This window comes from Cyanistes caeruleus, chromosome 29 (genome assembly GCF_971803275.1).
Source record: "Cyanistes caeruleus chromosome 29, bCyaCae1.hap1.1, whole genome shotgun sequence".
Taxonomy (NCBI): Eukaryota; Metazoa; Chordata; class Aves; order Passeriformes; family Paridae; genus Cyanistes; species Cyanistes caeruleus.
Window position 1 is genome coordinate 2,186,136 of NC_141729.1, and position 142,561 is coordinate 2,328,696.

General features: G+C 47.0%; 1 protein-coding gene and 3 long non-coding RNA genes across 8 annotated transcripts; 1 reads left to right on the top strand and 3 right to left on the bottom strand.

The window, feature by feature from the left end:
- Positions 1-33,241: 33,241 nt before the first annotated feature.
- On the bottom strand, positions 33,242-53,242 carry LOC111938929 (uncharacterized). The gene is made up of 4 exons (XR_002869135.2): positions 53,091-53,242; positions 35,438-35,527; positions 35,206-35,360; positions 33,242-34,702 (listed from the first exon to the last, which is right to left on the bottom strand). It is a non-coding gene; the product is annotated as an uncharacterized LOC111938929 (long non-coding RNA).
- Positions 53,243-56,188: 2,946 nt separating this feature from the next.
- Positions 56,189-63,038, bottom strand: LOC147648916 (uncharacterized). The gene is made up of 3 exons (XR_015279812.1): positions 62,823-63,038; positions 56,928-60,436; positions 56,189-56,646 (listed from the first exon to the last, which is right to left on the bottom strand). It is a non-coding gene; the product is annotated as an uncharacterized LOC147648916 (long non-coding RNA).
- A 2,471-nt stretch (positions 63,039-65,509) lies between these two features.
- On the top strand, positions 65,510-91,397 carry ADAM28 (ADAM metallopeptidase domain 28). 5 transcript variants are annotated; one of them, XM_086865722.1, is made up of 25 exons: positions 65,510-65,871; positions 70,202-70,479; positions 73,010-73,110; positions 73,728-73,804; positions 75,198-75,276; positions 76,908-76,984; positions 77,451-77,646; positions 78,074-78,136; positions 78,667-78,738; positions 79,443-79,612; positions 80,771-80,855; positions 81,386-81,516; positions 81,899-82,076; positions 82,450-82,539; positions 83,283-83,478; positions 84,289-84,391; positions 84,885-85,041; positions 85,628-85,708; positions 86,232-86,310; positions 88,312-88,402; positions 88,728-88,827; positions 89,115-89,177; positions 89,420-89,497; positions 90,311-90,373; positions 90,454-91,397. In XM_086865722.1, exons 2-25 carry the CDS (start codon positions 70,431-70,433, stop codon positions 90,484-90,486), a joined length of 2,412 nt encoding a protein of 803 aa, XP_086721848.1. In that variant the 5' UTR covers positions 65,510-65,871; positions 70,202-70,430; the 3' UTR covers positions 90,487-91,397. The 5 variants fall into 5 exon arrangements, with proteins under 5 accessions (XP_086721848.1, XP_086721851.1, XP_086721852.1 ...); XM_086865725.1 differs by having other exon boundaries at positions 65,566-65,871; positions 70,337-70,479; XM_086865726.1 differs by lacking the exon at positions 65,510-65,871 and adding an exon at positions 65,888-66,204 and having other exon boundaries at positions 70,337-70,479.
- Positions 91,398-102,860: 11,463 nt separating this feature from the next.
- Positions 102,861-117,850, bottom strand: LOC147648917 (uncharacterized). Its single transcript, XR_015279800.1, has 2 exons — positions 117,697-117,850; positions 102,861-105,123 (listed from the first exon to the last, which is right to left on the bottom strand). It is a non-coding gene; the product is annotated as an uncharacterized LOC147648917 (long non-coding RNA).
- Positions 117,851-142,561: the final 24,711 nt, after the last annotated feature.

Genomic DNA, 142,561 nt, shown 5'->3' on the forward strand with positions numbered 1-142,561 from the left:
TGCCATTGTGTAACTGGATCCCTTCCCACCTTTATCCCCTCTTTCCCAGCCGGGACCCCTCTGCTCCCCACACTCCGGAGGGATGTGAGCAACTGCATCCCTCGGGAGCGAGCAGCTGCTTCCAGATCCTTCCCCTTCCCCTTCCCCTTCCCCTTCCCCTTCCCCTTCCCCTTCCCCTTCCCCTTCCCCTTCCCCTTCCCCTTCCCCTTCCCCTTCCCCTTCCCCTTCCCCTTCCCCTTCCCCTTCCCCTTCCCCTTCCCCTTCCCCTTCCCCTTCCCCTTCCCCTTCCCCTTCCCCTTCCCCTTCCCCTTCCCCATCCCCTCCCATCCCATCCCATCCCATCCCATCCCATCCCTTCCCATCCCATCCCATCCCATCCCATCCCATCCCATCCCATCCCATCCCATCCCATCCCATCCCCTCCCATCCCATCCCATCCCATCCCATCCCCTCCCATCCCACCTTCCTGAATCCTTCCCAGCAAGCTGACATTCCCTGACCCTTCCCAGCAATCCAGCATCCTCTGCTCCCTCCCATCTCCCCTCGCCAACCCCTCGGCCCCCCTGGCCGGCTCCCCCCACCCTTCCCAGCACTCCCGGCTCCCCGGAGGCAGCCGGGCTGGGCTGTCACGGGAGGCTTTGGCCAGGAAGATCATCCCGTTCCACCCCTTTCCACCAGCCCGACTAGCTCCAAGTCCCCTCCAGGCTTCCAAGGGATGCGGAATCCACAACTTCTCCGGGCTTGCATGGAGCAGGACCCGTGTCCAGCAGGGTGAGGCGATTCCTGCCCATTGTGATTTGAAGGTGTTCCCAAGCTCACGGGAAGCACTCCAGGATTTTCAGAGATCAAACCTGGCTGTGTGGAGGCCTTGGCCCCCGGCCAGCCACCCTCACAGCCTGCTGGAGCGGCTCCCCAGCAGGTGCACATTAAACCAAACCACGGAATTCCATCCCCTCCTCCCTCCCCACCATGGCTCCGGCGCGTCCCCGCACGCTGCCAGGATACGATTCCCCATCCCGGCGCTGGGAACCGGCAGCAGCTGCAATTACCCCGGCAGGAGGAAAGCAAAGTAAGGGAGAGGCCGAGCAGAACCTTTTAATTTGCTTAGCCCAGGTGAACAACCCCGGCTGCACCGGGGCAGGGGTGTCAGAACTTGTTCCAAAAGGCAGGATGCAATTTAGGAGTTACCTGGGAGTCTGCCCCGACAGAACCACTTGGATCTGGCTACAGGCTCCACAAACCTGGCAGAAAAACCACTGGAAATCTGATTATTAAAGGGATTTAATATCTCAGCTTCGTGTGCAGGAAGTCGGGGTGGGTTTGGCTGGGTCACAGTGAAGCTACAATTGTTTGGTGCCCAATATAAGGGGGGAAATATTGGCAGGATGAGGGGAAACAGCCTCAGGCTCTGCCAGGAGTGGGTCAGGCTGGACTAGCAGGAATTTCTTCATGGAATGGGTCGTTAAATGTAGGAAAGAGGTGCACAGGGAGGTTTGGAGTCCCCATCCCTGGGGGTGTCCAACTGGACTCTGCACTCAGTGCTCAGCTGAGGATCACTCACAGCTTGGACTCGATGATCCTGGAGGGCTTTTCCAACCTTAACAATTCCATTAATTTCTGTCTTCTGCTGAGCTTAAGCGAATTGGAGACAAAAACGAAGGTGAGGTAGAGGATTTCTCATATTCTCGAGATCGATTCACATCGCACAATTTTAAAATCAACCATTTGTAAAATTGTTCTTTTCAAATAACAGGAATCCCATATTTCAGTCTCTTTCTGCTGGGCTTGTTCTGCATCTTGTAACTGCAGCGTCTGATGAAAAGTGATTGCTAATAATAACCTGGAATTACTCCTAACCCCAGGCTGGAAATCCCACTGCCTGTTGTGATGGGGTTTTGATTCAAACCAAGTGTGCCTCATGGATGGGACATGTGGAGAACTTTCAGCACTCGGCTCCTGCTACGCCAGGCACCGAAAATCCTGAAAATCTCCTCTGTGGAGGGGGGAAGTTCCCCAAAGGCCCTGCTGGGGGGAGCTTTGCTCGGCACCGAGCAGGCATGGGGGTCGCTGCCTTGGACAGGGCTTGTCCCTGAGAAACGGAGTCAGAGGGTTTTAATCCTTCCTAGCAGCAGGTGGAGGAGCCAGACCCATTCCCATTCCCATTCCAGCCCCATTCCCATTCCCATTCCCAGCCCCATCCCCATTCCCATTCCCATTCCCATTCCCAGCCCCATTCCCATTCCCATTCCCATTCCCATTCCAGCCCCATTCCCATTCCCATCCCCATTCCCATTCCCATTCCCGTTCCCATCCCCATCCCCATCCCCATCCCCATCCCCATCCCCATCCCCATCCCCACTCCCATTCCCATTCCCATTCCCATTCCCATTCCCATTCCCATTCCCAGCCCCATTCCCATTCCCATTCCCATTCCCACTCCCATTCCCATTCCCATTCCCATTCCCATTCCCGTTCCCGTTCCCATTCCCACTCCCATTCCCATTCCCATTCCCATTCCCATTCCCATTCCCATTCCCAGCCCCATTCCCATTCCCAGCCCCAAGGCAGTGTCCAAGGGGAGGAACAGCACCAGGATGTGCCCCGTGGAGGTGGGGTAGTGACATTTCCGGAAGGGAAGAGGTTTTGGAGGTCACCCCTGACCCAGCAGAGGATTTTGGGGACACAACTCCAGGATCTGCGTGCAGGGACAGAGCTGCCGACGCAGAGGAAAAGCCAGAAAAATGGTTAAAAGAGGAAGGAAACGGCCCAGAATCTCAGAGCAGTGGGACTCCCATCCCAGCAGGGGTCAACCCCAATCCAAATCCCGAATTTTTGTGGCTCCCTTTCTTCAGGGACTCCCCCACTCACAGGGGGCTCTCCCCAAGGATTTTCAGCCTGAAGAACCCCCCGAAATCCCGGAATTCCCCAGCCCTGCTCCCGACACTGATGACATCGGCAAATTATCTCGGGAGCTTCTTGCAAAGGCTTGCCCGAACCAGAGCGAGCATCTCATTAAGCAGGAAATGAACCTTCCAGAACAAAAATTTCCACGGGAATACCGAGCTCGTGCCTCCCCCTCGGAGGAGATTTGGGAAGCCGAGGAGTCTCCCGGCCTCGACAGCTGTGGAATTGGTGAAATTCCTCAAGGTTAAAATAAACGCGGCCGTTTATTTCTGCTGCCGAGTATTTCTGGGCAGGATCCAGGTCTGGAGCCTTGGAGCAGGAACCTGGAGGTTCCTGAAGGATCCTCAGGCACGGAAGAGCATTCCCAACTCAACGCCAGGTGGGGAATGAGGCAGGAATCAGGCAGGATTCAGGATTTCAGTTGGCAGAGAAGCTCTTTTAAAAGAAATTTTTTAAAAAAGGAATTTTTTATTTTTTAAAAAAGGAAAGAAATTAAAAAAAAAAAAGAGGGAATTTTTTTAAAAAAGGGAAAGAAACTTAAAAATAAAGAGAGAAATTTTTAAAAAAGGGGAAGAAATTTTTAAAAAAGGGGAAGAAATTTTTAAAAAAGGGGAAGAAATTTTTAAAAAAGGACTTTTTTTTAAAAAAAAATGAAATAAATTTAAAAAAGGGAAATTTTTTAAAAAGGGAAAGATACATAAAAAAGAGGGAGATTTTTAAAAAAAGGAAAGAAATTTTAAAAAGAGCAAAATTTTAAAAAAGGAAAGAAAAAAGAAAGCAAAGAAATTTTTTTTAAAAAAGGGAAAGAAACTTAAAAATAAAGAGAGAAATTTTTAAAAAAGGGGAAGAAATTTTTTAAAAAGGACTTTTTTTTAAAAAAAAATGAAATAAATTTAAAAAAGGGAAATTTTTAAAAAAGGGAAAGATATATAAAAAAGAGGGAGATTTTTAAAAAAAGGAAAGAAATTTTAAAAAGAGCAAAATTTTAAAAAAGGAAAGAAAAAAAAAAGGAAAGAAATTTTTTTTTAAAAAGGGAAAGAAACTTAAAAATAAAGAGAGAAATTTTTAAAAAAGGGGAAGAAATTTTTAAAAAAGGACTTTTTTTAAAAAAAATGAAATAAATTTAAAAAAGGGAAATTTTTAAAAAAGGGAAAGATATATAAAAAAGAGGGAGATTTTTAAAAAAAGGAAAGAAATTTTAAAAAGAGCAAAATTTTAAAAAAGGAAAGAAAAAAGAAAGGAAAGAATTTTTTTTAAAAAAAGGGAAAGAAACTTAAAAATAAAGAGAAAAAATTTTAAAAAAGGGGAAGAAATTTTTTAAAAAATGAAATAAATTTAAAAAAGGGAAATTTTTAAAAAAGGGAAAGATATATAAAAAAGAAGGAGATTATTAAAAAAAGGAAAGAAATTTTAAAAAGAGCAAAATTTTAAAAAAGGAAAGAAAAAAAAAAGGAAAGAAATTTTTTTTAAAAAAGGGAAAGAAATTAAAAGAGAAAAAATAGAGGGAATGACAAGACAGCCTGCTCACTCCACTCCTGAGAAAGTCCCTTCAGACTTTTCCAGCCTTGCTGGGATTTGCTTGGCAAGGGGCTGAATTTGTGGTTTTTAATTTTATTGAAGTAACAACTCACAGATGCTAAGGTTGGTATATTAAATATTCTGGTTTCTGTACTGAGAAAAAGCTGTTTAAGGTGAGATTCCTTCTTTCCCCGTGATTTTTCAGAAGATGGAAAGATAATTCCCAGGGAATATTAATTGCCAAGGCTGAAATAACAGTGAGGTAAGAGGGGCTGAGTGAATTAATAATATCATTAAAATATAATTAAATTAATTAAATATATCAGAGGAAGTAGGAAAACTCCCCTGGGGATTATGGTCTGTGCCAGAGGGGGATGAAACTCCAGAGCTGCACAGGCTGAAGATCCCTGGAATTCATTGGATCTCCTGGATTTTGGGATAATCAAGGCACAGGTCACTGTGAGCTTCTTGTCCCAGTCCCCACCCCAAAATATCCTGATGTGACACCCACAGGAACAAGGACTGGGGATTTTTGGTGGAGAATCAGGAAAGGCTTTTGTATTTCTCTAATTTTCCACATCAGCAATTCAGCCACTCTCCTCCTTTTAGTGCTCTGGAAAATCACAGAACTATAAAATCCTGGAATGGTTTTGCTGGGAAAAGCCCATTTCCATTCCCAGCCCCATTCCCACTCCCAGCCCCAGCCCCATTCCCATTCCCATCCTTATCCCCATTCCCTCATTCCCAGCCCCATTCTCAAACCCTCTCTTTGTCCATCACAAATTCCCGAACACCTGGGACACTTTTTTCCCCTGGCAATCTCCACTGGTTTAGCTCAGAGGTTCAATTTTAAATAGAATGAATTTTTGGAGATCTTTTATCCCTATGGAACACTTGGGAACACCTTTGGGGTGCCACATTGGTAGAAAACAACCCCAAAATCTCTCAGTTTAACCCCTACAGCACCTCTCTGGCTACCAGAGACTCCACGGAGGAAGAAGTGGGAAGAGGGCCATCCACTATCCCAGCTGTGGATCCTGTGTCCCCCAGGATTCCCAGTGTCTCACCAGATCTGTGGGAATCCAGGCTTTGTTCAGCCCTGCGCTCAAGGAAATTCCCATTCCTACCCCGAGGAAGGAGCCAGTTCCTGCCAGCTGCTTTCCCATAGGGACCGGGGTGTCTGGGGATCCTCAGACACCCCATGGAGCCTCCAGAGCTCTCCAATCACTCTCTGCAGGTCTAAACATTCCAGAGCTGCCTGGACAAATGATTTGTGTTCCTGGTGATGTTTAAAACAGGCTGGACAAGGCCTGAGGAAAGCGGGAACCAACCTGTGCCAGAAAGGATGGACTGATGGATTTCAGCATCGTTTTGTCCTCACTCTTCCCATTCCAGCTCACCTTTTGGGGAATTTATCTGGGAATTCCCACTCTCCCCCCAGCTAAACCCAGTCCTGCACTGCAGGATCCCCTGGCAAGGCTTTGGGATCCCAGTTGCTGCGGCAGGGAATTATCAAAGGAATTATCACAGGACAATTTGTCTGTCGAATCCAAACCACCAAATACAGGGAATTTCTCCCCAGTGACCACTGGAGTATCTACTGACCCAAAGAATTGACGCTGGAAAGCTTCTGACAATCCTACACCAGGACATTCCTGATTTCACAGCTCTTCCTATGGAGAACTCCTCATGGATGGGTGTTTCCAGCTGCTATTTCCAGGGATTTCAGAGCTGGAAGACCCCTGCTCACCAGAGAGAGAAAAGGGCCTGGAATAATGACTGAAAATTACTCAGATCTTTTCCAAAGAAAAATTTCCACTCGGAAATGCTTGCCAAGGTCTGGATTGGGGGAAGCAAATATCTCCTGGAGCTGCAGGATGAAGGCTGGCTAATTAACAGTGCTTAATTGCCGGCTGGAAGAATTGTGGGTACAAAAATGTAATTAAAGAGTCCAATTCACAGAAATTGCGGATTTTTCCCTCTGGGGCAGGTAGGATTTCGGGATCACTCTTGGAACAGCAGGGAGCATTGAACAGTAAGCGGGGGGAGGCAGGGAAATCAAGGCAGAAAGCTTTGGAGATGGAATTTGGAATGCTCTGCTTCCAAAAATATCCCCGAGTTTGGGTTTTTTCAGGTACAGAGCCACCAGGCAGCAAAATCTGCACAATCATCCCCTCCAGCCAGTGCCAGAGTCAGTGGTTCCTGGGAGTTAAAGTGCAAATTTGGGCAAGGATGAGGCGGGAAGCAGGGAAAGGCCCTAATCCAGGCGCAGAATCCCATTTTAATTTACAGAGGGACAGTGGGAAAAGCCCGGGGCAGCTCCCATCCTTCAGGATCCTCCCTGCCCGGAGCGCCGGCTCCTGCCCTGTCCGTGCCCAAAGGAATGGGAAACTGGATTGAATCAACCCTTTCCTATCCAAGCTGCCAAACACCTCCTGCAGTCCTCTGGTCTTCCAGAGGATCCAAGGAATAAAATGAAAAGAATAAAATTCAGGCCTGAAGTCACCTGCCCTATTCCCAGCCCCATTCCAGCCCCATTTGAGCCCCATCCCCTCTCCCATCTGAGCCCCATTCCCAGTCCCATTCCCTGATCCATCCCCATTCCCAGCCCCAGCCCCATTCCCCCATTCCCCCATTCCCCCATTCCCCCATTCCCCCATTCCCCCATTCCCCCATTCCCCCATTCCCCCATTCCCCCATTCCCCCATTCCCCCATTCCCATTCCCCCATTCCCAGCCCCAGCCCCATTCCCATTCCCAGCCCCATTTGAGCCCCATCCCCATTCGCAGACCCATTCCCAGCCCCAGCCCCATTCCAATTCCCATTTCCATTCCCAGCCACATTCCCTGCTCCATTCCCATTTCCATCCCCATTCCCAGCCCATGGAGCCCAGGGATTTTTAGGGATGAGATTCCCACAGGGATTTTCTGGAGCACCAGGAAGGAATCAGAAGCCTGAGAGCCTGGGATAACTGGGAATGGGCTGGAGGACACAGCTCGGGGTTCCATGGATAATGGTTAAACACATTCCAGCAGCTCCTCCAAATGATTTGCCCCATTCCTGCCTCTGCATTCCCCCCAGAGCTTTTATTCACCTGCCCCAGAAAAGCTCCTTGGTTGGGATTTTGCGAGGGTGGAACCCACTTAAAACCACCCAAAACCATGGCACAGGTGCTCCCAACACCACAGAATGATGCAAAACCTATGGAATTACATCCCCTGGCTACTCACTCCCTGTTTTTTATGGGATCACCCCCATGAGCCAGAGAATCACCAGGAATTCCCTTGGTGATCCCTCCATCCTCAGAAAACAATTCCCCCCCTCCCTTTCCCGAGGCATTAAACACGAGTTTATAACAAAATAAATCAAATAAGAGTTTCCCCAGCACAGTTTTGGTGGGAAACAAGAAGCTCAGGACCAGGCTGGGAATCGGAAAGCCCCAAACCCAATTTTTCTTTTTTGCTTTCTGATGGAGCTGCCTTGAAGCCTCTTTGGGATGTGTGAGAGCACAGACATTTGTCTGACAAATTCCTGGTGAACAAAGCACACAAAGGTGGAACTCCAGCTATGTGCAAGGCTATTTATGTTTGTCCCTTTGCAAGTTGTTTCTTTCAGGAAAAGTTTCCTCTTTTAAGAAACTCCGATTTTGAGGTGCCTGTAAGAAAATTCCCAACTCCCCCCCAAAAAATGTCCCTCAGGTTCTGTTGGATAAATCCAGCCCTTCTCATAAATTAACCTGAAAATGCATCTTCAGTGGATTTTACCTCCAAGAGCTCATTTTTTTTTAACCAAAAATGGCCTGAGCAGGAGGTGCTGCTTTGAGATTTCCAGGAAATCGAGGCATTCAGAACCCCAAAATTAATCTCCCGAGCACAACCTCCTTCTAATTAAGAGATTACAGAAATGCACACGAAGCAGCTGCCGAAACACACCTCAGCTATGGGGTATGGGCAGCACAAGTTCCTGCTGAAGATGCAGGAAAATGGGATTTTCCCCGACTTTCAGGGGTTGCTTCAGTTTTGCCTCCTAATTCTGAGGACGATAAACCCAAGACGAGTTCATCTTAACTAGCCAGTGGAAAATTGGGGTGAATTATGGGGATTTCCACCCTCCATCCCTCAATTTACTCCATTAATGACAACCCACAACCTTTTTCCGAAGGGAAACTTCTGTCCTCATGGAAAACTGATGGACAGATCCAATGGGAATAGGATGAGGATCCAGGACAGGCAGCCTGAATCCAACAGGTGGATCCAAATCCTTTCCAGAGTGGGGTCAACACAACCCCAGAGCCTCATTCCTGGTGCTTTCCATTTAATTGTTGCATCCCAGCTCTTCCAAAGCAGAAGTAGCTGTTTGGGATCCCAATTCCTGCTCTGCTTCCCCCCAGGCCCCCGTGGTGACGCCTCAGGGTTTCAGCTTTTCCATTTCCCAGGTATTTGTGACCCTGCAGCTCTTCAGTGTGGAACTCCAAACTCCACACCCAGCAGCAGCTGCTGCTTCCCCACTTTGGGCAGACACAGCAATTCCTCTCCAGGCCTGGCAGCCAAGGACACCTCACTGCCTCAGGCCCCAGAGATGCAAACAAAAGGGAGCTGGGGGCAGCAAACCTGGGGGAAATCCCTTCATTCCCTGCAGCTGGAACTGGGAGATGAACCCCAATGTGCAAATGGACCAAACTTAGAAAAGTGGGAAACCCGTGACCTGCTGTCCATTTTTGTGTGGGTTTTGGCTGCCTGAAATGCACCTGCAGGCCCTTCCATAAACAGAACTGCTTTTTATTCCCTGAATTTTGTCTGGCCTCTGGTTTTAGGGAGCCCCAAAAGGCGTCAGTGGCAGCTCCAGCTGCCTCAGCCTCATCAACCCCAAAGGTGATGTTATAACAAACTGGGGGTCTTTGCATCCTCCAACATTTTCCTCTTGGAGCAGCTTTCCCTGAGAAGCTGTGGCTGTCCCTGGATCCCTGGAAGTGCTGGACAGAGCTTGGAGCACCTTGGGATAGTGGAAAGTTCCTCTCCCCATGGCAGGGGTGGCACTGGATGGGTTTAAAATCCCTTCCAACCCAACCCATTCCAGGATCCTGCAATAGGACTGATCCCTCCCACCAGCACTTGTGTCCCAGAGCAGCCAAAATCCCGTCCTGTGTCAGCAGAGCTGTGGGGAGCCACAGGCCACTGCTCCAGTTCAAAGCCTCTTTCCCGGGAGCAGGGCCAGGAACATCCCAAATTGAAAGCACACACTTGATACAAGCACCCTGATCAGCTCCAGCTCCAACTCTGCTCATCTTGGCTAAAAAAATAAAACCTGTCCAGAGAGTCTGTGGGGCTCCTTCCTGAGGGCCCAGTTCAGCAGGTCACTCACTCCGGGTGTGCTCAGCTCCGATATCACTGCAACAACACAATCCTGGAATGCTTTGTGTTGGAAGGGACTTTAAAACTCATCCAGTTCCACCCCTGCCATGCCAGGGATACCTCTCACTATCCCAGGCTGCTCCAACCTGGCCTTGGGCATTCCCAGGGATGGAACAGCCACAGCTCCTCTGGGAATTTCAGCCCCTCCCTACCCTCACAGGGAGGAATTTCTTCACAATATCCCACCTAACCCTGATCTCTTACACCACAAAACTGAGATTATCAGGCAGTGCCTCACTCCAGACTATGCCACTAGCACCTGCGAGGCCGGGAGGGCAGCAGGGGCCACCCAGAATTCATAAAAATACAAGGAAAGCCAGAAAAAGCTGTGACTGCCCCATCCCTGGGAGTGCCCAAGGCCAGGCTGGAGAGGCTTGGAGCCACCCGGGATGGTGGGAGGTGTCCCTGCCCGTGGCAGGGATGCGATGGGATGAGCTCGAAGGTCCCTTCCATGCCAAACCGTTCCAGGATTTTCTGGGAGCTCCGAGCGCAGCAGCCCCGGGCTGGGGATCCCCACAAGCTGCTCACTCCTCAGGGCACAGCAACTACTCCAGCGGGGCTGGAAGTGCCATCCCCTTCCCAGAGCAGGGCTCCGGGCCGGGATTGGGTCGGGAACAAGGCCGTTCCTCCCAATAGATGGCAGCAATGCCTGGAGCAGCCCGGCACGGCTCCAGCCCCGCACCCGCCCGGCGCAGGTGAGCCCCGGCCTCCGGAGCATCCTCGGGATGCACTGTCCGCGACCTCCGGAGCATCCTCGGGATGCGCTGTCCGCGACCTCCGGAGCATCCTCGGGATGCGCTGTCCGCGACCTCCGGAGCATCCCCGGGATGCGCTGTCCCCGGCCTCCGGAGCATCCCTGGCATTACCCTGGAGCTTTCCCTCCTCCCTGCCCGCTTCGTGGCCTGGAAAGCCGCAGCTCCCTCCCCCGGGCTTCCCCTCGCCCGACTTTTGCTGGGAAGCGCAGAGCGGGAGCGGCACTGGATGTTCCCTGGGAATCGCCCCGGCCTGAGGAGAGGAGGTTTTGTTCCCCCGTGTCCCCAATCGAACCCTTCGGGATTTCATCACGCTTTTGGCAGCGGTGTTAGGAAGCGGGGATGAATCAAGTTATTGTATTTCCTGGATTTTTACCCTGCTATTGTGGGCTGCAACCCCAGTGAAATCCCAACTCCGTGTGCTCCGCTCCTACAGCTCTCCAAAAACGCTTTTCCCTTTGGACAGGGCAGTTTTGCTAACGCTGTTTAATGATTTCCAAGGGTTTAGAAACCTCATCCCGAATGGTTAAATCCCCTCCCTGCAGAGGGAAAGGGGAGACGGGAAGGGTTCACACACGTTTGGGAGCAGGGAAACTGGGAAAAGGAAAAACAAAACCAGCGAGAGAAGTGGCTTTCCAAACCCAGGCCTCCTACTTTGTGAACACATTTAAGTAATGTTAATTGCAGTGCACTGCAGGATAAAGAGGCATTTGTAATTGATTAATCTATGTTTGCCATTTCCTAATTAAAGAAAAAAGAAACCCTAATTATTCTGCTGTCCCAGGCAGAGGAACAGTCATTACGGAATGAGCAATTACCATTTTCTCCCACATTACATAAAACCCTCGGCACACACAGGGCTGGGCTCAGCAGCCCTCGGTGGGAGCAGAGCTCAGCCCCAGCTCCAAACCCTCACTGGGGGAGCTTTCCCAGCACCCCCTGGCAAAAGGATTGGAGAAAAAGGTGAATTTGGGGTTTAATGATGTCCCTGAGTGATGGGGATGGTTGGTTGAAAAGGAAGCAAGGAGGAGATGGGAAAAGGTAAAAGATTCCTAGCAGGTAAAAGAGACAGCACTGGAGCCGTGCTGGTTCCTTTGGCCTTACCTGGAGGTAGAGGAAGGCAGAGGGAGAATTCCCTGTCCTCAGCTCTGCTGCAGCTCCAGAGAGTCCTCCAGAAGGACAGAGATCCCCTTGACCCCTCGGAAACGTTCCACATCCTCTGCCATTCCCTCCTCCCCAGCCCAGGCTCCTGCAAATTCCCCCTTTTCAAAGGGTGAGCCATGAGGAGGAGAAATGGAAGAAGCCCCCAGTGGTGTTGGAGTGAACCAGGGAATCCTGGAATGGTTTGGGTGGGAAGGGAACTTAAAATCACCCAGGGCCACCCCTGCCATGGCAGGGACAGCTCCCTCATCCCAGGCTGCTCCAGCCTGGCCTTGAACCCTTCCTGGGATTCAGGGGCAGCCCCAGCTCCTCTGGGAATTCCAGCACAGCCCCTCTCTGCCCTCACAGCCAGGAATTCCTTCCCAATATCCCACCCAAATCTCCTCTTTTCCAATTTGAAGCCATTCCCTGTGTCCTGTCCCTCCATCCCTTGTCCCCAGCCCCTCTCCAGCTCTCCTGGAGCCCCTTCAGGCCCTGCAAGGGGCTCTGAGCTCTCCCTGGATCCTTCTCCTCTCCAGGGGAACATTCCCAGCTCTCCCAGCCTGGCTCCAGCCCTGGAGCAGCTCCAGGAGCCACTGGGGCTCTGCTCACTCAAAGGTTGATATTTATAATAAAATTGTGCCAGACAAGCCCAGAACTCAGGGAATTCACTCAGGGCCTGGGTCAGAGGCTGCAGACAGAGCAGGCTTCCCTTCCCCTCCCAAACCAGGCAGGAGAGAACATTTTCCCTTTCCTTTGGAGGCTGTGCTGGCTCCAGCTGGGAAATCACACCTGGGCATGGGACAACCAGAGGGCTCCGATTTGCTCCAGCACCCCTGTCACATGGGGATGCACCTCAGAGCAAACATTTTCTCAAAAAAAAAGCGAAACTGCACCACCCTGCACTTAAAAACCAGAGTTCAGGGCAGGCGAGGCCACTCCCGGAGTGATTCCAGTGCCCAGCTCCTGCTTCCTGCAAGGATCAGGATCAGCTGCTGGGAGAGGATGAAGCTGCTCACACCCCTCAGAACTGCTCTGGGCTTGGAACTTCACCAGTTTCTGGTTTTTTTTTTTTAAATTTTTTTTTTTTAATTTTTAATTTTTTTTTTAAATAGAAGTTTTGGGAGAAAAAAAATCATAATTCGACTCATTATTGAGAGATATTGTTGAAGACATGTAGGAGGATTTAGAAGGAGAGCTTAGACACAAATAAAGATTAAGAAATGCAGTTTTAAGCCAAGCAAGGGTTTAAAACAGAACATGAAACCCTCCTGCTTCAAATCAAGAGTCGTTTTTAATAAGTGGGGATTGGAAGGAGCGTTATTTTCCACCAGGTGCCAACATCCCCCAGCATCTGAGCTGGGAGAGGAAAGTTGTTCTCAATTCCACCTGGAATTGTTGTCCCAGCCTCAGAGCTGACCCAAAACCATCACTGCCATCACACAAACCCCACGGGAGCTGGAGGGTTTGAAGGAAAACCCTCCCAGGGGAGGTGAATAAAACACGGTGAAATTTTGTTCCTGACCTTTGGCTGGAAAAAATCCAGAAATCCAGAAAAAAAAAAAGACTTGAGAGAGCCCAGAGGTGCAGGGAGGAGAGAAGGGTGGGAACAGCACAGTTTAATGCTAATTTCCCTCATTTTTAGCAGCTAAACCCGGATAACCCTGGGATCTGGGAGGTTCGAGGCGCTCTCCTGGCCATTGCTGATAAGATTATTTCAGTGTTTATCAGCAGACAAATCCAAAGTGGCCAATTCACACCCAGAGGTTGAAGACGATGCAGACACGTGGCTTTCATTTTAAACACGAGTAATCCCTTAAATCCCAGATTTTCAGGAACCAACCATGCTTAAAATGAAGCACACATGGGGAGTTTGCAGGCCCGGATCATTTCCCTGACGTCCCACCTGTTAGAGGAGAGGGGTTTTTTGTCTTCTTCCCACCTTTTCCTAGTTTTTCCACCTGGGCTTGTGTTTGGAGCAGCAGTTTGGGAATGTGCTGGAAATTCTCAAGGAATTCATTGTTCCAAGGAACTGGAATCCCAGCAGGAGGCTGGGACTGCAGGCACCCTAAAAAGGCGTTTCTGGAAGGACTACAGGCACCCTAAAAAGCTTTTCTGGAAGGACTGCAGGCACCCTAAAAAGGCTTTTCTGGAAGGACTGCAGGCACCCTAAAAAGGCGTTTCTGGAAGGACTGCAGGCACCCTAAAAAGCTTTTCTGGAAGGACTGCAGGCACCCTAAAAAGGCGTTTGTGGAGGTGCTGCCCTTGTGTGAATGAGGGTTTGGGATGGGAGGAATCCAGTCCATGAAGGAAAGGTCCTGGATTAGGATTTGACTGCCCTCAGCATCCCATTGCTGGCAGAGAACCACTTCCAGCATACACCAATCCCACCCAGATGTCCCCAAACCCCAGAGTTTAAAAGCCAAAAGGTTTCCAGTTTTCTTCACCTGTCCCCACTGACCTCACCGGGATGAGCTCAGCCGAGGAGTGCAAAGGTTCCCAAACAAAGGCTCCTTCCCATTCCGGCTGACACAAACAGCACTCCCGTCGCTCTGAGTCACTCCCGGCTCCGGCCGAGCCCCACCCAGCCCGGGGCCTGGAGAGGGTCTCCCAGCTTTGATGTCCTTGGCTGCCACCCCTGCACCTGAGAAAACATCCAGCAAAGCCTCCTTTCCTGCCCTCTTCCCTTCCTCCCTCCATCCTCTCCCTCAGTGAGAAGGGAACACAGGCTCTGTGGGATCTTGGAGCCTTAATGAAGATGGATCAATTAAACAGAGAGCCCTGGGTGGGAGTGAGAAGCACAAAAGGGGTTTTGCCTTTGCTCTAGATCGGCCATTCCTCCTCTTCTGGAGCAGGATTTGGGTTCTGGAGAGCCCCAATCTGTGGCTGCCCCTGGATCCCTGGGAGCACCCAAGGCCAGGCTGGAGCAGCCCGGGATAGGAGGAGGGGTCCCTGCCATGGCAGGGGGGGCACTGGGAGGGATTGCAGGTCATTTCCCACCCAAACCATTCCAGGAGTCCATGGGAGAGTTCCATGGTACAATTCCATTCCATGATTCCATGCTATGATTCCATTCCATGAATCCATGCTATGATTCCATTCCATGAATCCATGATGATTCCATGCTATAATTCCATTCCATGATTCCATGCTATGATTCCATTCCATGAATCCATGCTGATTCCATGCTATGATTCCATTCCATGAATCCATGATGATTCCATGCTATGATTCCATTCCATGAATCCATGATGATTCCATGCTATGATTCCATTCCATGAATTCATGATGATTCCATGCTATGATTCCATTCCATGATTCCATGCTATGATTCCATTCCATGAATCCATGATGATTCCATGCTATAATGCCATTCCATGATTCCATGCTATGATTCCATGCTGATTTCATGCTGATTCCATACTATGATTCCATTCCATAATTCCATGCTATGATTCCATTCCATGAATCCATGATGATTCCATGCTATGATTCCATTCCGTGATTCCATGCTATGATTCCATTCCATGATTCCATGCTATGATTCCATGCTGATTTCATGCTGATTCCATGCTATGATTCCATTCCGTGATTCCATGCTATGATTCCATTCCATGATTCTATGCTATAATTCCATTCCATGATTCTATGCTATGATTCCATTCCATGAATTCATGATGATTCCATGCTATAATTCCATTCCATGATTCCATGCTATGATTCCATTCCAGGATTCCATGCTATAATTCCATATTATAATTCCATGCTATAATTCCATATTATGATTCCATGCTATAATTCCATATTATGATTCCATGCTATAATTCCATGCCATATTCCACACTGTGATTTATGTGTCCCACCTCAGCTGTTCCCCCTCTCTCCTGAAATGTGTCTTCATTGGAACATCTTACCTGGAACTTAAGGAAACACAGAAATTTCCAACATTTCTTCGCAAATCTTTCACCTGGCCACCACAAAAAAAAAACACCAAAAAACAACCCCAAAAAATAAACAAAAAAATTATATTTTCTAGTAGCCTCAAAAAAAGTCGTTTATTTATATTATGATAATATAAATATATCAAAATATATCAAAATATATCAAAATATATCAAAATATATCAAAATACAAATGGAGAAAACTTCTATCACCCTGACAGGGATTAATTACAGCTTCCTCCAGCACGACCAGAAAAGTGTTTAAATCCCACCAAATCCCCTTTTACAAAGCAAACTTTACATTTCGTGTGACGCCACAAATGACCTCAGGTGCTGGGCTGGGAATTAACTGGAGGAGTTGAAATTCCACCCCACAGAGGAAGAAGCCGTGCTCCTACCCAGCAGGAATTGTGCTACGGTGTCTCCTATGGGAAAAGCCAGGGATAGAAATGAACCTGGTGGTGTCTGGCTTTTATTATTTATTGAACAATGCCCCATTGATTCCCAGATCCTCGGCAGACAGCTCCCAAACAAGGCCTGCAGAGCAGGGTTTAGACAAGGACAGAGATTCCTCAACTCCAGCACAGCTCAAAGCTCCGGGATTGCCCCCACAGGAAGGAATGGATGGGGCTGGGATTTAGGAGGGAGAAATGCAAAGATATTTTGCTGAAGGGAGAGGATATCAGTGAAAAATGCAGTTTTGTGTTTTGTTTTTTTTTTTTCTGGGTTTTTGGTGCTGGAATGTTTCTCCTGAGCTCATTCAAAGATTCCTCCAGAGGTTCTTGCCCCACAGAACACCAAGCACTTTTCTTTAGGATGGGACCTCCTCAGGCTTTTTGTTGAAAGCTCCACCTGTACAAGTCCATGGGAATGAGGAGGTGCTTGTGCAGTTTGGAATTCAGTGGTTTGTGTAGGAAAGGCCATGGTTAGAATCCTAGAATCCTGGAATGGGTTGGGTGGGACGGGGATGTTAAATCCCATCAATTCCCACCCCTGCCAGGCAGGGACAGCTTCCACTGTCCCAGGCTGCTCCAGCCTGGCCTTGGGCACTTCCAGGGATCCAAGGGCAGCCACAGCTCCTCTGGGAATTCCATCCCAGCCCTCCACTCCCACAGTAAAGGCTCCTCAGCCTCCATCCCGTGTTTAAACCCAGAAGGTTCAAAATTAGGTTTTCCCAGGATTTTACACCCGGCAGACGAAATAAAAGCGAACGTGGCAAAGCCAATGGCACCAAAGGCATCTTAAAAACCTCCACCTCCCTTCCCTGGGCACTCTCTAGGGCCTTAACAGCTCCCCCAGGGAGGTGCTGGGAGCTGGGGTTCCCACTGACACCAGGGAGCATCCCTGGAATTGGCTGAATCCCTTGGAAGCCGCTCCAGCCCCCAGCTCCATGGAACAGCTCTGGTGGCTTCTGCCACTCCCCAGCTGGTAAATCACTTAAAGGCAGCTCAGGCTGCCCTCACCCCTCTCCAATTCCCGTCACTTCCCACGTCAGAGGCTGCTGGAGCTCCATCTTCCCACTGGCAGCAGAGGTGGGGTCTGTGGGATCGCACTGTCTGCCGAGAATCGCAGCCCCAGTGCGTCCCCCACCCCGCCGGGAGGCTGAGAAGCCCTTGGCCCCTGAACTCTGAGCAGCTCTGCAGGGCAGCCAGGGGCTCCTTCTGTTTTTCCAGGCATTTCTCTCCTGGCCTGGCTCAGGCTCCTGGTGCTGATTGTAGTTTCTAATCTCTTGGCATCATGTTCAGTGCAGGAAACAAAATAAGAAATAAAAAGGAAAACAGCAAAAAAACAAAAACCAACCCCCCCAAAAAAATCCTAACAAAAAAGTTGCTCAGAGTTGGCTGCATCCCAACTCCCTGGCTGCAGGGATGGACAGCTCTGCCCCGATCCAGAGCTCTTGAATATCCCAAATATGCTTCAGGAAAGGTCACTGGCAGGCATGGGCTAATCCGAGGCACAGCTGGGGCAGTCCAGGGAAAAGCTGAGCCTGAGGATCCCATTTCCCACCTGTGGGCAGCACCCCAGGCCGGTGCAGCGATCACCCTGGGGTGATCAACACACAGATTCATGATGTCAAACCGAGGTGCCGGAATGAACATTCAAAATTGGCATTTTTGTCAATGCCACTGATGTTTTCTGCCTGGATTTTTCACCTTGTCACCTTCTCAGGTGTGAAGGAGCACAGTGACTCCCACCTTGTTGGGATTTTGACAGATGGGATCACAGGGAGGCATTTTAAAACAGGATTTATTGTTCTTCTTCTACAGCCTCGTGAAGGGGTGAGAGTGTCTTCACCTTATTCACCAGATGTTGGTCACGAGGGTTTTTAAAGGTTAATTAGCCAATAAACTTCTGCTACAAAAGAATGTTTCTATTTTCACACCAACATTCAATTATTTGAATATTTAATTAATATTTAATTAATATTTATTATTTAATTTAACATTTCACACATCTCTGCTGCAGTGCGGGCTTCCTTAGCCAACCACATAATGACACACAAAACTTTAAAACTTCTTTTTACCTTTCTAATTACTTCTATATCTTAACTTTAAAACCTTAAAACTTCCCACAACCCAGCTTAATGTGTTTTATATCTAAACTCTTGTTCTTATTTATGATTCTAAATGCAGAAGCCTTCTCCAAGGTCTTAATTGGGATTCCCGCAGCACCTCGAGTCCCTGCCTTTCCACATCTCCTTCAAGTGGGAACTCCTGGCAGGAATTTACTTTAATTCCTCTGTTGCACAAGTTTCCTGTTTCTAGTCTGGGTCTCTAGCTCTTCCCTTTGAATCCTGGGGTTTCTGTGGGATCCAGAAGGTCCTTCCCGGGACACTGGCAAGTCTGGAGTCATCTTCCTCTTCAGCCACGCTGGGCTGTGCAAGGAGTCCTTGGAAGCAGCAGGAATTTCATTTATCATCCTTCCAAAATCCTGGGAACTTCTGTAAAGCCTTGAGGACTGAAGATTTCTGTCACAGCAAGTGGTTGCACCAGCATGTGACAATGTCCGAACCCAGAGTGTCTTTAATCTCCGTTCAAATGCCAACTGGAGGTGGTTCATCCATAACTGAGGCAATTATAAAAACTTCCTGCTTATCCACTTGTTTAACAGGATTGGGGCTCTCTTTGGAGATGGTTCCAGTTACATTGCCATCCGTGGATTTGGAATATTTTGGTTTCTCAGTGAAAAACCCTAAGACTGAACCCTACCAGAGTCTCTAGAATTGTTTTTGGCTCTTGGTTTTCCATAAGAAAACAGTAAATCACAGCTGGGAAGAGAAGGAAAATCCTTGGGATTCATCTCTTGCTTCCAGACAGTGAAGTGACATCATAAAACAGGAGGAACAAGAAAAGGATTTCGGGGGAAAGTTGGCAGAAGGAGCTGGGAAGGGGCTGGAGCCTCAGGAGAGGCTGAGGGAGCTGGGAAAGGGCTCAGTCTGGAGAAAAGGGGGATCAGGGGGAATTTCTGTCTCTGCACAACTCCCTGAAAGGAGAGGACAGCCGGGGGGATTTGGGATCTTATCCCAGGGAACAGGGACAGGAGGAGAGGGAACGGCCTCAGGCTGGGCCAGGGGAGCTCAGGGTGGGCAGCAGCAGGAATTTCCCCATGGAAAGGGGGATCAGGCTTTGGAACTGCCCAGGGAGGTTTGGATCCCCATCCGCGCAGGGATTCGAGAGGTAGCTCCTGGGGACATTCCGCGGTGGCCTTGGCGGTGCCAGGGGATGGTTGGACTCTGTGGTGTTCAAAGTCCTTCCCAACCTGAACAATTCCATGATGCCCCAGTATTATTTTCAGGAAGCTGTGCATGGGCTTTTCTGGCTGCTGCCTAAATCTTCTCCCAGGACGGTTCCTCCTCCCTGGCGCAGCTGAAAGCTGGAATTCTGCGCTGCCACTCACAGAATCCCGGGGATGGGACTGGGATGGGTCCGTGCTTTCTATTCTCACATCTATTTATTTATCTTAGTGGGAAACCACTTCCACTGCCACTGGAAATGGAGTGTTTGGGGTTTTTTTTAAGATTTCCTTTCCAAAATGAAAAAAGAAGAGCACAGCAACCAAATATTTCGGAGTTCCACAGTGAGTGAGCTCCTTTAAAACTGGAGAACGATGTCCTGAGAGTTGTACCACATATCCCACTGCTTTTGGGAGTTGAAATCCTGGGAAAACAGAATGTTCCAGCAGCTCTACAAGGTCCAAAAAACTTTCTAAAATCTTGCTGGGACAGCCCGGAGGAGGGACAGGAGGGCTCTGGTAGGACAAGTTCTGTTGTCACTGTGCAAGAGGAATCTAAACCCTTAATTTGAAATTAAATCCCATATGGCTGTTCCTGGATGTGGGACACCCTGTGTAAAACCCAATCCCTCCACTGGGAATGGGAATATTTGGAATGGGAATGGAGGGAAGTATCTGCTGAATTAATATTCTGGTTTCTCTTTCACAGGGAAATGGACCTGTTGGAATAAATCCGGAGGAGGCCACAGAGAGCTGGAGCCAGGGAATGGGAATATTTGGAATGGCAATTCCCTGGAATGGGAATGCTTGGAGCCTGGGTGTGGGTATAAGTGAGTGTGAGGTGTCCAGAGGTGACCATGACCCCTCCAGACAGAAACATTCACAGCACAGAGAATTTTCCAGCTCCCAGCTCCTGTTTCCTGCTCCTTTTCTCATCATTTGCTTCTCCCGTGCGCAGATGAAATCCTGAAGTTTGTAAATCCCCTGGTGGCCTGAGGTGTGATCCTGCCTGGAGTGATATCCGTGGCAGAATTCCAGGGAGGTGAAACCCATCCTGGTGCAGGGAGCTGGAAGGAATCCTTCAAACGAGGGAAGGAGTTAATTAGGACATCCAGGGCGTGTGTTGACGAGCTGCTTTTAATCCTCCCCAGTGCAGAAAGCAGAATGTGTAATGGGAATTCTTCCATTCGGCTGTCTCTTTATTCAAAGCTTGGGACAGCCATGGTGTTAAAGCCATCCCAGAGTCCAAAAAACTGTCATCCCCACTCTGACTGCTGAAACCAAACAACGCGTGCTGAAAGGGAGACAGATTTAGGGGATAATCTGGTAGGAGGGAATCTGGGGAGGAAATTCCCTGCAGGTGGGTTCTGGGGAGCTGAATTCCCTTTTTGCTGGAGCAGCTACCACAGAACAGAGCCCTTTTTCTGCTCCTTTTGGACATTTCCCTGCTCCCTTTGGGCATTTCCCTGCTCCATTTGGCCATCTCCCTACCTTGGGCTGCTGAGGGACTCTCCCCAAGTTCATCCAGCTGGGAAAGGAAGGTTTGTGCAGTTCTCCTATGGATCTGCTCTGTGATTTGAGCATTCCTGGTTCTCATTCTGGAGCTTCTCCCATGCTAAACCTCCCAAAACACCCAAATTTTCCATGGAATGCCTGAACCTTACACACCGAACCCAAAAGTGCAGCTTTTATGGGCCCTGCTCCTTTCACCTTCAGCACCTTGGGTACAAAACCAGAGGAGCATTTCCTCCATGCATATTAATGCCCTTAATGAGCCTGGAGGCCGTTTTAACTGCATTAGTTTTTATTTTATTTAATTGCATTAGCTGCTGTTCTATTTCAAGGCCCCACAATCTGGCCGCTCTTATTCCAATCAGGTTTCCGATTCTCCACACTTGGCTGCCGCTTTTCCACCCTGCTAAAAGCGGAGCTCCTTTCCCTGTGGCCCAAAAATCAGCATTAGCACCTCAGAAAGGACATTTAGGAGAAGACAAACCCACCCCCCACCCTCCACAACCTCATTTGCCACCCCCTCAAGCAAAGCAGGTGAGCAAATCCTTTCCCCCCGCCTCATGTATTTGTTGTTTGGAATGTTCCTGCACTGCTTGCTCTTCTGGGAGGAAGAGGAGCAGGCAGGGAGAACTCAAAAAAGCTGGGAATTATCCCAGCCATCCATCCTTGCCTCAGTTTCCCCCCTGCCAAAGATCACTGGAGCTGCTGCTCTGGCAGTGACACTGGACTTGATGGAAAAAAATGCAATTAAAGGGGATCAGCTGCAATTAAGCAGGATCAAAACAGTTCCCCTCCCACTTAAACAAGCAAATTAAGCCAATTTTTTTGTGTGTGTGCCCATTTATCAGCTGTTTCCATGGTAACCCTTGTTGTCCTCCGTGCTGTGTCTCATTTGTGTCATGGTAACACCCTGTAATCCTGGTCCCATTGTCCCAGGTTCCGTGCAAATGTTCACAAGGGAGATCTTTAATCTACAAATCTCACAGGTCTTCACTTCAACTGATACAAATTTATCATGGGCATGGTTCTTTTGGTGGTTTATCCCAGATAGGCTGAGTTTTCTCCTTCCTGGCTCCATGGGAGTTGGGTTGGAGTGGAAGAATCAATATTTACTCAACAATTTGCAGCCCTTTAACTGAACTGGTTGAAAAATCTCAGCTCCAATGAAGTGCTGGAAGTCCCCCAGAGTGGAGTGAGGCTGTTCCTTCACTGTCAGAAGCTTTGTGGGGGTTTGACTTTGAAATGCTTCTTTTGGTATTAAATTCCAGTAGTTCCAAGGCCCTGTTGAATTTAACAAAAGCCTGACTTTGCTGGGCTCCCCATTCCTGTCTCAGCTCATTTCCATAATATTCCTATTCTAAATCTCTGTGTTTGCTGCTGGGGGTGTTCCTGGGGGTGAGGGATGTCCTGGAGATGCTGCAGGGATCTCACCAGGACAAGGCTGAAATGGAATTTGTGCTCCTGGGTCTATGTGAGATCAGCTCTCGTGGCTGACCTTGTGCAGTCACTCTGGGGGGATTGGACTTCCTTGCCCCTGGAAAACCAGGATTTCTCATGGAGGAAAGTACATGCTGAGTTAATATCATGGTTTCTCTTTCACAGGGCAAGAACCTGTTGGAATAAATCCAGAGGAGGCCATGGAGAGTTGGAGTCCCTCTGGAGCCTGACTGGGAGAGCTGGGAATGTTCACCTGGAGCAGGGAAAGCTCCAGGGAGAGCTCAGAGCCCCTTGCAGGGCCTGAAGGGGCTCCAGGAGAGCTGGAGAGGGGCTGGGGACAAGGGATGGAGGGACAGGACACAGGGAATGGCTTCAAATTGGAAAAGCGGAGATTTGGATGGGATATTGGGAAGGAATTCCTGGCTGTGAGGATGGGGAGGGGCTGTGCTGGAATTCCCAAAGGAGCTGGGGCTGCCCCTGAATCCCTGGAAGTGCCCAAGGCCAGGCTGGAGCAGCCTGGGATGGGGGACCTGTCCCTGCCATGGCAGGGGATGACTTTTAAGGTCCCTTCCAACCCAAACCATTCCAGGATTCCCCAACTTTGGGATGTCAAAAACTCTCTGCAGAACTCCTGCAAGGCTGGGCTGTCATTCTTTAAGAATAAGATCCATTGATTAACCCACCCAGCCCAGAAACCATGGTAGAAACCCCCAGCAGCCTCCCCTGGAGATGTCCCAGCCTCTGGAGCCCCCTGGGACACCTGGACATGTCCTGAGGACATCAGAGCCTGCAGGTGTCTGGTCTGCCCTGTGCTTCCTGCAGCTTAGCAGGGATTGAAGGCCATTGTTGCTTCCTGCTCTCCCAGTGAAATGAAATATCCCAACAGAGATTCCAAGGCTGCTTTCAACAATTAATGATCAGCAGAGGCCAGAAATAGCTCCGTGCTCCTGTTGCTTCTTTAATCTGGGGAACACACAAAACTTGGAGGAGTCTCTGCCACTCAAACTTTTCCCTGGCGAGGGTCTGATGTCTCAGGGTTTCAGCTTTTCCATTTCCCAGGTATTTGTGACCCTGCAGCTCTTCAGTGTGGAACTCCAAACTCCACACCCAGCGGCAGCTGCTGCTTCCCCACTTTGGGCAGACACAGCAATTCCTCTCCAGGCCTGGCAGCCAAGGACACCTCACTGCCTCAGGCCCCAGAGATGCAAACAAAAGGGAGCTGGGGGCAGCAAACTTGGGGGAAATCCCTTCATTCCCTGCAGCTGGAATTGGAAGATGAACCCCAATGTGCAAATGGACCAAACTTATAAAAGTGGGAAACCCATGACCTGCTGTCCATTTGGGGTGGGTGTCCAAAATGCACCTGAAGGCCCTTCCATAAATAGAAACACTTTTGATTCCCTGAATTTTGTCTGGTCTGTGGTTTTAGGCGTCAGGTGGAGCATCTCCCAGCTTGGAAAATAAAAAGTTTCTCCAGCTGAGCGGGTGAAGCTTTGCAGACCCCAGCGGCCTCTGCTGTGTTATTTGTTTGGCTCTGCTGTTGCAGAGGTTTCCTTAGCAACTGCTGTATCCTTTTACAAGTCATTGTTAGTGACACACATTGACGTGGGGATGCTAAAAACGATGGCACCCAATAAAAATAACCCCAGCAATAACCCTGTTTCCTTAAGCAAACAGCAGCAGTATCCACCAGGAACCGGCCAGAGGGATTTCTCTCTGGAACAATGATGCCTGCAGCCTCCAGCAGCACCAACAGAAGCTCGCAAAGGTCAAGAGGAAAATCTTCCATCCTCTGCTCTCTGTGCCCAATTCCAGCATTTCTGGGCATGGGGCTGGCCAACAAAGAGGGAATTGCTCCCTGGAATCTCTTCTAAAATCCAAGGTGCAATTTCTTACACAGAGAAAATATCACTTTGGTGGTGGTGGTGGAGGTGTGGGTCCTTTCCTCACACAGGTCCCTCCTGAGAGGCTGAAAATGAGTCAGGTTCAGATTCTCCAAACAGGGATATCGGCAGCTCCATGCTGCTACCCAAGGAAAACCCATGGGCCAGTCCTTCTGCTGATTCTCTGCTCTGGAGAAGCTGCAGGGAAGGGCCTGGGTGCAGAATTCTGCTATTCAGTGGGGTAAAACCTGTAAATTTTATTCACCAACTCCATAAAAACAGAAAACTTTGGGATGGTTTGGGTTGGAAGGGACCCCAAAACCCACCCATCTCCACTGGCTGTTTCCTCTGGCCATATCTGATCCTGAGGGCAGGAAGGGACACAATGAACTGCTCGGATCACTACATCCACTGATGTTTTTGGGAAGACATTGGCCAGAGGCAAAGGAAAGAGGGAGTAGAGCCATTGTCCAATGTGGATTTAATAGGAGGCTGATTTTTGGTGTAAACACGGGCAGAGGAGACGATGCTGGGTTGATACAGCCAGTCCTGGCCCTTTCTGGTACCGGTGTGAGCTGGTTTGGAGCTGGCCTGGATCTCCTTTATCCATCTGACATACCCTGCCATGGAATTTTGGAGGTTTTCCCATGGAAAATTATGGCTTTGCATCAAAACCTGATTATTTTCCAGTTTATGATTATGAATTTTTGGTTTTGACCAGGAGTTGACGGTGTTTGTTTACAGATCAGACTGGGTTTGCTGTTCCCTGATGAAAATATGAAAACCTCGAGTCAAGCAGGCCTTGCTTTGCGTGCGTGGTTTCAATTTAGTGTCAAAACTCCAGTTTATACAAGGAGATGAGAGAAGAAAATATCAAAGGAATTTTCCCTGAGTCCCACAGACTGGAATTCTCTGGTTTAACCCACCAGAGGGGTGAGGAAGAGCTGGATTTGGAACCAGATGCAGGTTAGGGGACCAGGCTGGGCCTCTCCTTTCCCTGGTGTCCAGACCTGAGGGCTGATTTGGGTTCATCTCAGTAGGAATTTCATCCAAGGAACAGAATCCTCTTGCTTTCTCCTCCACATCCAAAGAATCTGGGATTCAGTGGGAGGGACTTTGATCTCAATGAGTTCTTTACAAGCTACACACTGACACCAGGCTTGGTACAGAGGGAGGGGAATGCAGAGGGAATATCGGCATCGTCTGAGCTGAATCTCACCAGCATTCCCAGGGATTTCTGGCTGAAAACCACTTCAAACCAGCAGGGTTTGTCTAAATTTTAACTCTTCAAACTGGAGGAGGTCAGTGACTGTAACCTGAACATGAGAATAGAGATCTTGAGCTAAATTCTTGCAGCCTTGGGCTGAAGTTGTTCCTAAATGAGTGACAACCACTAACACTGCCAGGACCATCTCTGGTCCTGGGATGCATAGATGTTCTGATCCAGACATGGAGATTTTGAGAGGCTGAGGTTGGAGATAAGCTGGCTGTGATCAACTCTTGAACTTAAAGAAAATATTCTTTTCAAATACATCAGAAACATGCAAGGAAGCCATGGATGAAGAGTCAGGAAAAGCTTGGAATGAAGCTTTTCTTTCTCTGCTTTGTTTATTTCCCCTCTTTTTCTTGTCCCCCCAGAGAAGAGACCTAAGTCCTACTTCGCAGTTTTGCTTTGTGACATCATTTCCCTGCTTCCTGCCCTCGTTTCCCATGGATAAATGGGGATATTCAGGAAAGCTGAGCCAGAGAGGAACTCCAGGTCAGCTCCAGGCCCCTCTTCCAAGACGAGAGTGGTTTTGTCCCTGTCATTTCCAGAAGCACTTTCTGCGAGACCTGTGCATTCCTGCTGGGGCTGGAATTTGTCCTGGAGAGGCAATAACTCCACTGTAAACTTCTGTGAAGTGGAACTTCTTCTGAAAACTTTGTTTCTTTTATTGCTGGGATGTTTTTCCTCATATTTAGCCTGAGTCAGTCCTGCTGCAGCACAAACTTCGTGCCCTGTGGCCTCGGAGAACTTGGAGTTAGGCTGTGGCCTGTGGGGATTTGTTTGGAATTTAAATGAAGGATCAGAGAATCTTGGAATTCCAGAACAGTTTGGGTTGGAAGAGACCTTAAATCCCATCCCTAAACCCCATCCTTAAACCCCATCCCAGGACAGTGGCACCTTCCACCATCCCAGGTTCCTTCACCACGAAACGCTTTGAAAACCATTTGTAGGAAGCTGATCCCAGGTCCAGGTATTCTAATTCCCGTTGTTTCCACCAAAAGGAATCTCAAAGTGCTAAGTTTAAGAGATTTGAGTGCCCAACCCCAAACCTGAACACCAAACCCCAAAGCAGGGTGTGATTAGGGACCGATGGCATCTCAGTGACCAGAAACTCAGTCGAATCTTGAGCTCTCCCTAAGCTGCCCACGAGGATCAATTTGGACTTCTTCCACTTGAGGGCCGAATTGGAATTTTTGAGTGCCTGTCTTTGACCTCTGGCAGGGGAGCCCTGCCAGGCTTATGAACACTAAATGTGGAAAATTTCTTATTACAAGACAACAATTTTATGAGTATTGATAACCCTGTCCAGTGGGAAGCAGTGGAAGAACAGTTTATTTCACAGATAAGCCACTGCTAAAGCTCCTGAGAGTCACTGCTCAGACTGGAATGAAAAAGGAGCTCTAAATCCTCAAATATTCATATCTCTTACCCCTGGATTTAAAAGCAAACCTTTTCCATTGTCTAGAAGTTCTAAGGAAATAAAAATAGGGAGCTATTTCAGTCCAAACACAGAAATAAGCACAGAAAGCTAAGAGTAACTGAGGTGGGCAGCTGAGCATCTCAGTAAAATCCTGCTCGAGGCTTTCCAGCCATTGGTGAGCACAGCTTTTACAGTAAATAAAGCACTGAAAATGTGCCTGGATAATCCACCCAACCCCCTCTTGCTAACGGGGAGTTTATGAGGATTTCCTTTGAATCGTTGGGGAGGTGGTTAAAAAAGGTGCATTAAAAGCTATTAGAAAATTTATTTGTAATAACAAACATGACTTTTAGGGAAGGGGGAGTAACCCTAAAAATGTTTGTCCAAAATGGTGATTGACAATGGGGGTCAGTCACGGGGTAAGCATTTGTTATTTGGGGAGATGACGGCAGGGACAGTTTCACAATGAAATATTTGGAAAAGCAGGATTCTTTCTGGGCAGGATGTTTACAACAACCCCCAGCCTGTGTCCCCTGCACCCCCCTGGCCTCTGCTTTGTGTGCTGATGTCACCATTGTGTCACCTCCTGGGCCTCCTGCATCATCCCCAATTCTTATTTCCTCTCTTCATTCTCAGAGCCTGCTGATTTCCCAGTGCTCACAGCTGCCTGGTCATGGAATCCTGGAATAGTTTGGGTGGGAAAGGACCTCAGAGATCCTCTCCTTTATCCAGGGGCGGGGATGTCACCACTCTCTGCTCCCTCAACTCCCTCAACTCAGCTGGCATGAAATGGAATTCCCAGAGCAGCTGTGGCTGCTCCTGGATCCCTGGAAGTGTCCAACGATAGGCAGGACAGGGCTTGGAGCACCCTGGGATGGTTTTTCCAACCCAAACCATGCCATTTGGAGCTGGCTTCATTCCTCGTGGTCTGTCTTGCTCCTTTTCCTTCTTTCCTCCTTTTTTTCTTCTCCATTATCATATCCACCATTGATCCTCTCCTCTCCTCTCCTCTCCTCTCCTCTCCTCTCCTCTCCTCTCCTCTCCTCTCCTCTCCTCTCCTCTCCTCTCCTCTCCTCTCCTCTCCTCTCCTCTCCTCTCCTCTCCTCTCCTCTCCTCTCCTCTCCTCTCCTCTCCTCTCCTCTCCTCTCCTCTCCTCTCCTCTCCTCTCCTCTCCTCTCCTCTCCTCTCCTCTCCTCTCCTCTCCTCTCCTCTCCTCTCCTCTCCTCTCCTCTCCTCTCCTCTCCTCTCCTCTCCTCTCCTCTCCTCTCCTCTCCTCTCCTCTCCTCTCCTCTCCTCTCCTCTCCTCTCCTCTCCTCTCCTCTCCTCTCCTCTCCTCTCCTCTCCTCTCCTCTCCTCTCCTCTCCTCTCCTCTCCTCTCCTCTCCTCTCCTCTCCTCTCCTCTCCTCTCCTCTCCTCTCCTCTCTCCCCATTCCCCATTCCCTGCAGACCCTGCCCTTTCCTTTACCCTGGCCCTTTTCCCTCTGGCTGCCATTCCATGCCTATGGAAACTGGTGACTGCTGTCCAGCAGGAAGGAGGGACAGGAATCCCTCACCTTGCAGGAGTCCCCGGCTGACAGGGAGAGGATCTGAGCTGCTGACTCAGCCCTCAGTCCTTCCCAGGGGATGCTGGCCCAGGCCATGCCAGTGATTTGTACCGATTAAACCCTTGGACATTTCCTTGGGTTTCCTCTGCTTCTGACTCCCAGGAGGAAGGGGGAGGATACACACAAAGAGGTAGCAATGTTTTGCTTCTCTAGCTTTGCTTTCTGAATTTTTCCTTTTTTTGGTGGGTTTTTTTGTCCCTTGAAACTTTCGTTATAAAACAAGGCTTCCTGTTGTCCCCAGAGCTGGCAGGGCTCCGGCCCAGGATGGGAAGAAGACAGCCCTGGAAAGGGAGGAAAGGGCTCTGATTCAGCAGGGCAGTGACTCAAACACTGCCACTCTTGGAAAGGGCACTTTACAATGTTGGCATTATCAGGGATGAGCCCGGGGAGGAAATCACTGCTGCGATAAGGATGGCAATGCAAAGGGACAGAGCAGGCAGCAAAACCCCACAGCACCACAGAACCGTGGAATCATTGAGGCTGGAAAAGGATTTTGGGATCACGGAGTCCAGTCATCAGCCACGTCCTCAAGTTCCACACCCTCTCATCTTCTGAGTGGTGACCCCCCCACTTCCATGGGCAGCTCCACTACTGCCCAAAAAGCCTTCAACCCCCTCTTTGCAGGGCTGTGATCCCAGAGATTTGGGGTAAGAACCATCCCAGTATCCAAGACTTTTGGTCAGAGCTGCCAGCTCCTCCTGCAGATCCAGCAAACCCTCGGCTCCCACTTTGGGACAGGAGGACCAAGCTGTAACATTTGTAAATCCTGAAATAATGGAAAAGCTCCCAAACCAGCTACAATTCCCACTTTCCACTCATCCAGTATTTACCACAGAGCCTTCAAATGTCACTCTGAGTGTAATGAACAGGGCTGGGAAGGAAGAAGCCTTTGGGATAATCAGCACAGCTTAGACAGTGACCTATGAATCACTTTGCAGGAAGTCCATCCTCCTTCCCAAGAAAAACGTGCATTGAAGCAGCTGAACAGGAGGTTGGTTGTCCAGGCTGGATCAGAATGAAAGGAATAATGAATTGAAATAGTGAATGTACAAGGGTTTTGTCAGGAATTCAAGCCTGAGAGTCTCCTGCACGTGTCAAGGTGAAGGGAGCTTTGAGGGGAAGTCAGGAGTGAGGAAGAAAAGCAGGACTGGGGCAGCAAAATTCCATGGATGAGAATGAAACAGTCTGTGTAGGCAGAGATTACAAAGGGGAGAGTTCAATCCCACTCAAAGCTCACAAATCAGTACTCACAAATCCAGCGCTCAACACTCACAAATCCAACAGTCAGCACTCACAAATACAACATTGAGCACTCACAAATCCAACATTCAGCATTCACAAATTCAACACTCAATGCTCACAAATCCAGCACTCAACACTCAGAAATCCAACACAGAGCACTCACAAATCCAACACTCAGAACTCACAAATCCAACACTGAGCACTGCCACAACAATATCTGGCCATGTTTTACCACAGGACAGTAAAACCTGACTAATTCTGCACCCTCACATTCTGTCCTCTCTCAAATTTTGTTGTTCTCCCACTCCATCACCTGAGTTGACAGAATTTGAGGCTCTGATCTCTTTGAAAGAATTGGGTTGGGATTTTGGGGGCCTGGTTGTCACCCCAGTTACACACAGGGATTTTTGGAAAACCACTTCCTCCTTCTCTGCCTGTTTTTCTATTTGTGGACAGGAACTTATAATTCTTGCTCTGTCCAGCCCCTTTGCTGGGCTGTTTTAGGCTCCTTGGAGTAGATTCAGGCTCTTGCAAAACGTTTATGCAGAGCTTGGCAGAAAGGAGTCAAGGTTTTGCCTGGGACCTATGGAATATCCCAGAAGCAGAAGATATTCCCTATGGAATATTCCAGAAGCAGAAGATATTCCCTATGGAATATTCCAGAAGCAGAGCCCAGCTGGTTGCACTGCAGGAGCTGTTGGGAAATCATTGATATCCAGGTTATGGGTAACTGGGATCAGCTTGGCCTCCAGGTTTCCTCCTGTAATTCCTGACATAATTCACATTTTCCTGATTGTGAAATGTTAAATCTGGCTTTGTGTGTGCTCAGAACAGCCCTGCACTGAATGCTCCATGCCCCATGCCCTCCCAGCAGCTGGGATGGGCTGCAGTGCCAGGCAGAACTGCTGAGTCACGGCCATTCCAGAGGGATATTCCTGATGCCCACGTTTTCCACCACTTGTGATGCAGATTTTGATGATCTAAAAGGCCATTTCTTCCCTCGGATGTCCCTGATCCTCTGACATTTAAACAAAAGGCAATCATCCCACGGCTTCTGCTGGGAAGAGCTGGAACTTTGCCAATCACAATATTCCCCTCCTCTTTCCAATGACGCGGGAACGATGGCCTGGGTGCCTCAAAGGAGGGTCTGAGCCGAGGGTTTAAACTGAGCTTTAGCTTCAGGCAGAGGCTGGCACAGGGGTGGTGGAGTTGCTTCACCTACAGCTTCTGGCTAACAGTCATTACAGCCGTTCAAGTAGTTCATTAAAAATTAAAAGTCCTAATGGGAACCACTCAGCTGGATAAAATCCTATTCCTAAACAAGTCCAGAAAAGTAGGGTCTGATTTACAGCAAATTGCATTTAAATACTTGAATACACAAGAGCCCTGCTGGGTGGGTGTTAAAATAACCCCCAAATTCAAACATTCAAACATCAGAAGGTTCAGACATCAGAACATTCACACATCAGAGCATTCAAACATCAGAACCGTCAAACATCAGAGCATTCAAACTCAGCCATGGAACGAAAAGGTGAAGAACTCCACAAATTACTTGAGCAAATTACTCAGTGCCCAACTTCGTGTCAGACCTTTGAAGAGGAAAGAAGTCCCAGCTCCTAAACTCTCCAGTTTCCTTCTGCTTTTGCCATTCCCACCAGCAATGCCACCAAGAGCTCACCGATGTCCCCAAATGTCAGTGTTGGAGCACGAGATGGAAACAGATTCCATGAATCCGGTTTCTCTGGAATGGATGGGGATTCACAGGATTCATGCACAGATTCAGCCCAACCTGGTGCTTGGGGACACAGATTAAGGGTGGCATTGGCCACCCAAGTGTTGGGTTAAAGGCTGGCCTTGATGACCTTAAAGGTCTTTTCCAACCTAAATCATTCCATGACCCTGTGTTGGATTGACATTTAGGGAAAACAAAGGGAAACACCTAAAGAAGTTTAGGCTGCTGAAGGCTGCTGGGATTTTTTCCTCCTAGCCAATCACTGGCCATTTCTGAGAATTGACATTAATTTTGACCATTAAAAGTGAGATCAACCTGTGAACACCACCTTAAGACCTAAGCCTGGGAATTTCTTTGTCTCTTTGTTCCTGGCTGTGAAAGGTAACAGAGCTCCAGCTGGCCTCCTGTCCCCTGCCCAGGCCGTGCAGCCCAGGCGAGGGCTGGGCTGGGCCTGCCATGGCTCTCGGCCAAGAGATGGGGCCTGCAGGGCTTCTCCTGGGCTCCGGCCGGGCCAGGCCGGTCTCTGGCTTGGCTGCAGTTTTTGCCACTTGTTTCACCAGAGACTGCTGAGTAAGGAGAGAGAAATCCATTGATCTGTGGCGGGCTGAGACAGTGACCACACTCTCCAGAGCAGCCATGAAAAATCTTCCATTGCAGACAATTCCAGCCCCTGCTCCAGCAGAAATCACCAAACCATCTAAAAAGCCTGGGCAAGATTTTAACTTTTTCACTACCCAGATGAGACTTGCAGGTTAATCCTTTTCTCCCGAGAGAGGAGAAAGAGTGATCAACAGGTAAAGAGACAACATAAACTATCAAAAACAGTGAATAAAGGAATTAAGCTTCAGATGGGAGAGAGAAATAAGGAGATGCTTTAATAAGCTGAAATATTCTTTTGCTAAAACTATGGTTTTAGCAAAAGTGTCTGAAAAAACTCCTTTAATTCATGACAGAGTATATTGGGGGGAATGGAGTATTTCAAAGTGTGGATTTAAGCAAATGATGAAGTAGTTGTAATCTTATGAGATGCTGGAACAGAAAAAGAGAAGTGATAGTTGTTGAAGATTTATGGCCTTTAAGAGGCAAAGAGAAAATTTCTGTTTCCAGAAATGCTGACAGAGACAGATGAAGAGAACTTTTGCCTTTGAATAACTCATCCTTCAAATGACACCCCTTGACTTCATGGCCCAAAAACCCACCTCAGAGTGGTGTGAAATGGGAGGAGAGAACTGATGACAGTTTCCAGGCAGCTGGCATCAGAGAAATAGAAAACCATAAGAAGAATGGTTTTCTTGTGAAAAACTCCATAGATTAGCAGAAGAAAACTTTTTCTCTACAAAGACTGATGAAAAGACTATGGCAAAATTAAGACTGTTTTAACCACCAGGGGTTTTTTTGTCTCCATGTTGTCATGTGAACAAAGGAATGGTTGGGTAGTGGAGAAAAAGGGGTTCTGGAGGTTTTATTCTGGTTTCTTATTCTTGTAGTTTTTGTTAAATTTTCTTTGTTCCTTTTAAGTTGTAAGCCTGTTTTGCTCTTTTTCTAATCCATATCTCACAGCAAGAAATGAGTACGTTTTCTAGTAATTTTTTTAGTTAATGCTTTAAACTCATGACACCCTGTAATTGCTCTCCCTCCCTGGGGGACTCCCCTCCCCTATCCCAAGAAATCCACGCTGTCAGTGATTAATTCCATTCCAAGTTTTCATTTGTCTAAAGGAGAACAAAAGCCGTGGCGGGGCACTCACAGAAAGGAAGGAATATATTGTCATCATCCAACAATCAGGAATAATGGGAAAGGTCAGGAAAACACACAAAAGGCCAAGATTTCAGCTGGTGGAAGTAGCAGAGCTCCACTGGTGACGTTGGGTCAGAAACTTTTACTGCATGAGGTGATTAGACTCCAGCCTTGGAGCCTTGGAGCACAACTTGCAGAGGAGCAATCTGGTAATAGAAAAAAACAACAACAACAAAAAGAAAACAAATCCCCAAATCCAGCCAAATGTGGCAGATCCATGATTTTCATGGCTCTCTGTGCCATATTCCCCAGCCTCCAGCTGATGAAACTCCCTTTCAATTTGTTCCTATCTCCCTCTTTTTTGCACAACTGCTTTAAAACCTTGCAAATTCCAAGGAATGTCAGGGCTATTGCCTAGAATTCCTTATCCCAGAATCCTGCAGCATTAAACTGCTATTTCCAGATGGCATAGATGTTGTTCCACTCAGATGGATGTTGGGAGGCCTAAAGGAAGATCCTTACAATCCTATGGATCGGAAAAGGAAAATTCCTGGTGTTTTCTTGGCACTTCAACCAGAATGTTGGATGGGAAAAGGGGAAACAGGCCTCAAGTTGTGCCATAGGAGCTTCAGGCTGGATGTCAGGGAATGTTTCTTCACTGGAAGAGTGGTCAAGCATTGGAACAGTCACAACCCCTGGAAGTGTTGAACAAAAAATGAGCAGTTGTGGCAATTCATGATTAGTGGGAATGGTGGGATTTGGTCAATGCTTGGACTCGATGATCTTGGAGGTATTTCCCACCTTTTCCACCCTTAATGATTTTGTAATTTTATGGAGCTATCAATAACCCATCTTGGAAGTCTTTTCCAACCTTAATAATTCTCTAATTCTATGGAGACATCAATAAACTCCCTTGGAGGCCTTTTTCCAACCTTAAAAATTCTTTATTTTTATAGAGACATCAATGGCTCCTCTTTTCTTCTCTCCTCTTTCACCATGGGATCCCTTGGGCTCAGCCATCAATGTCCTCTCCCTGCTTTTCAAAGCTTGGCATCTCCACTCAAGGAAACCCAAATCTCAGGACATTTCATCTTCCAAACCCTTCCCAAACCCTTCCTCCACCCCGTCCACTGGGGGTGTTCCATGAGTAAGGGTAAAGATCCGAAGGAGAGAGGCCTGGAGAAGTTGGCTCTGGATGTACGGAGAATTCTCGTCTCCAGGACTGTCAGCAGGAGCACGTTCTCATTATTAATATTTTGATGTTGGGTATTTTTCCAGGCCAAATTGCAGCTTTCAAAGTTCTTCCCCAGCAGGAATTTGTCCCCTTTTTTATTTCTTGCAGAACCAGGCCTCCAAAAAGCTTCCCAAAGGTTCAGTGTGAGGCAGCCTGTGCCGCTTACACGCATGGGATATTCCCTTTCCATGAGTCACAGAGCAGATGTGCCTCGTCATGTGATGCCTGGAGTGGCACTGGAAAGGAAAAGAAAATTAACTCATCCCTTGGAATTGGAGAATTCCAGGGAGAATTTGCACACCCAGGCATCAGATTGATCTCTTTATCCTTTGTTGTTAAAATTGCAGCGGCAGAAATTAAATCATCAGTGAGCCTGGTAAAGGGCAGCTGCTCCTTCCAAGCAAGGTGGAGATCATCTGGAAATCCCCAGGAAAAAAGATAAAATATATCTTTTCCCAAGAGGGATCTTGTGATGCGAGTTATTTCATGGGATCATGGAATGGTTTGGGTGGGAAGGGACCTTAAATCACCCAGTGCCACCCCCTGCCATGGCAGGGACACCTCCCACTGTCCCAGGCTGCTCCAAGCCCCATCCAGCCTGGCCTTGGGCACTCCCAGGGATCCAGGGGCAGCCACAGCTCCTCTGGGAATTCCACCCTAGCCCCTCACCACCCTCACAGGGAAGGATTTTTCCCTACTATCCCATCTAAATCTCTTTTTCAGTGGGAAGCCATTCCACCTTGTCTCAGTACTCCAGGCATTTGTAAATATTTTCTGTTTCAGTTCTCCTTTCCAGTCTTGAAAATAATTTTGGGAGGCGTTGAACGTAGGTGTTTCTTTCCCAGGGTGCTGGGCCAGTTTGGGAGGAGTCACAGAAGCATCAACCCCACAAATCTGTTTAAAAAAGCATGAATTTTGTCAATCCCAAAAGCCATTTGTTGGCAGCTGTTCCAGGTATGTCCTAAACTCACCTTTCACACTTAGGCAAGAGTTGCCCTGACATGTTCCTGGCTCCCTCCAACCTTCTCCAGGCAGAACTCAGGGAGGGATGGTTGTGATTTCTGGCAGAAAAGAAAATGAGAAACAGCCCCTGGTTAGTCTGGAGCACTTGTTTAAATCCATAATGCAAACCAAGACAATGAATGTCTCAATTTGCAGACACTGCTGAGTGGAAGCAGTTGGATATTCCCTGCAGTTGGATATTCCCAGCAGTTGGATATTCCCTGCAGCTGGATATTCCCTGCAGCTGGATATTCCCTGCAGCTGGATGTTCCCTGCAGCTGGATTTTTTCCTGCTCAAAGGCAAGTGTTGTGCTATTATTTAAAACTGAGGAGTTGAGAAGCTGATTCCATTTCCACTGAGGGAAAAACCTGCACCTAGTACCCGTCTAAACAGATCTATACATTTTATACTGTTTTTCCCCTTTTTCCTTTCAAATGATCATTTCATGAGCTGCTGGGATGTTTGTCTGTCCCAGAGGAGAAAAGTGGGCATTGAACTCAGGAAGGAATGGAAGAACTGTCAGAGGTCATTTATTGAAGTCACTGTTTCTTTCTCTACCCCAATATTTGTCCCTTCCCCATCACAGCAGAAGTAAATCCAGCACCTCTTTACTGGGATTTAATGCTGATGCACAGGGCAGGATCCCAACAATTTGGTGGAAACCAGGGAGGAGGCCCAGTTTTACTCCTGTGCCATCAGTTCTGGATGTTCTGTCCCTCCCTCCCCAGCTGAAGCAGCTCCCAGCCCAATTAAAGCCAGATAAGTGCAAGATGTTGGTGACAGACTCCCAGAATCACAGATTAGGCTGCAAAAGGCCTCTGAGATCATCAGTGCAGAGGCTCTATCCCATTTCACTCCAGATCCATGAAAGCTTATTTCATTATTCCAAACAAGCAGGGTAATTAGGCACAGCATCCATCTCCTTATCAGCTGCAGGTGAAAATTCACCTTTAGTAGTTTTTAACTCAATAACCACAGATCTTTGATGAGCTCCAGCAGCTGCTCTGCTGGCCCAAGTCACATCAGCAGGTCCTCTGGGGAAAATTTTTTCCAGATTCCCTTAATTAGCTTCTCCTGCCTCTCTCTGCCCACTGAGGAAGCTCCAGAGACGCCTGCCTGGTGCAGGAACAGGGCAGGCCCGTGGCTGCTCTGTGTCACCACAGACGTCCTGCTCCATCCTCCCCACAGGGTCCCTTGAAGGTCCTGGTTTGCTCCTTATTCCAAGGTGTGATTTCAAGATAAATTGGAATCCCAGCCATCAAACCCAGTGCAAATGGTGCTGCTGGGGATAATTACCAGGTGTAGGAGAGCTGCAGGACCATGGAGCTGCCTGGAGCAAGAACCTCCCATCAGTTATTTGTGGAGGAAACTCTGCTCACAAGGGCTGTGAGCTGGCAGAGAGCACAAATCCCAGAAAAATGACCCTTCCAGCCCAGGAAAACAGGGATTATTCTCTTTCCAGAGGCATCAGCAAGGCCTTCAAAGCTCTGGGAGCAGCTCCACCACGTCCTCCAGGAGGGATATCAGAGTACACAGCGCTCGTGTCCCTGAGTTCTTGTGGGCAGCTGGCTCTGCACAACCTCACCCGGTGCTGGCAGCCAGGGGGTGGAATTTGGAGGCTGCTAGGGCTCCGAGTGCAGCCACAAGAAGAGTTTCCCAATGGAAGCTACTCCTGGGAAAGAGCTGCACTAACGAGCCTGCAGCTCATTAACGGTGTGGTTTCATCTCACCAGCCTGGTGCCTCTCCCAGGTCATGTCCACCTCAGTGACCCTGTCTGGTGAAAACTGCCTTCCGTCACAGGGGCCTGATTTGTCCTGGGAACTCTTGGAGACATTTATAAACAACATTTAAGTGGCAGAAATGTGCTTTGAATAGCTTGGAGTTCTGCGAATTCCTAAATGTGGTGGTGGTAAATAATTCCCTCTCTATATATGTTTGTTTACACAGCCGGACTTCAAAGCAACTCAACAGCTCACTTCAGTGAGCTTTCCAGCAAACAGGAAAATGATGGGAAACACCCCGGTCCCTGCTCAGCTTGGCTGGAGAGGGCAGCAAAATGCCAGCAGGAATTCCTTGGGAGCACAGCTCAGGTTGTTTGAACCACACACTCAGGACCCAGGAGCTGGCCATGAGGTGATTTGGGCTGAGTTAAACCCACACGGTTTTTCCCTTTTAAAGATGGGAGAAGGTTACAAAACAACCATCACAGAAGCCTCTTAGCCTCTCATCCCCACTCCTGGGATGAATAATCCTGTGGAAGAGGAGTGGGCGAAGCATTAGGAGCTGACATTGCTGCCAGCCCTGATTATAAACAACAGCACACAAACGTAAGAGCTCTTGGTTCATTTTTCCCATTAAAAAAAACCACTTGGTATTTCAAAGGAATCTGCCAGGGAAAGGCTTGTTTGAAAGTTCCATGGATAGAGCAACAAATCAGCTCATTTACAAACCATCCCTGTAAGTGGTGGTTGGTGGTGGGAAGGGGACAGAGGAGGAAGGGAAGAGGCTGTTCTCTCTCTGGTTTTGCTCTCTGTGCTGCACATCCCAGGCTCTGGAGGGGTGGATTTCATTCTCAGCCCTGATCCCTTCTGTCAGCTGTGCCAGGAGCACTGGGGAAGGGTCCCCAGGGCCCACAATGGATCCAGCTGGGCCAGTGGGTGTCAAGCCTGGATCTGAGTTTGCTGTTGAAGAGAGGAAAACCCTCATTAACCTCAATAATACTCCGGGAATGTTCAATCCAAAGGGAGGCGAAGGGATAGGATTGGGTATTTATTTGTTTTAGGCTTTTGTAAAATGCCTATGGTCAAACAAACATCTGGATTGTGGAATGGAAGCAGACAGACTCAGACTGAAGTGGGCTGGAGACACCAACCACTCTCATGTCCCACAGGAAAACAGGCCAAGGAAAATCTGACCCACAAACAACAATTACCAAAGGCCAGGGGTTAAAATGACCGAGGACTGGCTGATCCCTTTGGGAAGCCACGCCTGGAGCTCCGTTACATGGTCCTTTGGAATATGCTGTGGTATGTGGAGCCTCTCAAACGGACAACACCTGCATCCTCGATCCAGAGGTAGGGACATTAAAGAGGTTTGGCAGAATTCTCACAGCTCCTTGTATCCCAAATAATTCAACCTAAACATTCCAGGTCCTGCAATGGGAAAGGCTCTGCCAGCTGGTTTGATGTGACCAGGAGGAAATTCCTTGTGCATCAAACCTGCAATGAGATGTTGCAGGACATGGAAGAGGATGTTCTACAGGAACTCTGGAACTCGAGATCCACCGGGAATCTGCTGCCGTTGATCTGTGATAGAGATTCCAGTTGTAAGTGGATCTGTTCCAAGCTCCGTGTCTTCAGGCTGGGATGTTCATCCCGGACAACACAAGGTTTCCTTTTCCCTTATCCTCTTGATAATGGATCTTGCATCCAGGAGGAGCTGGTAATTTAACCAACACCCTCCCATGATGCTGGCTAATCCCGTTCTCTAACTAACAGGCAGTGGGAAAAGCCAGAGAGAGTTTGAAGTTTCAAATTCAGACCAGGCTCAGAAATCAAGCAGGGATTAAGACCAGGGTTATGGAAATGGTCTAGGTCTCATTCTTCCCCTGCCAAGAGAGCAGCTCCTGCCTTGGGGGTGCCATTATTGCCTTGGAGGAATCACAGGGGATCCACCCCACACCTCACTCCTTAAAAACAGGGATGGGTGGATCACAGAACCCTGGAATGGTTTGTTTGGAAGGGACATTCAATCCCATCCAGTGCCAGCCCTGCCAGGCAGGGACAGCTCCCACTGGCCCACGGCGCTCCAGGGATCCAGGGGAAGCCACAGCTCCCCTGGGAATTCCTTCCCAGCCCCTCCCCATCCCCACAGGGATACAAATGGCTTGGTCCAGAAGCAACCTTGGAGGGGAGAGGGATGCAGAGCAGGCCAAAGGATCACAGAGAGGAGCTTGGACAGGCAGTTTTGGGTCTGCAGCACATTTATTGTTGAGAAATCCATTCACAGATTTCTCCTGGAATAAATTTAATTACTCAGCTCTTTTAGCAAGTACCTGTGAAAACATCCTACACCTCAGTGAGAAAGAGCAAGGCTCCAGGAGATTTAACATAAGAGAGTGAGAGAATATCTCTCCCAGACTTTGCTGTGATTTTTTCTTTTTAGAAATCAGCTGGGGTTTTTTTTTAGAAATGGAGGAAAAAAGAGACCAAGAATCTATTTCAGCACTTAGCTGTGATCCTGTGAGATGTAACAGGGTTGGAATTAAGCCAAATAAGCACAAGCTCCCTGTGTGCAGGTAAGGACATGGAGAAACTTCTCCAGCTCTCCAGGACACCAAATCCTCCCTCCAGTATCCAAGGAAAGATTCAAACAAAACCTAAAATGGAATTTAATGGCTGAAAGCCCCTGGGTGTCTGACACCAACACTTCCAGCCCTTAAATGACTGAGCCCAAGGTACCACAAATGGACAAATAATCCCAAAAAGGTGCAGAGATTTTTCCCAAATCCAGAGATTTGACTCCCCCTGTCATCCCCAGACCGTGTTTTGGTGCTACCCAGGGTTAGAGGCAGACAAGTGCTTTGTTCTTTTGTGGTTTGGGGTTATTTTTAGACCCTTGGGCTCCTTTTAGTTTGAATTAAATGTCACTGGTAATTAGCTAAGAGAGTGCCAGCTGTGGGGCAGCGCATGAGTGAGCACACGTTGGATCCCGAATGAATGGAAAGATTTCTCCTTTTTCAGGAACTGTTTCCTTTAAAGTCTTTTTTTTTGTGCTCCAGTTATAGCAGAGGAACTTTGAAACATAAATTAATTAAGTGATTTTTCTTCTCTGCTCTCATTCCACTCCCCTAAGGGAGAAAGATGCAAAGTGGATGTAAAAACAATCACAATAACTCCACACCAAAACACTTTTTTTAACCTCCAGTAAATGTTTGAAAAGCTCCAGAGCTGAACAGCTCCAAAATCCAATTTAAAACTTCCCTTCCTCCCAGCCAAAGGAAGTGGGGAGTTCTTTAAAAGCTCCATTTCACAGAATATTTCAGCTCATCCCAGGACAAATGACAGGAGGTGATTTTGACTGGAAATTATCTCAGCCCTGTTTTAGATTGTAGTTGCATGGAGAAGTGATTTGTAAAAGGTTAAAAACTGAGGAAGAGAATGTTAAAAATAGAAATATTCATCCCCTGATTTGAACACATCCTTCCATAAGTCATTAATGCTAGTAAACACATTGCTGGAAGCATTGCCAGGCAAGGAATTGCCTGAATATTTAAAATTAATTGATCAATTGCTGGCATTTCATCCTTCAGTAATGGATATTGCCAAGCTCTGGATAGCAAAAACACACTGGAACCACTGAGGTTCACAAAGGTACGACATGAATTGCATTTTTTAACTTGAAATACAAATGTTAAAGGTTTTAAAGGTTCTGGCTGGGTCTGGGAGCAGCCTCAGAGGGGAGGAGGATGCAGAGCAAGTCAGAGGATCACAGAGAGGAGCTTGGACAGGCAGTTTTGGGTCTGCAGCACATTTATTGTTGAGAAATCCATTCACAGATTTCTCCTGGAATAAATTTAATTACTCAGCTCTTTTAGCAAGTACCTGTGGAAACATCCTGCAGCTCAATGAGGAAGGACAAGGCTGCAAGAGATTTAACTTAAACAAGAGAGCAAGAGAACATCTCCCAGACTTTGTCTCAGCTCCACATCTCTGACACCTCCTCTGCCATCAGCCAGAGCTGCCAAAATGGGATGAAGTTTTACAGCCACACCAATAAATGCTGAACAAATTTTACTGTCTCGTTTAGGATCTGTGAGAAATCCCAGCAAGCAGAACCCACGGCTCGTCTCCCCACATTCAGCTTGGGCTGTCTGGAGCTCTTTTCCTTTAAGATATTCAGTCAAAATTCTGTATCAGAGATGTTTCAGCCCATCCTAAAGATGCCCTGAGGATGGTTTATCCCCTGGGAACTCTGCTGGTTTTAGGGGAATTAATATTTTGGCTGTGTGTAGAGCAGAACGTGCACAGGGTGTTGTTTAATTCCAGCTGCTGCCTTGGTATCCCAAGGGTTTTTTGGGATTTTTTTGGGTTTTCTTGGTGTTAGATGGTCGGGCCTAAACACATCCCAGTAGAGCACGAGGATCCCACATGAGGATCTTTTCCCTGGATGCCAGAGCACCAACCTGGATCTGTTTGAGTTACCCAGGAGGCCCCAGTGGAGAAACTGAAGGGGGAGGACAGGTCTGGGACTCCCTGGTGTCCTTTTAAACCAGAACCCAAGTTCCAGCCTTTCCCTCACCCACAGGGATCAAAAATAATCCCATCCTTTGGATATTGAGACCTTTTGAAGGAGTAACAGATTCCTTTCTGTGGATTTTGGCCTTCCGGGCCTGTGGGCCTTTGAAGGAGAGTCTGGTTTCCAAATCAGAGCTGGTTTTAATCCCACTGTGGGACTACACCTGGTGACACCTTCCTTTGAACCTCTGCACTCTGGAGGAGGGAGGATTAGCGCTTCCTTCCAGAATCTCCTGTCCTCCACACCATCAAATCTGGGCTTTCAGCAGGAAAAGGCATGGGAATAGTCATAAACCTGCGCTAGGCAACTCAGATTCACAAAGGGAGAGATTAAAACCTTGTGAACACAAAGCAATTAAACAGAATCAGAATTTAGAGAATCAGAGAATCCCCAAATCAGAAAAATCCCAGAATCTTAGAAAGGTTTGAGCTAGAAGAGACCTTAAAAATCATCCCATCCCTGCCCTGCCAGGGGCAGGGACACTTTCCACTACCCCAGGTTGCTCCAAGCCCTGTCCAACCTGGCCTTGGACACTTCCAGTATTATAATAAGAATTATCCTGCTGTTTTCAAAGGAATTGGGATTTGGGGATGTGCTGCTGCTTTTGCAGAGAAAGGCACAAGTTTCAAACCCACCTCAGTATCAGGAAAGGAAACCATTCCTAAATGCCCTCATTTTTCCTGAAAGAAGGTAGATTCATGCAATTATTAATAACAGTCACCACTTGGCAATCAGAAACGACTTCAGATGATGTTAAAAAGCCCATTAATCTCATTCCTGAAATGCCTGGCTGGAGCAGTTTCCTAGCAGAGCACGCAGCAATCCTGACACACACGTTTACAGTAAAGCTGGGCCTGCTCTAGGCCTAATCTAAAACTGATGGGCAGGATTATTTTTAGTTTAACCTTGCTATTTGGCTAAAAGGAATGCAAATGCCATTGCTGAAGGAGAAAGGGAGAAAAAAAAGAGACAGAAGTAAGAGCTGGGTGGAAAATGAAAGCTCAGCCCTGCAATTAGGCACACACAGGTAATTGATCTTCAGGTGCTGATGTCACAAAAGGGACATTTTGGGCTGTCCCAAAGTGAAGCTTTCACTCAGGTGATGCTCCAGCAGCCCAGATGGGAATCACCAGCTTTAAACCATCCATTTTCTCTGTCTGGATTTTAAATCTATTCCTCCAGTGTTTTATTTCCTTTATTTCCTTTATTTCCTTTATTTCCTTTATTTCCTTTATTTCCTTTATTTCCTTTATTTCCTTCCTCTGTCCCACCCAGACCTTCCCCAGCACTGCCTTGCCCCAGCTCATTTCTCTTCCATGAGGGAAAAGGAAACAGCAAATTCATGACCTGGAATGGTGTAGCCGTGCTGATCGCAGTATCAGCCAGGATATTTGGGATTGGTAATTCCATGGGTTCATTTGGGTTTTTTTACCCCCTTTTGGTGCTTCTTGTGGATTCATGGAATAGTTACCTCATTGTCTGGACGGGGTCTGAAGCAGCCTGGGATAGTGGGAAGTGTTCCTGCCCATGGAAGGGGTGGGAATGGGATGAGTTTTAATTCCATGATCCCATAACAATCCCCCCCATTGATTTCTGCCATTCGTGCTCATTCACCTGCTGTAACAGGATTTAAATCCCTGGTTTATACAGCCAGGTGGATCCTTGGGAATTCTCCATCCTCCTTTTTTATCCATCTGGAAGGAGTCACATGAAAAACCCACTGTTTAATAGGGGTTGAGGCAGATAAATCCCATTAAAGTGAATATACTGAATCCACTCTAAGTTAAAGCTAGAGCAAAAAGCACAAGAGTCACAGAAAACAAGGAAAAATCAAATTTGAACTTGAACTTGGAATTCCACCTGACCAACTCTTCAGTTTGTCCTTTTTATGTGAGATTGGAGCCCTGCACAGCTCCCTTCGCACCTGGATTCCTCTGGTAGTCTCAGCCTAAAAAAATTCTATGGAATTTGATAACCTTTAAATTATAAAAAAAAAAAGCTTTGATCCCTCATTAACATTCTGAGCTCACCAACATCCCACCCCCAGATTTCACCCAAACACCCAGACCAAGCATTTTTTCCCTTAATTTTAAATGCCTCTCTCATTTTTTTTGTTTTTAATATTTCCAGGGGAATTTAATAAAAACCAGGTTTTGTTGACTGAACAGAGAAGCCGGGTGTGTAAACAAAGGAGATTCTTGCGTGAAAGTCAATTCAGTCTGGCTTCTAGGAATTCCACAGGGATAAAATTAGAAAGACCTGGACCCAACCTTGAACTTGGGCTGGAGGGGAAAATCCTGCAGAAATTGTTTGGAACAGCCAGCTCAGGATGGGAATCACAGCAAATTTCTGGATTCCTCAAGGATTCCAAGGTCTGGAGCTCGCTCCCAAGGTAGATTTGCTCCCAGGGATGAAGTGGAAGTATTGAAATGATTTTATAGCAATACCTGAACCACCAGGCAGGATGCTGCAGAGTCTGTGATCATAATTCATCCTAACAACTTTGAACATTCTGATTAAATTAACTCCCTCCTTATTAATTGTTCTAATTTTGATTCCTAATTGAAAGCATTTTGCTTTTTCATGGCATCAGCTCCCCTGAACACGTGGCAAAGCTCTGTCCTGCTGTCGTACCTGAACTCTGAGCATCTCTTACTTTTCCCAACCTTTTCCTTTGGTCTCTGCTGGTTTCTTTGGTTCTTTTCCCCCTTTTCCACTGCCTGTCTAGGATTGTATTTCCTCTGTCACTTCCCCCCAAAAACCTCCACCAGCTTAATTTTTAAGGTTTTTGACTTGGAAGAGCCCACGTGGCCTGGAATTGAGCTGAGGTCCATTTGTATTTGGTGATTCCACTGGAGCAATGCTGATTTAAATGAGCTGATGATGGGATATGGGAAAGTAATTCCTCCCTTTGACGGTGGGGAGGGGCTGGGATGGAATTCCCAGAGAAGCTGGGGCTGCCCCTGGATCCCTGGAGGTATCCAAGGCCAGGCTGGACACGGTTTGGAGCACCCTGGGATAGTGGAAGATGTCCTTGGGTGGAACTGGATGAATTTAGGGTCCCTTCCCACCCAAACCTGGGATTCCATGACCTTGCTGTATATCCTGAAATGTGTATTTATCCAGGAAATCTCTCCATTTTGCTTTCAACTTTCCATTCCTTATTTCTCCCAACTCAGCTGCCTCTTCCAGGTTGGCAATAGCACGGACACAACCTTCTGTTGTGTTTTTAACAACAAAAATTACCTCAGAATTCTGTTAAAGGACAGCAGGAATCTCTGTGCTGCGAGGGAAGTGCTGGACAGAGACACAGACAGGAGCTCCTGCTCCAGCTCTGCTTATGGGGAAGGGATGGGAGAGCCCCTTCCAGATGTTCCCAATTAATGGTTTTAATCTCCAGATCCAGCTCTGGATTCTCTCCTCCTTCCTCAATCCCCCCACTCGGAACTTGCTACAAGTCCCTCCATGTTTTAGCGAAGGATTGTTTCTGGAACTGGAAATTCTGAGTTTGGCCATTGCTTTGACAAGAAGGAGGGGAAGGCCCTTCCCAGCTGTGGATTTCTGCATCCATAAGGTCCCAACTCTCTCTTCATTGATAATCCCCTCTCCACAGGCAGGAAGTTTCCTGCAAACAGGAATCAAAGGAAGAAGCACAATAATTTAAACCTCATTTTTGTGGGAGCCACTCCCAGCCTCAGCAGGGACTCAAACAGACATTGGGGATGTCTCTAAACTCTTAATTAGACCAGGATTTTCCCGCTTGAGCCTTGAGCCTGAGTCCTTCTCCATCCCAGCTCTCTCCTATTTCATGGAAGTGATGCCAGCTCACCACTGGAGCTGCACAGGTATCTTTTGTGCTGGACCATCCCCTCCAGGGGCTAGGTTTGGTCTCCATCCCCAGTTTGCCCTCCTGTGCAGAAGACCAGAGCTCTGCCCCAGATAATTTCATAATTCTAAATCCCAATTCCTCCCCTTCCTCTGGGAAAAATGCATTTTTTGCAATACCTATGTTGTAACTTTCTAGAGCACATGCTTCCAATTTGAGCATGATTTTCCAAAGCTCCTAGCACGTAACCACAAAAGTTCCTAATTTCCTTCCCTTTTTATTCTCTATTTAATCCATCCCCTCTTTTGATGCTTTGGATCATCTTTCTATCTCACATCTCAGCCTCCAGTAGAAAATCTTTTAGTTGGAACCATGGACTTAAACCCCACAGAGAAATCCAACAATTAATCTGGGGGATTTAGGCAGAACTCTTTCCTCTCCTTCCTGACTTCCCATTTTCCACCTCCTCCCAGCCCCAAATTGTAAAGCAGAGGAGAAACTTCTGAAGAGCTTCACCAGTTTAAAATCAAAAAAGGAGAAAATAACCCCAAATTTAGTTGCTGTCACCAATTTTCTGAGTGACTTTGGCTGCATTTTATTCCCAGTCTCCCAACAGATGATGGGGGGTGGGGGGGGGGGGGCAGAAGCTTCTCTGCCTCCCCCTCATCACTGAAACATCTGAGATTCCCAGGAGCAAAGACCCTTTCAGCACATGGATGGATCCCCCACTTTGGAAGCACAAACCCCATTTCCAGCCAATTCCCTTCCCTGTGTAGCTGCAACTCAAATCTCTTCTTCAGCTGTGACCAATTTAGGGCCAATTCTTGAGTTCTTGGGGCATTTTGCCATCAACCAAGAGTTGGCTTTAATGTCCTTTATCATCCCCAGTTCTTCCATGGGGATGTTCCATAATAAATTGGACATTGCACTGTTCAATATCCAAACCTGGGCCAGCCATGGTTTCTCTGTGAGAGCCTCAAACCCAGAGCAAGAAGGATTGAGCCTGGTTTTGTGCTCTAGAACTGCAATAAAAGAGTTACTTTAGGCCTGGACACACCTTGTTATTCCTTAAGCTGGGCAAACAGCCCAGTGTGGCTCCCCAGCTGATGTCTTTGGGATTCTGGCTCTGTAGAGTCAGGATAAAAATTAATCTTGGTCTTATTGGTGCCTCCAGGGGACAGGACATTCTCAGTCCCTCACACAGCAGTGCAAGTGTTTGCTTTTGCTTTGGGGGGAGAGAATAAAATAAAAAGAGGAGGGCAAACAAGCCCCAGAACAATGAAGCAAATGAATTACAGCACATTCTAGCTGGCTTCAAATAACAAACATGACCCCGCTCATAGGAATACAATTCCCTCTCCAGTTTGTGTGTCCCTGTAAATCATAACAAGATGGAGACTCCTGGACCTGGGATTTGCCATAAAACCTGTGTTCAGCTATTCCAGAGTGTGGGATGGGATTTCAGTGCCAGCTTTACTTCCCAGCTGAGGGATTTGAGCTTTTTTTGGGCCAGAAGGTGCCATTTCCCTGAAGCTTTCTGGTCCAAAGCATTGTTTGGACAAAGCAACCCTGCCAAAAGGTTTCCAAATCCCTCCTCCTCTTACACAAGCTCTTTCTTGTAAGGCTGCTCACTTTATCTGCTGTCAGAGCAGAGGCTCAGGGTTACAAGTTCTGACTCAGGCAGATGATTAATAACAAGTGAAGGGCAGCACAGCACAGATTTCTCTCCAGAGGGGATTTTAGCAAACCCAGGCTGTGCCAGGGGCCCAGGGGTGCATCCAGACCTTGCTGGGAAATGTGGATTCCTCATCCTGCACCACAGACCAAGCTCCAGTGGCACAGGGATGGATCTGGAAGTACCTGCAGATCAACCCCACCTGGTCTCACCCTCATGGAACAGCTTCCAGCAGGGAGGTGATGCCCAAAAGCAAAAAAAAAAAAAGGGTTATATTTAGGAAAAAAGTACAACCAAACTATGCAGGGGGTTTAACAACCCTTTTCCTCTCTCCCAGTCAGAGGGAAGGACTTTGGGACTCACAAAAGTTTTAGTAAAGAGGGTTTACTCCAGGATAAAGTTACAAACAGGAGCAGAAGAGGGGGCCTGAGCAAGCTCGGAGGTCTGGCCTTGGTGGAGATCCCCACAGCACCACATTTTCCTAAAAATTGTCTTAGTGTCCATTTGGAACGCTAAAAAAAATAAATCAGTGGATGAGTGCTGGTGTCAGAGTGGAATATAAAGAGTGGAGATGGAGCTCCAAGGCTCTTGTGACCCCCCCTGGTTGGATCTATAGGATCTATAAGATTGATGACTTGGGGAAGGATGGGGCCTGGAACCTTTGTTAGTCTCAGCAAAGGAACCTCACCTACAGCAAATCACCCCTGGCCATCACTGAATAAAACCAGGTTAATCCAGGGCTTTTCCTGGACCAGCAGCAAGGTCTGGCTTTTACACAGCTCCATTTTCACTCAGAATCTATCCCTGTGCACATCTCAGCCAGGTCACAGTCGTGTTTCACCGCCCGGCACACAGAGCCTGACTTCTTGTACTGAGAGAGGGGGAAAATGCCACACTCAGCACCCAGCTCCTCCACGCTGCTCAAAGACACCCAGCTGAAGGGTTAAAATGGGCAGGGAAATCTCCTCACTCCACAGGCTGTGTGAGGAGCAAGATCCACATCTCACTCCATGCTGGATGTGGCAGCTCACAGGGGTTTTGCCCCGCTGCTTTTATTCCCAGGAGAAAATGGCCAACCAAAGAGCTCATTTCTCCAGGATGATGGAAGACTGGGAGAGCTGATGGTGGTGGTTTGGGATGGAATGGTGGGCAGTGATGGGATCTGAGGGAAAGGCTAGAGCTGTGCCGGGGAGACCCAGGCTGGAGAGCAGGGAAAGGTTGGATTTTGGGAAAAGCTCTTCCCCCAGAGGGAGCTGGCACTGCCCAGGCTGCCCAGGGAATGGGCACAACCCTGGGGCTGCCAGAGCTCCAGGAGTGTTGGGACAGTGCTCCAGGGATGCCCAGGGTGGGACTTTGGGGTGTCTGTGCAGGATCAACCATTCCAGGGGTCTCTTCCAGCTCAGGATATCCCATGATTCTGTCATGAACAATGCCGTGTATTCCATGAAACCTTGGCCCTGCCATTCCCAGAATCCATCGTGCCCCTCGCCTCAGAAGCTGAGGGCAGGGCAGGAGGATCCATCTGCTCCTGTTCAGGGGCACTGAATCCTAGGTCACTCAGGGGTTTCTGGATTAGAGCACAGATGAAGACAGGCCAGGCTTTTAGAGCTTGATGACCTTTAAGGATGAGAAATAATAAGAGGAAAAACGTGAACCCTGACAAATTCATAACTCCAGCACAGGGGAAAGGAATGTATTCCTTGCACATATGAAAAAACATTGCCCAGGACATGTCTATTTTCTTTTCCATCCCATGGCTGTTCTGAATTATGTACAGAATATTCCCTCGTTGTTTGTTTTGGTGCATTTTTGTGTGTGTGGGTACTTTGGCTCTCCCAAACGAGTTCATTATCACTGAACAAATGGATGAAACACCCTTTGTTTTGTCTCCCTGGCATCCCGTGGATGTGCTGTGTTCCTGGAGGAGCTGGGATACTTTTGCTGTTCTCCAGCATCATCTGTGAGAGGCACAATCCCATTTTCCACCCCCTTCAGGAAATACGGATTTGGAATTAAATCCCACTGGCATAACTCAGGGAGATGGGAGGTTATAAATAGGAAGGGAAGGATGAGATTTGCCAACTTCCAGCTCCAACCACCTCTTTAATGGTGACAACAAACAGGAACAAACAGGATTCCTTGTGGTTATCCCATCTGGGGGCTGATGGATGGATTGTCCTTGGTGTTATCACTTTGGGATGTACACAAAAGGAATTTGAGCTGGGAAAGGTCCCTCTACCCCAAAGCAAAAGCAAATGTGTGCCCAAGCTCTTGTCCAAGTGTGATCCCAAAGCAATGTCAGATGTCAGCAAGCAGCTCAAAAACTCACAGAATTCAGCGAAGACCAAAAAAAATAAATAATGGTGGATTTCTTTTAATATGGAAAAATCATGCCTGGTGTTTCCAGTGATGCTGAAGATGAAGAAATCCCATCCTTTGTGAAATATTCATAAAAAATGACAATAACAGAGTTTATTTTTAGGCTGTTGAAAGCTTTCCTTGCTTTGTACTTTCCTTGTCCAGCAACAGCCACAAATCAAACTGAATCTTTGTTTAGAGGGAAAAAAATAAAAACAAGGCACAGGAGGAGGTTCCCAGATTCCAAGCTGCTTTCCCTGCCTCTGGCACAGCCCTCCTGGCTCCACCTGGGACAGTGGGAGGTGTCCCTGCCCGTGGCAGGGGTGAAAGTTAAGGTCCCTTCCCACCCAAACCATTCTGGGATTCCATGGTTCCATGATGTGATTGTATAAAATAATGAAGTGTGATCTTTTGTCCCTGAATTTTTTCAGGTAATCTCCAGGAAAAAGCTGAATTCCTTCTTTATGAAGCTCCACTGGTGCATTTAAATGTTGCCATCGTTTCTTCTTCCTTTTCACCTCTGAACATCCAATGAAGACACTGAATACAAAAGTGATTTTCTTCTTCCCTGAAAACAAAGTGTATGGCTCCCTCCTGTGGGCTCTGGGCACATGTGGGCTCAACTGGGTGTACCCTGGATCACCTGGGCACATGAGGAAACACCTGGGTACACGTGGGAACACCTGGGCACATCTCGGCAAACCTGGGAACTCCTGCAAACACCTGGGCACACGTGGGAACACCTGGGCACAACTGAGAGCGCCTAGGACCACCTGGATACACCTGGGCCCACCTAGGCACATCTGGGCACCTCTGGGAACACCTGGGCTCCCCTGAGTAATCCTGGGCACACCTGGACACACCCAAGTACACCTGGTCACACATGACCTGGGCCCACCTGGGCACACCTAGGCCCACCTGGGTAGATGTCAGCACACCTGGCCCCACCTGCGCACACCTGGGTACACCTTGGCACACCTGGGTACACATGGGAACTCCTGGGCACACCTGAGCATATTTGGGTTCACCTGTGCACATCTGGGTACACCTTGGCCCACCTAGCACACCTGTATTCCTCTGTGACTTCCTGTGCACCTCTGGACACTCCTGGGCTCACCTGAGCATATCTGGGATCACCTGAGCACACCTGGGCACACCTTAGCCCACCTAGACACACCTGGGCACATCTGGGCTCACCTGGTCACGCCCTGGCACACCTGAGCAAACCAGGAAATGCCTGGGCTCTCCTGGGCACATCTGGGGACTTCTGGGCCCATCTGGGTCTAGCTGGGCCCACCTATGCACTCCTGGGCACACCTGGGCCTACCTTGCCACCCCTGGGCACATATATCTCTACCTGGGCATACTTGGGAACACCTGTGCACTCCTGGGCACTCCAGGAAACAACTGAACACATCTGGGCTCACAGCAATTCACCTAGACACACTTGGGCCTGCCTGGGCACACCTGGGCACACCTGGGCACTCCTGGGTACACCCTAGCACAACTGGGCAAGGTTAGCGCTGGGACAGGTATAGGCATGGGGACAGTGTTGGGACAGGTAGAGGGAAAATGAGGGGACAGTGGTGGGACAGGTAAAGGCAAGAGGACAATGAGAGGAAAGTGGTGCGACAGGTACAGGGACAATGAGTAGACAGTACTGGGACATGTACAGGTACGGGGTCAAAGAGGGAACAGTGCTGGGACAGGTAGAGGGACAATGAGGGGACTGTGCAGGGACACGTTCAGGGCATGGCAACAGTGCTGGACAGGAACTGGGTGAGGGGATCATAAGGGAACTGAGCTGGGACAGGCACAGGAACAACCTGGGACAGGTACAGGGACAATGAGGGGACAGTGCTGGGAGAGACACAGGGCACGGGGAAAGCCTGGGGACAGCACAGGGACAGGGACAATGAGGGGAGAGCGCTGGGACAGGTAGAGGGACAGTGAGAGACAGTGCTGGTATAGGTATGGGCACAGCTAGGGGACAGTGGTGGTTGAGGTACAGGCACAGGGACAGCTTGGGTAGAATGATGAGACAGGTACAGGGACAGTGAGGAGACAGCGTTGAGACAGGCACAGGGACAACGAGTGGACAGTGCTCAGGTAGGGACAGGGCATGGGGACAGTGCTGGGAGAGGCACTGGGCAGGGAGACATTTAGGGAATAAACTTTGGACAGGTGCAGTGACAAGCTGGGGACAGTTCATGGACAGGTACAGGGCACAGAGACACCAAGGATATAGTGCTGAGACAGGTACAGGCATGGGGACAGTGCTGGGACAGGTATAGGCATGGGGACACCAAGGGAAGATCACTGGGACAGGTAAAGTGAGAATGAGGGGACAATGTTTTGACAGGTTATTATACAGGGACTATTAGGGGACAGTGGTGGGAAATGTACATGAACAATGAGTGGACAATGTTGGGACAGACATAGGGCACGGTGACAGCTTTGGGACAGCACAGGTAGAGTTAGAGGGACAATGTGGGGAGAGCACTGGGACAGGTACAACTTTGGGTCAGTGTTGGGACAGGCACAGGCATGTGGACAGTGCGTGGACAGGTAGAGGGATAATCAGGGGATAGCACTGGGACAGGTACACACATGGGGACAGTGAGGGTACAGACCTGGGACAGGCACAGGGAGAACCTGGAGATGGTGCTGGGACAGGTACAGGGCACGAGGACACCTGTGGAACAGCAGTTGGACAGGTACAGGCACAGGGACAGCCTGGGGACAACAGTGGGACAGGCAGAGGGACACCAAGGGGACCCAGCTGTGCCCTGCCCCTGTGCACACCCTGAGCCTTTCTGACATGAGAGGACCAAAGGAGAGAGAGAAGAGGTTTCACTTGGTAATTTTTTTCTATTCTTTCAGACCTGTTGGAAGTCTTCAGGCCTCATAAATTAATCCATACCCTCATTAATTAATCCATACAATATCAAACCAGACCCAGTGAGGGCAGTCTGCATCCCTTCAGATCATCTTCCAACAGACAAAAAAAGGCATTTTCAAGCCACCACTAAAAGCATAAGCTCCAATCCTCACCTCCCAAGCACATCACCTGTCCCAACCTACCAAAAAACTGAGCATTAACATGGAAAAATTGAATTATTTAGTGTTAGGGTTTGGGTTAGGTTAGTAAATTAGGGTTTGGGTTAGGATTTAGGGGTTAGGATTAGGTTTAGTGGTTAGGATTAGGGTTCTGTAGTTGTGAATTCCCATATCATTAATTAGACATGGCAGGAACAGCAGTTAATCCTGAATCCACCATCCCTGGCAGAATCCAGGCTCTCTGGGCCCACAGAGCTTTTCTGAGCTCCGGGATTACCAGGAATGCCACAGGAACGTGGACAAAGCATTGAGAGCACAGATTGCATATGCAGGAATGGACCAAAGCACAGAAGTTTCGTGGACAGACACCAGCTGTAAATCTGGCTTCCCTTCCCTTCACTTACCTCAACACTTCAACACCCAGCAGCCAGAATTAATCCTGCTTTTCATCCAGAACAACTGAGACATTAAATAATAATATACTAAAAATGCAAATATGTCAGCAGGGATCTCCTGCAGCTCTCTTTGATGAGATCACGTTCCCCTCTCTGAAGGCAGCTGGGGGAGGAGAGAATGAGAAAATACAGAATTAAACCATTCCCGCTCCAGGTGTGGCTGGTTTGGGGATCTTATCCCTTAATTATGGCATTTCCAATTCCCCGCCTCCACCTGGCAGGTGCGGGAGCAGCAGAGGAACAGCCCCGGGTGCAGCTCACCTGAGCAGGCTCTGGATGGCAGCAACACACAGTGCACAGCTCGGGGGTACTGCAATCCCTGCCCAGGGGACAGGGACGGGCACGGGAGAGCCTGGGGACAGCTCTGGGAGAGGTACAGGCACAGGGACAATGAGGGGACAGAGCTGGGAGAGGTACTGGGCACGGGGACAATGAGGGGACAGAGCTGGGAGAGGTACAGGCACAGGGACAATGAGGGGACAGAGCTGGGAGAGGCACAGGGACAGGGACAATGAGGGGACAGCTCTGGGAGAGGTACAGGCACAGGGACAATGAGGGGACAGAGCTGGGAGAGGTACAGGCACAGGGACAATGAGGGGACAGCTCTGGGAGAGGTACAGGCACAGGGACAATGAGGGGACAGAGCTGGGAGAGGTACAGGCACAGGGACAATGAGGGGACAGCTCTGGGAGAGGTACAGGCACAGGGACAATGAGGGGACAGAGCTGGGAGAGGTACAGGCACAGGGACAATGAGGGGACAGAGCTGGGAGAGGCACTGGGCAAGGACAGAATGAGGGGACAGAGCTGGCTCAGGCACGGGGACAATGAGGGGACCCAGCTGTGCCCTGCCCCTGTGCACACCCTGAGCCTTTCTGACATTGAAGGACAAAAGGGGAGAGAGAGGATGTTTCACTTGGTAATTTTTCCCATTCTTCCAGACCTGTTGGAAGTCTCCAGGCCTCATAAATTAATTCATACCCTCATTAATTAATCCATACCTTCATTAGTTAATCCTTACAATATCTAACCAGACCTTACAGTGAGGGCAGCCTGCATCCCTTCAGATCCTCTTCCACAGGCATCAACAGACAAAAAAAGGCATTTTCAAGCCACCACTAAAAGCACAAGCTCCAATCCTCACCTCCCAAGCACATCACCTGTCCCAACCTACCAAAAAACTGACCATTAACATGGAAAAATTGAATTATTTAGGTTGGAAAAGAACTCTGAGGGCTTTGTACTCTAATCACACACTAATTGCTTAAAGGGGATTTTCCCTGCTCCAATATCCCCTGTTCCTTGAGGCAGCTGAATCAAATATGAATAAGGAATTATTTAATTTTGAACATGATTTCCACATGTTTCCCAAAGGTGGCCCAACAGCTGTTGCAGGGAGGGTTTCAGGAACATGGAGTTATCAGGAACCAGCAGTTCCTGTCCAGCCCTAATCAGTAGGTAATAAAAATTCAGTAAGAACTGAAATGACAGTGAGGTCTCCAATCCTGGATACTCTGTTACAACGGAATGAGGGCTGGATCCTGATCTCTGCCCCTGCACCCTCGTTTATCTCTGATTTATGGGGCCCTGGCACAGCTTTCCCACAGGAGTTGCCCCTGGACTCCTGGAAGTGTCCAAGGCCAGGTTGGAAGGGGCTTGGAGCACCCTGGGACAGTGGGAGGTGTCTCTGCCACAGCAGGGGTGAAACGGGATGAGATTTAAGGTCCCATCCAACCCAAACCATTCCAGGAATCCAGGCTTATATGGATTTTATTTTCTGCCATGGCAGGGGCAGAATGAGATGAGATTTAAGGTCCCTTCCAGCCCAAACCATTCCAGGAATCCAGGATTTTATTCTTGAAGGTAAACCCACTCTCCATGAAACCATTTAAGTTTGGAAATTCAACTTTCTCTGCTTAAGTTTTACGCTTTTATGAAATGATTCAAATTTTGCGCTTGGGCAACGACTCCTCCCTGTGAGCCTGAAATATCCCAGTGAGGAGAGACTTTTCCAGGGGGCTTTAAATCCCCCTGGGTAATGTGAAATTGAGAGCACCTGGGAAGATGGGAAGTGACCTCTGTGCCATCAGCTGTCCCTGTTCAGCTCCCAAACGCTGTCACAGCCAGGGCACATGAGCTTGGTGATGCCTTTTTGGGCTCCCTAAAAACAGGCCAGACAAAATTCAGGGAATATAAAGCAGTTCTGTTTATGGAAGGGCCTGCAGGTGCATTTCAGGCAGACAAAACCCACCCCAAAATGGACAGCAGGTCATGGGTTTCCCACTTTTATAAGTTTGGTCCATTTGCACATTGGGGTTCATCTCCCAATTCCAGCTGCAGGGAATGAAGGGATTTCCCCCAAGTTTGCTGCCCCCAGCTCCCTTTTGTTTGCATCTCTGGGGCCTGAGGCAGTGAGGTGTCCTTGGCTGCCAGGCCTGGAGAGGAATTGCTGTGTCTGCCCAAAGTGGGGAAGCAGCAGCTGCCGCTGGGTGTGGAGTTTGGAGTTCCACACTGAAGAGCTGCAGGGTCACAAATACCTGGGAAATGGAAAAGCTGAAACCCTGAGGCACCACTCCGCGGTTTTTTCTATCCTGATTAGCTTCTCTCCAAACCTGAGGGCACAAATCTCCCTTGGACTGACTCATCCCGAGGAGGTGCAGTCACTCTCTGTCATGCAGGATTTTTACAGCTCGTTCTCCGACCCTCACAAAAAGCTTTGAGAGAATTTCTCTTTCATCTCCTTTCCTCCCACATCCTTCCTCTCTCCCGACTGTTCTATTTTTAGCAGTCATTTCTCAGTGTTCCTGTTTTGTTCTCGCAGCCTTGCAATGGGTTTGGTGTGAGAAAATTTGCAGTATTTAAGGGTGAGATGTGCGTGAAATCTGCTTTTCTGGAAGCACCTAGAAAAACATGAATTAAGAGTTAAAAACCTGGCATCCATTGAAAGTTATGGATAGAGTAGAGCACAATTACTTTTGTTCTTTCATCCTTGCAATACCTAGCAGTCGCTGTTGGACACAAAATAAGTCACACAGATGCAGCTCAAGGTACGATGAAGGAAAGAGACTTTATTTCTTCTCTCACAATTTACAGGTTTCTGACCATGGCCAGGGATTGGATGGTTAGGATAACGCTTTCTCAACCGCACTGGCCATGAGAGATGCCCATCAAAAGACATGTATCAGAAAGAATGTATACATATCTATGTTTACAGTTACTATCTTGGGAAAGTCTTTAGAAACTATGTCAAGAAGCTCCACAAGCTGAGTTTTCAGGGCGACACCTAACACGTCTAGAGCTTCCTAACAGAAAATCTGCAATATTTAAGAGTGAGATGTGCACAAAATCTGCTTTTCTGAAAGGGAAAATATGAATCAAGGGTTAAAAACCTGGCATCTGTTGAAAATTATTGATAAAATTGAGCACAGTTACGCTGACAAACAACAGCAGTGGGATGTCCTGCATCAATAACAGCACAGATGAGTTGTCAGCAGCAGAATTTCTCACTGAAAGACAGGAAGATGACAAAAAAAGAGAATTAAACGTCCTGTACCTTTTTTCTGCCCCCCCCTAGGAAAACAGGCAGCGCTGTCAGACACCCAAAATGAGGAAACCAGAGACAATTGCCCAAGATGCAGGGAGGGTAAAGTAAACAAGATTCTTCTTGCCGTAATAACTGCTGACTTCAAAGGGTATTAAAGGAGCTATTCAAGGGCAATTCCTCATTGCCGTTCAAGAGGAACACGGAGATGCCACGGGCACACAGGTGTCCCTTGTTCCCTCTCACCTGGAAAATCCTGCCCAAGCCTGGAGGTGGCTCTGACCCTGCAGGGGTGTCAATGTGAGCACATCCATAGGGCTGAGAGCAGGCAAAGCCTTCTCCTTACAGAAGCATCTTCCAGGGAATGTTTCAGCCACCATTTCTCCGCCTTTATTCGGACTCAGCGCCTTCGATGACGCAAATCTGGACTCAGTGGTTTGTAACCATCGAGGGGAATTAGTCAGCAATGTGAGACTGGCACAGCTCAGCCCGGGCAGCAATAAATCCTTATCTTAAGGACTTTTTAAAAACGTTTGGAGCCGGCTTTGTTCACTCTCTGTGATCACTTCAGCTTCTCACCCTCCGCTTTTCCTGTTTTACCTTGTCCTGGTACATGATGAACAAAGCCCTGCGTGAAAGGGAACTTTGAGTCTGCAGAGCTGTTCAAAATATTTGCAAAGGTAAATTTCAGTTCTGCAAAACTTCTCTGAAGCACTTCAGCCGCACTGAAATCCTCACATGACATTCATTTCTAAATTTTAACAGCATGATGTGCTGAGAAGCCTGAAATGCACTTTGGGGCAAGAGAAGGATGTCGTGGCCTCTAAATCACTGCTAATTCTGCTAATTCCTCCCCCAGCTCAGTAAAATTTGGCTCATCCTCCTTGGCTTTTATTCTCTGTATTCCCAGGGAATTTGGTGAGTGATCCCTGCTGATCCTCACTCCCAGATCCCCCCTGGGAGCTGCCCCTGGAATTCAGCACCAATCCTGACGTTATCCCCACCACAGTCCATCCCTGTAGCTCTGTCAATGCTTGGCTCTTCTGTTTCCTACCTTGTAAAACAGATTTATTAATATTTATGCAGCTTTTAAAATGGCTTGGCCTGCCTCATGCAATTAATCATTTACTAAACTGCTAATTGAGGCAGCTCAGCCTGAGCATTCCGGTGTCACAAGGAAAATTTCAATGCCTCTAAAACTGCTTTAAAGGCCTTTAAAAGCTGTAGCCTGGTACCAAAGCCTCTCATTTGGAGTCTCCTGGGTAAAACATGGAGTTTGATCTTCAGCTGGTTGTTCTTGGATGAAAAACATGGACCGGTGAGGGAGAAGTTCAGAAATGTTCACAGAAATGATTAAATACGCATTCCTGATCAGAAGAAAAATGCTATTTGTTCTACTTTTGCCCTTGAAATGAAAGCTTTCTGGTTGAAAATGATGAATCTCTTTTCTGTTCTCGTCCCTGTGCACCTCCAAGCACAGGTGTGTGTCCCTCTGTGTGTCCCCAAGGCTCCCTGGCACCTCAGCTCTGTGCCAGGGTGGCACCCATGCACAGACAGGGAAAAAATTGTTGTAATTCAGGTATTTCCTCTCACAGAGTGATGAAAAAAGCTCATTTTGTGTGAGAAATAGAGCAGAGTGTGAGTGAGGAAGGGAGGGAAGGTGCCTTTGTGTGTCCCTGCCGTGTGTGGGACCGAGGAGCGGAAAGGAAACATTCAAGAGATGCATCCAAAAATGGATTTTTAGGGACCTGCTGTTGCCATCTGTGTGGGTGTGCCCATGGGCAGTGGTTGTGAGGATGAGGCAGGAGCAAAGGACATCACACTGGAACAAAAAGTCCTTTAACGCTTCATTCCCTACAGCAACTCCACCCATTCCCTCAAGTTTTGGAAGGATAAAATCTGGAGGTTCAGTTTAAAAAGGCACAGAAGTGGTGGATTAAAATTTAGGATTTTAACAAAAAGAATGACAGATATTGATCTCCATGACTTCACTATTTCTTGACAAAACTTTTTCAAGGAATTCTGAATGCAAAGAAACTCAAATGAATGCAAATAACAACAAATAACAGGTGGCAGAGAACTCATGGCCCAGATTTTTGCCCAATGCTGCTGTCATAGCAATTTGCTCTCAGCACTGATTTTTTGAGCCATGCTGAATAAATTTCAGATATTTCAAATAACACCTCCTGAGGCTTAGGTTTGCTCTGGTTCAAATAGGGGCACACGTGGCAGCTGGGGACATGCTGCAAGCTGTGATCCATGACCAGGATTGTTTCCCATCAAATTCATTCAGACAGGGCAATTTACTGGATAAATTGCAGGACAAACAGAGCTGTTTGGAGAAGTCATTATCTTGGCGGTTCTCTGAGTGGCCTGGCTGCCATTCCAAGAGGGTTTTGTAGGAAAGCTGACAGTGGAAATGAGGTTTCCAGGATAACTCCAGGTCTGGGGAGCTCTGCTCCCTGTCCAGTGGACAGGCACTGGTGTAACTGGTGTAAGGGCTTGCTTGTGGGCAGGGATCACCCTGCAGGTCACCGAGGGCTGCAGCGTTCCCTGGAATGCCAGATCCAGCTGCACAAGGTCAAAAAAGGGGGAAAATGATCAATAGCACCCAACCTGCCCCAATCTGAGGTGATGTTCAGGCCAGGCTGGACCTGGAGCAGCCTGGGACAGTGTGAGATGTCCCTGCCCATGGCAGGGGGGCACTGGATGGGCTTTAAGGTCCCTTCAATCCTAAACCATTCCAGGGTTCCATGACATTTCTGCCCTAATTGGCACAGAAAGGACCAGGAGCAGCTGATATCACTGAAGGGATATTCCTGCTTTGGTTACGGGATGAACTGCCATGGGTTCACTCTCCAGCCGATGTCACTGCAGGGATGTTCCTGCTTTGGTTATGGGATGAACTGCCATGGGTTCACTCTCCAGCTGATGTCACTGCAGGGATGTTCCTGCTTTGGTTACGGGATGAACTGCCATGGGTTCCCTCTCCAGACGTCACCACGAGCACGGAGTTTTCTCACACTCCTCACACAAAAGCTTTTGTTGGAATTTTCCAGCTCTCAGCGGAGATGCTGAGCACAGACAGCACTTGGAATTGTTCACTCGAGCTCCAGTTCTTCCAAGGAGAGGCTTTTCCTTTCCTCAGGATAAAGGTTGGGTGCCAGGGCAGGAGATTACTCAGAACGTGACTGTGACACCAACAAAAAGCTCATTATGGGAGGTTAATGGGAAATGCTTAACCCTGGGCTCTTCCCCCTCTGTGTCCCTGCTGGGCAGGGAATAACGACAGAGAAATCAACCCTTAACTCAGGTTCATTCACCATTCCCTGGAAGCAGGAATGTCCTGAGAGGTCTCGATTTATCCGGGCTGCTCTCTGCAATCAGATTTTGTGTGGAGGGAGGGTCAGGTTCTTCTAGGAGATAATGGCACAAGGAGAGGAAGCCTCCAGCTGTGCCAGGGGAGCTCAGGTTGTATATCAGGAAAAATCTCTTCACTGAGGAGGAGCTGAGGCTCTCAGGCTGCCCAGGGCAGTTCTGGAGTCACCACCCCTGGAGGTGTTGGAAAAACGAGCATATGTGGAGCTTTGGAACAGGGATTTGGGCACAGGTTGGACTGGATGATCCTGGAGATCCTTTCCAGCCTTGGTGACTGTGACACCAAAGTTCTCCTCCAGCAGTGACTACAATGCCTCCAAAGAGCAGAAACCAGAGATTTTAGAGATCTCCATGTTTGGGAATGACACACGTGGCTGCTGCAAAAAGGAGTGGGAGTTGTGATTAAAAATCCCATCAGTTTTCCCAAACACGGATATAAATTACCCAGAAGATCCATCTTTTCCACCATCCCTTGGCTTTTCCCACTTTATCCTGGCTCCCCCTTGGGGGCTGCCCCAGATCCAGATCCTTTTCCAACAGGACCAAAGGGCAGTTCCGGGTGCCTGGCTCCACTCTGAGCTCAGCCACAGCAATTCCCTTGAAGGATCCCAGTGCCACATCCCAGTTTCCAAGGAATTGCCACAACAAATCCCGACCCTGGATTGCGAATTCTCCTGAATGGCGACAGCCACAGTGGCTAAACACACAGAGGAACTTCTGCTGACACTGCTTTATCACATGCAGCAGAATTTCATACTCAAGAAATTTAAAAAGTAGGGTTTTTTTTTCCTTTTAAAATGCAATAAAAATTATATATAAAAAGTTAAATGCGATATAAGTATAAAATAATGTGCAAAATAAATCAAAGCCTATACTGAGAATAAAGCCCTAGGAATTATTTATGTATTAGAGAGTATTAGAGAGTAAGAGCCCATTGCAATTCAAGAAAATTGAATTTCCTCTGATTTTATTCATGTCCTTATTGGACTCACCCTGGAATCTTTCTTGAAATTGGGTACTTGTAGCATGAATAAACAATATAAAATTTTTATTCATTTTTTTTTTGTGTTCTATCGCTGACAAGAGTTGTTAAAAGTTACAGGGTTCATTTAATAAGTACTTGGGCAACTTCATCTCCAAACATCTTATTCCTTAATGTTTCTTTCTCATTAATTCTGTTTTTCTACTTCATAGCACCAGTGAATGTTGAAATACAGCAAAATCAGCTTTTCTTGGAGCATTCTGGCACCTTTTAACTCAAACTGCCCAAGGTCAAGATGCTCGGAAGAAAACCAAATTTTTTTTTGCTTTTAAATATTTGCCTGAAGTTTTATGAAATGTAAAAAAATAAAAAAGTCTGGCTTCAGATTTGAAACTTACAAAGCTTCCAAGGTTACAGTGCCCTTCTCAAATTTTTATGATCAAAAACAAGAGGGAAAAAAACCCCCCACATTAATTTTGCTGGGAATCAGATCTGAGCTTAGAAATCTTCTCTGATTTATTTTAAGAAAGGAGTTTGGAAATGTTTAACCCAGAATGGCCGGAGGCACAAAGGCAGAGATTGCCTGGGGTATTTGCTCAGGGGTTTAATCCTCTTTGGGCCGTTCTCCTCCTCTCTTATCAACACAGACACACCAGGAAGGCTCCAAATGTTGGCTCTGGATTCCAACAAAATGAAGACTCAGGTGAGGAGCCGCAGGTTCAAGTTCCCAGCAGAATTTCAAGGGGCTTCTTTTTGGGGAGTTGTTTTAAAGTTTCTTTGGTTGATTTCGGTATTTCTTTGGTTTCTTTTAAAATTTCATTCTGTTCTTCTCTACAAGTCAAAGCCCATTGAATCACGGAGTTGTTGAGGCTGGAAAAGGCCTTTAAGATCATCATGTCCAGCACTACATCCCCCAGTGCCACATCCACACATTTTTTTTAATTTTTCCAGGGATGGGGACTCCATTCCAGGGCTTTCCAACCCTTTCCATAATGAAATTTTCCCTAATATCCAATTTAAGCCTCTCCTGGGGCAACTTGAGGCCATTTCCTCTCATCCTGACACTGTTTCCTAGGAAAGAGTCTGATTCCCCTCCTGGCTCAGCCCCTCTTCTGGAATGTTCTACATAATCCTTCACCTGAGGGTGGCAGTGCCAGCAGGACCAGCTCATAGGCTGGACGTGAAAAATGTGCTTTGTGATGTGAGAAATTCATCCTTGGCAGCAGGAAAACCTTAAAAAACTGAGTTTAGGGACAATGGTGCCAAGAGTTGGTGGCACCAAGGGATCAAGTGTCCAAAAAGCATCAAAAAAGTGTCCAAAACTCAAAAAAGTTTGCAGGAATGGTGGAATTTGGTTGAAAATTGGATTTGATGATTTTTTGAGGCCTTTTCCAACCTTCTCGATTTGATTCAAAGTTCTAAATCCAGGAGAGCCTCTACCCTTCCTCCTTGAGAGTGGAGCAAATTCAAAGCCATCCCCACTTCAGACTGAAAACAGTGGGAAAAGAATTCCAGAGGTTTTCTCCCTGGTTTTTGTTAAAGCTTTTATGGCTACGTTTGACCAGGATTAGCAAACACCCCAAGATCTCTGCACTATTTGCCAAGACAAGGGATTGCTCACAGCACCTTCATCCAGAGCAGGGATTTGGGAATCTTTCCTGCTGCTATCGCTGCTGTCAGAACCTCAAACAAACAAGCTGAGGGAGATTGGTGGCTTTATGAAGCCACAGCCACAAGCTGGAATAAAACAAGCAAAGACCACAACAGCATGAGCCACTGACCTTGGAATTCCTGCCATGGAGGACATGGGATATCTCCTGCAGTGCTGATGAGATGTGGGAAGTGAAATTCCTGCTGTGCGCTGCCTTCTCTATGAAATCCTTCATTACTTCTGAGCTGTAAAAGTGGTGTTCATTGTTTTCTCCAATTAAAGAGCAAAAATAACAGGAAAAAATGGATTTGTGGCTCAAAAGAAGTCAGATCATAAACATGGTATTCTGTGAAACGGAGCACATGCAATTAAATGCTTTTGGAAATTTGTTTTACTCCATTTAATTTTCAGAATTTTGCGTTCTTCAGGTAATAATTGGGGAGGAGATTTTTTTTGGAATGTCCCTGTGCACACTTGGGCTGGCTCTCAGTACAGGCACTCTTTGGACAGGCTGGTTAAAAATTGCTCCCATACCCACAGCACTTTAAAGCAGTCTTTGCTTTACCTCCAATTAAAATACTCCAACGGGCCAAAAGTCACAGACAAAGCAGGAAAAGCTGGTAAATATATTTTGGCTGCATGACATCCATTAAATCCTGGCTTTGTTCCAGTTTAGAAAGCAAAATAAAGGCAAGTTAGTAAGTTTTTCTTTCTCTGACAGGGCAGGTCACTGGAACAACCTCCTGCTCCTCTCTGGACATGTGGCTATGGAGAGGCACCACAGGATTTTGTCACCTGCTGGTCCCCAGCCCCCAGAGTGTCCCCTCAGGGTTGGCTCCTGTCTCCTGCAGCCCTCCCACATCTCCTGTCACGGCAGTTCCAGAGCCACAACAGTGCAGGGGCAACTTTTCCTCCCAGTACCTGATTCCTTCATCCCCCTTTGCTAGTTCCACAGAATCACAGAATCACAATCACAGAATCGCCAGCTTGGAAAAGACCTTCAAGATCATCAAGTCCAACCCAGCCCTAACACCTCAACTAAACAACCCACTGTCACATCCAATCTTTTTTAAACACATCCAGGGATGGTGACAGCACCACCTCCCCAGGCAGACAATTCCAGTACTTTATCACTCTTTCAGTAAAAAACCTTTTCCCAAAATCCAGCCTAAATTTCCCTTGCTTGTGCTGTTTCATGGGTAAAATCCTGCAGCAAGAGGCACAGCCCGGAGCAGGATGGAACCAGAAGGCTCCCAGTGCCTGGGAATGGCAGCCTGGTCCCCATCATATGACAGGAACATTCCTCAGACAGATGAAACACGAGAGCTCTGATGTTTGTCTCGAAGTCTCACTTCTTTTCTGCCTGATGTGGATCTGGAAATATTCCATCCTCTGGCCAGGGGCTTATCTGATGGAAGACAACAGTGCGTGGAGTGAGCAAACAGGGCTGAGCTTGGCCTTTGTTCCTGCTGGGTGCCCGGGGCCTGTCCTGCTCCCAGGGCACGGGGAGGAGGCCCAGGGAACGTGAGCCACACGAAACCAGTTCTGATCACAAGGTGAGGGATCATTTTTTGTGGGTGTTTGGAATCCAGGAGTTGTCCCTCCATGGCCAAATCACTGGGGTCTACTCCCTCATCTATTTATTTATTTATTATTTTCCTTTATTTCTCTCTTTCTCTTTCTCTTTTTCTCTTTCTCTCTTTCTCTCTTTTTTCTTTTTTCCTCTCCTTTTTTTCTTCTTTTTTTTTTCTTTTTTTTTTTTTTTATTTTTCTTTTTTTTTTATTTTTTTTTCCTTTATAACTAGTTTTCTCTCAGGTGCCCAGAAGCAGCACATCATCATGAGCAGAGGCTTTAGGCTGCTTCATTGCAGGAAAGACTTAGAACCTGAAAACAATTACTTGTGTTTCTCCAAACTTCCAGTGAGGTTTGAGGCCTTAGTCCTGACCCCTCCAAAGTCCTGCTCCAGTAAACCAGGATTAAAAACCTGCCTTAAGTCACATCCTGTCTTTGGACACCTCCTTTCTTAGGGGAAAAGGAATGTTTGGATCACGACTCAGGACTGCCAACTCCAAACCTTCAAAGCCATCAACCAGGCCTAAAAAATAACAGGGCCAGGAGATTAAGATAAAGACATAAAGAATACATTTGGGGTTTTTTTCTCTTTTCTGTCTCAGTTTTACATTTCTCATGTTTTTTTCAACATTTATTTTGCTTTCATTGGAGTTGCTCTCATCAAAACATCAAAACAGCAGCTCAGTAAAATGGCAAAGCAGCAAAGCCAGCCAGGAAACACCTCCCTGAGACCTTGTCTTCTTTCAAGAGATAAAGCTCATCCTGAACTCTGTTCCACACAACCCAAAGCTCTGGCTCAGGATTTTCCACCAGCCTGGGTGGGCACTGCAGAGAACTGCACCCCATTTGTACATCCAGTTCTCTCATCCCTAAGATGAGAATACTCCAACAGGCCAAAATATTCAAATTCACTTGATTGTCCAAGTGGTTTAAGTGTTTATTTTAAGTGAATAAAGCTTTACATTAAAGGTGGATACTGTTAGTCTGGGGTCTGGTTTTTATTAGTAAGAGGGAGGTGCAAGAGAGGCCTAACTGCACTTGCACCTGCTTAGTGCTCTCTGATCTTAAAATCCTGGAATCTTTGGGTTGGAAGGGACCTTAAAATCATCTTTTTCCATCCTCTGCTGTGTGCAGGGACATCTTTCACCATCCCAGGGTGCTCCAAGCCCTGTCCAGCCTGGCCTCGGATGCTTCCAAGGATGGGGCAGCCACAGATTCTCTGGGAAAGCTGCTCCCAAGATCTTACAGAATGGTGTCAGGGAATCCCTGGGGCCACTCAGGCACTTTCCCACCTCACCACAGACACCGAGACCTGGATGTGTGGGGTTGTTTTCAAGTACCTTCTCTTCTCTTCTTCCCTTCCCTTCTTACCTGCTCAGCTGAGCAGAGCCTGGCTGGTGGCTCCCTGACCACACTTTGGGATTTTGGTCCCTGATTGCAGTGCCAGAGGGAGCTGCAGAGGGAGCTGAGGCTGGACAGTCACTTCTTTGTTCCTGCTCTCGCCCAGAGCATGGGCTGGAGTGACTCAATGAGATGATCTCTGTTTGTTCTCAGTGTGTGGGAAGAACGGAGCCCATTGGGCTGGAGAACGAGACAGATTATCCGGGTGAGAGGGTTCTGCTTCCCCTTTCTTGTTTGCCAGGACAAAAATCACTGCGTGCCCTCGGCTGCTTTCCTTGAATTCCTGTGAGGGATCGGAGATGAGTGCAGGGGCCCAATTGAGGCGGGGAAAAAGCAGGGACCAAGCCTTCCATGGGCAATGTGGGGCTGAGAGAGGGAGAGGATGGGCAGAATCGTGGAATAATTTGGGTTGGAGTGACATTAAAGCCCATCCAGTGCCACCCCTGCCATGGGACACCTCCATTGTCCCAGGGTGCTCTGAGCCCGGTCCAACCAGGCCAGGTTCGCCTCATGGAGGCCGAGTGTTGGATCCACTCAGGTGAGGCCTCACCTGCAGAGCTGCCCCAGCCCTGGGCCCAGCACAGGGAGCACCCAGAGCTGCTGGAGAGAGCCCAGAGGAGGCTCCAGGATGACCAGAGCCATGGAGCAGCTCTGCTGGGAGGAAAGGATGGGAGAGTTGGGATTGTTCATCCTGGAGAGGAGAAGCTTTGGGGTGGCCTCATTGTGGCCTTCCACAAATAACTGTGGGGCCTACAGGAAGAGGAGAGACTATTGACAAGGCCCTGGAGGGCAGGAGAAGGGGAAATTACTTCAAGCTGACAGAATGTAGGTTTAGATAGGATATTTAGAAGAAATTCCTCCCTGTGAGGGTTGGGAGAGGCTGGAATGGAACTCCCAGGGGAGCTGTGGCTGCCCCTGGATCCCTGAAGTGCCCAAGGCCAGGTTGTAGCAGCCTGGGACAGGGGGAGGGGTCCCTGCCCATAGAAGTGGCTTTGGAGCAGGATGATGTTTAAAGTCCCTTGCAATCCAGGCCATTCCACGATTCCGGGTCTACACCACACCCCTCAGAACTCTGAGAACGGAGCCCCCGTGCATGGCCAGCAGAGCCCTGGTGGATTGCAGCCAGCAGAGAATTGTGCTCAACCCCACGTAGGAGCAGGCAGAATTCCCTGTCCCTCAGGAAAAGGGAGCCAGCCCTCACGTAGGACCAGGATAAACAATACCAGAAGCAACACCTGCAACAGAAAAAAAAAAAAAAAAAAAAGAATAAAAACGGAAAGGCTCCTAAATTCACAATGATCTGCTTTGTCACTCGTGCCATGGAGAACATTAAACAGCTTGGACATGTGCACACAATTACACAACAGGGGCCACGGCCAGAAATGGGGCTGCAGGTGTGTTCTGAGGAGAACTAACCATCAAAAAAATCACTTTAATCAAGTTAAGAACTTACAAGAAGTTCATGGCTCTTGAGAAATCCATGGCAAGGTCCCGTGCCTTCAGTTAACTCCCTGCAGCCCGCAGTGGTTGGAGCTGCACAGCCTCCATCACTCTGGGGCAGGATAATTAAGCAGAACACAGCTAACGAAGGGGGAAGATGAAGTAACTGATTTTTTACCCTACATTTCAAAGAAAAGGGAAGGAAGGAAGCCACACATTTGTAACACCAAATAAGTCTATGATCTTCTCAGGGGAAAAAGTGCTGCAGAGATGTAAAATATTTGTGATGAGGTTTCATTAGTCAGGCTCAGATGACAGACCGTGACCTGTTTAAATACACAGCAAAGATAACTCAGCTGGTGCTTACTGAGGTAGTTTCAATCATCATTTCAGTGAGAAAATATTATATTTGCTTTACATTAAAGCCTGGTAGTACAAACAGAGCCAGTGTTGCTCTTAAGCTGAGGAGCAGGTAATGAACAGCTGGAAACTTTTCCAAACACTCAGCTCTAAAGCAACCATTGGATCATTTCCTTCAACAAAACCCCAGAAAATAAAATATTGAGGGCCGGTAGTTGAGGAAAAGGAGGATTATTCACTTTGGGAATGTATGAAACAACATAGGCAAGCACAAGGAAAAGCTTTATGTAAAGAAGAGGCTTTAAAGAGGAACAGAGCTCATCCAAGAGCAGATCCAAGGTCCTGGAAGGCCATAGAAAGTGTTCTGTTGATTCCAGTGGGTTTTGGATCACTCTGGAAGTGGAGAGGAAGAGATGGAGCTCCAGGGAGAGGTTGTGGGGACACTGGAATGCAGCTGGGAATAGATGGAGGAAACCAAGGGGAGTTCAGGGCTGGAACACAGAGGTGAAGCCGTGCACTTTTGTTTGTATTCCTGAGAAAAAGAACATGTAGGAGGGCTTGGGATGGAGCCTGGGAGAAGGGAACGGAGGCAGGAGGAAGGCAGGTGACAGAGCAGTGATGCAATGGAGCTGTGGCTGGCTGTGCAATCCCACATCCCTTCCCTTGCTCCCAGAGGAACAGGATGTGGTGTTGGGGCAGAGCTGCTCGGCTGGACTGGGGTGGATGGGGGCAGCAGAACCAGGAACAGAACCAGGCACAATCCTGGCCCTCAGCTGCTCAGCTCTGTCTCAGGGGTTCAGGGGTGGCTGAATGTGGGTCTACTGGAGGAGACTTTGTTTGCTTCTAAAAATCCCTTTTTGGTGATTCAGTGCTTGCCAAACCTGGTTCAGCGTGAGCTTTAGGACAAGACAGAAGCAGAGAAGTGATTCACACAAGTTTTTCCCATAAAACTCTCCTTTAACTTTCAATCCAGGCAGGACTTGTGCAGATCCTTGATGTAGGGGTGAAAATCACCCTTTGCTGCTTCTTTCTTTTAATTGCTCAGAGAGAACCTGGTTAAAACCACCAATATTCATTTACTAAGAGCTGAGACAAACTTGCCATCCATTTTTACCCCATTATAAACATGAAAACTGCTCACTTGTACTTAGCCCAATCATTTAGCAGATTCAAAAAAATCCCAAGCCAGCTGAGACCTCGGGGCCACCTCTGTGAGCACCTCCAGGAGAGGAAGCCACGATCAGATTATTCCAGAATCACTGAAGCAAGGGCAGGAACATCAAAAGCTTCTCCAGGCTAAAGGAAATTACATCCCATTCCCTTTCAAATCTCCCCAAGACCTTCATCACCTCACATTCCCTTCTTCCTGCCAGTTCTTTGTTGTGATGGAACTCTCCCTTCCATCCTGCTGCAAAGCACAACTTATTAAGAGCGTTCACTCTGGAGATGAGGGGGTCACACATAATTTTCATGTGCGTCATGCAGAGAGAATGAGCTGAGATCAATGCTTGGCCAGCAGCCACTTGTTTTTAAAACCAGTTGTTCACAGTTATTTCTCTTAATTATTTATATTTTTTGTGAGGCAAGGATGCAGTCCAAGAATGCCCAGCTTATTTTTATTCATAGAACATTTGAAACACTGAATTATCCACCTTTCATCTCCACAGAATTTAAAAAGCACCAACCTAAATTTAATGGCACAGCTCCTGTCTGATTTTGAGCAACTCAGATGAGCACATGGACAGGGAGACATCCAAATCCTTCACAAATTCTTTCCCTGGAGGCCTCTTTCCTAACCTGGGATGGCAACAGGAGTTGAAAAATTTGACTGAAATGTCCTAAAAAAGCAGCTGCCAAAAATTGTTATCAATTAGCACCATTCTACACTTAATAAAAGCCCAAACCCATCTGTTTGTATCTCCCAATCAGTCCCAGAGTGTCTGGACATCCAGCAAAAATCTAAGGGGAAAGTTTGGTTTAAAAATGTTCAAAAAATCAGAACTTTTCAACAGAGAAAAGTCATTTACTAATGCTTATATGAGAAGGGTAATGGCAGTAAAATTCCCCTGGAGATTTATATAGATATATTTACTCATTTATAAATTAACATAAATTATGAATATATAAATTGTGTCATGTGTGTTGTTGACACTGCCATATATGAATATAAATTTATATCCAGATGATCCATTCCAGTTCTCTGTACTCTGCAACCCCTATTTTAACCCAACAAAAGTTCACCTTCTCTAAAGCAGCTCTGTATTGACACTTGTGGCCTGAGCAATTTTATCACTCCCTTATTTCAGCTGAGTCAATGGTGTCCTCTTCTGGCAGAGATTTTTGGGATATTATTGGGCAGAGCTCAGCTGGATCATTCACTGCTCTGCCTCCTGTATTTAGTCACCTGAGTCCGAAGCAAACATTACTAACAGGGATGACAGGGCAGCAAAGGCTCTGCTCAGTGTTTATTCTGCCAGTGATTCACTGAGTAGATTCAGGGGTAAATACCCAGAATTAAAGCACAGTGTCACCCTTGTTGTCCTGTGTTACCCCAAACTTCCTGGGAGCTCTCCCATTCCTTGACATTCCACTGGCTTTTATGAGCCAGACCATGAATAAATGGAATTAGGACCAGCCCAACCATTCTATAATTCAGCAACAGCTCCAAACTCCATATTTTTTACTGCTTTATTGATTTATTGATGCAATTAATTTTTTTTTTCCCTGTTTTTAAGGAAGCAAATCCACAGCAGCTATCGACCCCTATCCTGATGTTCGGGGCACGAAGCAAGCAGCAGGAACTCCCCTCGCTGTAACACTCTGTGACTTGGGTGTTGTGCAACACCTTGAGCAAACACTTCCTCCTGCAGGAGCAGGAATAAAGCTGAACCCGTCCCTGCCTCTCACTCAGAGACCAGAGTAGCTCCCGGCCAGGGAACGCCACATTCCCACCCCACCGAGAGCATGAAAATCCTCCTCATTCCTGCTCTTCTGCTGCATTTCCTCCAACAAGGTACTGCACTTTTTCTTTTAGTCCTTTACCAGTTTTGCTATGGACGATGCTGTATGAATTTTTAATTATTAACTGGTAGATAACAGGGAGGAGCAGCGAGTTGAAGCCATTGGGAAATGGAGTTAGGGATATTTGGGATTTTCCGTTCAAAGCAATTCTGTGTAATTCTTTAGTTAGAGCAGCATTTACTTGTTTGAGAAGTGTCCGTAAAATGCCTAAAGACCCACAACTGGCTGCTTTTGTGAGCCACTAAAGCAATGCTTACCCTGCAGGTGAGAGCCCAGTTTACCCAATCACACCAATTTATCAGCATTCTGGCCATAAAATAACAGATTTCTGGATGAATTACCTTTTATTGTATTTACAATTACATTACCTGAGTTAAATCATTGAACACCTTTTATTCATCTGCATGATACTTCAGATTCTATTCAAGTGACTCCACCTGAGCAGAGCCCACTTTTTTTCCCCACAATTTCTTTCAATTCCTGTCAACAGGGAACAGAACTTTTCAGAGCTTGGCCTGCACAAACATGCACAGGATTTAGATCCGTAATTAACTATATAATTAGCATTCAGGCACAAATCTATGATTTGGTTTTTTTGCACAGGATACCTGAAAATGTGCACACCATTAAGGTGTTATCTTTTTTACCTCGACAAAACCACAACTTCTTTGTCAATAAAATCTTCCCTAATGATTTTTTTTTTGCTGGTTGAGGCTCTTGGAAAAACACACAATTGTTTGTTCTTTATTACAAGTTGTTGTACGAAGCCCAAGGAATTTCTTTCCTCCTTCGACCTCCAGACAAAGCCTGAAGGTAGCAAGGACAATGCACTGATTAAAGAACTCCCTCGAAGAAAGGATTAATTCCAAACCAGTTAAAACCAACCAGTTTTCCTCGAAATTCTGTCTGGATCAGACTGCAGGGAAGGGATGAGTTGCCCTTTAAACCTTGCCTTAACTTGAACTCTCTGGGCTGGAGTTGCACAAAGGGTGTGGAGAGATAAAATTGGGGATCTCTGTTCCAGGAGGCCTGAAATATTCCTGGGATTGCTACACAAGGCTATACTTGAGACATGTGGAGAGAAATCTGGAAAGCAGCAGATTTTTTGGAAAATAAATGTAATTAGCTGCTTAAAAACCCCATAAACCACTACTGTGAGTGGCAGTAGTAAAGTTACGCTCGGTAGCTGCTCCCAGCACGTGTTTGGTGTAACAGCTCAGCTGACACAGGATCCCTGTGCACCATTAAATCAACATCTTTATCAAGATACAACCAGGTTTGCTCTGCAATTACTTTTGGAAAGGGTTGAATCAAATAAATCAGTGATAAAAGAATGGACCTGTTTGTTTTACTGTGACAATTAGCATGAGGATGTGCTCTCCTGATCCAGAGAGAAAATTACAGTAATTGGAGGCCTCTCTCCTGGAAAAACCTAGCCCTGGGGCAGGAATTACCATGAGAGATGCTCTGTTCCTTTGTTTTTGTGGGGTTTCATTGGCTTTCTGGGCAGCTTAGGGGGTTTTTGTTGTTGTTGGTTTATTTTTTAAATACAGGCTCTCAAGAATTCACCAATTCAGAAGAAATTCCCTTTTGGAGGAGATTAAAGAGTTCAGGGCTATCTAAACCCTGCTGTTGCCTTGGTGGAAACCAAGACATCCCTTGTCCCACCCTGATTTCCCAAAACCTGGCCCCCAGCTGCCAGGATGAAGTCCAGGGTGTGTCCACCCCTGCAGGGCAGGCCCCAAATTAACTTTGCATTTGGTGAACTTCAGAGCAGAAAACAAAAATAAATTATTTTTATCAGCCTTGCATTTCCTCACCCAGCTCTTTACAGCCTCCTCAGTCCTTATGAGATCACTCAAAAGCATTCTGGGAGTTAAGGAACCTCCTGAATTCCTTGTTACCTTCAGGATTTTCCTAATTTCCTGCCTATCTCCCATTATTTTACCTGGCCATGTCCAAATCCCCCCATTCTTCTGCTGTCCCTACTTCAACCCAATTCAAGATGTAAAATTGTAATTATTAATTACCACCCCCTCTTAAAGTTCTGCCAGAATTATTTATGTGCCAAAGCCTTCCCAAGCAGGACTCTTGTTGCAGACCTCACATTGTGTAAGTTTATTTGCTGCTGCAGAGGCAGTCTGGGCCTGTCTCTCACATGATCAGGTTTGGAGATCGCTCATTCAACCCCAAATCCATTAATTCATGTCACTGGAAAGTGCAGAGGAAAAGCTGAGCTGGCATGGCTAGGCTGGCCTGTTGGGACTTGAACTGCTCAGAGCTGGGGGAAGAAACACAAAGGGAATTGCAGGAAATGTTTGGACACCTGGAAGCAGCCAGGGAGGGCAACTCCTCCAAAATCCAGGATGTGATTACCTCTGGTGTTGGGTCACGCCATGGAGGCAAAGCAGGGGAGCACCAGGTGCTGCAAGAACCCAAAAGAATCACCTGGCCAGGCATGAAAATGGGTGTTTAATAAATTAAAATAGTGTTTTCATCAATCCCCATCTGTTTCTCCCCAGGGAGCAGCAGAGGGAAGTTCCCTGGAGCCGAGCAGTATGAAATCATTTATCCACAGAAATTGCATGCGGTGCACAGGAGAGGTGTGGGAACAAGCTCAGAGGTAGGAAAGGAGATAATTTCTTGGGTGATTCTGGGAGATGGGGAAGGATTTCTGGAGCTAAAACACCCTCAGCTTTCAAGGGTAAGAGAATTTGGGCAAACATTTGCTCTTCTGCCAGAATCAAAAACATGGAGAAGCAATCTGGTGTTTGGTGAAGAGGAGCTGAGGTGTGCCTAGTGTGCAGGGAACCCCTCAGGCTATCTGTGGCTCTTCTGAACTTGTGTCTCTACAAAGATGTGGGGTTTGATACTACTCAGAGTTTTAATAACCTGTGGGCACTTTAATTTGGAATAAATTAAACCAATAATTAAAAGCAGCCATGCTCTGTGCAATTCCAGAGAGTGTTACAGAAGTGTCTGAACCCAAACATCCCCTCAGCCCTTTCCCAAGCACACAGGATTTGTGCTTGTGGAGGTAGAAATGAATTTGCAAATCCAAATTTGCTCCTCTAATTAAAATCCCTTGAACAGAGTGACCTCCTGATTATCCTGCTCCTGCCAAAATCTCTGTTTTTGGTGAGAAGAGGAGGAAAAGTACATGGCTGGTGTCCCAATAACACCACTGGTGAGGCCAGGAGCTGCAGCAGAGCGTTTTCTGACACTTAAATCTGTTTACAGAGCAAATACGATGAGACAGTGAAGTACAGGATCAAAGCCAATGGAGAGGAAGTGGTGCTGCAGCTCCGAAAAAATCGGTAAGTTCAGTTCAGTTCAGCTCTTCCCTTATTCCTCACTGGCAGGGTGTTCAGGATGCCAAAAACCAGGAATCAGAGCCCTGTAAAACAGAAGTGTTTTGGTAAATGCCACATTTCGATAGCAAGGAAAGAAAAGGGGAGTGAAAGAATCCTGTCACTGTTTTGGGAATGTGGAATAAGTGCTGGGGATGAGACATTGCCTCCTGCTACATCTGCTCCTCCATGTCTGCTCTAAATTGATAAATCTAGTTAATTATCTATGTTAATCCATATTTAATAGTTTTCTGTTATTTAACAAGTTTTCTGTGATCATGAAGAGTCTGTGGGTTACAGAATTGTAGCCTGGAGTGCCAGGACAAGGGACACGGTTTTAAACTGAGCGAGAGAGTGTTTAAATTAGAGATTAGGAAGAAATTCCTCCCTGTGAGGGTGGGGAGGGGCTGGGATGGAATTCTCAGAGGAGCTGTGGCTGTCCCTGGATCCCTGGAAGTGCCCAAGACCAGGCTGGAGCAACCTGGGATAGTGGAAGGTGTCCCTGCCCATGGAGCTGGAAGAGCTTTCAGGTCCCTTCCCACCCAGATTCTTGGGTGACTCAATGATCTTGGAGGTGTTTTCCAACCTTAATCATTCTGTGGTTCTATATTTATATATCCCTATATTATAGACAGATACAGAGATAGATAAATAGATAGATAAATGATAGATAAATAGATAAACTGATACAGATATTTACTTCTCTTGAACCTGGAGTAACCCAATATAACCTGGCATTGACAAAATCTTCCTGGAAATTGAAAGTCTGGCTGCAGCAGAACATTAACACACTCTCCAACAAGTCTGGGTTAATGGTTCTTTTCCAGATGCTGTGCAAATACAGTAGTGCCATAATCAATTCATGTTAAATATAGACTGTAATTAACTGCTCACCCCTGTTTTAATCTAATCCAAATGTTTGGAGTGGGGGGAGGGAAATGGTGTTGTTCTAAATCCTATTCTTTGAAGAAAAATGGGATTGTGGCAGTGGAAGAGAGTTGCCCAAACAGGGATCACTGCAGATGTGCTGCTTTAAGGAAGATGTAAAAAGGACCAAAAAAAAAAAAATCAGTATGTAATTCTACATTTGCATCCAGATCTGCCAGGAGATGAGTTCATCCCAATGAAATCAGCAGACTTTAATTGCTTTTTTCTTTTAGGAAAGTCTTTTTGTTTGAGTAAGGATCATGAACTAGCAGAATTCCCCTCCCTGCAGCTTTTGCTTGCCGAGTTTCTCCGATACTAAAAATAACCTTAGTAATTGTTTGAATTCCCCACATACTCAATGTGCTGTGTCATCATCTCATCTCTACAAGGCAACAACTTCCTTGGAATAATGACTGTGCTTGGCTCCTTGCAGGGATCTCCTGGCCGGGGATTATTCTGAAACTCTTTATTCTGCTGACGGCCAACAAATAACAACAACTTCTCACATCAAGGTAATACGGGAAGGGTTTGTCCTTTTCCTTCCAGTCTTGAGGCCCACATGAGATTCATGGATCTGTGAAATACTGGGAGATATGAGATGAAAAGAAAGGTTTGAAATGCAGGTTTGAAGCCATTTGGGGTGGCTCTGAAGGGACAGGGAGGTTGGGATTGGTCCCTTGTGCCTGTTGGGAATCAGCTCCATGGTTTGGCTTCCAGGAAGGCACCACCTCAGTGTCTGCTGAACAATTTCTGGGTCGAATTTCAGCCTTTTGTCGGGAGCCAGGGCCATCCCAAAGCTTCCAACTGCTCGACTTTGCCGTGTAGACTTTGCTCCTGCTGCCCAGCCCCATGACTGGATTTCAGCCCTGCTCCCAGGGAGATCCCAAACCTGATAAAGTCCCATTTCCTCCCGGATCACATTTCCAGCCACGCTCTGTGCAGCTGAGCCCAGCTGCCTCCTCTGAGCCCTGGCAAATCAGTCCTGTACCTGCAAACAGATGGGACTCGCTGCAGAAGGGATTTGTAAATTCATTGTGCACTCATCTTCCCCAAAGCTCTCACCTGGAGCTCTCCTCCAAGCTCATGAGATGTGTTTTAACAACACAATCTGGAATTCAAAGCCAAATTTTCTTTGTTAGGAGCAATTTTCATTGTTAGGAACAATTAGGAGGAGTCTGAATGAAATAAATATGCATAAATAATTCTGGGTTGGTTATTTTTGGGTGTTTTTTTGTTTTGTTTTGTTTTTTGTTTTTTTTTCTGATTGCTCTGATTATTTCCACTCCCTGAATGAATCCTGTGAAAAACCTGGATAAAGACAAACCCAAACAGCCCTACCTGTGCTGAACAGGGAATTCCTACCCTGGGGATACTGGATTGTGATCGGGATTTTTTCCTCTTGTATCCCCAGAGGATGGAGATAAATCTTCCACGTTCCCCCAGTAACTTTCCCTTTGTGGATATCTTTTTCCCTGTAACAAAGCTGGCATTTCATGGTGGAAGACAAATAAATGATAAAGTTAAACCAAAATCCACAAGAAAACAAAAGGTACAGGGAATGAAGGTTTGGATACAGATTCTTAAGAATTCCTTTCAGAAAAACTCTGTAGGTAAAATTTTCCACAACTCCTCAGTGACTCTGAAGTCTTTTTGAGCACAGAAACAGAAACCTTAAATCCTTAAGCCAATTAAGTCCCAAAACCATTCGTCCTACCCATTTTTAATATAATACCTGTATTTTAAACTCACTAAAATGAATGTATTTGATTGTTGGGTAATTAAAGAGCCTTTCCTTGAAATTTGGGCTCAAGGAAACCATTTGGTGTGGACTTAGATTGAACAGAGCCAGCATTGTGGCTTAATTTGGAGCAGGGAGTGGGAATATTCTTATTTTATTGTGGTGTGCATTGACCAGAGCTTTTTGTCACTATTTGTGTGATAAAGGATAAAATTAATGGATCCAGCAAACATGGAAGTAGCCATGAACTTTTAAAATTCTTTTTAAGCATCTCCTAATGGGAGAGGTCCTCAAGTAGTACAGTTTATCGTAATTTGTACAGAGTTTAATTTGTTTTCTGAAATCCCTGGATCCAGTGGAGTTGATGGAGACCCCAGCCTGACACTGGATCTTTTTTCCCCCCAGGATCACTGTTACTATGGAGGCCACGTGGAGGGTGATGCTGGGTCTGTGGCGAGCATCAGCACCTGCACAGGGCTGAGGTGAGACGGGATCGGGTCCCAGTGTGCAGTTCCAGGATAAATGTTCCAATAGGAAAGAATCAGGATGAAAAGAGGTCATGTGATATTTTATTCAGGCTTTGGAAACTTGTTTCTCAAAGGAAAACAGAGGGAGAAGGGAGAAAATAGCTACTCTTAGTTCCTTACAATATTTCAGCTTTTCACCTCAAATCAGGATGAAAATGTCTTTGAATTTCCCACTGGAATAAAATCCACTTTTCAATCACTTCTGTCAGCACAAACCCCCCAAAATTTAAATCAAATTAATTCCTAACCTGCTTCTCTTTGACTAAGCGCACCCAAATCTTTCAATTGCCTCACTAATTAATTAATTTCTGCTTCTAAAGTGTTGCATGCTGCTTCAGGCTGCTGGAATATTCCAAGGGTCTGTATGCTTGGGATAAATGCTCCCTTGATCCAAAACCTCACATTCCAACCCATTTTTTAGTGGCTATTTTGAAACCCATGGCCAGAAGTTCCTCATCGAGCCCCTGGGAGCCTCAGACAGGGCCAAACATGTGGTTTATAAATATGAAGCCCTGAAACAAGAGCCCATCAAAACCTGTGGGCTGGTCAACAACTCCTGGGAGCAGGACTCCAGTGACCCCATCAATGACTTCTTCAAATCCAGCAATAGCCCAGAGGTAAGGGTGGCTGTCCCAGCAAAAAAAGGGAATTTGTGGCCATTGGAAAATTCTAAATTGTGCAGATCCACTTGGTCTGCTGGTACCTTCACAAAGGAGCTGTTTAAACACAGGGAAGTGGCATCAGATCTTAAAAACCCTAACAAAATCTTCCAGATCTGAGATTTCAGAGTTACCAGCTGCCTTTATTAACAGGTACCCAGTGCACCTTTAACACCTAAATACCCATTAATATCTATTTTACCTTCCATAACTTAAAAAAAAAATTAAATATCCTGCCTACTTTTTATCACTTAAACCCAAACCAGTTCCTTCTGAATGACCTGGCCAAAGAAATCCCCTCAATAATTAATAAACAGCTTTGAAACTGCAGAGGTTGGGACTGGAAAAGCTCTTAAAAGTAATTTTATATAAATGATTCCTTTAGATGAAAGCCTACCTGAAAGCAAGGAAGTACCTGGAGCTCTACATCGTTGCAGACAATGCTTTGGTGAGTTTTGGAATTATTTTTTGGTGTTTGATCAGCTCCACAGGAGCTTCCCAGGGTATCCCAATTCGTATTCCCAGGCTCCTACAAGAGCTTCGAGGTTACTCTGAACCTGGCTGGGAAACGGGATTTCTAAAGGGGATTTAATTTGAAATTCCCACCTGGAGATGACAAGAATTCAGAAAAGACATTGTAGTGCTTGTCCTGTTGGAATATCCTGAATTGGAAGGGAATATCCTGATTTGGAAGGGAATATCCTGATTTGGAAGGGATAATCCCGAGCTGGAAGGGATCCACCAGAATCATTGAGCCCAACTCCTTCTCTGCACCCTACACAGAAATTCACATTTTGGAAGGGGCTGATACTGAACTCCAACATCTGATGAAATCCTACATCAAACATATTTTTCTGTATACAGCATTATTTTTTATACATGGAGTGGTTTGCAAGCCAATCCTCTACGGGATATTTAATTCCTGATAAATCCCCTTTTCCCTCTCCTTTTCCTGACATGCTGCATTTGCCTTTTCAGTACAAGAAATACGATGAAGATGTTAAAAATATAAGAAAAAGGATATTTGGAATAGTCAACTACATCAACACGGTGAGAGCGAACAAGTGACAGTGAAATCCAAGTGTTTTGTAAATTTTTCTATTGAAAATTATTGAAATCCAAATTATTTAATTTTTTTTTCTATTGGAAACCATGGAAATCCTAATGATTTCTAATTTTTTCTATTTAAAGTCATTGAAATTCAAGTGATTTCTATATTTTTTTTTAATTGAAAACCATTGAAATCCAAGTGATTTATAAATTCTTTCTATTGTAAAAATCATAAATTCTCATTATTACAAGAAGGAATGAATGAAAACTCAACTTCATGGTAATTTATTTTCCTGTTCTTTGCCTTCAGATACCAGATTTTTAGTAAGAATTATTTCTACTCCTACTTTAATTATTTATACTCATACTTTATTTATTTCTACCAATACTTTAAGATATTTTCTAATCACTTCTCAAGTCAATGATTATTTCAAAAGGAATAAATTGATTCTTGATTTCTTTGGCAAGTCAAATTTCTTCCAAAATTGCTGGAATTTTCAAGTATTTTTAACCCCATTCTAAAGTTGCTCGAAATGTGGTAGGAAATCAGATTTCCTGGTTTATTTGATGAGACTTTTTTGGAATTCAGGGCTTGGAAAAGCTTTGTTAGGTCTGGAGCGGATAGTGGAGCAGAAAAGTGACCCAAGTAGCAGGAGAAGGCTTTGTTTAATTTTTATTAATTTTTAATTAATTCCCTGCTGAAGGTTTATAAAGCCATCAACACGCACGTGGCTCTGGTTGGCCTGGAGGTGTGGACAGATGGAGACAAGTGTCCCCTGAGCAGGGATGCAGGCTTCACCCTGGACACCTTCTCCAAATGGCGCCTGGCAGAGCTGCTGAAGAGGAAACAGAACGACAACGCTCAGCTCATCACGTGGGTCCCTTCCCTTCCCTTCCCTTCCCTTCCCTTCCCTTCCCTTCCCTTCCCTTCCCTTCCCTTCCCTTCCCTTCCCTTCCCTTCCCTTCCCTTCCCTTCCCTTCCCTTCCCTTCCCTTCCCTTCCCTTCCCTTCCCTTCCCTTCCCTTCCCTTCCCTTCCCTTCCCTTCCCTTCCCTTCCCTTCCCTTCCCTTCCCTTCCCTTCCCTTCCCTTCCCTTCCCTTCCCTTCCCTTCCCTTCCCTTCCCTTCCCTTCCCTTCCCTTCCCTTCCCTTCCCTTCCCTTCCCTTCCCTTCCCTTCCCTTCCCTTCCCTTCCCTTCCCTTCCCTTCCCTTCCCTTCCCTTCCCTTCCCTTCCCTTCCCTTCCCTTCCCTTCCCTTCCCTTCCCTTCCCTTCCCTTCCCTTCCCTTCCCTATCACTCACCAAATATTCCAGGCACTTTTTATTCCTTAAAATTTGTCACCAATCAGTGGCACAATCCTGACCTGGATTTCACCCATTCCAAGACTGGCTCGTACCAATTCCAGGGCAGAAAAATAAATCCAAGTTCTCTTTTTTATTTTTTTTTTTTGTCATGGACCACAAATAAATCCCTGTCAGGACACAGCATCCAATCTTTCCAGCTGAATCCTTACAAAAACAGGGAATGGGAACTTTTCCCTCATCCAAGACTCTTCTTCTGGGTTTGCTCACAGAAGTTGAGTGTCCTGGGGACTGCAGAAAAGTCTGACAGCCCGATGAGGCAGAACATGAAGTTTAACAGGGAAATGATGAATTAAATTTCCCCCAAAATGTGGGAAATGCCAAATTAAAACAGCATTGACCTCATTTTTGTGTCTGGTGTCCAGAGGTCCTGACTCATCCCAGCCCTTTGCTGCATTTGGAGCTCTTCACACTCCAACAGATGATTTAAATCCGATGAATCACCACAGACTTTAAGTAAATATCAAAATGAAAAATGCTTCAGTTTGGTTTTTATTTTATTTGTAGGGATCTTAAAAATAAATTAAATTAAAATTAATTAAATTAAAATTAAATATTTTATTAGATCCAGAGGAGGGGATGAAACCTCCAGCCTGGTTTGGAAAGGTCCCTGGGTTCAGAGCCCCATCCTGGGCACAGTCTTGATCTCCCTGTGCCTTTGTGCTTCCTTCCAGAGGCCTGGACTTTGAGGGGACCACGATTGGACTGGCCTTCCTCAAATCCATATGCAGTGATTTATACTCTGCAGGTATTATTCAGGTCTGATCCATTTTTATTTCATTTTTTAAAGGCATTCCTATGTTTTTCACTCTGCCAGTGAAGAACCTTTGTGAATAATGTTGGGTTTAGGGCATTTTCAGTTGTCTGGTTCATTATTAGGCTGTAAAAATTTACAATCAGAGCTCTGGAAGTGTCCAAGGCTGGGTTGGACAGGGCTTGGAGCAACCTGGGATTAGGGGAAGGTGTCCCTGGCCTGGAACTGGATGGGATTTAAGGGTCCCTCCAACCCACACCATTCTGGAATTTTATTTTAAATGAAGTACAGGGGATAAAGAAAGCAAACATGCAATATACACACCTCCATGGTGTCTACTTTATAAATACCTTTATTAAATAATAAAATACAATCCAAATAGATGCACAGATGGGTTGAGCACCACGTGAGCCCTTGTGCATCACGAGGATAATTCCACTTGAAGGAAAACTGCTGTGTTTTTTGTCTTCTCTGTTGCTGCTGCTTGTTCTAAAACACACAAGCAAATAACAAACAGCTTTCCTTGGCTCCCCAGGACCACAACAGGAACGAGATTGCAGTGGCAGCCACCATGGCCCATGAGATGGGGCACAACCTGGGTATGAGCCACGACACCGAGGCCTGCTCGTGCAGTGACGACATTTGCATCATGACAGACACTGTCAGGTGGGGCTAAAAACGGGGTTGAAACTGGGGCAGTGTTTTTGTCCAGTGAGGTTATTCCATTCAAATAGTTTTAAAAAATAAATTTATAACTTATATTAAAATAAATTATAATTATACATTATTATTTTATATATAAAATAAATTTATAATTTATAAAATAAATAAATGGATGAAATGCCAAGCTATTGTCAATTATTCCCAGATACAAACCCCACAAAAAAACCAATCCAAAACTACTTTAGTCCGTGTATATTTAGAAAAATGTTCACACCCAAGAGTTGTGCGGACAGTCACGTGTTCCAATTCTCTCCCAAAGGGAGAATTGTTTCTCCTCCTTGCCTATGCCAATCCTACCATAAACCCTCCTGTTTTCCCATCACAGCTCCGTGATTCCCAAGGAATTCAGCTCCTGCAGCCTCCAGAGCTTTGAGAAGTTCATGCTGGCTGACATGCCCAGGTGCCTGACCAATATCCCAGAGCTGAGCAGCATCATTGCCCCTCCATCCTGCGGGAACGGATTCGTGGAAAAGGGAGAGGAATGTGACTGTGGCACTCCTGAGGTACCTGGGAATGGGAAAATCCTTGGCAAAGGCAGAGGGCTTTGTCCAGGCTGGACAGCAGCTGCTTTCTGGTGGTCCCTGAGGTGGAAACAGATCTTGCTGAAGTAGAAATTGTGGTTATCAAGTTGCTGAGGGCTGGAGAAGGTGAAGGCCTGGTTAGTCAGGAGGGGTGGCAGGAACCAAGGCTGGGACACAGCCATCCACACTGCTCAGCCCAAACCCTGAGCTCCCTGCACACCTCCCACCTCCAAATCCAGGCACTGTAGGGAAAGTGCTTCCCAGCAAAGCCAAGGGCAGGTCCCAGATCCCATCCCAGCCAGGGACAGTGGTTAGGTGTCACTGTCCCCAGCTCTGACCGCTGCTTCTGTCCCAGGAGTGCACGAACGAGTGCTGCGACCCTGAGAGCTGCAAGCTGAGCTCAGGGGCTGCCTGTGCACATGGGGACTGCTGTGAAAACTGCCAGGTGAGACCTCTCCCCTCCTTTGAGAGCTGCCAGGTGAGACCCTCTCCCCTCCCCTGTGAGAGCTGCCAGGTGAGACCCCTCCCCTCTCCAGCTCCTCACCCCTGCTGGGATCAAGCAGGAACTCACCTTCCACCAGAACAGATCCCCAGTGTTTACTAGCACTGACAAGGGCACGGTCATGGGATCGTGGAATGTCCTGGGCTGGAAGGACATGTGGGATCACTGATCCACTAATCTCCAGGCCCTGCACAGACACCCCAAAATCCCACTCTGGGCATCCCTGGAGCACTGTCCCAACACTCCTGGAGCTCTGGCAGCCCCGGGGTTGTGCCCATTCCCTGGGCAGCCTGGGCAGTGCCAGCTCCCTCTGGGGGAAGAGCTTTTCCCAAAATCCAACCTTTCCCTGCTCTCCAGCCTGGGTCTCCCTGGAACAGCTCCAGCCTTTCCCTCAGATCCCATCACTGCCCACCATTCCATCCCAAACCACCACCATCAGCTCTCCCAGTCTTCCATCATCCTGGAGAAATGAGCTCTTTGGTTGGCCATTTTCTCCTGGGAATAAAAGCAGCGGGGCAAAACCCCTGTGAGCTGCCACATCCAGCATGGAGTGAGATGTGGATCTTGCTCCTCACACAGCCTGTGGAGTGAGGAGATTTCCCTGCCCATTTTAACCCTTCAGCTGGGTGTCTTTGAGCAGCGTGGAGGAGCTGGGTGCTGAGTGTGGCATTTTCCCCCTCTCTCAGTACAAGAAGTCGGGCTCTGTGTGCCGGGCGGTGAAACACGACTGTGACCTGGCTGAGATGTGCACGGGGCTCTCCTCCAGCTGCCCCGAGGATCGATTCCGGGTCAACGGGCACCCCTGCAGCTTTGGAGAGGGATATTGCTACATGGGCACCTGTCCCACCCGTGACAGCCAGTGCAAAGATGCCTTCGGGCCCCGTGAGTACCCCCTGCACCCGTCAAACTCTCCTTGCCTTGGCCACAGGATAGACAGAGAAGGGAATTCTGCCTCTCCAAACCCTCAGATTGTACCTCAGGGATAGCCCATCCATAAAAATTAGCTCCGGTTCATAGCATAATTAAGAGCATAATTAATGATGAGTTTTATATTTGCCACTGTTGATGGCTGTAACTCATGAGCTGGAGCTCAGGGCATGGGGTGCTCTGTGCTTCCAGAGAAATGGGAAACGGGGAGCACATTTCTCTTTTGCAGAATGTGCCTGAGATAGCTTGGGGAAGTGGTTTTAGCCAGTGAGGAAGAGGAAATATCTGTCCTTCCATTTAACAGCCAAATTTGGCATGTCTGGTGCTTCTGAAAGCAGCATTTCCCAAAACTGGGGAACAGTTTGGGCTGAAAGGGAACTTAAATTGCACCCAGTGCCACCCCTGCCATGGCAGGGACACCTCCCCCTGTCCCAGGCTGCTCCAGCCTGGCTTTGGGCACTTCCAGGGATCCAGGGGCAGCCACAGCTGCTCTGGGAATTCCATCCCAGCCCCTCCCCAATCTCACAGACAGGAATTCCTTCTCAATATCCCATCTGGCAGTGGAAGCCATTCCCTGTGTCCCCTCAACTGGGGATGGAAGAGGCTCTGAGCTCTCCCTGGAGCTTTCCTTGCTCCAGGCTGAAGTGCCAGAAATGCCCATGTCGCTGGGAAAGGCCGTTTGCTAAGCAAAGGAAGGAGGTGGAATATTCCCAGTTCTCCCAGGCAGAGATCCCAAACTCATCCCACTGCCTTTTCCCCCTGCAGAGGCCACAGACGGCCCAGCCTCCTGCTACCACATGAACGAGAAGGGGGCGTATTTCGGCTACTGCAGGAAGGAGCGGGGCACCCACCTCCCGTGCAAGAAAAAGTAAGCACTGGGGTATGGAATGCGCTGGGATTTGGGAAGAGGGGCCATTCCTACACAGATTAGGAGACAGAAACCGGGAACACCCTATTTTCGTGGCACAGCCCGGTGTTCTTCCTTGTTCTGTGTGAAAACTGTAGGAAATCGTTTCTGAGAAAAGTGGGTTTCAGTTGTAAGGTGAAAGAGCAAAGGTGTGTGCAGGGATGTGGGAGGATGAGTGTGTGGGTGTGCAGGGAGCTCCAGGGATTTTGGGATAGGGAACTTGAACCTCAGAAGTGAAGGAGTATCAGTTAGATGCTCATTTTTTTGTGAATGAATTTGTGCTCCCTAATAAGCTCAGCAGGATTTAAGAACTTGTCACCTGCTCAAAGCAAGCTGCCCACGCCAGCATTCCCTGGTGCAGCCATTTCCTTGGAATTCAGGCTGCAAGAGAGCCCAGCTCAGAGGGGTTTGCTGGGCCATGTCCCTGGTGTAACAGCCCCTGTTCTCCTTTCAGAGACAGAATGTGTGGAAAACTCTACTGTTCCGGAGGGAGGGAGATGCCTCGGGATGGGAGCCTGCTGTCCTTCAGTTCCTGCAAAGGCAGTTTCCCCAGGAGTGGAGAGGAGGACCCAGGGATGATCCTGGATGGAACCAAGTGTGGGAATGGGATGGTGAGTGGATAATAATTTTTTCCTTTATTTTTCCCCCTCTTTCAGTCTTGTTTATATAATCCTCTCTTGCACAAGGATGATTTTAAACAGGGAGGGCTGAGTGGGCCCCAAATTTCTGCTGTTTTCCCAACTTCTATCCCAAACTAGCAGCAAAGCAAACAAGGACTGGCAGCATTCCAAATTCCTTAGGCTTGGCTGCTGCTTTGTTGCCTTCACTGACACAAAGGTGTGTGGCAGCAGAAACGCAGCTTTGTGTGAAGGGTTAGGGGATCATTAGTGTGTTATTACATTTAATTATATCCAGAATGGATGTTCCTCATCACTGGGTGCTGTTTCCAATCTCTTCCCTGAATATTCCTACCTGCAAGGGAGGGGTGAGAGATTGATGTCTGCAATCTCTGTCACTCCCTTTTCTACAAAACACCCAAACTGAAATTAACCCCTCATCTCCTGCTCCTAAAGGGGGTCTGAGGGATTTCCAGAGCTGTTTCTGTGTCTCCTGCTGCTCTCCATCCCCTCACAGGATAAAGTGCAAGCTCTGCCTGTCCTGGAAGCTCCAAATCCCCGTGGTTTGCTCTTGTTCCAGGTGTGCAGCCACGGGGAGTGTGTCCATGCTGAGGAGGTCTTCAGATCCACCAACTGCTCTGCCAAGTGCTCTGGCCATGCTGTAAGACACCAGCATTTGATGTTTCTCACTTTAAAACCCCAAGAAAACGATGCAGATCAGCCTCAGACCTCCTTGCTGACAGGGTTTAAGTCCCTGCTACAAATCTGTCAAATTTGAGGAGTTAGAAACTTTAAAAAATTTGATGAAAACATATCTCACCTGATGTAACATCAATATTTTTGCCCAGGAGGTGGACACAGCCCCTGTGTCTGGCCCTGTGCCTGAGCCATGGTATCACAGGTCTTTCCTTTTAGCTTATTTTGCTTTGAGGAAGACAATTCTGCTCATATTTGACCATTCAGAGACCTACAGATAAATAGATTAACTGCAGTGCAGCTTTCACTGCATAAGCAAAAGGTGCATGACATCAGGACTTTAACAACCCTTTAACAACCACAACTGCTCCTTTTTGTGCTAAATTTTAGCCCAGATAAAAGGAGAAATTAAAAAGCATCCTCACCCAGAAACTCTGTGACCCTGCTGGTGTCCCCAGCTGAGGGTGTCCCTGCTCTACGTTCCCCAGGTGTGTGACCATGAGCTGCAGTGCCAGTGTGAGGAGGGGTGGGCACCTCCCAACTGTGACAGCTCCTCAGCCCTCACCAGTAAGTGCTGGAATCTGTCCTTTCCTGGCACCCTGGAATCTGTTCTGTCTTTTCCTGACACCCTGGAATCTGTTCTGTCCTTTCCTGGCACCCTGGAATCTGTTCTGTCTTTTCCTGACACCCTGGAATCTGTTCTGTCTTTTCCTGGCACCCTGGAATCTGTCCTTTCCTGGCACCCTGGAATCTGTTCTGTCCTTTCCTGGCACCCTGGAATCTGTTCTGTCTTTTCCTGGCACCCTGGAATCTGTTCTGTCTTTTCCTGGCACCCTGGAATCTGTCCTTTCCTGGCTGGAAGTGATGCCTCAGGGTTTCAGCTTTTCCATTTCCCAGGTATTTGTGACCCTGCAGCTCTTCAGTGTGGAACTCCAAACTCCACACCCAGCGGCAGCTGCTGCTTCCCCACTTTGGGCAGACACAGCAATTCCTCTCCAGGCCTGGCAGCCAAGGACACCTCACTGCCTCAGGCCCCAGAGATGCAAACAAAAGGGAGCTGGGGGCAGCAAACTTGGGGGAAATCCCTTCATTCCCTGCAGCTGGAATTGGGAGATGAACCCCAATGTGCAAATGGACCAAACTTAGAAAAGTGGGAAACCCATGACCTGCTGTCCATTTTTGGGTGCAGCCCCTGGGGGGCTTTGTCTGCCCGAAGGAGCCGGGGAGCTCCAGGGGAACAGCCCAGCACCAGAGTGGTTCATTCAATTGTTAATTGGAATCCTTAAGCTCATCAAGTGAGCAGCAGCACTGAATAGTGTCCTCAACTGCCACAGCCGCAGGTATTTCCAGCCATTCCAGGGATGGGAATTCCAGCCTGTCCCAGAGCTGGACAACCCCTTCCATGAAGAAACTTGTCTTCAAATGCAACCAAAATGCCCGTTTCCTTGCCAACACTATCTCCAGGGATTTCTGAGCACCTCTCAATCCTGCAGGGATGACTAGAGAAGGTGTTTTTCTCTCTAAGCTGACAATTGATTCCCCCTGGAGATGAGAGCAACAGTCTTCTCCTTTTTATTCTTGGAATAACGAGCTCCCTGTCCCTTCAAAGTGGAGCCAGGATCCCAGAGGCTTTGCTGTGAGGGAGCCGGACAAGTTGATTTATCATTTGCATGGTCTTTAACTGATCCACCTCTGAGGGAAGATAATTTGTGTCCAGATTTCCACATGTTAGGGGGAAAAAAAAAACCACCTTTATTTCGTTTATAATATGGAATACTTTGTCCTCTCTTCACCCTCATCATTAGCTCTGAACCTCTGGTTTGGTTGAGGCTTTAGAGTAGTTTTGTTGAAAATTGTGAGAGAAATTTTATATGAGGGCATTTTGAAGGTCTGTGCCCCCCTCTGGGTAGCAGCCCTCGAGACAGAGGAGAGGAAGGACAGGGAAGGATCTTTGAGGGTGAATCGAAAGGGCAGGGTTGGTTTAGCCCAAGGACAGCTCAGGCAACAACTGACTTCAAATACGGCAAAAATTTAGGAATTCACCCCTTTCTGTCACCATTTGTGGCAGGAGCAGCAGCCATAAAATGAGAACAAACAGAATTAATAAAACCCCTTCATCAGTGGTGATGGGAAACTTCTTAATAATGGTGGAGCTTGTTCGGTGTCTCCCAGCCTCAGGGGTTCTGGGATGTTCTGAGAACTGGTTCTGTTCCTGCCGTCAGGGCTTCCCTGGTGTTCAAGAAACAGTTCCTGTCCCCGCCCCCAGTGGTTCCCAGATGTTTAAGGACTGTTTCTGTCCCTCTTCTCAGTGGTTCCCAGATGTTTAAGGGCTGTTTCTGTCCCTCTTCTCAGTGGTTCCCAGATGTTTAAGGACTGCTTCTGTCCCTCTTCTCAGTGGTTCCCAGATGTTTAAGGACTGTTTCTGTCCCTCTTCTCAGTGGTTCCCAGATGTTTAAGGGCTGTTTCTGTCCCTCTTCTCAGTCAGTGGTTCCCAGATGTTTAAGGACTGTTTCTGTCCCTCTTCTCAGTGTTTCCCAGATGTTTAAGGGCTGTTTCTGTCCCTGCCAGGCATCGCTGTGGCTGCGGGGGTGCTGGCTGTCCTGGCTGTCACTGCAGCTGCAGCCGTGCTGCTCACCCACTTCCGAGGCTTCCATAAGAGGTAAATCCTTCCCACATCCACCCAAAGCCGGGAAATCCCTGCAGAGGTGGAAGCAGAGTTTGCAGTGGGGGTGGAGGGAATTAGACCTCTGGAAAGAAATAGTCCATGAGACTTGTGGAGATGTTTTAGAAATCCCATGGTTGGGAAGGGATGGAAGAGTTGGAAATGGAACTCTTGATAAATCCTTAATAATCCCAAACAAATAAAGGGAAGAAAGAAATCAAGGACGTGGGTACAAAACAGCAGCAGGAGTAAAGCAGGGCTTCAGCTATGAGGATTTTTCTTCAGTTAACTGAAACTGACCATGATATGAAATCTTTGACAGCCACCAGACCAGGAGGGGACCTGGAGCCACCAACCAGGTCTTTGTGGATCAGGAGCAGAGCTGCAGAGAGCAGCCCATGCTGGTGCCACCTGCCCAGAAGGTGAGAGCAAGGGACAGCTGGGACTGTCCCCAGGGCTCAAACCATCAGCCAAAGGGGCTGCACTTGCATGAGATCCCCCAAATGCTGAGGGGACAGTGCTGAAAATCCCAGCATGAGATTCCCAAAATTCTGAGGGGAGGGACAGTGCTGGGGATGCCAGCACGAGATTCCCAGATTTCTGAAGGGAATGGTGGCATGGGGAGTGCTCTGGGTCCCCGAGTGACCTGCAGGGCAGGGACACAAGGAGATAACCATGGGGTGAGATAAGGGTTCTGTTCCTGTTCCAGGGAATTGATAAGAAAGTTCTTCCTGTGCCTCCACCTCAGGAGAACAAACCCCAGCACCAGAGTGTGAGTATTTGTGGGAATGTGGGAATGTCCCTGCATCACAAACCCCTAGAGACCCCTGGGGATCATCTGATCCCAGAGGGACATCCCTGAGCTCCAGGTGGGGTCTGTTCTCTTGGGCAGCATCCCTGCACCCTTAAATCACTTCTTCATCCAGCTCCAGCCTGCACGTTCCCCAGGTACATGTGGATGCACACATGGTGCACACAGAGGGGGAAACTCTTTTATATTCTGTTTTTTTCCAGCCTGCCCTGAGGCCCAAAGGTCCCCCACCTCCCATTCCTGCCACCAAACCTGGCTCTTCCCACCCGGAGCAGAAGTTTGTGAGTACAACCCTGCAGCTTCCCACATCCCTATCAGATTCCAATTGATATTTGCAGCTTCTGACTGTGATTTAAAGTAAAAATTTAAAATCACAGCTATTCAAAGCAGAGATTTTAAGAGTAGGAGTCATCTTTTTGGCCAAGTAATCCTAAACTGCACAAATATTCCTCACCAGCCAGGGAGCCCTCCAAGGCATCAGGAGCACAACTCAGTAGCTGGAGTTTAAACCAAGAAGGATTTCAGGTGTAAACACAATTTAAATGATGAGTAACTTTGCTACTGCAGGTGCCTGTATGACAGAGATAGGCTGAGAACCCAGAGGAATGGTTCTATTTCTCATTCATAAACCCAAACCATCCTAATTAAAAGAAAATACCTGCCTTCAAATATTCACCATCTCAGCACTTGAACCTCCTGCCACAAGGGTGTAAAATCCATCTTCACTCTGGTGACACAACTGCAGGGTGCTGCCTGCATGAACACTGGGTCAGGACAGTATAAACTGTAAAATAAAAAGGATAAAATATAAGATATATAAGATAGAAATATAAAATATCCCCATGTATCAATTATAAACCACATTTAAATCCCACTCTATCAGCTTAAATATGGATATTTAAATATTGGGAACAGCTCAGTATCTTCTGAAACAGACCTGGACCCCTTGTGTTTGTATTTTGTTGCACATGGACAGATGATTCCTCTCCACCCTCAGCATTCCCAGCAGAAAGATGCTGCAGGATGAGGGTGGCTGGGGAGGTTCTGCAGCTGCTCTGACATCCCCAGTGACATTGAAACCCTTTTTGTTCCAGGCTCCAGAGAGAAAAGCTCCTCCCGTGCCCCTTCCCAAAGGCAAACCCCCACCTCCAGCCCAGGTAATTCAGGTGGGAATGACAATTCTCTGGGATGCAATTCCTTGAATCTGCTGGGGTTTAACTGCTCTTTTTCCATGCAGGCTTTAAAGCCCCCAATGAATCCCAGAGTCTGAGGCTTCCCAAGCAGAGCTGGGTGAGGCACCTGAAGTTTCCAGGGACAATTTCTCCCTCAATTCCTCCACTTTTGACAAAGGCATCCCAGACCATCTCCCTCTTCTCCTTAAGAACTATCTGAGAGCTGCTTTGAAAGATTTGGGATTTCAGGCAGTGAGGAGCTCCGTGGTGACATCGAGCTGCTGCCCAGGAGAAGGTGTAATTACACTGAGGTGTAAACTGGGAGTAAGTTACAAGAGCTGCTGAACACCCCCAGCTGCGAGGCCAGCACTGTGGGATGAGGCTGCTCCTCCTCTGCTCCTCTGGGGCCGGAGCTGAGGGGAGTAGGGAAAGTGTGGCTGCTGCAGGTTTGGGAATTGCAAACTTTGTTCGTTTTTTTGGGGTTTTTTTTTTTGGTTTTTTTTGTTTTGTTTTGTTTTTTGCTCCATTTCTGGATCTTTTCCAGCCCTCTCTGCCCTCAGCAACACAAAGATTTCTCCTTCATGTGCAAGTCCTGGAGAAAATCAAACTCTTCCTGCCCTGGGGAGAGAGGTTGTGTCCTCAGGGTCTGAGCTGGACATGGAATAAGTAAAGAGATACACTGGGAATTGTTCTGGGAAAATCCTGTGGACTGGATTCTCTCCACAGTCCTTAAATTCCCTGTTGAGGATGCCATTCCCAGCAAAGCATGGATGTGAGGGAACTTCAGTCCTCAGTTTGAGGAGTGAGGTTATGCTGGATGAGGATGGATGTTGCTGGAAGAGTAGAGCCTCCTTCCTCTTTGGATAATTGCTGCTTTATTTAAGCCAGGAACAGATTGGAAACTCCACCTGGGTTTGACTGGGATGTAAAAATCCAGAAGTTGTTTTTTATGAGCTGTAATGAATGTATTTACAGAGATTTCTGTATTAAAATTCTGTCTGAACAGGAAGTAAATGTTGTGTTCTGTAAAACCCAGCATGAAGCACAGGAAAAACAGGGTGAAGTGGGGTCATTTCTGACATTGCCAGGGCCCTAAAACTCCAAATTTGCAGTAAAAAGATCATTCCCAGGTGTTGTGACACCTGCCAAGTCAGCCTGGAAGGCTGAATTCCTTTATAATGAGGCTTGACAGGAAGTTCCATCACAGCTTTTCTGCCACCTTCAAATCTATTACTCATTTCCAGCCTTTGGGAGCACTCCAGAATTTTCCAAGGACAGCGAGATTTGAAGCAAATGTAGAGAGTTGTTTTTTCTTAATTGCCTGCTGAGATTCAGCTGCAAACCGGGAGCCTGGGCTGCCTTTTCCTGCAGAAAACCAGGTGCTGACCTCTTCACACCCAAACTCCTCCCAGCGCTGAGCAGAGGGTGAGCCCTGCACTGAGATCAAAAAACCTCCTTCAGTGACCAGGAGTAGAAACTTCAGAAAAATACTCGATTTTCTCTCTAATTTATATATAATTTTATACCTGATTTATTCCCACCCAGAGTGAGGTGATGATTTCCAGCCCCTCCTCTGCGGGACACCCGTGGTTACTCCGTGTGTAGCTACAACCTCTAGTTGTGTGGTACAAATGTGACATCTGCTGCTCAAAAGCCTCCACTGCAGGAGGAAAAGATCTCCAAATTACCTGGAATTTGCTGTGCTGGAGCCATGGACTGCACCTTTCCCTGCTCTCAGCTCCCCAAAAAAGCCATTTATTGCTGGGTTTTTTTGGTTTGAATGAATATTCCACTCCTCCCTCACTCCACAGGAAAACAAAAACGTCTTTTTTCCTGTTTCTTCTCAACCTCCAAACTGGCAGAATCACGGAATCCTGCAATGGCTTGAGTTGGAAGGGAGCTGATCCAATTCCAGCCCCAGCACCTTCCACCATCCCTCTCCAGCCTGGCCTTGGGTACTTCCAGGGGTGGGGAATCCACAACCTCTCTGGGATAACCCTTTCCAATTTTCCGCCTTCCTTCATCCCACTTTTCCCTTCATCTCCACCTGAGGATGGTGCTATCAACACCTTTTCTCTTTGCACCCCAAACCCAATCTACTCCCTGAAGGTTTTTTTAGGGACTTCTGGAAATTCCGAGCATCCCGACAGAGCGAGTTCCTCCAGAATTCCTCTCCCACCCTCGGAATTGTCCACTCTTGCTGTGCAAATTCTGTGCTGGCCATTAGAGGGCAATGGGATTTGGGGAAGGAGATGGCTGAGGGATCAATTCTGCACTGCCAGCATCTCCTGACCTTGGGCTGTGGCCAGGGACGGCGACAGCTGGAACACGGGAACGTCGGGTCTGCCGGCACGGAGGCACCAGACAGGGGAAAATCTGATCCCAACCAAATGTGATTCCACAGCCAGAGCAGGCTCAGAGCTCCTCACAGCAAGAGCCAGTTCTAACCAAGTCAGGTTTTAACCAAAGCCTTGTCCAGGTGAATAATTAATGTCACAGGGAACATGAAATTAAGGATTTTGCTTCCCTGTGCCAGCAGATTTTCTGTAGCCTTGTAGCAATGCATAAATCATAAATCACATAAATCATCATATAAAAGGTGATGATAAATCATCAGATAAAAGGTGAACCCACTGCTGGGAAAATTCACAGGGAAAACTTCCAGTGAGGGTTTTCCAGCTGCTGGTCCCTGAACTCACACCTTGCTGGTTGTCTGCCATCAAACTGGGCTGAACAGTGCCCAATGCTGCCAAAAACTGGTTCTAACCATGCCAGCCTGTGCCACTGGCTAATAGCATCACTAATAATAGTATCAGTAATAATAATACCAGTAATAATAACATCAGTAATAATAGTATCAGTAATAATAATATCAGCAATAATTCTATCAGTAACCAGAGAATCATGGAATATCCTGGCTTGGAAAGGACCCACCAGGATCATCAACCAACTCCTGGCGCAGCACAGACACCCCAAGAATCCCACCCTGTGCTGAAACCTGAACCTCAGCCACTTGAATTCCTTTAATAACGGCTGAGAATTGCCATTAATCATCCGTTTAATGATAATTTCCCAAGGATGGCATTGCTGATGCTTCTCACCCTCCTCTGGGGCTGAGAAAACAAGATTTCTCCGGGTCCCTGCACCCCTCTAAAGCCACCCTCAGGAAAGTGGCAGAGATTAACAAGCTGCTCCTGACACAAGATCCATAAATAATTCCACAAAAAGCATGGCCCTGGCCTTTAGAAGGTCTCAGGGTGAAATTGTAGAGGCTGAAATATTGATGGATGTGTCTGCAGGAGCCATTAGGGAAGGGAAAGTGGTTTCCATGGGGCTGGGCTGAGCCACAGCCCTGGGAGGAGGGGGGACCCTGGGTCACACCCTGACAAAACAGATCTGAGTGTTCAGCCCCATGTAACACGAGAAATGATAAACCCTACACAATTCCAGCAGGGATTTGGAAATGGAGGCAAAAAACTGTTCCTCCAGCAGGGGAAAAAAAAAGTGCTGGGTAAGCCCGGAGGAGTTTTCCAGCCAGAACACGTGAGGGTGGAGCTCAAGTTTGTTTGCTTGGGGCTGCAGCCACACAAAACATCCCTTTTACAGCTGTTCTTACACGGAGACAGGGATAAGCTGCTCCACAGCAGGGATCTATTTTTACCTGTCCTGGAGTGCACTGCAGTAATGTGTTTTCCATGTTCCATTTTGCAGCCATCATGGAGAGGCACATCCCTGGATGCCAGCAGTGGGAAAGGCATCATGGTGATGCACTGCTGAGAATTCCTGACCATGCTTCTCAGTTAGGTCACCCCAAAAATCCCTTCTGCCCAGCTCCATAGTGTGATGGAGCTTCAGAGCATGAGGTGATTTAACAGAGAATTCCTCGTGCTGGGGTCTCCCAGTGGAGTACTGGTCTGGACACGATTCCCTTCAGGATGCAATTCCCACCTCCAGGACACAATTCCTGCCCTCCAGGACATGATTCCCACCCTTCAGGACACCTTCCCTCCCCAAACACACCTGGGAACAGCAGGAACTGCCCCCTGCCCATGGGACATTTCTCATGGAGCCACATCCCAAGGCCACAATCCCTTTTCCAAGGTGGGAGCAGCGCCTCCTACATTCCAGCACTCCCAGTCCTCGGCAGCTGCGAGCAAGGCCTGGATTTGCATAGGAATCCAGCATTTTCCACCCCCCCAGCATGTTCAGCTCACTCACCTGAATCTGGAACTCCATCCCAGCCTCAGTTTCCCGGGATTCAGCTTGGAGTGTCCCAAATCCCTGCACCCTCACTCTGGCTGCAGAGGGGATGCTCAGCCCTTTTTTTGGGGGTTGATTCATTTAATCCCTGTTCTGGGGGGGTCCCCACTCCCTTCCCTGGGCAGTGACAGTCTCTGGGGTGGGATGTGGGTCATGGGCCTGGTGGGATTTGGCCAGACCCTGGAGGTGTTTTCCAGCCTCAGTAACTCAGTGATTCCATGGAACAGGCCCGTGGTGGTGGATTTGAGGTGGTAACAGCAAGAAGGAGCAGGAGCACCACTAAAGCACATTTATCAATCTCCCCTGATGTCCACAGCTCTCACCCAGTAACTACTGCCTTGCTGGGATTATCTTTGACCACCCCAAAGAGATCCCTGCAAAGGAAAACCAGGAACCTACAGAGCTCCAAGGACCCTGCAGAGCCCAGCCCCAAAAAAGGGGCAAAGAGGGAAAATTATAAAATCCCTGAGGCTGGAAAAGCCCTCAAAACCCATCGAGTCCAACCATCCCCAGCAGTGTCAAGCCAGTGCCACATCCACAGGATTTAAATCCCTCTGGGAATGGCGGCTCCGCTGCTAGGGCTGGGCAAACCTTCCCACCATGAGTTTTCCCCTAAAAAATGGCACAAGTGGCACAAGTTGAGGCCGTTTCCTCTGGTGCTGCTGCTCGTGAGAAGAGGAGCCTCCGTGGGAGCCCAGGCCTGGCTCGTCCCCACCAGCCCAGCTCGAGGTTGAATTTTTCATGCTGGAATCAGCTGTGTGCTGCAGGCGGATGGAAGAGAATCCTGAAATATTCATCACCCACTGCAGAGCACAGGCAGCAAGAGAGCTGCAAATGAGGACAGGGAACCTCAGGTAGCCTGCTGGAGCAACTCCCCCTCTTTTGGCTGAAATAAAATGAAGGAAAACCATTGGATCCCAGTTTTTGGGGTGTCCAGCAGTTGGATTTAGGACACATCAGGAGCCTGGGTGAGCTGCATCCTCCTTCAGGAGCTTCTGAGCCACAGTTTGTCCTGGGCTAACATCCCTGTGCCTAAAGTAGTTTTATTCCTGAATTTCATTCCTGTGGGTCTGGGCAGGACAAAGCCCATGGGGAATGGGAAGGGAGGGGGATTTAATGCTGCATTTATCACTAAATCCATCCAGACACCACAAAGCAGCAGCCAGACTTCCCTCTCTCACGGATAAAACCTGACCCAGAACTCTTTAAATTTAACTTGAGTGGAGACCAAAATGAGCAGAGCTCCAATTCCCACCAACACCACGGGTTTGGTTTCCCTTGAATGATCACATTTCCTACCTATTCCTTATTCATGTCCCATTTCCTTGCCTTAAAAGCCGCCCTGACCCACGTTTGGAGTTTTTCCTTAACCACTGCCACCATTAGAAGATTGGGGCCTCCTCATCACTTATTTAAAACTTGCCTGGTAGCACAGACGTTTGTGAAAGACATTCCAAATTATGCCCAAGTGGAAAAGAGGAGGGAGAGAAGAAAAAAATCAAAAAGCAGCAGTTCGGTATCTGCATCTCCTGCCCATCTGCAGAGCCCCTTGCGGCATGCAAGAGGGGAAGAGAAGCTTCAATATTGGTTTAAAAAATTCATGGGCCTCTCTCCACCCAAAATAAAGCCATGAGGAAGCCCTGCTGAGGGTGAGGGAAGGTGGGGATATCCAGCCACTGCTGGCTTTCTGCCTCATAGCTCCTCAGGGAAGGCAGGATGGGATTTTTGGGGTGTCTCTCACGTTGAGGTTTTTGCTCAGAAGGGGTTTGACAGGTTGAGCAGAGATTTTGTACAAATCACACCTCAGGACCTGCAGGGAGTGGGAGGCTCAGGAAAGAGCTGAGGGCTTGGGCCAGCCTGACTCCCAAAATGAGGTGGGAGGTGCTGCCTCTCCTGCCACTGTGGGTTTGGGAAGGAGCGATCCCTGTTCCCATTTTGTTTTCCCAGGAGGGCACCTCCAACAACTCCAGCCGGGCTCTGCAGATCCACCCAGCCCCGGAGCAGCGCTCACCCATGGCTGGCCTGACCCAAATCCCTGTCAGGAAGGGCTGGAGCCGGGCTGGGAGAGCTGGGAATGTTCCCCTGGAGAGGAGAAGCTCCAGGGAGAGCTCAGAGCCCCTTGCAGGGCCTGGAGGGGCTCCAGGAGAGCTGGAGAGGGGCTGGGGACAAGGGATGGAGGGACAGGACACAGGGAATGGCTCCCACTGCTAGATGGCAAGGTTAGGTGGGATATTGGGAAGGAATCCCTGGCTGGGAGGGTGGGGAGAGGCTGGGATGGAATTCCCAGAGGAGCTGGGGCTGCCCCTGGATCCCTGGAGGTGTCCAAGGCCAGGTTGGAACAGGCTGGGACAGTGGGACGTGTCCCTGCCATGGCACTGGATGGGATTTAAGTTCCCTTTCCACCCAAACCATTCCAGAATTCCCTGGAGAGGGTCTGGGGACACGGGATGGAGGGACAGGACACAGGGAATGGCTCCCACTGCCAGAGGGCAGGGCTGGATGGGATATTGGGAAGGAATTCTGCTGTCTCTGCTCAGGGAATAAACCCATGGAATAACAAACCCATTTCTCTTGGAAATCACAGTATTGCTCTGTACTTGAGAGTGCTGTGCATCCGCAGGGATTGAGAGATTCAGAGGTGCTTTGTGGATGGATTTCAATTCCTGTTTGTGCAGGGACAGTGCAGAGCACAGAGAGAAGCTCTGGGGTTTGCTGGAGGGTGGAAGTGCTTGCAGGAGGGACCTGTGTCACAGGGATTGCTCAGCCAGGAAAACCTCAGGAGAAGAGGGAAAATCCATGTCCAGCATCCACATTTCCCCAGAATCAGGTAAGGAGCACTGGGGAAACACCAGGATTTTGTGACACATCAAACCTTCAGCCAGCCTCAGGAATATCTGCAGCACCCATTTGTTCCTTGCCTGGCCACATCCACCCCCAGCCCATCCCCACTGGAGCAATAATTGCATGGATTTATGTGCCCTTCACAATCCCTGTTTGTCCCCCAGCCTGTTTTCTATTTTTACTGGAACACTTAAATTCCATTTTCTGCCTGAGCTTGTGTGGACCTGCCTGATGGCCAATAAATACAATCCCACTTAACTGGATGGGCAGGACACCAAACCCCAAAGCTTTTATTTTCGTTAAGCATCGTTAGCAGTGACATGTCTTTTATCAAATCTGCCTCTGATACTCACTTTATTAAAGAGTCCATCAGCCCCAGACTGCTTAATGCAATCTGCAAGGCCAGACAAGGAATTTGTATTAAACCCCTGAGCAGGTGGGAACAGAACCTCCTGAAAAATAAATATATTCAACCCTTCTTGAGGAAGGAACTTGAAAGGACACAAAGAAGAATTAATAATTCAAAGTGTATGGGGATTATTTTGTGAACAGTAAGAAGAAGTGTCCTATTTTAGCCAAAAACAAAATACTAAAGTCTTACAAAATCCAAATCAAAGGAGCTGGGATGAATCAGAATATTTATATGGTATTTAATCATTTAGATGGTTTTGAATACCTGGCCACAGTGAGGAGGGTTCAGTTTGGGAAAGCACCACCCACCATATCCCAGGATTTTCTGGGGCACTTATAGGAACAGGGAAATAAAAAGGGTTTATTTAAACTAAACTCATGTTTGGAGGCTTTAAACTGAGGATAGGAAAGGGCTGGATTTGGGGTTGAGTGTGAATTTGGGATTGTGTGCGAATTTGGGGCTGTGCCTGGATTTTAGGACTGTGAGTGAATGTGGCCAGGAGCAGCGAAGCTCTCACTGCTCTCCAGGCTGGATTCAGAGCTATTCCCACTGACCTTTGGGAATCCTTTCCTTGGCCAGGCAGAAGTGCAGAGCTGGGCTCTGCTGGGTGTTGTGTTCACCTGCAGGCCCAGGACATGAGGATTTTTTCCATAGGCTCAGCTTTCCTGGGAATTGCTGACCTGCAGCAGGGCCCTGTGTGACCTTTGCAGCCATCCATGAAACAACCCCCGAGCTGCTGCTGGCGTCAGAAAAGGGGGGAAATTCCTATACCAGCAGGAAATTTTCTTGGACAAAAGAAATGTCTGGAAAGGTTTCTGGAGCTGCTCTAAAAATGGCTAAAATCCACCCAAAAGCTACAGTGAGGGGGGAGGGAAAGGGAAAAGGAAAAGGAACCCCAGCATGAGAGTTATTTTCCAACCAGTAACCCCAGGGAGGTGCAAGGATGGATTTATTTGCTGTGAGATCAGGGAAATCTTGGGAGCTGATATATCTGCAGGTAAATATTGGGGATTCAATAATGATTTTATTATTACTGTATTTAAGTTAAACACACAACAGAGGAGTTCTGATCTGCAGAGCCTGCAGAGGGAAATCCTAGGAAACCAAAGCTCAGAGTTTCACCATCTGGCCCAGGCAGGGAGTTATCCCCATGGGAGGGAATGATCCTCCCCTGCAGGGAGCCAGCCCTGGGTGCTCACCATTATTAAAGGGTTATTTTCACTAGAGTGATTTAATGTATCCAAATAGGATAAAAGCATTTCTTCTTCACATAAAATTCAGGATTTAAGGTGAAACATTTGATTATTCCACAAGGTTATTATTATCACTATCCCTATTACCATCCCCTATTATCACTTAAACAAAAATTAGACTCAAATAACCAAGCAATTCTTTAAGATAATTTTCTTTTCAAGGCACACAGGGAAGGATTCAGAATTTCAAGGCAACTTTGTCCTTCCTACATGCAGAGAACAAAAAAAAACCCCTTCCAATGTGACCTCCAGGCACGCTCCTCCCGTGTCAACCTCAGGATCTGCTTTATTTTCAGAATGGCTGACTCTGCAGAAAGCTCTGCTGGAACGTTCCCAGAGGGAACTGGAGATTGCACTGGGGCAGCTGAAATGTCCTGCTGCCAAGACAAGCAATTAAGAAAAACCAACAGGAAAAAAAAAAAAAGAGAAGGTGGGGGTGGAAAACACCGTCAAGAAACTTCATGTCAAGGTTAAAAATCATGGCAGGATTAAATGGAAACAACATTCCAATTACCTCCTTGGGAAATTTATGGCACTTGATTCCAGGGGAGATGGATGAAAAATCAGCCAGGCAAGCGCAGCAGGGATGCTCTGCCCTGATATTTGTTTTGTTTTCCGCGTTAATCAAAGCACGTGGACACTCAGCTGACAAATGGAAATGTTTCCCAACAGTGCCACTTAACAGAGCCCATTAATTGGCAGCGATTTGGCTGCAAACTTCGCCCAGCCGAGGCACAATCACGGAGCCACCTGAGCCCTTGATGATGGAAAGGAGACCTGTGGGATGGGAACGGGCTGGAATTGCTTCCCCCAGCCCAGAGCTGCCTCCTGGGCTCGCATCTGAGGTGGGATCCTGATTTCCCCCTAAACTGGCAGGGAATGCGAGGAATGGATGAGCCCTGGTACAGAATTCCACGTGTGTCCACAACATCCCTGTGTGAAAGTGGAAATCGGCCAATTCCTGAGTTTCAGGCGCTTTTCCTTGGCTGAAATGAGAAATATACCATGAGAAATATCCCATTTAACATCACTCTCTGCTGCGGGAGACAAAGGTTTATAAATCCAAACCACTGGCTGCAAATATCATTCCAGTTCCTTAATACTGCCTGAAAATATGATTTGGTTTTAATCTGGGGATAGGAACTCGATGATCTTTAAGGTCCCCTCCATCCCAAACCATCCGGGGGCTCAGTGATTCCTCTCCCAGCTGATTCTCTCCCCTGACCACGCCCTGCCCTTGAGCACAGCTCGCAGTTTTCCAGGTTGAAATTGAAATTTCTGCAGTCGGAGCAGGGGCTCGCTGTGGGCTCAGCCTTTAATTCAGCCCAGTTTTGTGTCTCCCCTCCCCGGCAGCCCCGCAGCAATGGCACCAGCGGCTGTGTCCCCCACCCAAAGGATGTCACATTGTCACAGCCCGACCTTCTTTAGACCTTCTAAACCAGTTTTTATTCTCGAATAAAACCAGCATTTTGTTCTCTCAGAACAGAGAAAAATCCCTTCTGGTGTCAAGGGTGCATTAATGTGAAATAGTCTGTTTTGTGGATAGAAATGAACATAAATTCTGAATAAAATATCAATCAGGGATCCCCCTCCACTGCATTGTCTTCATTCTGCATTGCAGCCAAATCCTTGCTAGAACTCATTACACTGCAACTCCAGCTGTTCCTTTAATTATTAATATTCTTAATGGCATTTAGAGACAACATTTTAATTAGGAGTCAGCCACCAACAGCCAAATGTTAATTCTGAAATACAAACAAAAATATTTTAAAGTTCATGAATCAGCTGTGTCATAAATTTCAGAAATAACAGTGAGGCCTGCAGGGCAAAAAAAATCAATATTTACCTTCTAAATGCTCTAAGTAAGGGCTGAATATCATTTTCTCTCTGAGCAGGGTCCCACAAAATAAGTGTTTTGCACTGGCTGTGCACTTGGATTTCTCTCACTGTGAAAGAAATCATTCCAAATTCTGCATGTTCATTAAATCTTTACACATCCAGTCCCTACCTAAATATTCCCTCCCAATTTAGGCTCCTTTCCTGTTTTGGCTTGCATGTGTGCATCATATTTACATCAATATTTACCCTGCTGAAAATAAACGCTCCAGGGGATCGGATTAGAAGTGACAGTGCTAAAGAGATGGGAGAGCTTGGGTGGAAAAGTGGGAAAAACAGAGGAAAGCTCGAGTGGTTTTGTTAACCAAGAGCTCCATGGTTTTACCAAATCAGAGAATTTTGGAATGTTTGGATTGGAAGAACCTGAAAATCCCCCAGTGCCCCCCCTGCCCTGGGCAGGGACACCTCCCCCTGTCCCAGGCTGCTCCAAATCCCATCCAGGCTGGGCTTGGGCACTTCCAGGGATCCCAGGGCAGGCTCAGCTTCCCTGGATCCCATTCCAGAGACTCAGCAGCCCCTGAGCTCCGGCTCTGAGTGATCCCAGCTCAGATGTGTCCGGATAATCCCAGTGGAAAAGGCAGAATTCTCTGGATAAAGCGGGAGCTGCCGCAGCCCCTGGGGAAAGAAATGACCCTTCAGGACTTTGTTGCTGCTCCAAAGAGAAACTCAGGACACTGAGGAATCCTGCAGATTCCAAGGAAGCCAATTAATTAAGTGTTTCTGGAGCTTTTCCAAGCTTGTCAAAAGAAAAGTCAGGACTAAGAACTGGTTCAGAGACGAGGCCTGGCTGCAGTTTGGAGCTGTTGTCACCACTCACTTCCTTAATGAGACAGGATTTGTGTGGAAGGAACACGGCGTTCCAGACAGGAATTTTCAGGCAGGACAGGATTTCTCTGCTCTTGGCTCTGGAATCCCTGAGGAGGGGTTGAAAGTCAGAGCTCCTGAAGCCTCTGGATCTGGGACAGATGCCCTGGGCTGGGGCTGCCCTTCCAAAACTTGGCCAACATCCTCAGCCCTGCTGATTGATACCCTGGAATTCCAGCTCCAGGGGCTTGGCCTGGGGTAATTAATCCATGGGGTAATTAATCCATGGGGTAATTAATCCATGTCTTGGAGCCCTGCTAACGAGAGCAGCCATGGCAGCTTGACTGAGAAAAATGGGAAAATGCTGTCAGAAGGAAATAATCATAAATCCAGCTGCTCAGCTAAGGAAGGCTGGGGTTGCACAGGGAGCTCTGACAATCCGTATTCCAGAGGAATCATTCCCAACCCTCACCCAAAGTCAGAGGGAATTGGGAACCTTTCCAAATGCTTCATCCAGAGCGTGGTTTGGGAATGTTCAGCCTGGAGAAGCTTGGAGGTGACTTAGTTGTGGCCTGAAAGAGTGACAGGAAAGGTGGAGAGAGATTTTGGAGATGGAATGGAGGGACGAGAAAAGGGAGAATGGGTTTAAACATGAAAGGGCAGGGTTAGATGGGATGTTGAGAAGGAATTCCTCCCTGTGAGGGGCTGGGATGGAATTCCCAGAGCAGCTGTGGCTGCCCCTGGATCCCTGGAAGGCCAGGCTGGAGCAGCCTGGGACAGTGGGAGGTGTCCCTGCCATGGCAGGGTGGCACTGATGCGATTTCAGGTCTCTTCCCACCCAAACCATCCTGGAATTTCCCAATTATTTTATTTTGATGCGCTGTTTTTCCTTTTGATCTTTAATTTATCCCTTTTCCCATCAATCCACCCGACTGCCATGGAAAAGAGACCCTCGGTACCGAGATCTTTGTGAGCAGGAATGGAGTTCAAGGTCAGAACCACGTCATCCTTCCCAGCAGCTTTATTAAGGCTAAGTTTTGACAAGTATGAAACTGAAAGCAGCAGCCTAAACAAGCCCAGATCTCCCAGACTTCGGCTGAACCTTTCAAACAGGAATTTATTTAGTGCTGAATGGAACTCAGGCTGATTTGCCTCTGGTGTGACAGCCAAAGGCCTGGAAGTGGCAGTGGCTGAGAGACAATTCGATGTTGTCCTTGAATCCACAATTCAGAGGCCAAGTTTTACATCCACTATTTTATTTCAGCTCCCAGCCCCTTCCAAATCCTGCAGTGATGAAAATCAGAGTGTGACGCAACCACAAATTAATGTCACATTTTCCTCCTGGGGGTTTCGCTGCTTTGCGTTAATTCTGGACTCATTTTCAAAGCAATTTCAGAAGTTTCAAGCTCCCAGGGCTCTCTGCTCAGGGGCTCAGGCCAGAGAGGGAAAAAAAAAATCTTCCAAACTGATTTATTTTCAGCTCTGGAAATGCAATTGGGCCTCGTACTGAAAGCTGCAATAAAAACATAAAAGCCTCAACTCTGCCATGGAGGGCTGGAGCAGGGGCAGCCCCGGGTGGGTGCTCTCAGTCCCTGCTCCCCCTGCAGGGTGCTGGGAATGCATCCCCTGGGAATGAGGATGTCTGGAATGTGCCAGGGGTGGCCACGCTCCCTGCTGGACTCCACTCCACCCCGGCCAGCTCCGTGTGAAGGATGCTGGAGACACCTCGGGGTGCTCTGAGCAGCTCCCCCCGCAGCGCCGGGCAGCTTTCCATTGAATCTTGTGACCTCTGAGCCAAGGAAACAGTCCCGTGGATCCCAGACTCATTTTTTCAATGGAAAACTGCTCCTGTTATACCGTTCTTGAAAGAAAAGGGCTCAGCTGCGGAGCTGGGAGGGGAAGCAGAGCAGGAAGGGGCAGCTTGGAGCCTGCCCGGGATCTGGGATTCCTTTGGGCGAATTTCCAGTCCCAGCTCGCTCCACACAGCGCAGGACTAGAAATCTGGGAGAGGCTTTTCCTCCTCTCCGCAGCTCCCTCAGCTCCAGTTCCAATTCCAAACGTGAACTGGAGAGGGAGGCGGAGTCCATGAAACCCCTCCAGATCCCAGGGTGAGCTGGTCCCTGGTTGCCCTGGACCAGAAGCGGCTCCAGGTAACTTTGGAATGTCAGGAGGCGCGTTTGGGGCACCTTTGGAATGTCACCCCCAGCTCCTGCTGCCCCCGGGCTGCGCCGGACCCACCTCCGGGCCAGGAGGGGCTGGACTGATGTTCCCGGGGCAGAATTGATGTTCCTGGGACAGAATTGATGCTCCTGGGGCAGAATTGATGCTCCTGGGGCAGAATTCTTGTTCCTGGGCCTGAGTTGATGCTCCCAGGACTGTCTTGATACTCCTGGAGCAGAATTGATGTTTGGTTTATTCCTGGGAGTTTGGTTTATTCCTGGAGGTGTGGTTTATTCCTGAGGGTGTGGTTTATTCCTGGAGGTGTGGTTTATTCTTGAGGGTGTGGTTTATTCCTGGAGGTGTGGTTTATTCCTGAGGGTGTGGTTTATTCCTGGGAGTTTGGTTTATTCCTGAGGGTGTGGTTTATTCCTGGAAGTGTGGTTTATTCCTGAGGGTGTGGTTTATTCCTGAGGGTGTGGTTTATTCCTGGAGATGTGGTTTATTCCTGGAGGTGTGGTTTATTCCTGAGGGTGTGGTTTATTCCTCGGGGTGTGTTTTATTGCTGAGGGTGTGGTTTATTCCTGAGGGTGTGGTTTATTCCTCGGGGTGTGTTTTATTGCTGAGGGTGTGGTTTATTCCTGAGGGTGTGGTTTATTCCTGAGGGTGTGGTTTATTCCTGGAGGTGTGGTTTATTCCTGAGGGTGTGGTTTATTCCTCGGGGTGTGTTTTATTGCTGAGGGTGTGGTTTATTCCTGAGGGTGTGGTTTATTCCTCGGGGTGTGTTTTATTGCTGAGGGTGTGGTTTATTCCTGAGGGTGTGGTTTATTCCTGAGGGTGTGGTTAATTCCTGGGAGTTTGGTTTATTCCTGAGGGTGTGGTGTATTCCTGGAGGTGTGGTTTATTCCTGGAGGTGTGGTTTATTCCTGGAGGTGTGGTTTATTCCTGAGGGTGTGGTTTATTCCTGGAGGTGTGGTTTATTCCTGAGGGTGTGGTTTATTCCTGGAGGTGTGGTTTATTCCTGAGGGTGTGGTTTATTCCTGGAGATGTGGTTTATTTCTTTACCCACAGTCCCAGCCCAGCTGGGCTCTGCCGATGCCTTTTGGGTCTCCCTAAAAGCAGACAAAAATCAGGGAATAAAAAGCATTTCTATTTATTGAAGGTTCTTCAGGTGCATTTCGGGCAGACAAAACCCACCCAAAATGGACAGCAGGTCATGGGTTTCCCACTTTTATAAGTTTGGTCCATTTGCACATTGGGGTTCATCTCCCAATTCCAGCTGCAGGGAATGAAGGGATTTCCCCCAAGTTTGCTGCCCCCAGCTCCCTTTTGTTTGCATCTCTGGGGCCTGAGGCAGTAAGGTGTGGGGAATTCAGGTGAATTCTAGGGAATTACACCCATGGATAATTGGATAATTGGTCCTGGAGTTGGGCACTGGAGTTTAGCTTTACCCCAGGATACATCAGCTGGAATTCCATTGGGACCGAAACAATTGGAGTGCTGCAAAAATAGCACAGGGAGGCAGGAGACAGTCCCTGAGGTGGGGAAAGTACAGAAAATGGGGAATTCAGGAATTCAGACTATATCTTAATATACAGATCTGGGAGGAAAAGAAAATTCAGATGTGGGCAGGGCCTCCTTGGCAGCGAGGAGACAGAAGCAGGATTGGTGCAGATTTAGGGATTCAGGGCAAACTCTGTGCTGGAAGGACACAGAGCAGTGCTGGAGCTGGTGGAGAATCTCCAGTGGTGGCAAAGCCCCAAAACTCTGAGCCTCACCTTGTTCTGTTGCTAAAAATTCTGATTATCCTCTTTGCTCATCCTCTCTGCATCATCTTCATCATCCTCAGCTCCCACCTCCCTCCTCTTTCACCACTGAGTTATCAGCTTTGTTCTTCCTCCTCTTCATCATCCTCAGCTCCTATCTCCTTCCTCTCCCACCCCTGAAGGATCATCCTCCTTCTCAGCCTCAGGGGCTTCTGCCTTCCCCATCCACCTTTGCAGCTCTCCCACCCCCCCGGGAGCCAGGGCAGCTTTTCTGGTGCAGCGAGCGGCCTTGGGCTGCCTGCAAAGTCTCCTCAGAACTGGGATTTTGGAATTGCCATCTGACAATCAGGGCTTGGGTTTTGGTTTTTTTTTTCTTTCCTGGTACAAAGAGGAGGAGGAAGGAAAAACAACTGCAGCGCTGCTGGTCATGGGCATCATCTGCAGGCTGATGTCAGATCTGCTCATGCTGACCTAGATGTCCCCATGGACTCTCTAATTCACGCTGCAGATACTGCAGAGAGATGGGTGGGGTTTCTAAATGGGGGGGAAAAGATATCCTGGTGGAGAATAAAGAGATTTAAAGATGTAATCACACCCTTCCCAGCCAGAGACAGGCTGTGGGTCTGAAGAAATGTGCTTAAGTGAGAGAATATGCAGATTATTTTTATGTTTCTGTTATACAGATTAATTTTAAAAGTCATTCTGGAGACTGTTTTCTACTTCTGTTTCACAGAGTTCCAAATGAACTGGTGGCATTCAGCAAACAAGAGCAGGAGAACAGGGTTTAGCAACCCCAAATGTTCTTCCCACAGAAGAAAAGCTTATTTCCAGTTCAACACAATTTGCTTTCACTCTTAATGCATTTTTAGTAGGTTTTTTGTTTGTTTTAGAACAAATGAGGCTTCTTGCTGGGCAAATTCCCATTTCTCATTGCCTGGTTTGGGGTGCCCAGAAGGATTTTGTCCCTCTTTATGCTTCCAGTGGCACCTCACCCCAAGAATGAGAGAATTGACCCCAATTTAAAACAGAAATCCCCACCCTGCCTGCAGAAGCAGCACCCGGCCCCAAGCTGGGCTTTATTTCACCAAAACCCCCAAATTTCTCACTGACACTCACGAGTCAGCCCAGTCCATGAGGGTTCCCTGGCAGGGCTCCGCAGTGCTAATTAGGATAATTAATGGACTGCCTCTATTCCATCCAACCCCCACCGGGTGCTTTAGCACATGGAAATGCTCACGCTGGATTTTGGCTGCACAAAACAAAACGTGAGCAAAGAAACAGGCCCAGGCTGGGCTGGGATGAGAGGGGATTCAGAGAGGGACCGGCAGCAGCAATTCCCACCAAGTGGTAAATATTCCTTTAAAGCGACAGGAAAAGCTGCAGGTGGAGCCGTGCAGCAGCAGCAGGGGATTGAGGTTTTTCTTGTTCCACTGCAGAAAAAAAGCTGCTGCTGCTGCTGCTGGAGGGATGCAGCAGGTGCAGGACACAACCAGAATTCACCAGGCTGCACCCCCTGCTCAAAACAAGACATTAAAAGTTACTTATTAGAGGTGATTACTGCAATTAACACAGCTGAAATGGGTTATTAACAGGGCCCGAGAGCCTTCCGGAGCTGCAGGAGAGATTGTGGTGGGATATTGGGGAGGAATTCCTGGCTGGGAGGGTGGGGAGGGGCTGGGATGGAATTCCCAGAGCAGCTGTGGCTGCCCCTGGATCCCTGGAAGTGCCCAAGGCCGGGTTGGAGCAGCCTGGGACAGTGGGAGGTGTCCCTGCCATGGCAGGGGCGGCACTGGGTGGAATTTAAGATCCATTCCAGCCCAAACCATTCCATCAGATACATAAAAAATACCAAGCTTGCTTTTTCCCTTGCATTTTTTTTTTTTTTTTTTTTTTTTAATATCTAAACCCCACTTGGACAAGAGAAAAGTTTTTTGTTTTTTTTTTTAAACTTCAGTGCCACATCCCAACCATCCCCACATTCTAACCCAGTGTGCAAAATGCCATCCAAAACATATGGAGTGAACAGATGGGAGGGAACTTCCTGTAAGCCATGAGAGAGAGGGGAGAAAATGAAGAAAAAAAAAAACAACTAAAGAGAAAAAAAAAAAAAATTGAAAACACTTAGTGACAATTTACACTTACAAACCAGTGAAAAAAAATACATAAAAAAGACAAAAAAATAGGAGCAGGCAAGAAGACATGCACGTGTGGCTGTGCAAGGAGAAGCTGTAGATGTTCCAGGAGAGTGGATTCAGGAGGGGCATGGAGGGGCTGGTGTGAATCCAGGGAAGGGAAGGGAGCTGGGAAGGGGCTGGAGCCTGGAGAAAAGAAAACTCGGGGAATTTCTGGCTCTGCACAAGTCCCTGCCAGGAGGGGACAGCCGGGGGGATTTGGGATCTTATCCCAGGGAACAGGGACAGGAGGAGAGGGAACGGCCTCAGGCTGGGCAGGGGAGCTCAGGGTGGGCAGCAGCAGGAATTTCCTCGTGGAAAGGGTGGTCAGGCCTTGGAACTGCCCAGGGAGGTTTGGATCCCCATCCCTGGAGGTGTCCCAGGAATTCCTGGAGGTGGCGAGGTGGGGATTGGGCACAGGGGAGACTCCATGGTCTGGGAGGGCTTTTCCAAATTTAATTCTGTGATTTGATGAGACCCAGCCGTGGTCAGGCTGGCATTTGCTGTTGCCCAAAGCAGGAGGCTCCTGGAATTCACTGCTACCAAGAGCAGCAGGAACTCTCACCCCTCCAGCACTGACTAAAGCAGGAGAGCTGGTTCTGACTCTGACACAAGCAGCTGCCTCCAACCTTTGTGTTTTCCATCCTCTCTCGCTTTTCCTGGTCCTTAAATTCAGTTGGATTTAAAACACACGTTCTCATGGCAGATTTATCATCCCTCCTGTTGGCTGATCCCCTGAAACATCCGAAGCTGGTCCCAGAACAAACTGAATTATGCAAGAGCTCAGGAAACCTCTCTGTGCTGGGGCCAGGACAAGTGCCAGGACTCAAGGACACAGTTTAGGACCACTGGTGGCTCTCCAGGGGGTTTTATTACATCTCAGGGACAGGGAAAGGACAAAAAGTGAGGTAATCAGAAAGAAAGTGACTTCCCCAAGCACCAGGATCAGGAATGAACACAGATTCCCTTATCCCTGAACCCCCTGCTCCAGTCAGAGTTCCCCAACCTTGGGTTCATTTATTTGCACACTCAAATTAGCAAACCCCACCTTTGAACCCAAGGACTGACAGATCTCCTAACAGCAGCTGCATTTCACAAATAGGATTTCTAAAGATACACACACACACACGTGATGGATGGATGATGGATGGATGGATGGATGATGGATGGATGGATGGATGGATGGATGGATGGATGGATGGATGGATGGATGGAGTCTGTCTTACCACAAAGTAAAACTAGGCTTAAAACCCGTTCAGAAGTCTTTCCACGTCTCTCCCTTTTGGCAAGGCTCATCCAGGAGAGGATGACATCATCTGTCTGGATCCTGCAGCTATGAGGATGCATAAGCATCCCAAAGCCTGCAGTGCCTCCCCAAAGTGCCTGAATGTGCATCCTGTTCCCTGGGACTGAGATTTAGAAGCCCTTATTGGCAGGATGACTCAGCTGGAGCCGGGCTCCTCTCAACTCCCTGCATTTGCAATGAGATTCCCCTGATTTATTTTATCTGCAGTAATTAAGGCAGTTTCTCCCTCACTGCCATGACACCGGGAATATTTAAAAATAACACGACAAACAGCAGCAGGGATCAGCAAGAAAACTGCTCTGCGTGGGTAAAATTTCCCTGGAATGTACATGGAATGATTTCTGCTGCTGAGGGGCCCTGCCAGAGCCGAGCCTGCAGGAGAAACCTTCTTTTATTTTGGGGTGCCACCCTCAGCATCCCCTCGGAATGTGCCGGCAACACCAAACCCCGACCTCCAGTGCGACAACTGCAGAATCAACAAGAAAATCCAAGGTTTCTCTTCAAAGGAGCCGCTCCCAGGTTGGAATTCCTGCAGCTCTGCAGAAGTTTTGTCCTTGCACACGCGAGGCGGCTGCAGGTGCTGCAGTCACTGCTTTGCCCTGGGCTTTGGGGCAACCCCCTCCAGGAGCCTCAGCCCTGCTGGGAAAAGGGGAGCTGCAGCATTCCCTGGGGCTGAGGGGCTCAGGAGCAGCCCCAGCCCTGCAAAATCCTTTTTCTCCAGAGCCTCTTCCAGCTCAGCCCAGCCCAGGGAAAAAAGGGAGAATCAGCTTCCCCCTCCCAGATTTTCAGGAGAAGAAGGAAAATCAGAACAGTTCAAGATCACCAGGCTCAGAGTACTGAAGTATAATAGTTTTGCACAGCTGCACAGCTCAGTTTTGCACTTCCAGCAGGAATTTTAACCCTCCCCATGCTTCCCGGCCCAAGGGGTGGGCTCAGTGCCCCGAGGCTGTGGCTGCAGATGGTTCCACAGGATTTTCTTCCAAAATCCCCTCTGCATCCACTCCCCTTCAGCTCCTCCAGGCTCTGGGCCTCCAGACATTGTAAAGAACCTCATTTATAAATAAACTAAAACCACTGTCACTAAAACACATCCCAGTGCCTCTGGGACTGATTCTTTCTGCTGCATTCATTGCAATAATTACCAAATTAATGTTTTGTTTTAAACAATTCATTTAGGGGCACAAAGAGCAGATGAAGAGATTTGGCCTGGATTGTTCTGCCCATGTTCTGGTGCTGTTGCAGGACCCCAACAGCACAAAACTCCTCTGCCACCATTAACCAGAACCAGCAGAGCTCCTCCAGGGCTTCATTTTATGGAATAATTTATTGTACACGTCAAGATTATTCTGTCACTTTAAACTAATTTCTCACTTGATGATTCTGAGGGTTGTTAAAGGTATTTGCTTTATGTTTTTTCCCTTTTCACACCTCAGCGTGGAGCATTGGAAAAGCTCCATCCTAGCAGTCCTGCCCACCCTGCCCTGGAGATCAGGGCTCGTTTCTGTGCCTTTTCCCCTTGAATTCCTGCTCTCTGCTCCTTTCTCCACTCCAAACCATCTCAGGCACTTAACAACTGAGCTAATTAAGGGAAGGCTCCAGCTTGCATCCCCTCCTGCTAATGAAGGGCTTGGTAATTTTCTGGGGCTATGCTGTGGATGTGGCAGAAAAATTCCATTTTTCCTGGGCACCTCAGGCTCGCCAAGGTCAGGCAGGCTGGAGTGCGAGAGCAATAGCCCAGAAATAAATACAATAAAGAAACCAATAAATGGCCCTGCTCCAGCCTCAGCAGTGACATTTCCTCTGCTGTGAATAATAAACCACGTGAATAAACCACGGCCAGTCCTCCCAGGGCAAACGGCAGAGCTTGGACTTCAGGTTCCTCCCTGGCTTTGTTCTCCAGGAGTGAAGTGGAGAAAAATAGAATAAATGTAATATTAATATGTATAAATATTATATAAATATAATAATATATAAATATATAATATGTAAATATTGTAGAAATATAATAACATGTATTAGATATTATATATTTTATATATATAGTATTTTATATATATATATTTATATATTAATATATGTTATATATAAATATATTATATTTACATAAAAACAATATATAATCATAATATAATATAATATAATATAATATAATATAATATAATATATAATTAACATATATAATATATAGAATATTATGATTCTATATTATATTATTACATTAAACATAATAATATATATTAATTATATATTAAATAATATAATATAATATCTAGTTATATAACAATTATATATTATTATATGTCTGTATACAATTATTGTATTTATATAATTTTATTATAAATATGTATATTATAAATATGTATATTATATTATATTATATTATATTATATTATATTATATTATGTTATATTATGTTATGTTATGTTATATTATATTATATTATTTATAGAAATATTTAAATATATTTTATAAATCTATTTTTATATTTATATCTTTATTTAATTTATATCATTTATATAATTATTCCATTTCATAATACATTATATAATATATATCATATATAATGTATAATATATATAATATATAATAATAAGATTAATTACAAGCTCTCCAGGCTGTGGGGCTGATCCTTCACCAGGCTAGAATTTACACCAGAGGTTTGAGCCATCCTACAGCTTTGCTCCCAGTTTGCTCTGTCCCTGCCAGCTGTGGTACCTCGGGATTCTGGCAGCCCCGCTTTGGGAATTTTGGTTTATTTTTAGCCCCTCAGAAGATGCAGAGCCCCATTCCTGTGACAGATGTGGCTGAAAAGCAGCTGGAAAAAAGAGAATTTCCCACCTCTCAGCCCTCCCTGACTCAGCGCTCTGAGCTCTGCTGCTCCCAAATTGAAGTTGTGTTCTACACCCAGGGCCATCACTCCTCGTGCTTCCAGCCAGAACAGGCAGGAAGGAAATGTCCATTTAATGGAATTACAGCCCGAATTTCTTCCAGTGCTTGCAGGAGCCACTTTTTAAGGGGAATTTGGCCCTGTCTGGGTCATTCCCTTGGGGCCAGAATGGGGAATTCTGGCTGGGGTGGTTTCTATTCCCTGATTTCCATCTGTGCCCAGAGCCAGGATTCAAACTCACATTTCTCCTGCACAGCACAAAGGAATTGGGGAAAACACCTGCCAGGAGCTGGGGAATAAATGGTTATCTGTGGGAAATGATCCCAATAAAAGGGAGACAGAGAGCTCTGGGCAGTGTCTTGTTTGTCATCATCTGAATATGGATTAAAGCAGTGGCAAACTGAAGGATGCCCAAGGTGACATCAAGCAGCCTCACAGGCTGCTGAATGATGATGATTATTATTTTTTATTACAGAAATTAGTTTGATAAGTAGAATAATTCAATATCTGCATGTTCCTGACAAATGTGGGAGATAAGTGTCTGCTTTTCCCCTTTTTTTTCTTTGCTCTACAGGTGCCTTCCCTTGTTAATTTATAGATTAATAAATCCAGAATTGTCACGGTGCAGGGAAGCATTTTGTGCAGGATCTGATTTGTGTCTCAGAGGATTTGTCTTTCTTGCAGAAGCAGATTCAGCTGCAGCACTTCCCAGAGTGCTGCATCCCCATCCCCACCATCACAGCAGAGCAGAGGAAAACCAAGGATTGGGCCAGGAGAGACCCCAGAGTGGTGGGAATTCAGGCCAGCACAGGATCCTGGAGTGGTTTGGGTTGGGATGGACCTTAAATCCCGTCCCATCCCACCCCTGCCATGGCCAGGACACCTCCCACTGTCCCAGGCTGCTCCAGCCTGGCCTTCCAGGGATCCAGGGGCAGCCACAGCTGCTCTGGGAATTCCATCCCAGCCCCTCACAACCTTCCAGAGAGGAATTCTTGTCGAATGTCTCCTCTCTGGCAGTGGGAATCCTCTCTGACCCCACAGAGGGGCAGCAGGCGCTGCTCAGAGCCCGTCTGGGTCTGACTGTTGCCGGTGAAACACAAACCCTTGGCCTTTCCCAGTTTATCCCATCCCATCCCAGCTCTGCTGTGGGCAGTCCCTGGTTCTCAGGGGAGCTGCAGTTGATGCCAGCCCCACAAACACTGAAATTCTCTCAATTCTACTCTGAATTCCTACCCTTCCTAAGCCCAGGGAGCATTTTGAGACAAATCAGCCCCCAAACCCCAGAAATTTCCTAACAGAGGCCATGATTTTGCATCTTAGCATCATTTTTTTTCCTTCTTTCCTCAAATTTTCAAGGCTGCTGGTCCACTGGCTTATTTCTGCTTCCACATGTGGTGTCATCCCAAAGGATGGAGCATAACAGGGTCGGTGCAGCAGGTGAGGCAGCTCCTCCCCAGCCCAGACAGTTTTTTCAGCATCCATCCAAGGCTCCCCCTTCCCTTCTTCCCCCTTCCCTTCTTCCCCCTTCCCCTTCTTCCAGGCTTTACAGGGGTTTTAAATTTCTACTCTGCAAACCCAAACTGCTTCCATGAAGGTTGTACCACGTGGATGAACATTCCCTAAGATCAGGAATGATGAACGGAAGCCTCAAGGGAGCATCAGCCTTTATTTTACATTCCCATTCCAAACCTTCAGTTTATTTCCTGGAGTTGTTTTCTCTCTCCCAAGGAGCAGCAGGAGTTATCACACTTCCAGAAAAACCTGTCCCTGTGGCTTGTGCAGCTCTGAAGCCTCTAATGGCAGCAGCAGGCATTGTGTGCAGAGATCTGAGGAGAAACTGATCCTTGGGAAAATGAAAGGTTCCCAATAAAGGTTCACAATAAAGGAATTGTGGGGCCAGACCTTGGGATCCAGGGGTTCCTTTGAAACCCCACTGATCCCAAAATAATTCTGCATTTTTGAGGGGGGTTCATGAAAGGCTGATAGGTAATAAACACATCATTCCTCACTGTGATGTGGAGCTCTTTAAATTAGAATTAAGTAGAAGTTAATATTGATAAGCAGAGCTCAGACCACACCTATTTTATCCAAAGGAAGTGAAAGTGTTAATTAGCCCTTTAATTGCACAATGCCAATTAAATCCAGCTGCTGTGCTTCACCCACAGCTGGGACCCAACACATGGAGAAACAAGAATTAAGGTTGTCTGATCTCTGCTGTGCCTGCTACATGGAAAGTGGAGGTTTCTGGGACAAAGTGACACTGAAGTTGTTAAAAGACAAGATTTGTGTCTCCAATTTTCATGCTTTTGGAAAAAAAAAATGGCTTTGTTTATTCGTGGGCCTCAAATAAACCAAGGGATAAAGACATCCCTGGCACTTTGTTGTGTTTCTTTTCCCAGCCAAAATGAAATTACATTGAAATTCCTATTTATTTCCAGGATGTGCTTTATCTACAACAGCTATTTATTATCATAATTACAGTGGGCCTTGCAGAGCAACAAATCCTGTGCATTATTAAAGCCTGAAGGTTTGCAATTTCCATGGGTAAACATCATCCCAAGGAACTTCAGGGACATCCTTTGGGATGCCACCACACTTTGAAACCAGAAACAGCCCAGTGCATCAGCAGCCTTGAAAACCTGAGGGAAGGAGAAGGAAAAAAACAATGCGAAGATGCAAAATCATTATTTCCATTAGGAAATATCTGCCTTTTTGGGGGGTTGTTTGTCTTAAAAATGCCCCCAGAGGGACTTGGGAAGGGTAGAAATGACCCCTGAACTTTCAGTCCCTTCTCTGGGGCCATCTGGGGATGCTGTTAATGGGTTTTTGAGAAGTGAGGCTCAGGGCACCCCAGAGGGGCTCCTAAAAGGCTGTTAAAAGTGGATTGGAAGCATGAAAACCCCCCCCAGCCCCCTCAGCCAGGGAATAAAATCCCTTTTTGCAGAATTATGGACAGAGGGAAGGGCTGAGCTCAGGATCTGGAACCCAGCAGCAGCCAGGTGGGGGAGAAGTTGTTGGTATGCCCAGAAAACAGAGGGGAAATGGAGCATGAGACAGATTAAAACAGAATTTAAACACTAGAAGTCCAATTCATTTCCTGTAGATTACTCTGAAAAATTCCAGCCTAATGCAAACTTAGATCTGCACTATATCCAACATTTTCCTGCATTTTCCATAGGAGAATTCATTGTGATCCTGGATTATAAATAAATCAAATGAAATGTGGGTGACCACAAAAATGAATGTATTATTATTATTATTATTATTATTATTATTATTATTACCAAATATTAATGTCGTTTTCCCCCTTTTTAAAGCTGTTTTGAAGAGCTCTGACAATTAGCACCCCCCACATTTTGGGTCTCTTCTGTAGGATCTGAGTGCCAGAGCTGATCTCCCAAAAATGCCAAAGAGAACAGAACAAAAGGAGCTTAAACCTGTATTTTTTCCCTTTCAAGTCCAATTTGACCCAAAGGCCTCCAGTTTGCTGCAGATTCCAGGCCCACCTGAGCCATCCAGGGGGAGTTTGGATCCAGCCCTTTGCTCCCTGTGCCTCAGAGCTCCTCCAGGAATTCCTGGTTTGAATCCCCCCACAGAATTTCTTGTCACATTTTAGCATTTCTATCTGATTGATCGCGTTTGCTTTGGTTTAATGAGCCCTCAGCTGGGATAAGGAGATGGAAAAGCCCAAGTGAACATTGATATTTTAGTCACAGCATGGTCCCCACTGCCAGGGGAAAGGTGTGTGCAGAGCTCCACATCTGAGCAGAAGTAAAAAAAAAAATAAAATTAGAAAAGCTACAATTTCCTCCTCCTGGAATAAACTGGAAGTTCAGGATCCATTTTTTTTTCTATCTGTTGTGGCTACTGTTAGATTTTTTCCTGCCATAATCAGGTTCTTGCATCTTCGGATTTTGTGCCCATCTCTGACTAAAATTAAAGATTTCATCAACAAAAATACAGAACCTTCAGTGGAAAAATAGATTTATTCTTATTCTTGGATGGAAATATCAGTGAAGGATCAAATGTTGGCCTTTGGGGCAGATCTCTAAAGCTGTGCTCAGCACCCCCAAAACCAAATCACAAATAAATCAGATAATTTATGGCAGCATCCACAACTTTCCCTTCCTAATGCTAATTGGATCGATACAGAAAACATTGGAGCGTTTTTTTCCTTCCCAGTGATCAGATCATCAGCAAAACATTCATCAATAGCTGACATTTGCTTTAGCAGAAGGAAATGGTTCCAGGAGATAATTAATCCTTGCTCTTCTCTGATTTGGGGGAGCCTGTTGCCTTTCCCCACTGAGGAGCCATCTCCATCACTGATCCAATTAATAAATTCCTGATATAATCAGCTGGAATTTCCTGCTGGTGGATGAGAAATAATGAAATTTATCAGAGAAATCCCAGCTCTGCCACCATGAGATTAGAGAGACCAGTCCCAGGCAACCTCTTTTTGTGCAGTGCCTCCCAATTTTTGTGCAGTGCCCCTCAGTTTTTGTACAGTGCCCCCCAATTCCCAAACTCTGAGCTCCTGCAGTGACTTTGTCCCCAGGTTTTGGCCAGAAGACACCTGAACCTGCCCCATTTCTCCTCCACTATTGCAGATGTTGTCCCTGGCACAGCCACAGCTGCATGGGGAGGTTCGGGTGCCAAACTCCAGCAGGTCAGGACAGGTTTGGGTGGGTGGGAGCTCCAGGTGCTCCATTCCATGGGCAGGGACACAGCCCATGGCCCAGATCGCTCCAGGCCTGGATCCTGAGGACACCACCCATGGCTCAGATCGCTCCAGGCCTGGATCCTGAGGACACCACCCATGTCCCAGGTTTCTCCAGGCCTGGATCCTTGGGACACCACCCATGGCTCAGATTGCTCCAGGCCTGGATCCTGAGGACACCACCCATGGCTCAGATTGCTCCAGGCCTGGATCCTGAGGACACCACCCATGGCTCAGATTGCTCCAGGCCTGGATCCTTGGGACACCACCCATGGCTCAGATCGCTCCAGGCCTGGATCCTTGGGACACCACCCATGGCTCAGATCGCTCCAGGCCTGGATCCTTGGGACACCACCCATGTCCCAGGTTGCTCCAGGCCTGGATCCTGAGGACACCACCCATGGCTCAGATTGCTCCAGGCCTGGATCTCTGGGACACCACCCATGTCCCAGGTTGCTCCAGGCCTGGATCCTTGGGACACTGTCCATGTCCCAGGTTGCTCCAGGCCTGGATCCTGAGGACACTGCCCATGCTGTGCTCACTCCTCACACATCTCCCAGCCACAAACAAAAGCTGTTTTACTACAGAAAGCAAGAGGAAAGCTCCCTGCCATCCCCTGCAGCAGAAGTGTCCCAGAAGAGCTGACAGGGCAGATTTACCCTACACAACCCACACAGAGCATGAGAACCTTGAGCTCCCGAGGGCTGGGAAGGGGCTGCATTAACGAGGGGATGTGGGAGCAGCACCTGGGCCATCAATAACCCAGCCCTGAGACTCCCCAGGTGTCCCCGTGGAACATCCCCACACGGATTCGCCAGAGAGCCGCCTTTTCTACCTGAGCAGCTTTGCTCCACCAGAGGCCAGCGCCGGCTGCCGCTGTGGAACATAAATATTTTAGGAGTGGGAGCTGCAGGGAGAAGCAGTCACGCAATGTGTCAGAGCCACTTAGTGCAGGGCAGCTCTCTCCCCTCACCCGAGGAGACCCTGCTGCTCCCACGGGTTGGCCTTGGAGCAGATTTCCATCTCCCCTCACCTCAGGCTGGTGTGAAATGAGCTCTACAGCCAAGCAGCCCTGCCAGGATGGGGCTGTGCACGCACAGCACTGGCTGTGAGGGATGCTGGGTGGTATCCAGGGGCTTGGGGGTCTAGGGAAAGCTGCTGGACCTAAAGGAAGCTGGAGAGGGATTTTTTGCAAGGGCGAATTCCCAATATTCCAATATTTCATCTAAACTGAGTCTCTTTGGGTTTAAAGCCATTCCCTGGTGATAGGACAAGAGGGAAGGTCTTTAAACTGAAGGAGGGGAGGTTTAGATTGGTTATGTGGAAGAAGTTCCTCCCTGTGAGGGTGTTGGGATGGAATTCCCAGGGGAGCTGTGGCTGCCCCTGGGTCTCTGGAAGTGCCCAAGGCCAGGCTGGAGCAGCCTGAGACAGGGGGAGCTGTCCCTGCCATAGCAGGAGTGGCGCCGGATGGGATTTAAGATCCCTCCCAACCCAAACCATCCCACATTTCCACAATTCTGAGTTTAGGGAAGAGCTACAATGCAGGAACTGGCAGAGGAAAGTGATGGAGGGAAAACCAAGTCCAGAACACACCAAAGACATCAGCAAATCAGCTCCAGAGCCAAGAGCACAGAGCTGGCAGGAGCAGCCCGATGCACCCGAGGAGGAGCCCTTCCAAGAGCAGTTTCCATTTGTGTTATTAATAAAAACCCTCTCAGCCAACAACAAGGAGAAGAAATTGATCCCATCCTCAGCAGAGTAAAATCCAATCAAGCTCCTCAAGGTGACATCTCCAAAAGCCGAGGTTTCGATTAAGAAGATGGTGTTAATTAAAGGCCTGTGCACTGCAGCTGGAAGAAGCTCCTGATTAGGACACAATAATGTCACTTTTAGGGACATTTCTCCCCAGAGAAACACAAACTGTTCACCATGGAAACCATGGGGAAGGACGGAGAGTTCAGGAAACCTCTGGCTTTGTTTCCACCTCTTCTGGAAAGCCTTGGAAAACTGCTCAGAAAACACGTGAGAGGATATGGGGGTGTTGGATTCATAACAACAAGGACTGTCCTGTACCTGTAATTCCAGCACCCAGGTGTGCAGGGAGTGGGATGAGACAGGGATCATCTTCCAGTGCTCTTTCCCAAAATACCACCCTCCAACACAATGGAGGGTGGGAAATGTTTTTTTAATATTTATTATTCATCTAAAAAGCATCAGAAAATGAAGCCATTAGAAAAAAACCCACAAGTTTGGTGCTGGCTTTTTTTCCTCACACTCCACATCCAAGGAATGAGTCCTGAGGGTTTGGAAGATCAGGAATCATTGTGGCAAAAATGTTTTGCTATTCCAAACTCAGGAGGAGGAGGATCAGTGCTGGATTTGCTCACACCCCCAGGGAGCTCCTTGTCTGAGCAGGGAAAGGGGAAAAACTCCCTAGGCTTGGGTTTGTCCCCACAGTGCACTTGGAAAAAACATTTGCCACAGCCCTTTTGAAGGAAAAACCCAGAGGATAAAGCAAAGGATGGGAAGCATTTCCCAACAGCAGCAGCAGGACCAGGATTGCTCAGGCCTGAATGGGCATTGGATCCCTCGGGATGGGAAATCAAAGGCAGCCCCAACCTCATCCCTGTCAGCCATAAAAAGTCCTGTGCTTTAATTAACTTCCCCAAAGATTGCTTTTCCATTGGAGAACTCCAAACCTTTCGATTGAAACAAAAAACCCAACCAGAGTCTTAGGGAAAAACCTTGGGCCTGCCTCAGTTCTGCCTCAGCATCTTGACCCAAATAATCCCTTCCCTGTGGGGTTCAGCAGGGTTTCATTTTATCCTGGACAGAGGTGCTGGAGTAAGGTTTGGAGAGAGCCAGAAATGCCTGGCCCCAGGCTGGAGCTGATGCAGAAACAGCCCCCAGGGGCTGGGGTTTTATGGATAACGCTGAGTTTCTCCAATGATTCCCTCCAAATGTCGAGACTAAAAGCAGCATTTCCTCTGGAACTTAAACTGCAGAGCAGGCTTTGATTGAAAATGAGGATTCATAGGAACATGAAGCAGTTGGTGATGAAAAGGAGCTGAAAAGCAGCTTTTTCCAGCCCTGCCCTGCACAGGGACCCTTCCCACTGTCCCAGCGTGCTCCAATCTGGCCTTGGGCACTTCCAGGGATCTAGGGGCAGCCACAGCTGCTCTGGAAAACCTCATTAATCCAAGTGTTAATTAAGGTAGCAGAATGTTCCTGCATTCTTATCCAGCTGAGCCTGCAGGAATGGACAGACCCAGAACTTTTGGCTGCCCCCAAAGCCCTTCATAGTGTTACAAAGCAACCTTGACCCCAAGTCCTCAGGACGCTCCTGACACTCCCAACTTTACCACCCCCGTCACCTCAAACAAGCCAAATCCCAATGAAATGGAAAAATAACCCAGCCTGGAGAAGAAATTCTGGACCTTTCTGATCTTGGAGTGCCTCAAACCCACTTTCTTCTTGTGTTTTTTATTTCAGATAACCAAGCAAATCCTTTTTTTTTCCAGAAAAAAAACAACAAACCATCACTTTTTTTTTTTGGTGTTTTCCTTTCAAATAACAAGGAAAATACTTCCTTCAAAGCCTCCCTTCTCCAAAACATCCTGTTCCTCCCCACAACGATGCTCTTTGGTGTTTTAAAAGTCAAATTTCAGTGAGTGACATGTTTTGAGACATGGGGGATGGAAAATTTTTATAATTTTTATAAAACCCAATTTGAAATAAAATTTCTGTTCAACTCCACCCAAAGCTTTCTGAATTCTGAACTTACTGAAGCAACAACCCCCAAAATAACATTTGGAAAATATGGGAAGCAGCTGCCAGGACTGGAGGAGCTGGAATAATTGTTCAGAGTATTTCATATCAATATTTCACAGGATTAAATGCTGAGAATAATGAGTGTTTGTCTAGGAAAAAGTAAATTGTAGCATTCACTGAAATGGGCAGTAACAGCATTTCTGCAACCCCACTCAGTCCAATGGAATTAGAAATTAATTGGCTGTAAGTCAAAATTAATAATTGTTGGAATGAGCACATGGGGAACACGAAGTGTGAGTACGTTATTGAGCTGAAAAGTAATGACAGAAACATCTTTCCAGGCATTGATCTCTCACAGCCTGACTCAGCTGGGGAGTTAATCTTTCTAAATTCCATTTTTTAGTACAACTGGGTATGGTGAAATGTGTCTTTGGGTTGTTGTTTCTATTATAATAAGATGGAATTGCTGAGGACTTGTCATTTGTGTTTTGCCAAGTGGCAATTGGATAAATTCTGGAAACAACCACCCTGTAAACAACATTTTCTGTCGCTAGAGTTCCGTATCACCACATCAGTCAGAATGAAAACGACAGAGAGATGTTCAAGGAAAAGGAATTGAGAAAGTTTTTGTACTCACTGTCTCCTCCCCTTTCCCACATTCCAGCCTTTGTTTAAAACACCACCAGGATTTTTCCTGAATTGGGACTTTTGGGGATCATTTGTTCCATGGGGACTTAACCCAGAGCACAACACCAAGTTCTGAAGGAGACAACTCTGCTTAAAACCTGAGAAATCCATCTCTTCCCTCCCTAATGCATCTTCCCAATTTATTATCGAGGGCAGAATCCCTTATGGAGGGAATTTATTCCACCAGGAGGAGAGAAGTGCTGCATCATCACTTGTCTGACACAGAAAGGTGAAATTGGACCAAAACCTGGTGATGAACCCACCTTGTCCCACCCCATGGGTTCTGAACTTCCAGAGCCATATTCCTGCCTCAGATCCCCTCTGGGGGTCTCATTGTGACGTTGAACCCCAGGATTGTCCAGACATCAGCAAAGCTGCCTGAGAATTCCTCCCACACTGAGGCACTGCAGATTCTAATTATTATTTGGGGAGAGTGATATTCTGTTTTTTCAGATGATGCAAGGAAATAAATCAGTCTGGTGCCTCTCCAGGGGGAAAAATACCATAATTGAGCTGCTTTTGCAAATCCTGCTTTAATTGTCTTAAGTGGCTCGTCCTGACAAGGACCATCTGTGGATCTCATCTTCCAAACCACGCTGGTCCTTCTAGAAATGCCCAAACAAAAAGGATTTTGTCTAAAGCCACTCCTGTACTCGGTGATCACAGGATTTTGCTGCAGCTGAGATGTTCTGCATCCCACATTTCTCAAACCAGGGAGTGGGAGGATCAGGATCTGTCCCTCCCCCACATGAGCCTTGAACTTCCCAACCCAAACCCTCCCTGGAGCTCAGGAGCAGGAAAATTGTGTTTTACCCTCCTAATTACCCTGGATGGGTAATCTGGCAGAATCACCCAATTAATCGAAGGGTTAGGGCAAAGCAGATTTCCCACAGGACATCTGGGGCAGCAGCAGCACCCAGAACAATATTTAGTTAAAGGAATTTAACGAGGGCTAATGCATGATTAATGAGCCTGTGCTGGGATAGAGAAACAATTTGTGGCTCACGTAACAAATCCTCTGTGAGGACACAGCCCCAGCTCACAGGACACCAACGAGTGACTCTGCTTTTCCTCCTCATCAGCAAAATCTGCTCCTGCAGCTCTGGCTCCTCATGAATTTTTAAAAGCTTTCGTCTCCTCCTGTGCTCCTCATGGCTCCGAAACCCAAGCGCCATTAACATGTGCGTTAATTGAGTTATTGTTGTGATGGTCAATGCTTGCTCAGGTCTATAAAACCAGCAGGGTTTTTGTGATCTCTGCAGAGCTCTGCTCTGCTCCCATGTCCCCTCACTGACTGATGAGAGCAAAGAAGGAAAACAAGAAATTCCTGCTCTTTTTGTTCCCAAGCTTAAAGACTTTGTTTTGTTTCTCTGATATCGTCCACAGCCCTGGAGATCTTTAATTTCCTCGGATTTGTGGTATTGGCTGCAAAAAGCAGAAATTCACAAAATCATTCCTCAAATTCTACACTGATTTAACACAGGGAGCAAATTTCTGTCTTTCCTGCTAATAATAAATATAAGCAATAAATGGAATTTCTGAGATCAATGTAAACGTGAAGAGTCAGTGAGAAAAGACTTTTAAAGCTCATCAGCCACTGGAGGATATATCCTTAAAACTGTTTTTTACTCCCCTGGAATGTTCTTACAGCAACTCAAACAGGCCAGAGGTTGGTCCTCAATGAGGATGAAGTAAATGATTTTGTATTTCTCAAGGCAAACCCATCCCCATGGCAGTTCCTGGGTTATATTTTATATTTAAGCAGGTAAAGTTGTGTAAAACAACAGAATGAGCTGCAGAGATCACCTCTCCCTGCTTGCCATCAAACCCTTTAAAAGTTGATTTTCAAAGATGCACAGGGAATTGAAACATTTCCCCTGAAAGCAAAAGAAGTCGGGCAGAGGGAGGAAAAAAGGAATTCAGTTCTTAGAGGTGCAAACACTTCCAAGGGAGGGCAGAGCACCAAAAGTTACTGAGCAGAGCAGCCTTGAAAAATCTCTCTGTACCCTCTGGAGGGGGGAGTTTAAAAGTGAAATAACTCCCCAAAACTCCCCTCAAATCTGGTGGGAAAACTTGAATTTACTGAAGGGAACAGAGCCAGGGAAGGAAGGGGCTCCTCCCCTGTAACCTGCAGGGTTTGGCCTCAGGAGAGAGCCCAGACACAGCTGGAAAATCCCATCAGAGCCCAAGAAAGGGCTCAGGTCAAAACAAATATTCCGGAATTTAAAGAAATTTTGTTGCATTATGTTCAGCAATGTAGCATTAAACAGTGACAGGATGAGGGGGGATGGCTTTAATGGGAAAGAGCACAGGGTTTAATGGGATATTGGGAAGGAATTCCCAGTATGAGGGTGGGGAGGGAATCCCCAGAGAAAATGTGGCTGCCCCATCCCTGAGGCCAGGCTGGATGGGGCTTGGAGCCACCTGGGATAGTGGGAGGTGTCCCTGCCCATGGAAGGGGGTGGAAAAAGATGATTTTTAGGTCCCTTCCAACCCAAACCATTCCCAGATTCCATGAATGTTCATTCCCTGCTGCAAACTGCCAGGGATGGGCAGCAGGTCCCTCTGAGCCGACCCCATCCCAGGATTTAATTATCAAGGACAGGTTTCCACTTCATTTCTGGGCATGGAATTCTCCACCACACAACCCCCTAAGGCAGCCATGACAGTTTTTCAATGATTTTTAAGGAATCTTCTCTGTTTCCCAGCAAACAAGCCCATTTCTAATGGTTAACAGGTATTGTTTTGTCAGCTCTCAAACAGGGCTGGGATTTCAGCCAGGCAAAACTCCAAGTGCTGAAGCTTCCAGGCAAAGCCAGCATTCAGCAGAGTGGGGAAAATCTCCCAGAATCCTGAACTTTTTTTTTTTTTTAATACTAAATTGCTGTATTTAATGATTTTATTTTATTTTTTTACAAGACAATCTCTTCAGACTGTGTTCTTCCCCCCAAATCCGTGACAAAATCCTGAACTGTGCTCGCTCTGTGCAGGGCTGGGGTGGCAGATGGGGGAGCAGGAGGCTGGAATTGCCTTTGGAAGCTGTAAAGTCACATTTATTTTCAGCTGACTCTGACCTTTCTGCAATTAAACCTCCCTTTCTTGCTGGTTTTAATACTGGGTGGCTGAGCTTTTATTATCAATAATGCAAAAGGTGTGAGGGAAGCAGGAGCTGGCCAAGAGCTGGTGGAGGAAATCTGGAGATTTGCTGCATCCCTGACACTCGCACATCACCTTTTACAAACATTTCATGATCTTAGGTCAAAAAAAGAGATATTAGAATTGTTTTCAAGTATTTTTCAGGGGGAGGAGAATGGAAGCTGGACAAAGCAAGCTCTAAATTGGGAATAATTGGAATAATAGAACTGTCAATGTTCAAAAAGGGATTTTAAATTGTCATTTCAACAAAATAAGCACAAAAGAAGTGGAGAGGACTGGAATTTCACTCAGCATCATTCCCAAATCCATCCCTTAAAATGCTGGGAACAGCTCTTTGCCCAGATCCCCTCTGGGATAACTCTGCTGTTACATTCAAATCCCACCTTGCTTTGAGGTAACTTCACAACAAGCTCCTGCACAAATCATAATTTTCTATTCCTGCACAAACACAGCATTTTTGGTTTTACTGGGTAGTTAGAGAAGAATAAAATCCACAGAATCATCCCCTAAGCGCAGCACCCTGATCCCAAATTCTCCTCTGTGGTGATTGAAATTCCATCCAGCTCCACATTGAATATTCCCAGAGCATTCCAGGACTCTCCTGGAATTGCTGGGTAGGGAAAGCAGCTCGGGAAGTGCTGATAAAACCCGTGGACATGGCTGTCCCCTGTCCCTGAAGGTCGCTGTCACTCAGGGACAAAGCCAATGTGTTCCCATTAACTAAATTCCCATCCCCAGGCCAGATGATTGCAGATTATCTCCTTCCAAAGTGCAGAATTTGGCTTCATTTCCACTTCCTTCAGCTTTTTAATCTTCCAGTGGAATTTTTTTATGGCTCCCCCTTAAAAGTGTGCAAATAAACTCCAAAATAAGTGACAAATCCCCCGTGAAATTCTCTCCCCTCCCAGTAAAAAATGTTTCACTGGTGCTAGTTTGCCTCAGCTGAGAGATCCTTGCCAGTCACTGTTTCTACCTTCAGGAAGTCCCTAATCCTGGGTTTCCTATTAAAAGAAAATAAAATGCTACAAAAAAAATTACAACAATATTTAAAGTTTTTACTTTTTATCTGAAATCTCTGGAATTCAGCAGGAGAAGGAGATTTCTCCCAGTTTGCAGATTTTTCACAAGGAGACAATGGACAAACCTGCTGCTGGAAATAATGATTTCTAATTCCCTCAAGAGCTCCTTTTCTATAAAAAACAAATAAAAACTCAGTGTAAAGACACAACTGAAAACCTCTGAGAGGTTTTTAAAGGATGAAACAAGAATTCCAGTTTCACCAGCCATCCCTTTGATGATCAGCTTTTCCTCTATCAATACCAGCGATGCTTAATTGGAGTTTTGGGAGATCAGACCCTACTGGTGAATTCCTCACACTTCCAAATTCACCATGGAGTTTTTTCAGCTCCACGTGCCCATGGCTGGGAATAAATTCAGGATAAGTGCAGGAAGAAGTCTGGATGTCCAACATGTGCTGAGGGGGTTGTACCAGCTGCAAAAGTGCATTTACAGGGGTTGATATTAATAAACAACAAAAAGAAAATCTGGTAGGTTGAAGGGCAGTCCACAGGGGAGGGAGTTGGAATATGTTTATGAGGATAAAGGGAAAGAAAGAGAGGCGTTATTTATTTATTTATTTATTCTGTGGAAGCAAAACAACAGAACGGGACAAAGGGCAAAAAAGCTTGAAACAGCACAATGCAAATCTCCAGGATCATATCCTGCTGCAATTCCATGGCAGCTGTGGGGAAAGGAGAGTGAGGAAGTGCTGCAGGAACCACAAGCCCTATCCTGAGCTGGGGCTGAACTCCCTGGCAGAGCCCAGAGGGGCAAAGGCTCGTGTGGGGCCGAGGGGATCAGTCCTGGGCAGCCTCACAGAGCCCACCTGAAGCCCTTTTCCATCACCTGCACCCCTTTCCCATCACCTCCACCCCTTTTCCAGCACCTGCACCCTTTTTCCTAGCACCTGAGCCCCCCTTCCATCGCCTCCACCCCTTTTCTCAGCACCTGAACCCCTTTTCCATCACCTGCACCCCTTTCCCAGCTCCTCCACCCCGATGGTGGCTCCAGCCCCTGCACACCCAGCCTAGGCTGAGCAGGACTGAGACAGTGCCATCTACTGCCACCAGCCCAGCTCTTCCTGCAGCCAAAGGGACAAACTGAAATAAAACTGAAACCTGAGAGTCCCAGGGCAGGAGCAGATGAAGCTGGGGGAGCTCTGGCAGAGCAGGAGCCAGATCAGCACAGAGGGACAGAATTCCATGGGGAACTCCAAAAAAATTGAGTGAAGAGTGGAGCAAAAGTAGTTTTTGTGGTAGGGAGACTGAAAAATAGGAATAAGTGGAGCTCTGGTTTGTGGCAGGGAGGGATCTGGATTTCCCCAGCTGATTTGGGGTTTCTTTCCTTGCCAAGGTAAGGGACAGGAGCCAGGTGGGGGCAGGACAGGGGGCTCAGGAAGAAAAAGGATGGAAAGAGACTTTGGACAAGGGATGGAGGGACAGGACACAGGGAATGGCTTCCCACTGCCAGAGGGCAGGGATGGATGGGATTTCAGGAAGGAATTCCGGGCTGGAAGGGTGGGGAGGGGCTGGGATGGAATTCCCAGAGCAGCTGTGGCTGCCCCTGGATCCCTGGAAGTGCCCAAGGCCAGGCTGGGTTAATCTGGGATAGTGGGAGCTGTCCCTGCCCATGGCAGGGGCGGCACTGGATGGGATTTAATTTCCCTTCCAACCCAATTCCAGGATTCTGTGAAACTCTGGAAGCAGAAGCCAAATTGGTACCAGGTCCCAGGGCTGCCCAGGTCACCCATCCTGAGCCTCTCAGGAGATGGAGAGGGAGAAATGAGCTGTGCCTGAACCAGGATGACCCTTTTGGGATCCAATTCCAGGCACTGATGCATCTCCAAAAGCCTGAATGTGGAACATGGAGCAGTTTGGGTGGGAAGGGACCTTAAATCCCAGCCACCCCTGCCATGAGCCAGCTCCCACTGTCCCAGGCTGCTCCAAGCCCACCCAGCCTGGCTTTAACACGAGACAGACATTTGAAAGGAACTCATGCATTCAAGACCAGGTTCCCCAAAGGTTTAATTCGTATTTTTTAGGATGCCATGACAAAACCTGCGGATCCCAGAGCCAAGTTTTGTGCAACAACCCCTGACAGACATTTCACAGCTGCCTGTGCTGGTTTGGTGCTGAAGGGCAGACAAAGCTCAGCATCATCCTCCTCTGTCTGGGCCCTCACTTCTCCTGTGCTCACGCTCAGGGACGGAGCAGAGCAGCGCTTCAGTCACAACCCGTTAAGCAGCCGAGCCTTGATGAGCCGTGTCCCCAAAATTGGCCCTCCTGGCCCCAAATGAACCTGCCCAGCTTGGAGGGGATGGCAGGCCAGGCATTAACAGCTCTGCTCCCATTCCAGCTGCTCCCTGGCCTGTTCCATGGGATCCAGGGAGGGTCAGAGGATTCTCTGTTGCCAGCCCCAAAATTGAGCTGCAAAATTCCCAGCAAAGGCTCTGAGCAAAGGGTGACAGTTCCTGCTTCATTCCTGACAGAATTCCCAGGAAAACAGGATTAGCTGCTCTCTGCAAGATTCCACACCAGCAGCATATCCAAAACTCTTCACGTCCACACTGTTCACTCCTTCTCCAGGAGAGAAAAAACAGGGTTAAGGTTGGCAGAGCTGTGAGGAGCCTGACTGGGAACTGGCTTTAATTCCGGCTATTGATTTGTGCATTAATGTGCCATTATCCCCACAATCTATGGCAGCTGAAACCCAGACAATGTTCAAATTTATTGCTGCCTTTCCTTTTTTTCCCTTCTTGTTAAATCACTTTTATTGTTTCTTCCATCTCCAGAGATGCCTCATGAACAACCTTCAATCAGACATTAAGGCTTCCAGTCAGGAAAAATGTTAAGTGTGCAAAAAGCACATTTTTAAATACATCATACTGTTATACATCTTCATAATCTTAAATGGTTTTGTTCTTCAGGATTCTTTACCATTAATTCCAGTTTGGCTTTGAGATGCTGAAGAATTGGGAAGATCAAGGAGCTGCAGGTGGAAGGAGACCACGGGATGTTTTCATGGGAATTGCTTCTTCCCAAAGTGGCATTTTTGGAGATAACACTGTCATTGTTGGTCACCAGTGACACACAAGAAAAATATTTTTAAAATATAAATATATAGAATATATATATATATAAATAACATCTAAAAATATGAGAATAATATAAAATATAAAAAATTAAAGCCCATAAAAGGACATTTCAGATGCTCCAAGTGAAGGATCTTTATCAGGAGGGATTCACACCCTTTTGGAATATTCCCCCTTCTACAGATCCACATTATCCGTAACATTTTCCAAGTCACCCTTGACACTGAAAACCTGCAGTAGACCCAAAACCCATTAAATTAACCCAATTTATTCCAGATTCATCCACCTGCAACTCACCCAACCTTGAGCACAGGGAGACAACATTGGTCAGGACTTTGAGGAGTTTTTCCTGCTTTTCCAGCCTCCTGTAGGATTTGGGTTGGTCCTTTTAAATTAAACTTCCTTTACTAAATTTAGTGAATTTCTGTAAAAGACTTTGAGTTTTAGGATCAGCCACAGAGGGGGATTGGGACTCTCAGGGAAGATTTTGCTACTCCAGTTTGTGTTGAAAAACAAAAGCTTTCAGTAAACCTCAGGATTTCACACATGAATTTAAATTTCTCATTAATTATTTCACTGAGTTAATAAATTCAAATTATAAATACCAAACCACAGAGGCAGCCCCTCACTGCAGCTTTTGCTGATAAATCTTACTGCCCTTATCCTTTTTTTTGCCTGTAAAAACCAGGATTCTGCCTTGATTTCCTCACCTGGACCTGAAGAGTTTTTAGGAACAGCCCTAAAATTGCCCATTTATTCAGAGAAATGAACCCAAACAGGGCACAGGATGGGAGGAGACAACACCTGCCAAACCCTGCCTGCAATTCCTGCAGCTTGATGGGGATTTGAGTACAGCAAGGTCCCCTTTGATGGAAAAAGTAAAATAATTTGTGTCCAAACCCCTCAAATACTGATGTAGACAAAAGACTTCTCCCTTTATACACCCAAGAGTTCTTTATAATTTGTTTTAACCTATTTTTTAATTCTGCACTACAAAATAACCAGACTCACATGAGGCCAAGGCAAGAGATAGACTGTGAACATTTATAAAAGAGGAACCTTAAAAAATCCAGGAAATCTGGCAGGACCATAAATTCCATGACCCTGGAAGACTGAGCCTGTACCTGTCCATATGCACTGAGTTATCTGGGCTTGAAAAACAATTATCTGGGCTTAAACAATTAAAAACCATTGAGTTTTATAGGTTTAAAAAACTTGAAATCTATTGAGTTTTGTAGGCTTAAAAATAATCGAATTTTCTGGATTTAAAAATCTAATAAATAATTGAGTTTTCTAAGCATAAAAAACACCTTACAAATAATTGTATTCTGGCCTTAAAAAATAAATCTTTAAAAATCCTTCTACATTTCAACAGTCTCCTCAGAGCTGTTGTAATTTGAATTTACCTGAGCACAGAAAGTTTTTTGGATTCAGGAATGCAACCTTTGGTTTTCCTGGAGCAGCAGTCCAAGGGTTACAGGGAATGCAGCACCTGCCTGGTGAGGCTGCATTTCTGCACAGGCCACAGGAATTGTGCCAAATTAAAAAAAACCAAAAAACTCCTGATGCATTGCAGATAAAATGTAGATCAGGAGAGCTCAGGCTGGCACGAGCTGGAACAGGGTGGGAACACACATGTGCCTCCTTCTCCTTTCCTTAGCCCAGGAAAAGCCTTTTCTTTTAAAAAAAAAAATACTAAAAATTTACTTTAAAATGGAATTATCCTGTAGTAATTCACAAATCTCAGGGGGTTTTGGCTGTTCCACCGAGCTGTGCTTTCACATTAATGTAAATAATCCATGTTTAGAAGCGATAGAATCGTTTAATTAGGCAGCACTCCCATGTCATTGCATTAATTGTTCATTTTGCTATTGAAACGGCAGCTAATTGTGCACCACAATTTAACTGTGAGCTGGAATTCCATGATTTTACCTCAGGAAAAGGCAGGAAATCACTGCACACACAAGGAAAAGACCAAGAGACACCAGAGTCCCCTCCAGACTCTGCTGACCCTCAATCCAGAGGCAAAATCTATGGATGTTAATCAGAATAAGGCGACAGAAATGGGTGGGAGAACTCCCATGGACTCTTTGCTCCGTGGATTTGATTTTATTTGTGTGATGTTCTCACTCAAGTTCACTTTGAAAATGCAAAACTTGCCATGTCAACCTTTCTGCCCGTTTTTCCCCCAGCAGTTCTTTGTGCCAGGTCTCCTCACCCACCGCTAGAAAGAAAACTTTAAATGTTATTTATGTGAATTCCTTGATGCTGCCCAAGGTTTCTTGCAGCAGACAGAGCTCAGATTTAAGGTGAAAAATCCCCATGGCTCAGCAAAATGAGCTTTCCTTGAATGGCTTTGGCTGGGCTGAACATCACTTTGCTGCACCAGCAATCAATAAATCCCCGTCCTCAGCTCTGGCATCCACAGGGTGAGAAAATGTTGGGCTCAGCAGAGGTATGGAGCAGAAGTGTGGAGTCACTGCTGCTGCAGTGCATTCATTACACAGAATCCCTGCTCACACAGCTCCAAAAAACTCCTTTTCACACAAAAATTCTCCTTATCCAGGGAGAAAATTTGACCTCCCAGCTGCATGGATTGGACAAAAATCTCACACAGAGTAATTCAGGTGCCAGGCCTTGGGATGCTGCTGAGGAGCAGCACTGGGTGGCCCTGGAGGATAAATTCTTACAGCAATAAAAGAGTTTTCACCCCTAAACTGCTGGAAAAAAGCCCTGATCCATAGGAACAATTGCTCCCCCAAAGGACAGTGAGGTTTAACAGGTCAGGGAATTACAGGTGGGATGGCTGGGACAGTGGAACTTCCTGGGGATGATTTTACAGACCAATTAAGTACAGGTGGGACAAAATATGGACTAAATATAGGGCTCACTAAATACAGAACTCACTAAGCATAGGATTAACTAAATATAGGACTCATGAAATATAGAACTGAAGCTCACAGCCCCAAAAATCTTCTGGCTCTGAAGTGCCCCTGATCTCAAGTTGAAAGCAAGAGTTTACCCCCATAAAATATAAAACTATAGAAGTATATATGTATTTCTATATATATATAGAAAACAAGAGTGCATCTCCCCCCAAAATATAGAACTCCACAGCCACCCCAATCTCAGTGAAAGACAAAAACCTCTCAGGTTTATTGTTTGTAAATTTAGATTAAAGTTGCTCAGGACCCCAAAGGAAGTTTCCAGCAGAGCTTCATTACACTGCTGCCCCTTTGAAGGATTTGAAGGACTCCAAATATTTGCTCTGTAGCCAAAAAATCCCGAATTTCTGATGATGTCTGAAAAAAAACCAGGAGCCCAGCCCTCATTAATGGACTTCAGCTCTGTGCAAAGGCAGAGTCATCACTGTGCAGGGAATTTGGCAGTGATCCCTGAGGATGTGACATGGATCCTGCAGAAAAATGAATAAATTACAGGGCCTTGGAGCAACTGGGGTGGGATGGCAGGAGTTAAATCCATTTTTGGAAAGTTTTTTTTTCTTTCTCCCATGTCTCCATCCCGCTCTCCATCTCTCCAGGGCTGTTATCCCTCCTCTGGAGCTGCCTCCCAGCCCATTTGGGGCACAAGGACATGGCCAAGGAGCGTTTCAGCAGCGGGAGATGTGAACCAGGGCCAGGAACCCCAGGACCATCCCACACCCCAAACCAGCCCTTCATCCCTGCACAGCAAGAACACAGGGAAGGGACACTGGGAACAGCCCTGGAATATCTGCAGAGCCACAGCAGCTCTTCCAACACATCCTGAGTCTGTTTTTATTCTCCTGGCTTCCCAAATTAACCTCCTGAAGAAAATCCCAGCCTCCACCTGAACCCGTGCACTGCAGGGTCACCTGTGACAGGGAAAAGGTACAAAAGGGACCAGGGGTTGACACCTCTGTATCTCATCCAAGATTTGCTGGCCAGAGGAGGAATTCAGCCCAGACAAAAGAGCCGCAGCTTGATCCTGGCATTCCATCACTGGAATGAATCAGGATTAAATTCCTGCTCTCTTTACAGAGCCAAGAGGGCAGGACAAGTGGGAAGGACATTAAACTGACAGAGATCAGGGTTAGATGGGATATTGGGAAGGAATTCCTCCCTGTGAGGGTGGGGAGGAACTGTGGCTGCCCCTGGATCCCTGGAAGTGCTCAAGGCCAGGGTGGGATAATCCGGGATAGGGGGAGGTCCCAGGAGATGGGACTGGATGGGATTTAAGGTCCTTTCTAACCAAACCATCCTGGGATTTTATGGTGCTGATTACAGTGGATCCACCGTGTTTCTGATGACCCAGGACCAGGTTCCCATTGAAATCCAGCCCAGCCTCCCTGAGGAGATGCTCCTCACTTTGCACCAGCTGAGGGTTTTCCCCAAAGGGCCACGAGGGATGGGAGCAGCTGGTAAATTCCTGGGCCTATTAACAGTGCTGGAAATCAGGGTTTAAAATATTCTTGATCAATAACAGCGAGTTGGCTTTGAGTCAGACTCTTCTTTATCAGTGTTTAAATACAAAGAGCGAATAAACCCCGGAGATCTGTGTCAGTAAAAACTCCTTGCAGCACTGACAGAAAGAAGTTTTCCTCCTAAGCTTCCCTCCCTCCTCACTCTTGAGAAAAATTGGTGCTTTGGTCACTTCCCCAAACCACACAATTTCTCTAATCCTGTTTTATTGTCTCTCCCAGGATTTCTGGCTGCTCAGAGCGCTTCAGCAGGGCACGGGTACAGCCAAGAATCTGATTTTGGAATTACACATCCCAGCTGATTTCATCAGCCTCTCTCCCCAGCACTCCCTCCTTCTGGCCACATCCTCCCAAAAGTGTTAAAGAACCAAATCCAGTGGAGAAAGTCCTTCCAGCTCCTTCAGGGAAAACTTCTGTGGGTCACAGTGAGGGCTGGGCTGTGCAAAACCCGGCTCTGAGGAGAATAACAACGGGATTTTTCTGCTTTTTCCTTCCTGTGCCTGCCATGCTGCTGCTCCCTCTGGCCACATACCTGCAGAATCGGCTCATTCCTTGTTTTCCACACCTGAGAGGTCCCTCCAGGGCTACAGAATCCTGACAGGGGATGTCTCAAACCCCTCCCAGGCTGAGCTGGAGCAGGGACACTAAACAAACCTCACAGACAGGAGTAGATTCTGCCTGGTCTCCAAAAATGTCACTTTTGCAGCTGTGACAGGCAGGAAAGGAGCAGGCAGGGCACTGGGAATTGGATTTTTCCAATTTCACCTCTTGTAACCTCTCTGCTCATGAGTCAGAACCTTCCAGAGCAGCTCCAAAAATCCCAGGGAACGAAAGGAAACCCAGGGAGACTGCTGGGCCCTGGAGCTCCTTTTTCAGCCTCCAGGCAAGCAGGGATGAAATCAAAGTAGTGACACCACAGGCAGGGGCTGCCCTCTGTCTCTGAGCCTTTGCCATCCACACAATGAGGAAAATCCAGGGGAAAAGTTGGTTTTTCAAAGCTCATCCAGGTTAGGACTTAAATGAGACAGGTCAGACCAATTAGTGCAGGAGCTGCCCCCTCCCTTATTTCCTTTTTTGGGAATTAAGGGGTAATTAAAGCCTTAAACAGCTTTAATAACTGCAAGTTGTTAATTGCAGCAGTGTGGGAGGGGCTGCTGGGCTCTTTGGGCCCCAGACCAGGTGAGTGCACAGCAGCTGAGCTCCCCAAACCACTCCCAACAGGTAAAACAGCTGTGCTGCAACTCGTCCTCCAAATTCCTTGCAAATTCTCATTTTCCCTGCAAAATGAGATGAATCCAGGGAGATCCATCAGCAGAACGTTCTCTGTCCGTCACCAACTCCTCCTGAAAGAGTTATCTGGCTGAATAAATTAGCAGGACAGTGTTTACCTTTCTGGCCGTTTAATTAAAGGTTATTGTGTGTTTTGTGAGCTCATCAGAGCAGCTTTGGCAGCTCCAGGCAGGAATTCCTTCCAGGGGGAGGCAGGGATTACTGGGGGAACAGGGCAGCTTTGCCAGGGTGGGCAATGCTGAGGAAAAAAGTGGGAAAAAACCTTGGGAACAGTTAGGAGGGAGTGCTCCAGAATCTCCTTTGGGAGCCTTCAGCTGCTGGGAAAGGGCAGGGGAGGAGTGAGGAGGAGGAGGGGAGAAGAGAGGGGCTGTCAGGAGCCCCTTTCCCAGATTCCTGCAGCCCTTGGATGGGGAGAGGGATGGGAAAGGGAGTGAATTCACAGCCAAGGAGGAAGGGAAGGTATTTCAGTGTTCCCTCTGCTCCCCACCATCCAGCTATAAAATTCATCCATTTTCTCCAGGCTGAGCCCCTTTGCCTCCGGCACTGCTGCCTCATGGATCTTCCTGCCTCCATCTCCAACTCCAAGGTTTTTTCCCACCCTGTTTTTACTCCTCTCCCCTTCATCCCACACCTTCCCCAGGTCCTGCTTGTCTCCAGTTCCCACTTCTACAAAAATCTTCCTTGTGATGATTTGGCTTCAAATCCCTTTGGGCAAGAACATCCCAGCTGAACTGATCCATTGAACATCCGAGTCTTCCAGACAAGTTAAAAAGCAAATTAATTCCCTTGTACATGGATTTTCTTTTTTCCTTTCAAGCTGCCAACTCCACCACCTTGTTTATATGAGACCTTCGCTAATTTATTCCCGGTATAAACAAACCCATGGAGTTTAGGAGGTGGTGGAATACACATCAATCTGCTTTGCTTCTGTTATTAACACAAAAAACCCATTAGGATCACAGGAATTGGATAAATTATCTCGTTATTCCCTTACATTTTTAGAATCAAGGCTGAACATACAAATGAAGGATGTTTTAGGATATTTATTTCTAACAAGGGTTTTATTTAATGGCCTAAAGAACAATTACAAAACCAAAAGCAGCAGCTGCCCCAGATTTTTTGGATTGCTTGTACAACCTCCTCCCCTGATCCCAAATCCTGCTGTGCTTCTGTGATCCTCAATTAAATATTGAAATAACCCCTGAAATCTGAGTTTTACTATTCATCTGTCAAACCTCTCTAGGGCAGTCTGGATATTAATTTTATTTTCCTGAGTGCAGCAGAGTAATTTGGATTTCCATTTGATTTTACTGAGTGCAGCATGTCCCTTGTTGGAATCTCTGTGATTCCAATCCCCTCTCCAGATCCCAGCAAGGTTTTGGATATTTTTCTACTTCTGACTATGACTTCTGAGGAAAAAGAAATTGCTTTTGGAATACACAGCTGTAGGCACCTCCCAAGCATGTGCTCCAGATGGATCCTGGAGTCCTAACAAGGATTTCAATCCTCTTCCATCACTTCTTGGCATATTTATTGGAATTTTAAAAGGCTCTTTGGGAAATTTGACCCCACTTTGGTGTCTGATACTCAAATATTTTGAAAATTCTGCTTTGGTGAAGGAGATTTGAGCCTGGTCCATGGGCATCCACAGATCCCATATGGATAATGGGATCTATCCAATAAAATCCAGGTGTTCTCCTCTTCATGGTGGATTTTTACTGTATTTTTCCTCAGGTTTTATATTTATCCTCAGTGCTTCATGCCTGATTTACTCTGGTATTTATAGATGCTCTTACACAGATAATTTGGGAGAAAAAAAAGCAAATGGAGACACAGAAAAAAGAAAAAGGTTTAATTTAACAGTACTCTCCAAATCCTTAAATTCCACACAGAAAAAAAAAAAAAAAGCAGGAAGGAACAAAACCAACATGTTTTATTTAAAAGTGCTCCTCAAATCCTTGAATTCCACCCAGAACAAAACCAGGGAGAAAAAAAAACAGGTTTAAGTGTTCTTCAAATCCTTGAATTGTACAGAGATTAAAAAAAAAGGAGGTACAAATAAGATAAATTCAATTCTGGGGAGAAATATCACCCAGGAATAAAAATGTAACACAATATAAAAATATAGAGGAAGAAGTTTGGGTTTGATGGTTCAAATGAGAAAGATTGGTTTTCATTGGCTTTTTATAAAAGACGTAAAAACTGTAAAAATTTTTGCATCAAATTCTACACAGGAGAAAAAAAAAAAGCCATTAAATGAGGAGGGTTGGATGGGATATTGGGAATAAATTCCTCCCTGTGAGGGTGGGGAAGGGCTGGGATGGAATTGCCAGAGAATCTGTGGCTGCCCCTGGATCCCTGGAAGTGCCCAAGGCTGGGTTGGACAAGATAGGACAGGATCAATTTATGAGAAAACAATGGAAAATTTGAAATTCTGGTATTTTCCAGAACAATCCAACTGCAGCACAAAGCAGACTTTCAAGAGTTAAATAATTCTGTTTTTTTAATCTGATTTTCTGGCTCTGCAGGAGCAAAAGGAGCCAAAAACCACATTTTTGCCTCAGAAGGACTTTGCCAACTTCTCGTTTTCAATCATTTCAACAGAAATTCTGTGTCCAGCCCAGTAAAAATTATTTGGCAGAAATTTGGCACCTGAGCACCATCAAACATTTTGTTTGTGCCGCAATTCTCCGTTAAAAAGAGAGAAAAGTGATGGGATTTGTAGCACTAAATCTTTCAGATTCCCAGAACTCAAGGTCTTCAGGATGGATCCTATAAAGTAAAAGAAAATAAAACCAAGTTCTGTCATAAAGCAACACAATTTCAAGTCCTGTGTGTTTTAGAATTTAGGGTCGGGACAGTTGCACATATTAGAATTAAATAGACTTAAAAAGTTGAAAATCATCACAACAAAACCAAGTTTTATGTTGATATATTTATTTTTCCAACAAATATTTGGGCTTTTGTGTACATTTAAAAGTTACATCATTTGCTGAAAATAAAAAATAAATAAAGCAAGATTTATTCCCCTCTGACTCTTTCAAACATCTCCAGATCAAATTTTGCTTTCCCAACCACAGCCATTTTTAGCAGCAGACTCAGGTTTTTTATTTCAGCTCAAGGTTCCAAGTGTTTCTTTTTCCTTTCTGTAAATTTGTCCTGGAGATTTCTCGGGTTAAACCCCCACCTCACATCCCTGTCCTCAGGGGGACCCTGCTCCATCCATGCTCAGCTTTAGAGCAAAATCCTAAAAAACCAGAACATTCCATTGGAAAAAAAATGCAAATTTCCTCCTGACTTGGAAAAAAATTAATCTTTCTCTAAAATTACCAATTCAGCACTATTTTTTTTTTTATGTTTTCAGCCATTAATCTGATAGATTTGGGTGTCAATCTCTGGTTTAAAGGGAAAAACTCCTGGATTTAGAAATCCTCTGTCCTTCCTTCTGAACAACTCCCAGAGGCACCATTTGCCTCTCTCATCATTCACATTTTTTTTTCCTTCTCTCTGTTCCATTCCAGGGCTTTTCCTTGCCCTGATTAGACACAGCAATCCAGGGGCAGCTGGGGTGGAGTTGTAGGAAAACCTGAGATTTGAGATTGGTCAAAATCTGGGATTTGATCCTGGTCAGAATCTGGGATTTGAGATTGTCCAAAATCTGAGATTTGATCTTGGTCAGGATCTGGAATTTGATGCTGGTCAAAATCTGAGATTTCAGGCCAAATACATGACTTTTGCACACACAGCACCACCCAGGAGTTTAAAGCTTGGCCAGACCTGGTACCCTCCATCTTTTCCCAGACACTGATAATTTTGGAGAAGAACAATTATAATTTTCCTACCCAAATTGAGCTAATTGCCTCCCTCTCTGAAGTTTGCCTCCCAGCTCAAATGTTGAGCTCAGAACACTCCAGACCCTTTGGCCATCCCCAAAGCTGCCCTAACACCCGAGAAATGTCCCAATTCCTCACTCCCATGGGTGAAATTCCACCTTGTCCCTCTGTCCCTGCAGCTGTCAGGGATATCAGCTCTTTTCCCAGCTCGTGCCTGACATTTTCCTCTGGATTTGCTAATTAGTCAATTATCCGCCACGCGGGGTTTGCCCGTGCTGTGCCATTGTTGACCCGCCACGGCCAAGCAGCTTCCAGCTTTTCCTGGGGGGGAAAAAAAAATATCCATCCAAAAATCCAAAAAAGTTGATTTTAGCCTTTTTCCCCCCTCTCCTGGGTGGGTTTTCCTGCTGCCCAGCATCTCCCTGCCGCTCGCATGTGCTGCTTGCAGCTCCTGCAGAAGGGAAGAACCCACCCGGGAGCCAAACGAGCCCAGATTGCGTCCTGGCAGCAGGGAACACTTCCATCAAATCCCAATTTCCACATCAACACTCTGGCCCACGCCAGGCTCCGAGTGGTGCAGGGCCTGCTGGACAGATTGGAGAGGGTTTCAATGGACAAGAGGAATATTTTCCCTGGAGGTTTGAGGTTGATGGATGTGCTGGGAAGTGTGGAATAGACAGCCGGGGACCTTGAGGATGTTGTTTTTACCTCAGTGCAGATGGAGGGCTGCAGGTTGTGGCTGCACTTTGGGATTAAAAATACACTCAAATATTGCAATTACTGGGGTGGGCTGGGCCCCGTTCGCATGTGGGAGCAGCTTTTTCCAGAAGGGATCAAGGACTATGATCTCCCAGAGTTATTCCTGAGGAAATCACATCCCCTGAGAGGCCAGAACACTCAGGACAGGGAGTGTTCCCTATTTTAACAAGGAAAAGAGCTGCAGGTGCACAAATTACCTTTGAAAAATGTTCCAATAATGGCTCAGCCTGGATTTCCCCCTGTGCAGTGACCTCTGTTTGCTGGTGGAGGACATGAATATTATTATTTGGAGATAACCAAATCGCTTATCAGCAGCCAGATACAGGGCACTGCTGGAGATAAACATCACAACATGCCATTTCCTGCCTGCCTCAATCTAATTAATTAATTCCTTACTTAGAAACCGGCCCTGTCTCCAGCCTCATCCTCGGAGTGCTGACTGGAGACTTTCTGTAACTCCACATATCATTAACCTGAGAGTATAAAGCCCTTTCCTGGGGGAAGGAGCATTTGTTTGCTGAGAAGCAGCAGAAACAGGCAGGAAAATCAATTTTACACTGCGAGATTTAGAACTGAATTAAAGAAATCCTTCCTGAAGGCCATGTCAAATAAAGACATCAGCTGTGAGGCAGCTGAGGGAAGCCACGGAACAAAAATATTCTGCATTAGGGCTCAGTTTTGTTATCTGAGTGCTGGAGTGATTTAGCACAGGTGCCAAACATGACACACACTTCCCTGAGGGGAAAAAAATTCCAATTGGGGCTGCAGTTCCACTCACTGTTCAGAGGAGTGTCTGTTTTATGCATTATATGGATTTTATTGGCTAAAGAAAGCTGTCAAATCTCAAGTGAGAAAAATATGATCAGTGTTTAGATTTGGGACAGTTTGTGGCCCAAGCCAAGTTCCCAATTGTACCCCAAGCTCTTCAATCATTCCAAATGAGCTCAGGGGAGTTCCTTGCACACCTACGAGGGTGCCCAAGCATGGATCATTTATTCATATTAATTTACATTTTTTGGCTCATTTGAGACCCAAGGGCAGCAGCCACACTTTGATACTTTGTGCAGAATGAATCAAATAAACTGAGAAAAACCACCTCATCCATCCTGCACACGAGTGCAATCAGGAAACAATCGGATGGATGAGCCACAAATAAAAACCTCCGTCTATCAGCCTGTCTCCAGCCTGAATTTCTTAATTTTTTACCCCCCTCCAGCTACAAATCTTTGCTGACAAGAAGCTTTTGATCATCTGCCTCAAAGCAGAAAGGCCCAGCCAGCAGTGCCAGCAGTGAAACTGCTCCAGAGGGACAGCACTTCCATCCCCTCCTGGTGAAATCCCTGCTGGCACAGGGAGACAGGAAGGGCTGGAGTGTGAAATCCTCTTGGAAAAGAGCCCCGTCCATCAGCTGGGATCACCCTGGGGCTTTCTACTCTGAAAACCAGAGCGTTAAAAGTGTGTAAAGGTTGAAGTTCTTGGAGTCCAAAATCAAAAAGGCCTTTCATCCCTCCAAGAGAGGACTGGGAATATAAAAAAGCTCCCAGAGATCACCAAAATTCAAGAAACAGGATAAATTCCTGGCCAGACAGGTTGCCTGTGTGTGCCAAGCATCTGGTTAGGGATCCTTTATTCTTGGATAAGTGCCCATGTTGGGCAGGCCCAGCTTTAGATCAGCTCTGAACCCTCCCCTCCTCTCCCCCTGCTGCTTTTTCCATCTCCGCACAGGATTTTGAGCAGGAAACTGCTGCTTGCTCCCACAAGTTGTTGTGGGATGATTCAGAACAGGTAAAAAGAAAGGGTTTGTGTAGATCAAAGCGATTTTATTCGACCTGCAGGTGAGCAGGAGGGGCTGAGAGCTTTTTCACACAGGGATCGGATCAAGGCAGCGTCCAGGCCGAGCTTCGGGTGAGTTTGGATCCAGGCTCAAATGCAGTGACTTTGCACTTGCTCAGTCCTGGTTTAATTAATTACCTGCTACTCACTGAAGCTTGAGTTAAAGCCAAGCCCCTTCTCTGCCCAATGCACACGTGGAAATCAGCTCTCAGCCAAAAGCCCATTAAAAATCTGCCAAAAAAGGGTATTTCTCCTTCTCCTTTCATCCAGAAAAGAAGCTGCTTCTGTTTTCTCAGCTTCCTTTGGAGTCACTTGACCCAGCCTGGGAAAGTCTTTGATTGATTATTGCATCTCTCTTCCACTGTCTTTTAATTTCTTAATGTTTGAGTTCTGTCTTGGTAAAGAGATAAAAAGCCAAGTTAAAGCAGGCAGCAAGAGCGTCCCCAGTGACCTGTGAAGAAAACCTTCATTAACCCTTGGAAACGCCTCCTATCTCTCAGAAAAGCTCCAGCTGCTGCTCCAGCCCTCAAACACAGGCTGCAAGCTGAGAATCAGGGCTGAAATCAGAATAAATGTGGCTGCTCATAAAGATCCCAACATCCCTGCTGCCCAGGCTGGAGGGTTTTAGGGGGAACGTGAATGGGAGTCTTGGGGCAGAGATGTAAAACAGAGAAGTCTCTGGGTCCTGCTGGGAAATGATGAATTTTGGGTGTTTAAGAAGCCAGTGCTGGGCAGGGTGAGTTATTCCTGGAGGTGATGAGTCCAGAAATCCCTTCTCCTCTGTTCTCCTACCCCAGAATATTGAATTCTGAGTAGAATATTGAATTCTGATTAGAATATAGAATTCTGAGCCCCAGAATCCTGCCCTCAGCCACCCCTGGGCACTGCTGGAAAAGGGGCTGGCCTTGTCCCCAAGGCTCCCCCTCTGTGACAGCCCACAAAGTTCTGGAGTCACCAAGCTGGAGATCTGAGTTAATGTTTTATCTAGACTCCAAAATTTACATTATAAAAATTATCCACAGATAACCCAAGGCACCCGAAACACCCCAGACCCTCAGGGATGCTTCCCTGCCCCCAAAATCACACAGCACTGCTCAACATCAGGCTGAGGTGAGGGGCTGGAGCTGCTCCCAGGCAATGAACAGTGAAAATCACCTTGGAAAAGCCCAGCCACACTCAGTGGTGGTGCAGCATCCCAAAAAAACCCAGGATTGGTGAAATCAATGAGCTCCCACCCATGCAGAGGGATTAAATACCCTGGAACAATGAGGGGCAGGGGTGAAGGCAGGTGGGAAGGTTGGATGGGCCAGAATTGCCTGTCCTGGCACTGGGTTAGAGTTAAAAATGGTGAAGTTTGGTTTGAGATGGGATTGCAGTGAGGAGATTTTGAAAAATAAACCTCAAGGAATATCAAGCTCTTTATATGGACACCTTCAAATTGCTGTAGAATACCAACATCGTCAAATATCTTGGAGTCAAAAGTTACATTTTACTCCTGGAGCAGCTTTATTTTCCAAGGTCAGGAGTCCATGGATGATCTGAGCCTCCTTTGTTCCATCTCTAATCACCTTTTTTTAAAGCTTTCACGGCTCCCTCAGAACACTTTGGGTGTTAAGCCAGCCCAGACAAGAGAGGGGATAAAAAAAAGCGACCCTAAAGTGACATTCACACAAATAAACAGACAGGGGAAGCTGCAACTGCCTCTCTGCTTTATTTCTTTAAGATTGGTTCAGAAATCCAAATGAACTCGGTCTGAGCACAG

What these genes read in the sequence shown, in the direction of transcription:
- ADAM28 (XM_086865726.1), top strand. Translation starts at nt 65,966, where the DNA reads ATGAGTGCAGGGGCCCAATTGAGGCGGGGAAAAAGCAGGGACCAAGCC. An exon ending in TTCCGAGGCTTCCATAAGAG is followed by an intron (nt 88,403 to 88,727) that starts GTAAATCCTTCC and finishes AATCTTTGACAG; the next exon opens with CCACCAGACCAGGAGGGGAC. An exon ending in AACCCCCACCTCCAGCCCAG is followed by an intron (nt 90,374 to 90,453) that starts GTAATTCAGGTG and finishes TTTTCCATGCAG; the next exon opens with GCTTTAAAGCCCCCAATGAA.